This window comes from Rhipicephalus microplus, chromosome X (assembly GCF_043290135.1).
Source record: "Rhipicephalus microplus isolate Deutch F79 chromosome X, USDA_Rmic, whole genome shotgun sequence".
Taxonomy (NCBI): Eukaryota; Metazoa; Arthropoda; class Arachnida; order Ixodida; family Ixodidae; genus Rhipicephalus; species Rhipicephalus microplus.
In genome coordinates, this window is record NC_134710.1 from 346,495,808 (window position 1) to 346,639,986 (window position 144,179).

Below are 144,179 nucleotides of genomic sequence, written 5' to 3' on the forward strand. Positions count from 1 at the left end.
TAAAACTGGTTGCGCGTAATATTTCTGGGATACTTAGTGATATCATTAATCTAATGTTTCAGCAAGGCGTATTTCCTAAACTGTTAAAGAAATCTAAAATAGTTCCGGTATTCAAAAAGGGTGACAAAAGAACAGTTTCTAATTATCGGCCCATATCAATTCTTTCTTCCCTCAGCAAAGTTATTGAAAAACTGTTCGTTGATCGTTTAAGTAATTACCTAAGCAAATTTAATATACTTCATCCGTGTCAATTTGGCTTTCGTTCAGGCAGTTCGACAAGTTTAGCACTAGTTTCATTATTAGATTACTTAAAAAAAATCGATTGACTCTGGTAAATTCGTTGGATCTGTCTTCCTAGATTTCACCAAGGCCTTTGACACCATTAATCATGCCACCCTGTTTAACAAATTGGAGGCCTATGGGGTAACTGGAGCTCCATTAACCTTCCTGAAAAATTATCTGCACAATAGAGAATGCTCGGTGTACGTATCAGGCGCTTCTTCTGAAACTAAGCTAATCAATCAAGGCGTGCCCCAGGGGTCTATTTTGGGCCCTTTATTATTTATTATTTTTATTAATGATCTTGTCGATGCAATTAAATCAACTCACTGCGTGTTATACGCCGACGACACGACTATACCTGCAGCTGAGGACTCTCTAACTTCTCTTACTTTACACTTGAATAACACACTTCTAGATATTAGTAAATGGTGCTACGAGAACCAACTTATTATTAACCCAGCCAAAACCAAGTTTATGATATTTAGGTCCGCTCAAAGGCCATTGCCTTTTCATCAACCCTTAACCCTAGGTCCTCACTCTATACCCACCTATGATACTGTAATTTTTCTTGGTGTACATCTTGACTGCCATTTAAAGTTTAATCTCCACACTGATCACCTCAGAAAGAAAACTGCATTCGGAATTCGGGCTATAATAAAAGCTCGTGAAGTTTTTCATATAAACGTACTTATGTCTCTGTATTTCGCCTTCATTCATTCCCATATCATGTATGGTATCGCTGCTTGGGGAAACACGTATGACTGTCATCTATCACCCATTCAGAACATACAAAATCAGGCGATCCGCATTATCACTAATAGCTCACGATACTCCAGTGCAGGCCATCTACTCCAAGACAACAAAATCCTACCTGTTCGTAAGTTATTTTTTTATAGCATAGCCGTTCTTCTGTTTCAATTGCGCAATGCACTGCTACCGTTTGAGTTCATTGATTCAGTTTTCTTACAAAACAACAATGTAACCAGATTTGCAATGAACCTTAACTTTTTGCTACCCGCGTCGCGCACAAATTATGGAAAAATGACCACTGCCTATGCGGCCATTACTTTTTGGAATAACATGCCTCTTTCTGTTAAAACGATGCCCACATTGTCATCATTCAAAAAGTCGCTTAAAAGTTTTCTGGTAAATTATTAGCTGCCTGTATATGTGCATTTTGGGGGCTTTGCGTTTTTAGTTATGCCATTTAGATCATTGCATTTCGATTGACAATGTCCGCCACTGAACGAGATGTTTTTTTTCGTTCTTTCTTTTTTCTTTCCTTATTTGCCTTGCTTTTTGTTGCCTGATGTGTCACTTAGCCTATAATAATTACTTATCACTCTGTATTGTATAATTGATTTCCATTCACTCGTTGCTTGTTAACTTGATCTGATTTATTGATTGTTATAATGAATCGAGGGTCCCGTTACAGTTTTTAACTTTGGGACCCCCGTCTGTATATTAATATTACTGTACTACTTTTTTTGAAATGAATAATAAACTGAAACTGAAACTGAAATGAAGAAATAAATAAATAAGTGAAAGGTAATTTTGTGGGCAGTTCTTTTTAGACAGTGCTGTGGAAGTGGCTGAATGGTCTTTTGTGGCAAAAAATACATGAGAACAAAGGAGACAAGCGCAAAGAGGGCAGAAATGGAAGAGAAGAACCAACTAAGCTTAGAACCAGTTGTTCTGGATCTAAAAGAAGACTGAGCTGGTGGTGTGTTGATGCCACATATGTTGCTGATTGGGTCATAATACTGTCACTGTCAGTGAAAAACAAGTAAAATATGGGTAGAGAAGAAAGACGACGTTGCTTTTATGGTTATCGCAGCCTCAGTGCCTAAGAGAAGCCTTTGAAACCACCCAGAAGTCGAAATTCAGTTACGGGGCTCACTTTTCTCTACGTTTCCCTCTGATAACCACTTCTCAGTTGTGGTTCGAAAATTGTGCTCGAGTGTACGGAGCCCTGAGAATTTTTCGAAACGGTGTCGTAATAGCGTAGTTAAACGCGTTTTATTATCGAAACCCTGACGACCACACCTTTCGCTCTTTGCTGCGCTTATTTCCGCGGGTATCCTCTCCCACGCCGCTTTGCGCTGCTTGAAACACCGTCTACTTCCGTTTGCCGTGACTCTAGTCATCAACTCCATCAGTTGCGTGCTTGTTGGCGAACCATGGCTGCCGTATTCGTGCCAGTATGGAACCTGCGTGTCGCGCATGCTTTCCAGAGATAGCCAACACGATGGACCTGTACAAGAACAGGTCATGCCCCGCACGTGTTATACGCGTACAGGCAACACGACGAACGAGAAGCGCGGACAGCTGCTTGAAGACTGACCGGAAATGGTATGCTCTTGCTCGGGCAGTCGCAGCACTTTTGGCTCGGCACGTCAGTGATGAGACACGGTGCGTCATGTGGAGGCCCTAAAGGCTCGGAAAGGAGGAGGAATTGTTTCTTGGAATTCGCGGCGCGCCGGCCGCTCTATAGCGCTGCCACCTGTAGAATCATTCATCGCCATGGCATTCTGTACACGATGCGCGCATTTACTTCAAATGCTTGAAAAAAAACATTGGAGGTGGTTCACGGGCATTTTAAGTCGCTTCAGAGTACGTTGCAGACGAGTGGAAGGTGCAGGGCAAGACGAACATAAAAAAGAAATCTTTACTTCCTGAACTTCGCCTCAGCCGCCGTCTTGCCAGACTCCCGCCTTCGCCGATCGAAATGCCCCAAGAACAGACCTTTGATGCATCGAGGCGAACGCTGACGGGTTGTGTGCAATACTGCCGAGAGCCACCGAACTTCGCTGGGGCCTCAGGAGAAGACTGGGAACACGGGGTACCCCAAAGGGAGCAGTGTTATCACCGCTCCTTTTCAACATTGCTATGATGCGCTTTCCAAGCAAATTGGCCAGGGTGGAAGGCACACAACACGCAGTATATGCCGACGATATTACAATCTGGACCACTGAAGGGAGCCTTGTTGGAATGCAGGAACTCCTTCAGCAGGCTGCATCCATAGTCGAGGCGTATGCCAACGATTGTGGACTCCAATGTGCTCCAAACAAATCAGAGCTTCTGCACGTTAGAGCGAAGCCAAGAGATAAGTGAGCCATACACATCTCCCTGTCTGGGGTTCCCATCAGAGAAGTGGAGGAGCTCCGGATTCTGGGCCTGTTCATTCACCACAGACTCAGACCGGACTCCACTATAGCGAAACTCAAGAGAATAAACGAACAGGTAGGGCGCATGATCCACCGCGTTTCCAACAAGCGGAGTGGTCTGTGGGGCAGGGACGCGCTTCGGCTCGCCCATGCCTTCGTGACTAGCCGGATCCTCTACGCCGTCCCATACCTTCGCACTAACAAGCAAGAAGACAAAAGAATAGATGCCATCATTCGTAAGGCTACTAAACGAGCTCTGGATCTCCCGGCGGCCACTTCCAACGCCAAACTGAGGGCGTTAGGTGTGCTTAACTCCTACCAGGAGTTGCGGGAGGCCCACCTTATGAATCAATATACGCGGCTCGTGCAGATGGCTCCCGGGCGCCGCCTGCTGAACCGCTTACATATACAGCACACTTGCACTGTAGAGGAGGCGGAGCGTATTCCGGAACTGTGGCGGCATATGCTCTCGGTCTATCCACTCCCCAGTAACATGGATAAGCACACGCACGAAAGCAGAAGACAGGCGCGGGCTCGGACGCTTGAGAGGCAACACGGCTCCCGACCTGGTGTATTCTACGTAGATATAGCAGGGCCTTCACCCACGGGATTTTGCACGGCCTGTGTAGTTCACCGGGAAAAGCATGTCAATGGGCTCTCGTTCCGAGCACAAAATCCAGAGCGCGCTGAGGAAGTCGTGATAGCGCTTGCTGTTGCGGACCCCAACTCGAAAGTTATCATCACGGACTCCCGGAAAGCATATGCTCATTACTTGGTAGGAGAGATATCCCCACCTAGCCAGCCAAATTCTAAAACGGGCTCTCGCTGATCCAGCCCCGAAACGCATCGTATGGGCTCCTGGCCATCAGGGCTTACGAGGTAATCAGGCCGCTGACGTGGCCGCCCGAACGTTTACTCACCGGGCTCCTCACCTTGGCTCTTATGACTCGGAGGCCAATACACCGCTGCTGCGGTTCAAAGAAGTTCTGACCTATTATCGCGACACTCACCGCCTTTACCCGGCTTCTGCAAAGGGGCTGAATAAGGCGGAAGAGCGAACTCTAAGGCACCTGCAGACAGGTACTCTACTCTGTCCTGCAATCCTAAAACATTTCGATGCGAACACAGATGGGCGGTGCCCACCCTCTGGGGAGACGTGTGATATCTTCTACATGGTATGGGCATGTCCGAAAACTCCCCACCTACCCCTTTCCCCTACCCTTCCCGAGAGGCATGGGAGACTGCCCTCCTCAACTGCTCATCACTAGAGTCTCAACGGGCTCTGGTGAGACGGGCGCGAGTAGGGGCCTCGTCATGCCGTGTCCCGGACTAAGGACGCCGACCATGTAGCGGGGTCATGCTTTGGCCCCGTACCTCTCTCTTTTATAATAACTGTTTTTCATCATCATCAGGAGAAGACGTCAATGTGTGGCTCATGAACTGTAAGCGGGTCAGGAAAAGCAACGACTGGGACTCGAACATGCAACTCAGTCGTGCTCTACTTTTGATAACTGACACCACCTTCATTTGGTACGAGAACCACGAAGACATGTTCACAACTTGGAAACTTTTTAAAGAACTGCAGAAGCGTTTCGGTGATTTTAATGTAAAGGAACTCAAAGAGCAGACATTTGCTCAAATGGCATAGCTTTTTGTAGAGACATGTATGACATATTTAGAAGAAATTTTGAAACTCCGCAAAATAGTGAATGCCAGGTTTTCTGAAGAAGACAAGGTTGGACATGTCTTTAAGGGTATATCTGAAAACGTGTACAACTGCTTAACAGGAAAAGAGAGCCTAAACTCCGCGTCTGATGTGATGAAACACTGTTGTATCTTTCAATCGCTGAAAATGCGATGGATCTTTCCACAATTCGGCCTCCTGTCCAACGGCCCAACTGTGGCTAATCTTGAAACAGTGGTGCCCAATGACCTTGCTTTTACTATATGGCAGACTGCCAGAGAAGAGCTGCTTAAGAGTCGACAAACCTATTATCATCCCAACTATTTTCAGGATGTGTACGCAAGAGAACCAAAACCTGTGTGAACTCTGGCAACCCTTGCTCTATGGCAACCATCGGTTAATGCAGCAGATACCAAGGCCCAGGCAGGTTGAATTATCACATCGCCCACCTCCCAATTACAAAATTTTCGCCCGCTATGGTTACCCAACATCGCCTGGCCATGGTTTTCTTGAAAAAAGGCATCAGTTTTTCATGCGTTCCGACAGGAGTGGTTTATCTGGGCAGCCACGAATACCTCAAACTTCTCTGGTGTGCTACAACTATGGCATCCCGGGCCACATCACAGGTTTTTGCGACCACTGTTTATGCTACATCACAGGTTTTGCGTCACGGGGTCGTGACGTGGCTGACGACAGGAGACTTCGTGTTGGGATTTAACTGTTTATTTGGGCGAACCTGTGCCCGGTAAACGGAAAGTTCAATTACAGCAGCAGTCTCGCACAGATAGCAGTCTCGGACTGATAGCGGCGATTGGAGCGTCGGCCTTCGATCAACAACTGACAAGCGGCGAAGCGCATCGGCATTTATACTCTTGCCGTCGAATGTTCTAGCGTTATCGCTGGCGGTGGCGTAGGTTCCAGAAATATCTGCACCGTTCGCACAGTGGGCGTGATCTTATCAAAATGATCTACTACAGTCCGCAACCTTCTCGAAAACTGCAGGCGCGGTTTGCGCTGAGAATCGTGTGGTGTTTTGGGACGATAACAAAAACTTGGGAAATGAAACGTGCCATTGCCCTCCTCTGAAAAAAGGCATCGTCCGGATGCTTTAACTAAAGATGAAGGTACAATAATAATGCAATAAAGTACAATGAATAAATTACGATACAACAATAATACAAAAAACACTGTTTTAGTTTGTTAACGCGCATAAAACGGCATGAGGCGCGCGACATGGACGACTTCAAGTCGCGATCGGCGTCGTTGAGAGTTCGTGATGCCGTCGGGGACAACCTCGTAATCAAGTGGGCCGAGACGTCGAACCACCCTGTACGGTCCGAAGTACTGTCGCAGAAGCTTTTAATTTAGTCGACGTCGGCGTATCGGCGTCCACACCCAAACACGTTCACCGGGCTGGTATTCCACGAAGCGTCGTCGAAGGTTGTAACGGTGGCTGTCGGTCGTCTGTTGATTCTTGATACGGAGACGCGCAAGTTTTCGGGCTTCTTCGGCGCGTTGAAGGTACTCGCTCACATCGAGGTTTTCTTTGTCGGCGACGTTGAGTAACATGGCATCGAGCGTCGTTGGCGGCCTCCTTCCGAAGACCAATTTGTATGGAGATATCTGCGTCGTCTCCTGCACCACCGTGTTGTATGCGAAGGTCACATACGGAAGAATGGTGCCCCACGGCTTGTGTTCGACATCGACGTACATTGACAGCATGTCGGCGATCGTCTTGTTAAGCCGCTCGGTGCGGCCGTTGGTCTGTGGGTGGTACGCTGTCGTCCGGCGGTGGTTTGTTTGGCTGTATGCCAAGATCGCTTGAGTTAAGTCGGCAGTGAATGCCGTTTCTCTGTCGGTGATAAGGACCTCCGGCACGCCGTGACGTAGGACGATATTTTCGACGAAGAACTTAGCTACCTCGGATGCACTGCCTTTTGGCAGGGCTTTTGTCTCGGCGTAGCGGGTGAGGTAGTCGGTAGCTACCACGATCCCTTTGTTTCCGAAAGCCGACGTCGGGAACGGCCCCAGTAGGTCCATACCAATCTGCTGGAAAGGTCGGCAAGGTGGATCAATTGACTCCAGAAGTCCCGCTGGCCTTGTCGGCGGTGTCTTGCGTCGCTGACAGTCCCGGCATGTCCTCACATAACGAGTGACGTCGGTGGTAAGACGTGGCCAGTAGTACCTTTCTTGTATCCTCTCGAGCGTGCGAGAAACACCGAGGTGCCCTGCCGTCAGATCGTCGTGCAGGGCCTGCAGGAGTTCTGGTCGCAGAGCTGAAGGCACCACAAGGCACCTCGAAGCACCTCGAAGCGGTGAAAAGTTTTTCTTCTGTAGAAGACTGTTTCGTAGAAAGAACGACGCAAGTGCGCGCTTGAATACCTTCGGGACTTCGGCGGTCCTGCCTTCGAGGTATTCTATTAGGGCCTTAAGTTCCGGGTCGGCCCGCTGTCGTTCAGCGAAGTCGTCGGTAGTTATCGTTCCCAAGAAGTAGTCGTCATCCGGGTCATCGGGTAGCGGTTGGTCGACAGGCGCACAAGAGAGACAGTCGGCGTCGGAGTGTTTTTTGCCTGACTTGTAAATGACACTAATGTCATATTCTTGAAGTCTCAGGCTCCATCGTGCGAGGCCACCTGAAGGGTCCTTCAAGGTGGCTAGCCAACACAAGGCGTGGTGGTCGCTCACAACTTTGAAGGGCCTTCCATAGAGGTAGGGGCGGAATTTCGACGTAGCCCAGATGATGGCGAGGCACTCCTTTTCTGTTGTGGACTAATTTGCTTCTGCTTTGAATATCGATCGGCTGGCGTAACTAATAACCCTTTCAAGTCCGTCAGTCCTCTTCACAAGAATGGCTCCAAGATATACGCTGCTTGCGTCAGTATGTATTTCTGTCTCGGCGAATTCGTCGAAATGGGCAAGTAACGGAGGCGTCTGGAGGCGATGTTTAGGCTCCTGGAAAGCGTGTTCCTGTGGCGTTTCCCACTTGAACTCCATGTCGGCCTTGGTAAGGTTAGTGAGAGGATCGGCGATGCGGGCGAAGTTTTTCACGAGCCGCCTATAATAGGCGCGCAGGCCCAGAAATCGGCGCACGGCTTTCTTGTCAGTGGGCGGCGGGAAGTCGGCGATGGCGGCTGTTTTTCGTGGATCGGGACGAACTCCAGACTTGCTGATAACGTGCCCCAGAAACAAGAGCTCCTCATACGCAAGTCTGCACTTTTCTGGCTTCAGTGTGAGTCCGGAAGTCTTGATGGCTTGAAGTACAGCTTCAAGGCGCCGAAGATGCTCGTCGAATCTCGAGGAAAACACGACGACGTCGTCCAAGTACACAAGGCAAGTCTGCCACTTCAATCCTGCCAGCACTGTATCCATAACGCGTTGAAAAGTTGCAGGCGCTGAGCAAAGGCCGAAGGGCATCACCTTGAACTCGAAGAGGCTGTCCGGTGTTATAAACGCCAGCTCATCTCGGTCTCTTTCGTCGACTTCGATTTACCAATAGCCAGTCTTGAGGTCCATTGACGAAAAGTACTCGGCGTTATGGAGCCGATCAAATGCGTCGTCTATTCGTGGGAAAGGATACACGTCCTTTTTGTGATTTTGTTCAGGCGGCGATAATCGACGCAGAAACGCAGGGTCCCATCATTTTTCTTCACTAACACCACAGGGAATCCCATGGATTCTTGGACGGCTGGATAGTGTCATCCCGCAGCATTTCATCAACTTGTCTCTTCATGGCCTCACGTTCTCGCGTCGAAACCCTGTACGGACTCTGACGAAGGGGTCTGGCAGTTTCTTCGGTTATGATGCCATGTTTCGTGATTGGGGTCTGCCGAATTTTCGATGACGATGAAAAGCAATCTTCGTATTGCAGGAGCAGGGCCTTGAGCTGTTCTTGCTTATTGTTCGGAAGTCTGGGATTGACGTCGAAACTATGGGAGGGGCTTGGTTCCTCCGAGCGGGTTCCGCATTATCGGCGAGGGCGAAAGCACTGGTGGCTTCGATAATTTCTTCGATGTATGCGACCGTTGTTCCTTTGTTCACATGTTTGTACTCATTACTGAAATTCGTGAGCATAACCATTGATTTGCCTCCCCGCAGCTCTGCAATTCCTCTTGCGACGCAAATATTTCGGGTGACCAACAGATGCTGACTGCCTTCAACGACGCCTTCCAAGTCAGGTGATTTAGGAGCGCCGACTGAAATAATGACGCTTGAGCGAGGCAGAATGATGACTTTTTCTTCCAGCACATTCAAGGCATGGTGTCCTGACGGCGTGAGCGGCGGTAGTGCTTCTTCTGTGGATAATGTTATCGACTTTGTTTTTAGGTTGATGACAGCACCATAGAGGCATAAGAAGTCCATGCCAAGGATGACATCTCTCGAGCAACGCTGTAGGACTACGAAGTCTGTAGGATAAATACGGTCGTTAATGGTGACTCTCGCTGTGCAGATTCTTGCAGGAGTTACGAAATGACCTCCGGCTTTGCGGATTTCAGGGCCTTTGCAAGCTGTCCTAACTTCCTTTAACTTCGCGGCGAACGACCCACTGATGACAGAATAGTCGGCTCCAGTATCGACGAGAGCGGTCACACTGTGGCCGTCGATAAGAACGTCGAGGTCGCTAGTTCGCCGTCTCGCATTACAGTTAGGGCGTGGCGTTGGGTCACTGCTGCGTCGGCTTCTTCCGCTGCTTCCATGTTGTGTCGTCAGGGCTTTGTCTGGTTGGCGTTGTGTTCAGAAAGCTCCGTCGCGGCGTCATTGTCATCGGAGGATCTTCGGTAGTTCGTCGCACAGCAACCACACCTCCACCGGTTGCTGCCCTTAGTTTCCCGGATACAGGCTAGGAGACTGGCCCGGCGTTGGGCCAGAGTACTGCCGGTGGTGCGGTGACGTGCGGCGGCTGGGCGACGGCGAACGCGAAGGGCTTCGTGGTGTCCACTGAGTTCCTGTTAGGTAGTCGGCGATGTCACGTGGTGGTTCTCCTGGCTGTGGACGCGGTTCATTGACGGCGAAGCCACGCAGTTCCTTCTGTCGGTACTGACAACGGTGGTATGTGTGCCCCCCCTCGCCGCAGTGGTAGCAGAGCGATGGTCAGGGGTGCGCCAGACGTCAGTCTTCCTCGGTGCACTGCGCAGGGCCGCTGGCGAACGGTATGACGTCGGTGGGGTTGGTGGCGGCGGTGGCGGTTGTCGACGGAAGTGCGATAGGGCGGTGTTCTGGCGTGGACGGGGAGGAGCGTTGTGGCGCAGTGCAGTGGCATAGCTCATAGCTTCCGGCTCGGGCAGCGGTGCGTTGGGAATTTGAAGCGATTGCCGAACTTCTTCTCGCACAATGTCGGCGATTGAATCCACTTGAGGCTGCGCCGAAGGCAACAGCTTGCGCAGCTCTTCTCGCACGATCGCTCGGATCGTTTCACGCAGGTCTCCGGAGTTACTAGCTTGAGCAGCAGCGCAGTCTGCAGTCAGGTGACGATTATACTGTCTGGTGCGCATGTCCAGGGTCTTTTCGATAGTGGTCGCTTCGGCTACAAATTCTTGGACGGTTTTCGATGGGTTTCTCATCATTCCCGCGAAGAGCTCCTATTTGACCCCTCGCATGAGTAAAAGAACTTTTTTCTCCTCAGGCATGTCTGGGTCAGCGTGATGGAATAGTCGGGTCATTTCTTCTGTGAAAATGGCGACATTTTCATTTGGTAGTTGAACCCGGGTCTCTAATAAAGCAGCGGCCCTCTCTTTGCGAGCGACGCTCGCGAACGTTTGCAGGAATTCGCCGCAGAAAACATCCCACGTTCGAAGTGTGGACGCCCGATTTTCGAGCCAGATCCTTGCGGTGTCTTCCAAATAGAAGAACACATGACGCAGCTTTTCGTCATGGCCCCAGTGGTTGAGGGCGGCCACACGGTCGTATGTTTCTAGCCAGGACTCCGGGTCTTCGAACGATGACCCATGGAAAATTGGTGGTTCCCTGGGTTGATGCATGACCGTCGTGGGCTGGGAGGCTGCGGTTGTCATTGTCGCTGCAGTCGGTGTCATGGCCTTGGTCTTCCGCGCCTTGTTTTGTAGAAGCCCGTACTCCGGTGGTAGCCCTTGCTGTCGGCGGCTTGTTCGCTGCTCCTGGTTGGCGTCGGTGTCTTCTCCGCGACGTGGGCTAAGTTCACGGCTTGACGGGGGCGTCCGGTACATGGACGAAGCAGCACCTCCACCAGATGTCACGGGGTCGTGACGTGGCCGACGACAGGAGACTTCGTGTTGGGATTTAACTGTTTTTTGGGCGAACCTTTGCCCGGTAAACGGAAAGTCCAATTACAGCAGCAGTCTCGCAGAGATAGCAGTCTCGGACTGATAGCGGCGAACGGAGCGTCGGCCTTGGATCAACAACTGACAAGAGGCGAAGCGCGTCGGCATTTATATTCTTGCCGTTGAATGTTCTAGCGTTATCGCTGGCAGTGGCGTAGGTTCCAGAACAATCTGCACCGTTCGCACAGTAGGCGTGATTTTATCAAAATGATCTACTACAGTCCGGAACCTTCTCGAAAACTACAGGCGCGGTTTGCGCTGAGATTCGTGTGGTGTTTAACTTGGGAAATGGAACGTGGCAATATCAGGGGCAGCCTTTGTACACGTACCACCAACCTTTCACCATTCACTCTCCTTCTCACGGAAACATTATGCACCATCCGGGTTATGCTACCTCACGCTGACGTCTGATGGAAGTTTGACGCTACCACTAGTCTACGTGCTTCATGATCATCTACGCCATGGTGACGCACACGGACACCGCCGCCGGAAAATTAGCCGGTGCAGCCAACGGGGATGAGGCTGCGAGATACCAGGGACTATCTAGAGGTATACCCCCGACCGCGTTTATGTTGAAGAACCCAGTACATATATTTTTTGATGGCGTAGCTACCATGGTACCTGTGGATAAAGCTGCAACAGCCTCAGTGATGAATGTAAACTTTAGGAGCCTGCTCAGGCCTAAAGTGATGTTTTCCAAGAGCCACGGTGTGACATTTCGTGGTGTAAGTGGCGACAATTTGCGTTCAGTTCGATATTGTACTGTGGACGTCCCGTTGTGTGGCAAGGTGTTTTCACAGAATTTGTGGTTATTCTGCAGTCCAAACATGACGTTATCTAGGGTATGGACTTCTTGCGTAAATGTGGGGTATAGTGAACTAGAATATGATCTAGTGGCGCGAACGGCAAGCCACGGCTGCTGTCTCGGCGGTCGGAAACGACACGGATGGCCGCTAGAATTTTTCCCTGCACCACTACGCCCTTTCATGTCATGTGCACGAGGCGAGCGCATGCCGGCAGCGACTTCTCTGGATAGCGCGGGCAGCGCGAGAGTGAATGAGCGCGTGTGCGTGAGTATGCGTGTGAGTTTTGCACGTTGAGCCACCACCACCTCAAGAAACTTCATCATGGCCTGGAAGCTCTGCCGCATATGTCAACGGCCTGACGGCGCTGGTTGAGTTGTGCGCTGTAGTGGCACACAATGCAACCGACGCCGGCCTTCTTAGGCACGTTCGCATTGGCGTTTCAGTCCCTGCTGCATTACTGCACTTCGAAGAGAAACAACGAATGTTGCATCGTTCTCTGTGCGCGTCATGCTCCTCGGAGTTGTGATGTGTGCTGCTTGTGGTTGTGCTCGTGTTCGTTGGTGAGTGACCAGATTGCGAGCAGCCGTGGTGCCAAGGAAGTGTTCTGTCCACATTTCTGTGGAAACCGTGAACCTGAGCCGCGAGTGTATGTATTTGTTTTTCCGACTCACCAAGGCGCGTGAATGACATAAATACAGGCTATCCTAAGGGATACTGTCAGCCTAACAAAACATGAAAAAGTAAATATGCTACTTTTCTTTCGTTTTCTGTGTTGTGTTACATCTAGTACCACGCTATTTCATGTCAGTTTTATCCCATGCGCGTGTTTCGAAGTACACGTTAAGGCCAATATCATAAACGGGAAGCATAATGCTGTCGCTTTTTTTGTCAATCGCAGATGTTCGAAATAATCTTTAGCCCGGGTGATATAGAAGAGAGGTCCAGCGACGGCCAGGTGTGTAAACACTAAACAGTACCATGGAGCTTGCAGTTTTGCCAGGTAGCATGAAATTTGCATTATTTATTGTACTTACGCGCATAATTTGCACTTTCGCCTAATTTGCACACCCGTAATATTTTACCAGCTTTTCGGAGAAAAAATATTTACTCGAATATTTAGCGCTCCCCGACCCGCCCAAGTCAGCTCGCCGGCGTGCGCACCTTTGGAATTTTTGGTGAATGTTTCAATGCTTCGGTCGGGTGCGTGCCTCACCGAGCAGAAGAGCACAGTCAAAAGGTCCGTTCGATTCGCCTGTACCATGTGAACCAGTTCACGAGGTGCTGCACTTTGCCATTCATTTCAGCGGTACAGCATTGATGACCTCTGAACCCTGTCATTCATTTCAAAAGGTGCAGAAGAGGTGCAGCACTGGTTCACAATTTTCCTGCCCCTACTACGCTGATGGTGCCGGCTTGGTGCAGCCACGCATGCAGCTAAGGTTAGCACCTCATAACCTGTCCGCATGTGCGATTCGCCATCGATCAGTGTATTCTGAATTGTGGAAAATAAGCGAAAAGAAATAAGGCCTGCACCTTGTCAGCACATCGTCATTCGCTTCGGGTGTCGTGCTGTGCCTACACCGCTGAACTCGCCATGAACAATTTCTGAACTTCACGTGCACAGCCGTGAAGCAGTTCTGACTGGTGCAGATCAATCGGACGAACCAGAGAGGCTGCGTGTGTCAAGTTTCTTCTCTCGAGGTCTTCCTCCGAACTAGGGTCCCTTGAATGCCGCACCCGAACACAAACCTGTTGACGGCTCCCTGAAACTGCTGGAGCGTTTGCCTCCCCATATCTCACAACCTTTACCACCGCAATAATGGCAAGAATGCACGCTCGCGCCACGGCACGGACGACTTCCTGCATCGGAGTCATGCGAGAGTCTGCTAGACCAACTGTTTACTTTGTTCTCCGTGTCGGCGCTGCAACGCAGCAGTTCACTTGGTCGATTTCGGAAGTTTAGGTTTCGCCATCCGGCCGTCGTGGTTTGGCGGTTCCCTTGCGATGTGCAGCAAAAATTATATAAATTGTGAAATTGCAACTTGCTGTTGTAAACTGCGCCGAAGAAAACGGGAAGCGTGGTGCTGCGAAGCATAGAGTTTCCCAAAATTACCCAGAGGGAAATCTGGCGCTGCGATCGTTCAGCGATGATGGAAAAGATGGGTAGTACTATAGTGTACTACAATATGGGGTAGTGTGTTCACGGAGGAGCCATGACTGACGCAATTGGTATCGACAGCCGCGAGATGCGCCAGCTTAGCATAAGCTGTCACCTCACGCTTTGTCTTTTATGCACTTCTGTGCTTTGATATTAGTAATAGCAGGGGTTTAACGTCCCAAAACCACCATCTGATTATGAAAGACGCCGTAGAGGAATGCTCCAGAAATTCGACCACCTGGGGTGCTTTAACGTGCACCTAAATCTAGGTACACTCACCTCAGTATTTGCGCCTCCACCGAAAATGCAGCTGCCGCGGCCAGGATTCGATCCCGTTATATGCGCTTGCATACGTAATTGCTGACACGTCCACGAAAAGCTTTTTAATGGGTTTGTTTCTACTGCATTCCAAACAAAACAAAATGTCAAAGCTGCAACACACAGTTCAAATGCAGGTATTAAGAAACGACGGGGAAGCAGTCATCCCTGGAAAAAACTGCCTACAGTTTTTAAAGCTCGGTTGGTGAATGAATAAAAAGATTAGCAAGATTGGGGTATCGAAGGAGCATTTATAAAACTGAAAGTTTCTTGTTATATTACTGCTATATCGAATCGTAGTCTGCACACTGCGACAGCTTCGACTTCCTTCGTTACGCGCGCGGCACCGTTCTTGTCAATAGTGTCGCAGTTCAACGTAAGCAGTGCACCGAGACGTTGAGTCCGAGAACCAACGGCGTGTGTTTTTATGCAGGAGCCAAGAGCAGGCGAGCAAAACAAAAGCACGTCGTCTTCTTCAGTCCCCCTTTTCACGAAGCTGTTGGCGCGCATATCGTGTTCGTTCTTTGTTTCGGGCGTGGCATTTGCCGCCCCTTGAAAGAGCATCGCCCCGATGCTATAGCTGAGACAGTAATTCGCGCATGAAGTCACTTTGCAGACGTGACGCGGTGCCTCGCAGAGTTACTCGCTGACGTATGGCTTAATGCGCAGTACGTGCACAAGCTCAGGTCGGTGCTGGCGGCGCCTTGAAGTTTGGGTTATCCGGGACGACTTCATAGGTAACGTCACTTAGCCTTCGCAGCACTCGACAAGGTCCGAAGTACCTTCTGAGCAACTTTTCGGATAGTCCCGGTCTTCGTACAGGCGTCCACACCCATACTCTGTCCCCGGTTTCGCACGTTACAGGTGTATGACGTTGGTTATAGCGGCCTGCGTCGTACTCTTGCTGTTGGTATATTCGCAGACGTGCGAGCTGCCTGGCTTCTTCTGCGCGTTGAGTAAACGTGTCAGCACTCGTTTCATTGTCATCGCATTCGTGTGGCAGCATCGCGTCCAACATCGTTCTTACTTCTCGTCCATGAACAAGGCTGAATGGGGTCATCCGTGTGGTTTCTTGTTTCGCAATATTGTAGGCGAACGTTATGTAAGGGAGAATCTCATCCCAGTTTTTGTGTTCAAAATGTTACAAAGCCTCAGCTAGGGGGAACAATTTTGAGACTAAGATCTCTTGCTTCAGCACCTTAAACTTAGCCAAATGTTTTACAAGAATAAATTTTTCCATAAAAAAGTTTGTTTGTGCATGTACGGTTTGCACCCGCGAATGACAGGTTAATCAAAAATGCTTATAAAATCGCAATTTCGGTTTCGGTTCTTTATTGCGCGAAGCGCCGTCTGCATCCGGCAATAGGTGTGGACTTCCTGTTTACATTTCGGCTGCCAGGCGTGAGCTAAACGTCGAAGCTTCAGCGCTGTTCTACATTATACTGTGAAATGTATGTTGATACATACGTGGCTATCGTGTTTCGCACCATCCGGAACATCGAGCGTCAATATTTGATGTGTGACACTTCGCCTACTGGTAAGCAAAACGCCGCTGCATCCTGCACGAACTTGCGCCGCGGTCAGCGTATGAAGCGAATATCTGTTGCTGTCACGGCTACCGCAGTCGTTGCATTTTATGAATGATGCTCGGCAGCTTGCACGTTGCATTAGCGTCCAAGGTCTGGCTCTTTATGTGAAAGAACGTGAGCTGCGCAAACACGGACCTCAGAGAAACAAACTACGTACTATCGGCAATGAAACGCGAACAGCGAAGCGCGTGTTTCAAGCATTAGAAACAGTATAGTGTTCGCCGTCCAGTGATCACCATTGACAGGCATGCACATCCGGTTTGGCAGAACTGCGTGATCCCCTATAGTGCGTTATTTCCATTTCTGTTCTACTTTTCGTATGGTGAAAATGGCAATCGTGGGCGTGCCAAGCGCTTTTGATCGCATCACTCGCAATTGCTTGCTTTTACTTCAGCGTCGCAGTGCAATCGCTGTCTAGGCACGATAAAAAAAAAAGATAAATCTATTCGGTTTGTGGTCAATGTTCAAAGGATCGTCGTATCTCGTTCGCCAGCGCTGCTTTACCTGCACCTTCATTTCAGAGACGCAACCGAAAAGCTTCGCTTTAACAGAAAATGCCGAGCGTTTCTTTGGAAAAGAGAGCGCAGAAAAGAGGAATGGGAGCGCCTATGCGCAAGTAATCTTGTTACACGGCTCTTTGGCAGTTTTCCCCGAAGAATGGGGTCGTTGTAGCAGCTGGAGGCGAATTCACTAAGTATTAAACTTAAGGGCCAAATAATTTTTCTCGTGGAAACGCCTGCGCCTTCTCCTCGGCGAAGTCTCGCCAAGAAGCATTATTCAACGTGATGCTTATTTTTTGCACAATTCTGTTATCATCTGCAGTAAAAGAATTTCGCTAGTCGACCAGTTTTTTTTTGTTCGTTTATTTATTGTGATGTGCGTTTCTGCTTAAGTGCACGTTCGTTTACAAATGTAATTATAATTAGATGGCTTCGCTATCGCTACTTGATGCATCGGTTAATTTTAATGGTCATGATAATGGTTAGTCACATTCATTCTTTCTTGTATCATGCCCAGACGGCGAAAGCGCTGCTATGCTGCAGGAAAGACCAAGCGCCGCAAAGACCATCGTGACTGCCCGCGATATATGTTTGTCAATCGAAAGCATGCTTGCGGTGCTAGAGTGTGAAACATAATTAGTTAATTTATCTCAAATCATTTGTTGACAAGCTGCTCTATGCATGACACCACTTGTGGTTCGTTTGACGTTGATAGCACTGTTCCTTTTGAACATAGAGTTTCATACAATAATACCTAGCGTGGAATCTGGCACTAGTTTCTACGCGGGCTCCTCCAGCGGCGCTTGTACTGGCATGGGAACGATGGGAAGTACAGGATTCGGATCTGCTTCGGATGAATCACGTTCTTGAGATCACGACGTTTCTTTTCTGAGTGTAAAACAAAGTAATACGAAGTTATATTAAATTAAAACTTGCTTCTTTTTTTGTACGCAATCTTTATTGCAATCGGTTCTTGTAACTAGGTGGTAGAAATGAAACATGGACAAATTTAGCCACCAGGGTATGCATTGCTCTGCCATTGCGTTCCAGATTTGGCATCAATATGTAATGAAGTATTTTTTACAACATTTCAAAACAAGCATTCTTGGTTTGTCCTCAAAAATACGCTTTATCTGTTTATGGAAATAATAATGCAGTATTAAGTTAGAAACACTTGACTTTTTGTCTGCTATGATGCCAGGTACGTCTGTTCAAGTGGTCTGCCCCCAACACACCTCTCGTTTTGAAGTCGAGTCAGGAGAGCGTGGCGGTGCGTCTACTTCCCGTCGCCGTCATTTTGCAGTTGATTTCAACGAGTCTTGGCAAGACGCACTAAGGACAAACGGGAACTCGATGTAATAATGTTACGGGTAACTTATCTAATAAATAAATACGATGCACCGTGCTCGGCGAACAAGATGGTGACAGTTCATCAACAACCAGCCACCAACGTCGTCTTTCTCTTTCTTGCAGACAGGCTGTGCTGGCTGTTGCGTATCATAACCCCCTGGTGGTAGAAGCACCGCCTCGGTGCTTTAGCAACTCGGATGCGGTAGGAGGAGGGTGATAAGGCTTGAGTCGAGCTATGTGCACGATGTCATTCGAAGGTGATGATGATGACGTTGAATCGGCTGGAACGATCTCGTATGTAACGTCAGTCATCTGGCAAACGACGCGGTATGGTCCAGTGTAGCGTGACAGCAGTTTTTCAGAAAGCCCTGCACGCCGAGTGGGGGACCAGAGGACAAGGGAACCCAGTGAAAAGTGCACGTTTCGATGATGGGAATCGTAGAGCTGTCTTTGGTGCTCATGTGAAGCCTGCAGGCGGCTAGGGGCGAGTTGGCGTGCATGGTCGGCTCGCGCGATGGCTTCACCGCCATACTCAGTGACCGAGGGCAGCAAGGTGTCAAATGGTAGGGCGGGTTCTCGGCCGTACAGAAGATAGAATGGTGAATAGCCGGCAATTTCGTGACGTGACGAATTATATGCGAATTATATAACGAGTTCAGTTGAAGTCCGGCTCGACGAAAAACTTCAAGAATCGCCGATAAACGCTTCAGATGGGAGTCGAATGTGGGCGAGAAAACGATAACGTCGTCTAAATAACATAAGCAGGTTGGCCATTTAAACCCTTGGAGCAATGAGTCCATCATTCTTTCGAATGTGGCCGGCGCATTCAGAGACCAAAGGGCATAACTTTGAAGTGATAAAGTCCGTCAGGAGTGACGAATGCAGTCTTCTCACGGTCCATCTCATACACAGCAATCTGCTAATAGCCAGATTGAAGGTCGATAGTGGTAAAATACCGAGCACCGTAAAGGCAGTCTAAAGCTTCGTCGATTCTAGGCAACGGATAAACATCTTTCTTCGTAATTTTGTTGAGATGCCTATAATCTACACAAAAGCGCCATGTTCCATCCTTCTTTCTGATCAGGACGACAGGAGGTGCCCAGGGGCTAGAAGAGGGTTCGATTATGTCTTTTGCAAGCATCTTTTCGACTTCCTGTTGTATGACTGTGCGCTCGGACGCGGAAACACGGTATGGACGTCGGTGAATGGGACTCGCTTCACCAGTATTGATGCGATGAGTAACAACACTTGATCAGCGTAAAGCCATGCTGGCGAAGTCGAAAATGTCACGATAGGTCTCCAGGACGTGACGAAGGGCTTCCGCTTGATCAGTAGCGAGGTCTGATGGTACCATGTGGTCAACGTGGATGCCCGATGAACGTGATAGAGTTGGTTCATGGTCTGAGGTGCAGCAGTCATCCACTCTGAAGGGTTCAACCGTATGGTCTTATAGAGCAGTAATTTCGGCCAGGGGAGATACCTTGTGGAAGAATTTGGGCAGTGAGGGCAAAATTGACAATAGGAAGGCATGTGCGGTTTTCAACGATTGTCAAAATGGTGTGCGGAACAGCGACGCCATGCGTAAGCATCACGGCATGAATTGGTGCCACCATGTAATTGCCGTCAGGTACAGGTGGTGTAGAGAAGAGGTCGATATGTGTGACACAGTTAGGTGGAAGGCGTGCGAAATCAATGCAGCAAAGGCGACTTTGGGGTGGGTTGGTCAGATCAGAAAGTAGAAGCATTTCAAGGTCAAGACAGCCGGCTGAACAATCTATAAGGGCCGAGTGAGCGGTTAGAAAATCCATGCCTAGAATTACTTCATGAGGGCAATTTTCTATAACGGTGAAAAGAACAGCAGTGCTTCTATCGGCGATAGTCACTCGGGCAGAGCACATGCTAATAATCGCGGCAGTTCCCCCGACTCGAACGGCTCGGTTCAAGGCGGGTGTGACAACTTTCTTTAGGCGGCGACGAAGAGCAGCACTCATTATGGACACATGCGCGCCGGTATCGATCAACGCGGGCACAGGTACAATTTCTAAAGTAACGTTCAACAGATTCCGGGTGGTCGGTAATGTTACACGAGGATTTCTTGCAGAGGTCGTCGTCAATGCAGCTTCACCTCCAGAAGCTGCACTGCCTAGTTTTCCGGTCGGGGGCGCTGCGAATAAGTCGGAGTGGCAGGACTGCGCTGTGGGGGCGAACGAGATAGACGGCGAGCAGGGGATGGTGAGCGGGCGTAGCGAGGTCTCGTCAGAGGTGCGGCAGAATCAGAGGGTGTGGTCGGCATAGGGGAATCAAAATCAAATGTTGAGGACGACTGGTGGTCAAAAGTGGCCTGGGTAGGAGGTCCATAGCGTGCCGGCGGAGCCCAGTGATTGCGGCAGTGGCGATAAATATGACCCACGTCGGCAGTTGAAGCATATGGGCTTGTCGTCCAGTGTACGCCATTCGGACAAATTGCGCTGTCGAGAGTAGTTCGAACCAAATCAAGGAGCGGAGGAACGACGATAAAACAGCTCGGTAGAGTAGATTGGTTGAATGGGGTGTAGGCCGATGTTCGATAATTCTTGACGAACGACGGCTTGTATCGGTGAGATTGTGGTCGGTGAAGGATCAGGCGTTGGAAATGGAGTAGCTACTGGTTTGGTTGCCTCGACCTCACGACGAATGATGCGGGTGAGGTTGTCAAATCGGGGAACTGGGCGGACGGCGTCATCACAAGAGGAAGTAGCAGCTGTGTTCGGCAGGCGCGTGATGCCGTGGGTGACGCGGCGGGCTTTAGCCTGTTCTAGACGACGGCATTCTGTCAGGATCGTGTCGATGCTTGTGACATTATTAAAAACCAGCAGGTTGAAGGCATCGTCAGCAATTTCTTTGAGGACGTGATTAACTTTTTCTTCTTCTGGCATGCGCTGTTCAACCTTGCTACAAAGCGCCAAGATGTCAAGAATGTATGAGACGTACGATTCAGTAGACGTCTGGGCGCGAGTGGCGAGAGTCTTCTTGGCAGCGAGCTGACGACCAGATGAATCACCAAAAAAATCACGGATGTTCGATTTGAAAAGATCCCAAATTGTGATTTCGGCTTCGTTAGTTTCGAACCATGTCCGTGGCGTGCCGTCGAGGTAGAACACAACATTGGCGAGCATGAGCGTGGGATCCCAGCGGTGGGTAGCACTGACTCGCTCGTACCGGTGCAGCCAGGAGTCAACGTCGATGGTGTCGTCAGCGGAGAAAGTTCCAGGATCCCGCAGGGGTGGCAGGGTGACGTAAGCTGTCGACTCGGATCGAGAGACTGGTGGGGATGAGGCACTGGCAGTTGAAGTAGCCGAAGAGTCCCCGGTGTTGCGACCGCTGGGCGTCTCCATCGAGGTACGAGAGTCGTCCACCTCCACCAATAATGTTACGGGTAACTTATTTAATTAATAAATACGATGCAACGTGCTCGGCGAACAAGACGGCGACAGTTCATCAACAACCAGCCACCAACGTCGTCTTTCTCTTTCTTGCAGACTGGCTGCGCCAGCCGTTGCGTATCGATATCCTGCACTGGCAGGGAAAGCTACATATATGCGCAGCGGTGAGTAGACGATGCTGTGCTTAAACTGTCAAACACGACTTGTACAGCTCTAGCATTGCAGTAAATTGAGAGCGCTAGCAGTTTTCAGCTTCTTTGAACAACAAAGGCGCAGCTCCAGTCCTTCGCACCCACCACACTACTCGCTATGCGCGAATAACGAAAGTGAAACTGCAAAAAAAAAGATTCGTGGACAGTTCACTGGCTAACAAGATCCAATCCGAAGCCTGTACTTCCCAAGATTCCCGTGAGAGTACACGATCGTTGCACCAGATTCCTTTCTAGGTATTGAATTTGAATTGAATTCCTCTCTATTTTTTTCATGAACTGTGCTTTGGCTGCTGTAGTTTAATTTCTGATATTTTTATTTTCTTCCTTTCAAATACAGTGAAAGCTCGTTAATTCACACCTCATTAATTCGAAATTTTGGATAATTCGAAATGGTCGCCGCAGTCCGGTCCGCAGTGCATAGGAGACCATGTGTAAAACGATTCGTTAATTCGAACAGAAATCGCTGCCTCTACGGATAATTCGAAGCGCGCGCCGCCGAGCGTCATCATCGTCAAACACTAGTGGAAGCTTCGAACAATAGGAAGGTCGAACAATAGGTGGCACTAGTGGAAGGTGGCACTAGTGGAAACACTAGTGGAAGGTCGAACAATAGGTGGCACGACAAGTTTTTTCGAGCTTCAAGTGGCCTCCGAGCGAAGGGCGAGCAAAGTATGGCCTCCAAAATTCAGGAAGCAATTTTTTTTTTGTAGCTCTCTCGCTATCTCAGCGCCTGGCGCCACTTGTAGGGATTCGCTCGCAGGATTTCAAGCTGGACGGTTGTGCCCTCGTGATCTCCGACATCAGCGTAGCTCCCGCTGACTGGTTCGCCCTCCGCGGTCTCCTGACGTCGTGCAGCTCTCGCATTGTGGCGCCCCGCCCTTGGACTGCTTCGACCAGATCCCCACTTTCCTATCTCCTTCTTTTTTTCGTCGCTTGCCTGTCTTCTTCTCCGTCTATTTTTCTTCTATTCTTTTTATCCCTCCTTCCCCCCACCCCTATAAGGCACTGCGCCGTGTCGCCTGAAGGCAGACAGAAATTAGGTGCCTTTTTCCTCTTCATTTTAACCACTACCACCACCCACTTGTACGCGGGACCCACGGGACGCTGAAGAGTCGGCGGAGTAGTCCTAGCAGTCCTAGGCCGCTCCCAGCAGCGTCACTTTGTTCCTCGAGCACGTTGTTCGTTCACGCCGTCAAGCCGTCTTATTCCGCATCGAAGTTGCAAGGGGAAACTTCTGCGCGAAGACTCAAGGAGAAGGTGGAGATTTTGCGAAAGGTTGACCAAGGGAACTCGAGCAAATACGAAATTGCGAGGAAGCACGGCATACGTCCGAGCACGTTGTCAACCTACATACGCAACAAGACGGCCTTTGAAAACGCCTATGAAGCCGAGAATTTTGGCGCCGGTCGAAAAAGGCTAAGGACAGCGAAGTTCCCGAAACTGGAGTCAGCTTTGATTATCTGGTTTAAAGAAATGAGAGCCCAGAGTATCGCATTGAGCGGCCCTATCATCGTGGCCAAGGCAGCCGATTTCATCCTGCGCTTGGACATTCAAGACTTTGTCGCCTCCGAGAAATGGTTTCATCGTTTCAGGGAGTGGCACAATCTCGTATTCTGCACGTTATCCGGCGAGGCAAAGGAAGTGGACGCCGAAACATGGGCTACTTGGAGAAGCGACACCCTGCAGCAGTACTTGGAGAGCTACTCACCACAGGATGTGTTTAACGCTGACGAGACAGCGTTATTTTTCAAGTTGCAGCCAGAAAAGACGATCACCTACAAGGGAGACAGCTGTGCCAGCGGCAAGCGCAGCAAAGAGCGTGTCACTGTTCTGGTCGCCGCAAATATGACCGGTACGGAAAAGGTCCCCCTTTTTGTGATTGGCAAAGCACTCAAGCCACGGTGCTTCAAAAACATTCGCTCACTGCCGACGGAGTACGCCGCAAACAAGAAAGCCTGGATGACAGGTGACCTATTCAGGAAGTGGCTACTGAAATTCAAGAGGCGAATGGAACTGGGCGGCAGACGCGTTCTTCTTGTCGTCGACAACTGTTCGGCGCACAAAGTTGACGTTGAGCTGAGAGCAACTAAGTTGGTGTTCCTTCCGGCAAATACGACTGCGGCCCTACAGCCAATGGACCAGGGTGTGATAAGGAACATTAAGTGCTTTTATAGGCGTCACGTGCTGGAGAGAATGATTTTGTGCGCGGGCGACAGGAAAGACTTTGGCATTACGCTGCTCACTGCCATGCACATGTTGGTGCGCGCATGGGAACAGGTGACCGCGACCACAATCGCAAACTGTTTCAGCCACAGTGGATTTGCAGCTGGAAGTGCGCAGGATAATTGTGACGTCGACGTGGATGGGGCTGAGGAGCTCATGCCAGCGGCGTTGCGTGACACTCTTCGGGACGTACGTTTTGCCGATTATGTTGAAGTTGACACCGGTGCATCGGTGTGTGGTGCCCTGACTGGTGAGGACATTATCGCTCAAGTAGAGGGTGCGCAGCCTGATGCTGAAGAGCCAGAAGGTGAGGAAGACGAAAATGACGAAGCACCTGTGCGCCCGTCAGCTTCTGCGGTGATGGAGGCACTTAATGTGGCGCGTCTCTTCTTCAGCTTTGAAGAGGGTGAAGAGGATTCCCTGCGCCGCGTCTGCGCGCTGGAACAGGGAGCCGCAGCTGTGGCATTCAGAGAAAAGAAGCAGATGGTCATCACCGACTTTTTTGGCCAATAAATATTTTTCGTGCCCACACCCCCGAAATCCACCCATTTTTGCTCACTTTCATTATTTCGAATTTTGTTTAATTCGAAATTGCTCAGCGTTCCCGTGTAATTCGAATTAACGGGCTTTTACTGTAGCACAACTGGAACACAAGCATAAATATTGGTTGCGCAGTGCTGCCACACCGACTGAGCGGGCCTGTCTATATAGATGACCGGTGGACGACGCGCACTATGCCATTGATAAGACTTGTTCCACGCGCTCCGCTGTTCGCGTTTCATTTGATGCTGATAGTAGATCTTCAACGCATGTCCTCACGTCTCGATCGATTCCTGCGAACTAGCGCAACTTTCTAACTAAATTTTAAAAACCACATCGCAGTCGTTTGCGCGCAGGGTCGAACATTGCGTTAGCGCCCCCCCCCCCCCCCCCCGCCCTCCTTTTCTTTTCTGCGCGCAGAAAAAAAATTGCTTAATATGCCGTCATTGGAGCAGCCCGTGGTTGCATAAACTGCAGCAAAAGCAAGAGTTGGGCTAGTTGGTTTGGGTTCTTTTTGAAACGGCGGAAAGACTAAACACAGAGAAGACAGCGCTCGTGTTGTCCAGTCTTCTGTGTGGGTGGTCTTTTTGCTGTTTTAAAATGAAGCTGCATGAAATGCATTGTTTACATGTTTTCTGCACCGCTCGAAGCCATTGAGGCTTTCGCCACTGCGGCAAAAGCGAGCCGGCCTCCCACCGGCTGCTGTCGATAGTGTGCTGGTGTCTGCCATCGGTGTTTTCTCGGTGCACTTATAAGCAAACCAGCTTCTGTTTTCGCTGCTATTAGCACAACTGTGTGTGGACAGCAAATGTAGCCGACCATCTAAAGCACACGTGAACGCGGTGGTTGAAAAAAGCGACGCACAGTCTGGTTGAAAAACAGACGCACAGTCTATTTTTTTGATTTTGCATGTTCATAAGTTTGCGTGTAAGCATGCACTGCTTAACAGGCAGAAAATACGGCGGCATGCTCGTTTATTCACAATGACACGATATGGAAACCAGTTTGGAAAAATTTCGGGCAATTACTTTACTGTAGTATTCGACCTTCTTCAGTATCTTTGCAAGAAAATTTTTTTTGCTGTCTTAAAAAACAATTCAATGTTGCCATAGTGGGTAAAACCATCATGAATACAATATTGCATGAATTAGAACTAACAGACGCTAATGCCAAACAATATTCAAGGGCGTTTTTTGTAGCAATTATCATATATATGTGAAGTGGGCAAAAAGACAATTTCCTGCAATATATAATTACTACAGATAATATATTTTACTTTCCTTGCCATTACTGTCTATTATCATAATATTGTGTCTAACAACAAAAAGGTAAGCCCTTAAAATACTTTCGTTAATACTGCACAGATTGTATTGAACTTCTGCTGAATGCTTGAAAAGGAATGGTGCTTTCTCATCCCTTCCACTGGCATGCACCTTTCGATCACAATATGCATTGTAGTGAAGGCAAAATGCCAATACTGCACCCATTCTGCCAAATTTTTTTTAATTCTACAACATATACAATAGCGCCAAACGCCAGCATAGTTGCTAGTAACTGTGTCAAAGAAGCATGAATGTCGATGACCATGTAGTTTCAAGGAGTGAAAATGTAGAAATATTAGTAAGATGGGGTGTCACACTGCTTGGTACACCTTAATGGGAATAGATAGCAACATCAAAGTCGAAGTGCCAAGTTGTCACACAAACCTTTTCTTCAATTCATTCCTGCCGAAGAGAGCATCTGCATAGAACCACCCGCTCAGCTCAGTTGCCAACAACCCAGACCATGAATATTTCCAAGCGGTCTAGCGTAACATTTCATAATGTATATGTATTAACCACTCTTCTTGGTACATTGGCATTGAGAGTATAATAAATAATTAATCTTTAGTTCATGCACTTTGGTGATGCATTTGAATTAAAATTGCATGCTTGCACTCGTTTAGAAGGGCATACAAACAAATTGCTGCTTTTTGTATTTCCACAGCTTTCTGCATAGCCACCGATTCACCAAGTTCCAGAAGGCTCATTTAGATGTATACTGTCATAGTAAAATAAAAGTACATAAACACTTTGGATACACCTTTTATTTTATTTTTTTCTTCTGTTATTTGCAGCTCCTCTAAACATGACTCGCATAGATCATTTCTTGAAGCCTTCTTCTGCTTCAGTTTCTTACACTTGGATCTTCAGCAAATGTCAACTTTGCTCTGGAGCTTACAGCGCTAATTGAGAGCACAGACTCCGCAGGTCTTCCTTTGGGTAGATCCCTTGGAGGCCTCATGTAACATAAGCATTGTGAATGCTGACTCAGCATATTGCTTCCTCATCATACTTTTTATAGATAGCCTGCAAAAAAAAGGGGAGAGGGGATGAATACCCAAAAGGGCGGTGCCACCTTACAAATATTGAGGCATCACTCTCACTCCCAATAACAGCACATTTGAAATTCAAGACCACAGAAATAAAGCGATTGGGGAACAATTTGTTCCTAAAGTGATGAAAAAAACAAGCTTTTGACTCTTTCATTGTGAAAAATGTGTTGCACATGACGAAGACGTGGACTAAGCAAGACAGCGGATTGTCCCGTCGCATTTCCTAATGTTTTTGTGTGCCATACATTTTCGGGATTTATTACTATCCAAGCCTATCTTACATCTTGTTAGTTTAACTTTACATAGGTTCTCCTATAGTTCTGACACTGATATAAAAACCGGCTGTGGTATATTGACATAAACTACAACAAAATTATTGCCATCTTTTCTGCCCGAGAGTGGTTCGCTCTGCGTTTCAGAACGGAACTGATCTCAAATTTTGTCAAAATCAGGCCAGATCACAGAAAAAGGTGAGACATGTATGTCCCACTGACTCAGGTGGGTGTTTCGAAAAGTGCGAAAACACTGTCTCATAAAGGCACTATCTCACGGTTGTGTCAACAGGTATTTTGATTATCAAAACACTGCTTTCGCTCTTCCCTTCACTCGTATCCTCTCTCAAAGCCACTTTGTCCTTTCGCTGAGCACCCCTCTAGGGGCTTTTCTGCCCGTCACATTGTTTTTTTAGGCCTCCTTGATTTAACCACCCCTTCCTTCACACACACCCACTATTTTTTACCTCGTATTAACGCAATGGCGTTAGAGAGCTCGTGTCGCAAATTACACCGTCGGCATTGTTGGTTGTGAGCGAAAAAAATCGAAAAAAGAGCAAATAAAATAAAAATAAAATTTTTGGTCCCATTGAGGATCGAATCCGTTCGTGTGGCAAGCAGGTGTCCTACCACAAAACCACGATGTTACTTGCAGCTTTGGGAAAATACACTACCTAAATGCCATGTAGTATAAGGAGTCTCCTTAATGCATTTTGTTCGACAGTTGTCATGACGAAAATGAGCCCATTCGGCACATTTGTAGGCACATTTTGGAGGCCATTTAACTATGTCGAAAAAGGCCGGGATAGTGCAGCCATCGCCGCTAAAAACACACAGGAACTTTCAGACAGCTCTAAATATGATCAACTCTGTCCATCTAGTGGAAAACCATGCATATCATGCCTTTTCAGAGTTGAGCAAGCAAACAGCAAATGCTAGATCATGTGCTGCCATCTGTGAGGCATTGTGAGACTTTATGCCCCTTCAAAAAAATGTCATTTCATCAAACCACAACACTTGCATAAATTTAGCTTTTCATTCTCATGACACCGTTAACGAAGTGAAGTACTGCAGTTGCCATTTCACCGACCATAAGGCGGTTTGTTGCGGTTTTCTTACCCCGTTTTCTTACCTTTCCGTCTTTTTGAAAAGATTCATCCCCCCTCTCCACTCTCACATGGCATGCAGGTGTACGTGCGGTCTCTGCGTACCTAGATGTTTGCCGCGGCGGGCAGGTGGCACACGCAGGAAACACAACGAATGGCGAGGGCATGAATGCGATGTGCATCAGAATGAGCTGTGTGTCACAAGCAGGCTGGAAAGGAGCGGATTTTTTTTTTTAATTTGTGGCACACTGACGGCTCATAGTGCCATCTAGTGTGGCATCGTTGATCGTGATGGCATTCTGCATACGATGCACGTGTTTATATCAGTGTTTGAAAAAATATTGGAGGAGATTTAGAGGTGCTTTAAGGAACTGCCCCATACAAGCACTAGGTGGGCTCCCTCTTTCCAATGGCGTCGGCAATGGCCTAGGCCCACTAGGCAGTCGAGCTGGAGCAGCCAAGCAAAGCCTGTGTCCCAGTCTTTTTGAGATGGGTAGGGTAAAAGGGGTTAGGTTCGGAGCTTTTAGCACAACCATACCATGACGAAACTGTCAGAAATTTTTCTCAAAGTGCTGGCACTTCTCCATGCAAATGGGGCCAAAGTGTATACTATTCCTAGGCACAAAACAGTTTTCCTATTACAACAAAGGACGATTCGCACCTCTGCCTTCGAGAGGGTTCTATTGGGTTTCGGGTATATGTGACAGCCAGTGTTGATAAAATTGTATGACCTTCTTAAAGGCGCAGCTCAGAATTGATAGGGGTGAAGACAATATCTCAAAAGCAAGCGGGCTGCCCCGCTACGGTCGTCAATTTGCTAAGGTGACTGCTAACTGCTGTGGCTGCTGACTGTTAGGTCGCAGGATCAAATCCCGGCTGCGGCGGCTGTACTTTTGATGGGGGCGAAAATGCCGTAGGCCCATGTGCTCAGATTTAGGTACACGTTAAAAAACTCCAGGTGGTCGGAATTTTCGGAGCCCTCCACTAGGAGGTCTCTCGTAATCGTATGGTGGTTTTGCGATGCTAAACCACACATATCAATCAACGTAGGCTCTTTTGTAAAGTTCATGCAATAAATGTTGATAATGATCAAATATGGTGGATTTTCCATTACAGCCTATACAACTTACTTCTAAAGTGGTCTGCGACTACTTTCTTCAATGTTTTTCACGGAGATTTAGCTAATGCAGGTCCTCCTCTACTATCGTCCTTTAGCAAACTAGTTCAATAAGTAAACATTGTTGTCATGTTTATTTTGTCTTTGCATGAAACAACATGCCAGGTACTTCTGTACCTTCTGTACTGCTACTACTCAAAGCAGCTGCAAAAGTCTGTGTAATATGTTTTAGTCGATGCACGTTTTGATGCTATACGTAATACTGGCACATTCATTTGAGTGGACTGGGAGCGATAAGAATCAAGTTAAAAAAGAAGGCACAGCATGTTACGTTTCTCTAAGCCCCAAACCGTGAGTCTATCGGAATAAAAGAAAATCAGTGAGATGTTGTTTACTGAGGAGATAGATTCATGTAGAATGCAATACCACTTGAGTAATAAGATAATAAAGAATGTAAATAAACAAATTATAAAAAAATGAAGATCTTGCCAAAGGCGGGTACAAGGAAGTACCAATTTCTTTAAATTTTTCAGGGAATTATCTTCAAAAAGCTTCGACAATGTCTATGCACAAACAGCTATGTGTGCATACAGGTATAGATGCTTATTTATGCTGCGGCCACGCCATCCCTTAATTGAGACGAACCAGTGTACGAGCATACTTTTCAGAGATTTCCAGCATTTCATGCAAGAAGCTTGTTTGGGATAGCATTCTGTTGTAGCAATTCAGCAAAATGTGCACTCACTGTACAATTTCTATAAACAGTTAGTGCCTGTAAACAACTTTGTGCTTTTTTTCATCCTAGAATAATGTTTTGATGGTGAAAGCTCCGTTTGTTGTACACTGAACTTCATCGATTTACATGTCCCGGACGGCCCCAGACGCCGGCGCCGCATTCGTTTTTTTCTGGGACCAGCTGAAAGCTCCGCTCACTGGTCTGGGATCGCTCAGACGCATGTTTCGTTTTTCACGTGCCTGGTGGCCTGTGGGCAGGCCGGATGCTGTGCGGCCATCTTAAGTTAGACATGGTAAATTTTCGATGCGCTCTTGCTCTCTCTTTGCCTTTCTGTCCGCTTCTCGCATGTTTCTCGATTTACCATTGTTTGCGCACCCAGTTCTTGGCATGGGTGATCTTAGCCACGTCGAGCATGGGCGTATTCCCGAAGGTCGGGCAAACACGCATTATACTCGCTAGGAGAAACAGCGATGGAACGACTGCGCCTGTCTACGATGCACACGCACTCGAGTAGTTCACTTACAGTACATTGCATCACAACAGAAATACGTATAATTAGCTACCTAACTGCTTTTTAGGTTGGAACTGGGTTAGCATTCTGGCCTGTGTTACAGCTATGGAGAGAGCAGACGGTATAGCCTGGCATAACAGACGCCACAACGAATGCAGTCAGCATCAGGCGCGCAGATGGCCTGAGGCCGCTCGGGCTGGCTCGGGACTTTAGATCACGTGCATGTGACGTAGCCGCCTGGGAGCCGAGGTGTCTGCGGGCTGTCCGCGAGTGATCCGGGACATGGTAAATCGATGAAGCCTAGTATTCACAGAAATGACTATGACAGCTTCCAAGTGATGTGTTATTGCGACAGCAATTATATGGACAGTCTCGGCTGCTGTTTGCTGTCCCTGCTGCCATCATTCACGTATATGTATGTATGTGTATATATATACACACACACAGGGATGCGCTAGCCTCCTTTTTCTGCGGAGCGAACACCACTGAGTCGTCTGCACATGCGCTCGTTTCGTGAATGAATAGGAAATGGAGACATATGGTTGCCTCGCTATCGCAGCAACGATGAGAACCCGGCTCTTGCTCGCACAACAGGCGAGAGCGTCTACGGGCTGCACTATCAACACGAAAAAACGATTCCAAAAGAGTACCTGGAATGGCCGTCTACATATACATGTGCTCTACACATATTAACCTGCCACCAGCAGCGACACACGATATATAGCCTTTAGTACAAGCATGCGCTGCCCACAGGAGGCGCTTCTTTTCATTGCTGTCACTACGCACGAGCCTTGTTGTGGTCGTCTACTGTGACCACGCCGCAGAAAACTTGGATACTTAACAAGTGCACGTTTACTGCAAATAATGTTGCTCCTAAATATGTTAGCCTTACTTCGTAAAACATTCGAATATGTTGCTATCGGATTCACTGCTTTGCTCTTTTGGCAAAACTGTGACTTTTGATAAAGCGCTGATAGTCAAATTTATGAAGAGTGTGCGGACACTGTCCTACCTAGTATGCAAGCGAGACACATCCATTAGAAGGCGACTTCGTAACTTCTGGCCTCTTATACTATGATAGACTATGCTATACCTTATGCTCCCTACTCCTCCTAAGATCATTCCTCACCCTTGTTTTCCTTTCCCATCTTTTGCTATACTATGCACTATGCGAAGCTTTGCAATGTTGGGAGCTTCTTGGCACATATTTGCTTTTTTGGGCGCATAGTTGTAGACTTTCTGCGAACACCTCACGGGAAAACATTCCGCTGAAAGAGCTCTGCTCCAGTGTAACTAAAATCGCAGAGCCTCCGTGGAACACACAGCAGACTGTCACAGTGAAACCGTGAAAGGGGCAACTAATGCTAGTACACATGCAAGGTAACAACTAGGCCATTTTTCGTGTTGCGTGCACAGACCCGTGGACACGCCACGAGTGCTGCCCTCACTAGTTCCCCACTTAATTCCTTCTTTTTTGGTAGTGCTAGAACACCAAAGTATTGCACTTATTTTAGATTACCTGACAGGTAATCTATTTTTGCTCTATTTTTGTGTGCATTTACTTGCCAGGCAAAATAGAGCACACAAAAATAGAGCGAAATAATAAGCAATTCTGATCAAGTAAAAAGGACTGAGTGCCGATATACAGGCTCCTAGGAACCTTTTTACACAGGTGGGGCTGATCTTTGGCCTTCATTTCTATTGTTGGTGTGTAACAACTAAATAAAATTGTTTTTTGTTCTCTATAGCACAGCTGAACAGACTTGTACCAATGCATGCACATGGCCCTGTTTACATTACAGTGTGTTCTCCTTTGCAGCCCGCAAATGTTGCAACAGCTGATGGTGCAAGGAGAATGGCAATATCGTCCTTGTACATTTCGCAACCATTCTGGAACATTAAATTTCCATCCAGAAGTGGTACGTACTTTAGTCGCCTGACCATGTTATTCCTGAAATGTCAATAAAAATTACAATGTGGATATTTGCTTTGGTTTTTATATTCAAAGATATTCAGACTGTACGCCAAGCTTATAAAATTCATATTGACCAAGCATATTCACTAAAACAAATGAGCAAGCCTTCAAAGAAGAAATAGAAGCTGCTAAAAAATTTCAGTCCATAATCAGAATAACCATTGCAAAACTCTCTCAAGGCCATGAATTAAAATCATGTTTTTCATCATATTTCACAATAGCAGCACACTTTGGTACAAATAGTACATGCTGGAAGTGGGCAACAGCCTGTTATCCACAGGTTTTAGTGAATCTTTAACAATGTTCGTCCATGTGGTTGTTCAGTTACAATGTCTATACGTAGTAGTGTAATAGGGTTTCACTGGAAATCTGTAGACGCTCCATAGTGGCGTGGCTCCAGATGTTCATAGCCAGCTAATTTAGTGTTAATCAGAATGGTGAAGTGAGAAAATGCATCTGTTTTCTCAACAAGGCCTGCACATAGATTGATTGTGCCACTTAAAGGTCCCCTTAAACCGAAATTTCAGAGCCAGAATCTTTTGTATTCCATTCTCCTACACACATAGGTATCTCAAACCATTTATTACATTTTTTTTTTTCGGTGTTCTTGGGATGATTTCTAGGTCCTGCTCGCTGCTTACGCCAGTGGTGTTTTAAACATTCTAAGAAAGAAACAATCATTGAAATAGTGGTGAAGATAGTTTTTTTTTTTTTTTGTGAGGGAGATTGCAAAACAAGTGCCCAGCCAGCAGCTGCAAACAAAGTTCAGTAGAGGACTGTACCTGATGCTGCATCACCTCCATCATTTTAGTCTCTCAGCAAGCTACGTCACTGCAGTAGGGCCTGGCACATAGTACCGTAAAATCTCATTCATTCAAACTCTGTTAATTCAAACTGACGCTCTGGTCCTCCCACAGCCCGAAGTATTTGAATGGGGGAAAACTTCCAATAATTCGAATGCATCAGTGTCGACAAACAACGGCTAATTCAAACTGGAAGACCCTGGCTTTTTGCCACCTTCACAGAAATTGGCCTAGAATCATCACTTGAATTACTCATGACTTCCATCTGTGTAAAACAAGTGTAGTAATTGATTTCAATCTATGGTTTTATGGTAGTAAATGTAGTTTGCTACTACTGCTGTATGCGTGGCACAACCCAGTGCGGCAATGTTTGCCTTTAGCCGTGTTTATTCAGACAAATTTCAATATTGTTCTAAATAAACTAATAAAGAAAGACTAAATTTTGATTGCATTAACTCTGCCGTGTAAACGAATGTGTTTAGGAACACAAATAGCCTCACATATTTTGCCACTTTGGCCCACTTCTCACGTGAGTGCGTCTCTGCTTGTATGTGACGTATCCCTGACTAATCAAGTTATGTTCACTGTTAGAGCATGAACTTAAATTTATGACATGACCTGCCACAAATGTGCAGTATACGCTAATTAGTGGGAACGAGTCCGAAGGGGCCTTCTATGGATTCTTGCCGCACCATGTGACGTGTTGTCTGCTCATTATAGTGACTGCCCGCTAAATTGAAAAATTTTATAGTCTCCTTTGACTTAGAATTTAGGAGCTTTTACTGTAACATAGTGCTCCACCATACTTTTGTACTGATTTCATAAAATTTTGGTGGATATTTTGAAGCAATCACTGATGCCAAAAATGTATCTCAACTAATGATGCTGGCACATTGCAGTGGAGCATTTTCAATTCAGTAAGATGATCATCAGACAAATACTTGTTACAGCATAAGAGTTGCTAACACTTGTTTGTAAGAGGTTCATTGAAGCTACCTCGCCAAGTCACCTGAACAACTCTATTACCTGAATGGAATATAGTCACTATTAGCATTTACTTAAACATGCTGATAGTGAGTTGGGTGTTCACTTAAAGTGAGAAGAGTTCAGGGAAATCTACTAAGGCAAATATTTTCAAGTGGCTGTAGTCTGCATGCAAGGTGATTACGACATACAACTTCATATTCGTCGTGTGACTGTCAGCTAGGCAGACAATGGCGAAGTTGCAAAAAGATGTTTCATCCTAAACATACAGAATGAAAATGCGTTTGGAGAATATGTGCAACATTTTATGATTCAAAGTATGAGTGACTGCTGCTGGTCTTCGAATAAGTGTGATTTGCTTGTAACAGTAGTCTTGGAACCTGTAGTTGGTGGCAAGTGTCATCCGACTGTTTTCTAACGTGCTTTTTGTTGACCAAAGGTGTTTGAGAGTGCTCATCGCCAAATTTGCTTTTCTGGATACCACTGATTGGCCTAGCTGAATTATGTGCCACAAATTAAGCAAGTGGTGACCTGCAATGCTTCAACATTGTGTAAGGCATCTGGCAAGCAGAGTCATTCCAGCTCAGCTGTAGTGCGTGTTGGGCTCTCACTATCCACTCAACACCTGCAGGATCCACGCTAGTGCAGCGGTAGCATCACTCCTCAAAACACAACTACATAGCACAAGTTAACACCGATTGTTCTCAGACACTGTTTGTGGACCTGCCTTTGGATATTGTAGCAGCTCAAGAGAACAAAATAAGAACGGGTGGTAGTGTGGCCGATCAGATTTTAATTGCCTTATGTGTTTGGTCTCTCTTGCACGACAGGCCCTGTCGTGGTGGTCTGGTGGCTAAAGTACTCAGCTGCTGACCCGCACGTAGCAAGATCGAATCGCCGCTGCGGAGGCTGCATTTTTAATGGAGGCAAAAGTGCCGTAGGCTTGTATGCTCAGATTTGGGCTCATGTTAAAGAACCCCAGGTGGTCGAAATTTCCGGAGCCTTCCACTACGGCGTCTCTCATAATCATATGGTGGTTTTGGAACGCTAAACTCGACATATCAATGAATTTCTTGCCCGACTGCGCATTCAGAGGAGCCTGACCCATCGAGCGCCCTGCAGTTGCCAGCAATGGCTGGTTCTTTGACAAGTTCAGGAGGCAAAGCAGTGTCAAAAAGGATAGTATAAATATAATTGGTTGTAGCTGCCTTGATATACAGTATGTGGTTTCATTAGTGGTTCAACTCATTTAATGATCATACAGCCCAAATTTTTACAAGATTTCAAAAACTGTTTCAAGGTCCAATAAAGTCAAGTGTGCCTCGTATCCAATTTGAAATTGTGCTCGTGAATATTTTCCACAATGATGAGACAGAGTAGTCTAATCATTATATCATATGGTGAAGTGGCACACTTTTCATGTGGACAAAGGGGACAAGAAAGGCACGACACTCTTGTTCCCTTTGTCCGTGTCAAAAGTGCACTACTTAACAATACAACATAATAATCAGTCACAAACTAGCCCAGCTCTCAACCTTACTGATCTGTCTAGTAAGTTTCATATCTGCATCTCTTTTTGTTTGCATTAGTAAAACCAATCGCAGTTCTAGGAACTATGATACATTCGAATTTTTGCATCTTGTCATATGACTGTGTGCATTATCACTGGGAAATCACACTCCGCGTACCTTTGCAAGAAAGGGCAGCTGGATAAACTGCTTGGACTCTACACAAGCATGATTTCGACTGTAAGGCATGCTTGGATGTAAAAATATGCGAGGCCTCTGCAGAAGGCACAGTCACAGCGAAAGCTAGAAGAGCGGCCTTTCAGGGCCTTTTTAATCACTCATTGGGTATTTGCTGCAAGCACACTTGCTGGGTATGCACTACGGTATTAAGAATAATAATTTCTGGGTAGTAGGACGGCATTTGCTATGCTATTTTTCATAATTCTTCTGAGAAGCGTGGCCTTTGCTAAACACTTGCAAGGAATTTTGTGCGAATTGTTCATGCAGTGGCTGACGACGATGAATTTTGCCTGAAGTGCGTATACACGACAGTTAATAGGTGATCAAGAACAAGCTTTTGTAATGAGTTGGAGCATTGGATGACCCACTGGTTATGATATTTGCATTGTGCGACGACTGGTTCTTTCGCTGTTTGAAAACATTTTATTACTCATATTAATGCGGTTGTTTTCCCGACATCAAGCGTACCTTAGGCAAATTTGCGAACAAGTCTCAAGCACCGGCGTGGCTCAGTGGTAGAATACTGGGCTGGCACACAGCGTACCCGTGTTCGAGCCACACTGTGCCCTTCGTACTAGGTGTTTTTTTTTTTCTAACTTGGGATAATGGTTACGGACACCGGCAGCGGTGGACAACTGCGCCGCCGCATGCGACCCGAGTTTTGATCTCATAACATCTTTTGCTGCAGAACAGCACAAAATTACAAAGACGAAGAAATGCTGCGCAGTCGCCATGGTGTGCCAAGTGACTAGGTCCTCTGCCTGATATATGTGTGTTCGTTATAATAAATTTTAGTTACGAGTTCAGTGCCATGTCATCTGTTCTTCCACCTGTATTTCTGTAATTTTGTGCTGTTTTTATATTCAAGCATAAGCTACCAACTAGCTGAACTGTTGCTTTTTTGTAAGACATGTTTTAGGGCATTAAAATGTGCTGCAGTGCACCAGAATATTGTATTGACAAGCCCAAATCGCCACTTTATTAATGAAAGAGTACATTGCACTCTCCGTTCCATTTGCTTTTTGGTTGCAGTTTTGTTAAATCGATTGAGATGTTATTTTTGTCAATTTATTAAAGTAGTTTACTCAGTAGATTATATTGAAAAATCAGATTCTAGCTGAAAGTAAACAAACTTTGAGAAGCAAAAGCATCATAGTGTCTCTGGCAGGCTTTGGTGTAAAAGCACCTGGAGGGGATGCCACAGATGTTAGCAAAGCGAATTGTCCAAACAAGCTTGCATATGTTGGGCTGTAGCAAGAATAGAGGTATTGTTTATATAGCTGAACCGTTCTTCAGAGTGAAAGGCTCTTAGGTCTTCATAGACTACCAGCTTACTGGGCCTGGTCCAAGGCAACCACTAAGCTCTTCAAGGCCTTCTCAGAGAGTTGCATTTCCAACGACCGATGTGGTATTGTGTTGGTCTGTATTGAGTTCACATCACTGGGACATGAAGGGCACTCGTACATAATATGAGTAAGTGTTGGCACCACTAAGCTCTAGGGGCACTTGTCTCTTGTACACTGTGGAGCGTAGCAGTGAGTGTGTCAGTAAATTTGGGTCAATGCATGATCCCAATCTCTGGGCTTTGAGGATGTCAGCTTGACTGAATAGTTGCTTACAGATTCATCCCATGGCACTTCTGTCGCCCAGTATGTATTCGCATGAGGGGCAGCCTCCATGTCGATTTCCTGGTACAGAAGTGTGTAGAGAGCACCAAAAGATGACGTGTTCTTCCATTATATGACAGTTTAGGCCTTTGGTGGCAAGTCAACGACAATGCCTCAACATAATTAAAAAAAAAATTGCAGTTGTTCTATTAACGTAAAGGAAATTACGCACCTTTTGAACTTAGAACACTCATCTCTATGCCTGCAAGAAACGAAAACGATGCAGTGCATTAAAAAGTTCAGCTCCACTGCCATGCGCTTGCGCTGCGAAAAGGGAAGTGGTAAAGTCAAATACAAGTTGACCGAAATGGCATTTACACGTTCGCCTTCATCGCCGTGCACGTGCGCTGCAGAAAAGCACGCGGTAAAAACAAACACAAATGGACGAAACTGATATTCACAAGTTCAGCCTCACTGCCTTGTGCGTTTGCTACGGAGACAAAAGGTGTTTGTGCAGTATCTCATAACAGGTTTGAAGCAATGATTTTTTTTCGGCAGAAACTAATCGAAGTTCAACAAAAGTGTGCGTATATATGTTTCAACCTAAGCATGCGAGGCCATTACAATTATACCAGCATTATTCTCTCACTTCCAAATGATCAATGCGAAACAATTTAATTTTGCCATTCCAGCATATCAGCGTAATGGGAGGTTGACTCAGAGAATTTAGCACTTTTCCGCTTACCTACATGGGAAGCCTCTGGGAAAGTGTTCTCGAATATCGGCAGCATAGCTCTATATGATATGAACAGGCATTTCAGGCTGTTGTGTATGGGACAGCGACTAGCAGGGCAGAGAGAGAGAGAAACTTTTTATTTCGATCATAGCAGGGCAGAGTACAACTCCAAATAAGAGACATCTGCTTACCTGTTGTGGCAAGGCAGCGCATTGCACCCTGCGACGTCTGTCTATAGAGCAGTCGTATGTTGAAACGCTATGAGCACCGGTTCGTGTACCACGTTGTCGACACGAAAGCTGCCAACTCACGGGGACAAAACATAGCGAAAGGTATGCAAGTACTTCCAGGGAACACCCATCAGGCCTCAACGACCGACGAAGTGGTGTGGCGACGTTTCGAAAAGCTCGGCTGCGACATAACGGCGCTATCATCGAAAATTCCTAGATCAAAAAATCCCTTAAAAACCTTTGTCTAGGTACGGACCATAGAGTTAATACAGAGTCAGTATATTAACTCTATGGTACGGACGAATACTGGCACATGCGCTGAGCGAAAACACCCGTTGGCAACATTGTGGGCATTGCCTAGATTTGAAGGTCTCGTCTTCAAAGGGACGTACTCTAACGTGACCATCGGAGCGATCGGTACGCGAGAAAGCAGAAGAGTGCATGCTTGCTAATGCAAGTTTCGTGCTATTGAATAAGGCATTTAAATTATGTGCGGATGCTTGGTTCTTCCGGTATCACCATGTCATGGGGCGTAGTTAACCCAGCCTTGTCGAAAGAGCTTCAAGAAAATGGAACGTTCGAACGTGCTCGCCAGAACCGAGGTAGATGCGTTTCAAGAGGGCGGTGGCAGCGGCCACGACGATGATTCCCAATCAGACTTTGCGATCAGTGATTCCCGCTAGACAGCGCGTGACCGAATCTGACTGGTTAAAGTACGCCCTAATTCTATAAAAGTTAACAAGTACCCTTCATTTTTTCTCGAATTCATTTCTGTTTTTTAATGTATATACTGTGCACGTTCGTACTATGACACACTATTTTGTATGCCCTAGCGAAATCCCTGCGTAATTTGTGCACCCCCTTCTCGGGGCCTCAAAATCGCAAATAAAAGTGCGCAAATTATGTGAGTAAACACAGTGTATCCAAATTGTCTATAATGCTGGTTACGCTTCATACAACAGGCCAGAATGGACATATAGATTCACAAGGTTCAGAGAATCCCAGGCTGCTACGAATGATGAGTAAGGGGTTATTGGTGATGTCATCTCCTGGTGGTGGCGCGTGTCCCTGTTGATAATCTCTGTCTGAAAAGCAAAGAAAAAAAGCTATAAAGCAGAGGAGCGAAATGCTCGCTTCTCTTCAAGTCAGGTGGTAGTGATTCAGAATTGTTCTTGGAGAGGGAAAACTAGAAAAAGAGAGAAGGAAAAAAAACCCTTCAATTTGGAGTGGTGTGTTGCAAAGTGGTGGCCGTTTCAGACACGAACAAACAAAAGAGCTTAAACCTTCGGAGCCGGCAGACGGTCGCCGCGTACGGCTACCTCAAAGGATTCCCGAACCCCTGTGAATGGGACGCTTAAAAAAAAAGCAGTTACAAACAGGGAAAGAAGCAGGGGGTGTACTTTTAATTGCAAGATGTGTAAGGTAAGCGCTTACCTTCACTTTATACATAGTTTTTTTTTTGCTTTTCAGATAGGGATTCTCAACAGGGACACGCACCACCACCAAGAGACGACGTCATCACTAACCCTTTTAAAACTAACACGGCAGGGATGATACGGCGCCTTTGAAAACGATAGGTCCTCCTATCGAAACGTCGGCCAGCCGGTCTGAGGCACATCCACTGTTCGCCCTGGTTATCCCACTACGTTTTTTGTATCTGTCGGCTCCCATCTAGATTTTGGATTCAAATGATGAGCAAGTCACCTAACCAAAGTGAGCGTCATACACTGCTCGACGCTCTATCTAAGCACTCAAAAGTGTTAGATTTGTTTAAAAACAGTTAAAAGCTCCAAATTCCAGCGTCCCGGATAAATCATCAAATCCACACCAAGTCGGGGCATCTAATTAGGCGGAAACCTTACCATCATGCTGGAAACAGGAATGATCTACAAATTGGCAAGTACTTGGGCTGCTCCCATCATTCTAGTCGTGAAGAAAGATGGTAGGTGGAAATTCTGCATTGACTACTGCTAACTGAATTCTGTTACCAATAAATACGTCTATCCACTGCCATAGATTGCCTGCATTCCGCTTCCTACTTTTCTTCTGTTGATCTGAAATCAGCTTATTGGCAAATTCTGTTACTTGCAGCTGACAAGAAAAAGAGCGCATTCGTTATGCCTGACGATCTGTATGAATTCAATGTAATGCCATTTGATTTATGTAACACTCTTGCAACATTCGATAAATGTCTAGTAAACTAGAAATGAAGCCACAAAACATTGAAATGGAAAAAAGCAGAGCAGCAAAAACAAAGACAGAGAGCAGAGATGTTGCTGTTCATTCTGTCTCTGTTTCTGCTGCTCTGCTTTTTTCCGATTTTGCCGTTTTGTGAATTCATTTGTAGTTAACTAAGTAGATATATATGTACCAACTTGCTGAGCAAGCAACTCTCCTGAATTTGAAAAACTCATGGGCCCTATTCTGCATGGTTTCGAATGGCAGATCTGCATTCATTGCCTTAATGATGTCCTAAATTTTGAACGTATGTTTCAGGAGCATAACACTCGCTTAGATATTGTGCTCAACTCTAATTGAAAAGTCTGGCCTCATATTGAATCTGAAAAAGTGCCACTTTGGCAAGTAAGAAAAATTGGAGCTGGGATGTCTCGTGAATAAAAAGACCTTACCCACAAAATACAGTGACTGTTGAATCGCTCGAGCTGCTGAAATCCTTAAAACAACTACGTAGCTTCATCTGACTCTGCAAGTATTTCCGGTGGTTCATACCCAGGTTTGCGGATGTCGTTCACTTCCTGAAGAATCTTTTGCGCAAGGACAGTTCATTTCAGTGGACCTCTGAGCATGATGCCACTTTTCGAAAGCTGAAGTGTTTTAACTTCTAAGCCGAAACATGTGATCTTCGTTTTCTGCTCAAACACCCAACTTCTGTTCACTTAAGAACCACACGAAGAATTATTCGCGTGAAAGAGTTGTTCTATTGGCACAAGACAATTGACAAATATAAACAACTACTATAACTATAACAATTGACAACTATAAACGTGCGCTGAAAGTGGATACGGTAGCATTTAAAGTCTTCTCATGCCCAATTGTTATCCTCCATTTCGTAGTCCAAGAACACAGCCACATGCTATTCCAGCAATTCAGAGAGTTTGGCTAGAGTTTTGTATGCACTGTGTAGATACGCACATGACTGGCAAATGCACAAGTGATGAGACAGCTGGTTTCTGATATTATATCTTTTTGGCTCAACATCTACCAGTAGTGTTCTTCTAAGAAACTGTGCTGCGTACAAAGCAGGAATGGGGTGCCGGCGTTTTTAAACCGAATTGTGCAATGCAGGCCTGGGCAGTGGACCAAGGCTAGCGCATACCTTCACTCCACGGAGTCCTAGTCCAGCATCACGAACATCAAGGCGATCGCGAGGCCAGAGTGAATGAACGAGCCACGCACATGGGGCATTTGTGCTCGGCTTTGTAAAATAATATTTTCTACAGCTGAGCCCTTTTATAGAAGACACACCCCTAGTAGTACCCTTGTTTCTTGTGTCTTAAATTAGGTGTGTCTTCTAAGCAGGGTACCTAATTCCAAAATTTCTGATCAACCCCTATTTCAATTTTGGACACAGTGGTGTTGCTTATAACCAGTTGTCTCTTACATCAGTGCCTCTTATAAAGGAGTTAACTGCATGCATTGGTTTTTGTAGCAATAACTGATATGATATAGCTTTTTCTTCATATTTAGAACAGGTGCAAGTATTGCTTCAGCTGTGCTAACCTCATTATGTTAAAAAGCTAATTTCGCAGAAACTGCCCCGCCGCGGTGGTCTAGTGGCTAAGGTACTCGGCTGCTGACACGCAAGTCGCAAGATCGAATCCCGGCTGCGGCGGCTGCATTTCCGATGGAGGCGGAAATGTTGTAGGCCCGTGTGCTCAGATTCGGGCGCACGTTAAAGAACCCCAGGTGGTCGAAATTTCCGGAGCCCTCCACTACGGCAGCTCTCACAATCATATGATGGTTTTGGGACGTTAAACCCGACATATCAAATCAATCATTTCGCAGAAACTTTGGTGTCGGTGTCGTTGGTGTTGAGCGAGAAATCATTATATTATTCACGTCCGAAAAAATGGAGAAAGATGCAAATAAAATTATTGAAAAAATTCATGTGACCAAGTCAGGACTGAAGCCACAATCTTTGCATGGCAAACATTTGTTTTTCCGCAGAGCACACATATGCTTAAAAACAGTGTGAAAATAAGTTTCTCTACATGGAATGCGCTAAAATAACTTTCATGTTTTACAAACACGCGCATCCTGTGTACCAGCTTCAAAATAGAACATGTATCATTGGAGTAATATTGTGCGGTACAAACCTACACTGCAATCGGACATCAGAAAATGTGATTATCCTAATAACTTCATGGTTTAATCCAGCCTAACATTCCAAAAGGCACATACGTGCCTTTTGGAAAGGTGATTTAATCAGCAATGGAAAATGAATTTTGGCACTGCAGTAGAGCTAGTGCATGTGCACCAGAAAGAATGCTTCTCTACCAAACGATCTTGACCAAGAAGAGCCACACAGTCAGTAAAGCGAAACAAGTGACAAAAAAAAAAGGGGGGGGGGGGGCGGGCACGACTGAAACCGGTCGTTCATACCCATGTGTGTGGACGACTAGTTTCAATGGTGAACTTTCCCTTAGCAGGAATCGAACCTACATTCAAATTCACACATACGTTTAAGTTCCCGCGTTTAAATTCACATATAAACCCAATAAAGTGGCCGGGGGAAAGCTGCCGTGATAGCTCAGTGATAGAGCATCAAACGTGTTATTTGAAGGTTGTAGGTTCGATTCCTGCTCACGGCAAGTTATTTTTTCACCAACTTTTCTTTCTTCCTATTTACATTACATTGCTTCTAATAATTTACCCTATACATTCCTTGGTTTTATTATCTGTTAGATCTCATTATTATTGTGTCTAAACACGGAAAAACGAGCCCTTAGGTATACACTTCTTTCCCTTATTCATTAACGAGGGTCTCGTACTGGCAGACTTGGTGTCCTTAGGATGTATATGAGAGACTATTGGTCAGCTGCCAGCTCATAATAAGTTCACATGCTACGTCACGCCACACAGTCTCATCACTCACCGCCATGGCTACAGATGGCGCTGACTGATGCTCCCAGGTTTAAATTCACATATAAACCCAATAATGTGGCTGGGTAGATAGGCGCCATGATACCTCAGTGGTAGAGCATCGAACACATTATTCGAAGGTCGTAGGTTCTATTCCTGTTCACGGCAAGTTATTTTTCACCCACTTTTTTTTCTTCTTAATTATATTACATTGGTTATAATAAGTTCTTCTATACATTCCTTGGCATCATTGTCTGTTAAATCTCATTATATATATATATATAGTGGGAAAAATAATTCAATGGGCCAGTTAGTCTTTGTGAAGGTATGGGATATGGCACAACGGGAGCGTTGTCAACAAGGATAAATATATTTATTTCCCAACAGTTTCGGGAGGGGGCCTCTTTTCATCAGGGGATGAGTTATACTGACATGAATTTCCAAACTTCGTTGCTGCCGCGTCCCTCTCGCCTTGAAACATGTTTGCGAGAGTAAGAGGGAACTAGGAAAACAAAAAGGGGGGGGGGGAGAAAAATCAGAAAAAGAAAGAAAGTAAAAAAGAGGAAGAACCACTGTCAACACTGAGAACAAAACCAACTGTCCGTGTACGTCCACATACGTTTCTTATCACGTGCTGTTCAGTTCTCGACGTGTGTCGGGCCACCCAAGATTGTCGCCGCGGTGCCGGGAGGGTCCGTGACGGCGTGCCTAACGAAAGGGTTTCCCCGTAATGGGTCGGTCGGCATGCGGCGTGCGTAACGAAAGGGTTTCCCCGTAATGGGTCGGTCGGCATGCGACGTGCGTAAAGGAAGGGTCTCCTGTTAATGGGTCGGTCGGCTCTTTTTACCTTTAATCTTCGTCTGTTTCCCTTCAATGGTCATCAAGTGGTAGGCGAACGAAACCACTTTGTATGTGCATGTGGAAAAAGGAAGAAAAGAAAAAATGAATGAAAAAAAAAAAAGAATGGACAGTGTACACGTACGAGTCAGTCAGAAAAAAGCATGGTCTCCAGCTATCAATCTTTGTCACCAATTTCCTCCTGGCTTACTTCTCGGAGGCAGTTGAGTTTACCAGGGTCCTCGTTGATGCCGGCTACTAGTGTTCGAAATTTGAAAACAAAATATGCCTCACGCTGTTCGCGCTCGCGTCTGTTTGAGAAACCGGACTGCAAAAGAGTTACGCTGATATTTTCAAAACTGTGGTTTGGCAGGCGCAGATGTTTAGATAAAGGTAGCTTCGGCAGTGAAGTGGCGTGGTACCGGTGATTATTGAACCGCAGCCGATATGGCGTGCCTGTTTGGCCGATATATTTTTGTCCGCAGATGTTGCAATGTAGCATGTATATTACGTTACTGGAGTCACAATTAAGGCTTTCAGTTATGCAGACTTTGAAATCCGAGAAGTTCGCTTTGGATTCACGTGTTGTGACCATCTGTGGGCATACTTTGCATCGAGCTTTTCCGCAGGGATGGCACCCTGATTGAAATTTGGGGGTGGTTGTTTTTGCTCTGACAAGAATGTCCTTTAGATTATTATCCCGGCGGTACACCACGTGAGGTGGCTTCGCGAAGATAGAAGTTAGTCGTTTGCTTTGCCTGATTATGTTGAAATGGCGGGACAGTATGTTGTTGATTCGTGGCGCTATATATATGTATATATATATATATAGGGGAAACGAGTGTATTCTTAAGGGCTCGCTTTTCGCATACACAAAAAAATCAGATCTAACAGATAATAATGCCAAGGAAGGTATAGGAGAATTTATTAGGCCAATTGTAATGTAAATGAGAAGAGAGAAAAGTGGGTGAAAAGATAACTTGCCGTGGGCAGGATGCGAACCTGCGACCTTCGAATAACGCGTTCGATGCTCTACCACTGAGCTACCATGACAGCTATCCCCCCAGCCACTTTATTGGGTATCTATATCAATGGAAACATGGGAGTGTCAGTCAGTGCCACTAGTAGCCATGGCAGCGAGTGTGGCTCACTCTTTATGAGCCTGTTTGGCGTCACGTAGCACGTGAATTTATTACTAACTGGCAGCTGACCAATAGTCCCTCGTGTACAACCTAAAGGCACCAAGTCTGCCAGTACGAGACCCTCGTTAATAAATAATCGAAACAAGTGTATACTTAAGGGCTCGTTTTTCATCTTTACACAGTATTGATGAGATCTAGCAGACAATAATGCCAAGGAAGGTATAGGGAAAGTTATTAGGCCAATTGTAATGTAAATGAGAAGAAAGAAAAGTGGGTGAAAAGATAACTTGCTGTGGGCAGGATCCGAACCTGCGACCTTCGAATAATGCGCTTGATGCTCTACCACTGAGCTACCACGGCAGCTATCCCCCCAGCCACTTTATGGGGTATCTATGTCAATTTAAACATGGGAGTGTCAGTCAGTGCTACTAGTAGCCATGGCGGCGAGTGTGGCACACTTTTTATGAGCTTGTTAGGCGTCACGTAGCACGTGAATTTATTACTAACTGGCAGCTGATCAATAGTCCCTCGTATAACAACCTGAAACATATATATATATATATATATATATATATATATATATATATATATATATATATATATATATATATATATATATATATATATATATATATATATATATACCGGACACTTTCTCTGCCAAACTGGCCTGCGAGAAGAACTGGAAGAAGCTTTGAACAAAGAAGACACACATTTGGGAAAATAGGTGTAGACAAAGAATTAAAACTGTTATGCTTTCTGGACACAAAAGAGGCAAACATTAACATTCATTTTAGCAAGCAACTAAGTAGAAGTCAGAGCCTTGCGGGCTTCAAATTTTATATGGGGCTGTGAAAAATGCTGTCAAGATAAATGGGTAGTGCAAACAGGGCTGTTCACAAGCGAACAAGCATAGGCCCTTCACTTTGGTTAGCCTTGAGGCACGTTTTCTTGAAAATCAAGGACCTAGCAAACTTCTTCCTTCAATTCAACCTTGTTTTAGAATCGTAGTAAGCTGATCAAAACGAACTGTGGGTACAATAAAAAATAATTTTCACTTATTTCAGCATGCTGAAACTGGCTATGTCAGTGCAAGCAAGCATCGCATGACTTCGAGTTTGCGGCAAGCACTCTGACGTGCGTTCTGTAACGCCTTATTGCATTAAAGGGGCACTGCGGCACTTTTTGAACAGTCTTATTTAGCACTGGATTGCGTGTAGTGATGATTACCGAGACAAATGCAACAAGAATTATAGAAGTTGGTGCACGGAAAGGGAAGCTATGAGTCTTTAGAGTTCAAATCTCGAGCAGATGACGACGAGAAACGTTCTCTTTTGCATTACACTCATTTTCTTATGTCAAATACCGCTTCCAATCACAGCTCGGGTCTTGTAAAGACATACCGGAAAGGTAAGCTCACCGTGGCCTTCAAACAGTACCCCACTACAGCTCCTTTTGATGGCATTGTTAGCATGGTTATTACGAACCACAGGCGTAGGTAGCAGATACAACCCTGTAGCACTGTGTTAGATACACATATGCACTTTGGGCAGGGTGACTTGCTGGCTTGCTTGCAAGACGGTTCTACGGCAATGCCGGCACCCACCACCTGTCACATTTTTGGCACATTAAAAACATGGCACGCATTTCCACTTCCAGTTGCTGGCGTACCATAGCCTCGTTCGCAGGCTAAGTGTTGTGTTCGTTGTTCTGAAAGTACACCATTTATAAACAGGAATAATTTCTTTCTGAGAAAGTGTAAAAGAAGTTTGTGCTGTTTTTGGCATTTACTCATATGCACAAGCTGCCAGCATATGAATATTGCACGCTATTTGTAGCGTGCAGCCAATAAAAAACGAACGGTTCTTGTCGCCACGTCACATGATCCTACATCACTTCCCATAACAAAAATAGCTTATGTGTGTTGGCATGGTCTGAAGTCGAGGTAGTTTATCCCGTGAATTAAAATTATAACAGCACCAATTTTGGCGTTGCCATTTGTGCAATAATATCGACGCTTTCCATAACACCAGAAGAACCTATAAAAAATACACGCTCAAATAGTGTCGGAGGGCCCCTTCAAACATGAGCGTAAACATGATGGCAATGCGATGAAGTGAATATGCAAGCAATGTATCTTTCGAGCAGTGCTGCGAAGCTCCCTATATATGGCACAAATTCCCCTAGCGATTTTCGCCTTTGCAGTTGCACTCTTTATAGATATCACTCTTCCTGTGTGTTGAACTCTATTAATTACGCATGTTAGAAGGTTCACTTGACAGTTGTCTTCTGTTCGTGTATACTGAAAATATACTGCAGGCATGTCCGATTTCTCGGTGTACAACGAAAGGCGAAACCGATGCCTCCGAGACAAAAATCGCTGAGACCAATGGCAAGAAAAACCCGATTATGGTCACGATCGTTTTGCGATTTACCTGTGAGACATACATGTTCGAATTTGCTTCCCATTTGCTTCCCTGTGTTGTGGTGGTGAGGGTTAACCTTGTGTGGCTAACCGCCCTGAGTTAAGCCATTCGATTACAGTCTCAGTGTACAGCTGGCGTGAGCAGGTCTTGCTTGTTCTTGCTTGTGAGCTCCTGTCCTGTCATCTCATTGGGCTCCATGGTGAGCGGCTGCTACCGTGGCTGAAACACATACAAAGTTGATGAAAACTTCGCCTTTTACGCTTTATGGCCACGTTCAAAAAAGGACCTGCACCCATAGCAAAGTTTTTCACGAACAACAAAAGCACCTTCCATAATTTCCATGTAATCCAAAACGAGCACTCGGAAAGAACAGCAAAGCATGTTTCTCCCTTCAGAGTATCTAGAACCCTGACTGACACCTAAGGGCAAGAATGTAAAATCAAGAAGCTAGCCTATGAGGACCTTCTCTTGGAAGTGCTCTAGCAACACCAGTACGAGAACCTTTTAAAAACCACAGCCTTCGAATACATTACAGTACCCATCACACCTCGCCGATCGGCAAACACCGTTCAAGGTGTCACTTCAGATGATGACTTAAGTTATGTGACTGAAAAACTTCAAAATAGACCTAAGGACCAAAACGTCACAAATGTGTACAGAATATATATCAACCGGGAAAACAAGGAAGCTATGTGCTTGATATTGCCAGTTCTTGTTGCATAAATGAGATCAGAGCCGATAGCGCTACATACTTGCATACTAGAATGATAGTACAAAGATTATTTTCAGTTTTCTCAGAATTTCCGTGTTGGTCGCATGCTGAAAGCTCTTTGTCCAAATTTTCCAAGTGCTTTCATGGAGCATATTCTGAGCAGTTACCAAGAAAACTCGCAACTCCGAGCAGCATTTCGCTTTTGGAACAGTATGGAAGAATTGCTGCACTTGCATCTATTGGTCAACCGGTATGGCTTAGATATTTTGACCAATGCTGAAGACTAAGAGCCGTGAAAGGCAAAAAAGATCAGTATAGAAACTTCATGAATGCACTTCGAGTGGCCACGATTCATTTTTCTTTTGTTTTTAATTTGACAGTAAATGTTAATCACAATTCTAACAGTTACGAGTGGTCTAGTTATATACAACATTACAGTGAAGATGGAATTTTTCAAATCACGGCAGTAAGAAGCAAAGGTGTAATGAACAATAATTTCTTGGTATTTAAATGTCCAAATAGTGATATGACTTTAATATACACTGTAGAGGAGGGCTCCGGAAACTTCAACCATCTGATGTTCTTCAATGTGACACCCAACTCGCTTCCTTGAGGCTTTCGGGTCATGAGAGAAATGTAAAGTGTCACACAATAAACATCAGATGCCTGCATGGAACAAGTTGCTCAGTTTCAGTGAAAAGTGCAGGAGCAGATTTATAAAGCCCATTCCAAACTCTCTTGGTGCAAAACAGCTACAAGAACAGTTGTGATATACCCACAACTTAAAAAATCTTAATCCTGCAAAGTGGGGACATAACCACTTTGCCATTATTATTCTGTGGAGAAACAAAGTACCCACTACACATCTTTATATTATTATTTATTAATTCTCTGTCATCAGCCTGAGCATCGTTGATGCTCAGGCTGATGACAGAGAATTAATAATATGCTTGGAGCCTTTATGAATAGTGGGAAGCCCTGGTGCCATTTCACTCCTTTGCCACATTACATAAAATTCTATAAACTTAATTTGCCCTCATAATGTGGTTTTATACTATGGCTACTTTGTACTAAAGTAAGGACAGCTTCTTCAAATAAAAAATTGCCTATGAGGGGATACTGAAAAAAAACTGGGCACTTACATGGAAAAAATGGAAAAAACTTGCAAGGACGTTGAATTTCTACTTGGAAGGCACCACTGTTCCAACAAAAACAGTTTATTTTATGTATTTTTTAATAGTTGTTATAAATATATTGGTTTCTCGATGCACAGTGACTGCACTAGAGCACGATCTAAACCATGGAGTCGCAATCATATTCCTGCCCTCCTTTTTATCTTCCTGTCCTCTTTTTTCTGCCCCTTTGCTTTGAATTCACTCTCTTCCTTTCACAAAGGCCCTTATCCTTATTCACTTTACCCCCCCAACGAGGAGCACTGCTCATTGCCATTGTGATTTTAGCAACCCTAAGAGAGGCCAAGGAAGCCCACAAAAGTCGAGAACAATAAATATTGTTCGAATGGCCTTTTTCGGTGAGTAACGTCACCTCCTCTAGTTCACGGCATGGCTTCTATACACGGTGATTTGTGTGAAATACTAAACTCAATATTTTCCTTTAGTTCCCAACTGAATTAAAGGTTGTATCTATCAATTTTAGCACTCACTTTTTGCATGTGGCTGAAGATATTCTTAACAAAAATTTTGTTCAGTATCTGTTTAGACACACTTGACTACTCTGACCCTATCTGTAAAGACTGCTTTGGTTCAGCATTAAGTGTGAGCCTCAGTAACACTTAATTTGTGACCAGCAGGGTCATCCAAGCTCGAGCAAAGAATTTTGGCTCATGCAGTGCTTTAACAAGCCCTCCAAGATTTAAGGCCAAAAACATAAGTCAGTACTCAGGACCATGCTTGGTTTTCCCACCATACTATAAGAAAACAGTGTGTGAGGAAGAGCAATTCTTTTTTCCAGATCAGTGCGGAATATAGAGAGATGAGATCACTGAGAAAGTGGCACAGTGAGTAGAGTGTGAAAAGACACAGGGAGAGTCTGTGGAGCAACTGTGAGAGCAGAGTTCACAACAAGGCAGATCATACACACCGGTAGTCATGATTATTAAAAAAAGCAGTGTGCAGGAACAAATTTTTTTTACAGATGAGAGTGAAATACAGAGAGAAGAACTGATGTCACCGAGAAAGTGGTACAGTGTTCAAAGTGTGAAAAGGCACAGGAAGAGTGTGTGCAGCAAATGTGAGAGCAGAGTTCACGGCAAGGCACATCACACACACCGGTAGTCCTGATTATTAAAAAAAAAGCAGTGTGCGAGGAAAAGCATTTTTTTCCAGATGAGAGTGGGATATAGAGAGGAGAGATGAGGTCACTGAGAAAGTGATACAATGTGTAAAATGTGAAAAGACGCAGGAAGAGTGTGTGCAGGAACTGTGAGAGCAGAGTTCATGGCAAGGCACGTCACACACACCGGTAGTCATGATTATTAAAAAAAGCAGTGTGCGAGGAACAAATTTTTTTTACAGATGAGAGTGAAATACAGAGAGAAGAATTGATGTCACCGAGAAAGTGGTACAGTGTGTAAAGTGTGAAAAGGCACAGAAAGAGTGTGTGCAGCAAATGTGAGAGCAGAGTTCACGGCAAGGCACGTCACACACACCGGTAGCCCTCATTAAAAAAAAAAAAAGCAGTGTGTGAGGAAAAGCATTTTTTTCCAGATGAGAGTGGGATATAGAGAGAAGAGATGAGGTCACTGAGAAAGTGGTACAATGTGTAAAATTTGAAAAGACACAGGAAGAGTGTGTGCAGCAAACGTGAGAGCAGAGTTCACGGCAAGGCACGTCACACACACCGATAGTCCTGATTATTAAAAAAAGCAGTGTGCGAGGAACAAATTTCTTTACAGATGAGAGTGAAATACACAGAGAAGAGTTGAAGTCACCGAGAAAGTGGTACAGTGTGTAAAGTGTGAAAAGACACAGGGAGAGTGTGTGCAGCAAATGTGAGAGCAGAGTTCACGGCAAGGCACGTCACACACACCGGTAGTCCTGATTATTAAAAAAAAAAGCAGTGTGCGAAGAAAAGCATTTTTTTACAGATGAGAGTGGTATATAGAGAGACGAGATGAGGTCGCTGAGAAAGTGGTACAATGTGTAGATTGTGAAAAGACACAGGGAGAGTGTGTGCAGCAACTTTGAGAGCAGAGTTCACGGCAAGGCACGTCATACACACCGGTAGTCATGATTATTAAAAAAAAAAGCAGTGTGCGAGGAAAAGCATTTTTTTTCCAGATGGGGTAGGATATAGAGAGAAGAGATGAGGTCACTGAGAAAGTGGTACAGTGTGTAAAATGTGAAAAGACACAGGGAGAGTCTGTGGGGCAACTGTGAGAGCAGAGTTCACGGCAAGGCACATCAGACACAGTGGTAGTCCCGATTATATCGAGTCAGCACAGCAAAGCTGGGCTGAACTGGTGGGAAGCACCAAGGAACGCCATCAAAATAAAAATTTTCTGATCATAGGCGGAGGCAAAGGATCTCTTTTAGTAGTGCGAAAGCTACCGGTTGAGTCGAATTCTGGACCCAGGCCATAGATTTGTCCGCAGTACTTGGCATCGTCAATCTGGTCACTGAAGAACACTTGCCGCAATTTAAAAAAGGCTCCAGCTGTAAGCAAACTGTCACTGCCGGCCTGATGATGTTGTTCAACACGTTCTACGTGAAGTTGGTTGGCCAGTTCTTGTAAGCCTCCTCGAAAGGATTTGCAGCCCCTCATAAGAAACTTGAGATCATAAATCTTTGGGAATATGATCCGCATCAGTTAGAAAAACTCATCGACGTTTTCAGGCAGGTTTTGATCTAACAACAGCTTGATCAGGTAGCCAAAGTCATACCCACTATGAGAAGTGAGCCACCGGACATTTTCAGAGTAGACAATACCAGAAATCGTGAAAAGCTGTGCAAATTCATTTGGCTCAATGCCTTCTGCACTGTGCTTTGCAAACTGTATGCCGGAGTTGACTAGTAGAAGAATTGAATCTTCTGCATGCATGTCTGCATTTAGATTGAACTTGAAGTTGAACTGCCAGGTGCAGCAGTCTGGGGATGGGTTTCCAGCTTCATCAAAAAAGGTGAGACCGAGCTGGATATGTTGAGTGAGTTTACGTTACTTCGCAGCAGTTGATACTGGTATTCTGCGGCACTGCTAAAATACCCGATGGGATGTGCCACGATTCCTGGAAACTCTGTGTCCATAGCAACATAGTTATACTGCTGGACCGTTTGCCTCATGGCCCGGAATTCTTCATCAAGGTTAGAGGCCCACACCTCTCGGATACTACCTGGCCTGCTGAGGGCTACAGGCTCATATCTTTCTTTGTCAACACCACTGCCAGCAATGTTGACTTGGGGGATGAATACAGCGCCAGGCCCAGGCAGGATCTTTGCATAGCCGGGGCTGCAGCCTCCACCTTCAAGAATACAACGGCCACTTCCGTGTACAGCTTGGCAAGATTCAGTGCCCGGCCCGGGCAGGATCACTGCATGGCCAGGGCTCCAGCCGCCACCTTCAAGAATAGGACGGCCTTTCCCACGTACAGCTTGGCAAGATTCAGCACCACGCCCAGGCAGGATCACTGCATCGCCAGGGCTGCAGCCTCCACCTTCAAGAACATGACAGCCACTCTAATGTACAGTTTGGCAAGATTAAGTCATGCAAAGCACAACACAGCTTTTGTGCTGCAAGAATCTTTCACGGTATTCTATTCATTAGGCTACAAACGTACATTCTGCATGGTTCGAACCACATGCCACCAAAACTTATTGAAGGGACTGACCATGTTAACGCACTACGAAACTACGGTGCAGATGTAGAAACTAGCAGAAGCATTCACATTAATCTGCACACTTTTGTCACAGTAAGGGCACCTTACTTTTGTTTAAAAAGTGTGTATTTTTTTCTTTCTCCTAGGATGTAACAGTTGTAGAAAAGGCCCCAAAGTCTCTATGCACTCGGTATTTTTTTTTAATGCTCAACACTGAATGCATAACATATTTTACAGGCTAAGTTGAAACTTTATATAAGGACCTATGTATGCTACAATAGACTTGTTTGTTTATCTTTTCTCATTGAGAAAACTTTACAAACATTCAGTGGGAAAACGACAACTAGCATTTTCGAGCCCAGCCATGAAAAAATAAACTGGAGCTTGCTGGGAAGAGAGACGCACGTATAGAAAATGAGGAGTAGAGTGGCATACGAGGAGATTGGCTTGCAGATGATAGGTGCGCACTCGTCAATTTTTGTTCTTGTTCATGAACCCACCAAAAAAGTAAAAACAAGGGCATCATGAGAAGTGGGCACGAACGTGAGGAGCAAGCAGCTTCAAAAGAGGTTGGCTTGTAACATGGCACTAAAATGTACACTGAACAATCAAAATATGTCCCCCATTCATGTTTTTTTTGTATGTAATCTTTGAACGAATTAAAGATAGAGCAGGGAAAACTGAAATCAGCCACCAGCTGCCGTACTACATGCGGAGCAACATGGATATGTAGAAGCTTCGGCTCCATAGCCTTCACTTTAATGTCAAGATAAGTTGTCGCCGAATATATAGCAAGTGTGCTTGGCATTGAAGATTGTATTGGCAAGTGGCCTGAGCACATGAAGAGTGATCAACGTGAGGGGAAATTCTATGAAAGAGAATACATGTATGAAATATTTTAGCAAAAATAAAAATTAAAGTACCTTAAGAAAAAAAGAAAAGGTCGGTGCACAGCAGTGTTGCAGAATAGGTGCCCGAATTCCATTCCTATTCCATTCCAGAAAATAAGAACCTGCCGCAATCACATTCCTGTCAATTTCTCGGAATGAGAAAACTTAGCCCATTCACACTTCGGAAATGGCCGGGCAGTTCAATTCCATTCCAACAGTTTTTAAATGTGGGAAAGGCGTCTTGACATTTTCACTGAGTTAAGATTGAATGCCCCATAAAGCAGATGTCATCAGATGCACTAATAACTGCAAAAGTATGCAAAATTCATAAAGATCGAGGGATTACAAAGGCCTGACGACATATCTCGGCCCTAATACAGAGTGACATGGGATTTTTCGGTGCGAATTCTCGTGTGAGGACTCGGGGAGGCATCACCATGATCATAATTACATGGCCTTTCTGGCTTCCACTGGCCTACTGAACCAATGCTTTGAAAAGTTATTCTCTCTCTGTATGGAAGGGGTACAAAGCTACCACCTTCTGTCTCCATACAGAGACTGTTTAAAATTGTGCGCTGTGCTGACCTGCAAACCTTCACAGACAGTTTCAGGTAAAGGCACCCATATGGGCACCTTTGCCCACATAAGCTAGGATGAAAAAGGACAACGCTAGTCTTATTACATCTGTCTCGTCATTGTTTTCGTGCTGGTTTTTACTGTGTATCCTCTTGTCAAGACAGGGGAGAAAGCATTGCATAAAGCAGGGAGGGGGAGTATAACGTGAGACAGCGTGAAGTGCAGGGTACACGAAACCTTACAGAGAACAGAAGCATCAAACAACGCCACTCAGCGTCACCACTAAAAGAAGCGCTTTTTTAAGACACGTCTGAGTCGCCAATGGTGACATGACCGAAAACAAAGAAGCGAAGGGTGAGAGACAGCAGGTGGCTTGTGGCCCACAAAGAAAAAAAAAATCACAAGCCACAAGAGATTCTAAGCACAGCTGTAGTTCTGCACGAAAGATACCAGTGGCATAGAGCCGCAGTTGCACAAAAGAATAATAAACATAATAGTTGTTAGAGTCTCACATCCCAAAATTACCTATGATTACGACAGATGTCATAGTGGAGAGTTCCGGAAATTTCGACCACCTCGGGTTCTTATCGTCAACCTAAATAAAAAAACAAAGGCCTCAAGCATTACCGCCCCCATTGAAAATGTGGCCTCCACAGCTAGGCCTGCGACTTGGGGGTAAGCAGCCGAGTGCCTTAGCCACAGACCGCCTAGCGGGTGAGAATAAAGACTAAGCTTGCAGTAACTGTCTACATAAGGACATAAATGTAGCAGGTGTGCTGCTTATAAATCGACCATGCTTGTTACCTGTCAAGCTATTTCAAAAGCACTGCTTTGTTGTTAAATTCAAGGCTCTGTTTAATTAATGTCCGAGGTTTGAAAAATAATGCGTAAAAGAAAACTCTCTATTTTCCGAACAAGATGTGATTCTATCCCCGTTCCATATCGTGGTCGCAAAAATGTGGAATGATGCCGGAGTCATTCTAATTTCGGAGTGCCAACTCTGCAACATTGGTGCACAAGGTAAATGCTAAAAAACGTCATATATGATTTACCCCAACTTGCCCAACAGCGAATATATTTGGGCACAGACTTAGTACCTGGCATAAGTGTAGGAGGACATGGAGGCAGTCGGTTTCTTTAATGATAGAATCCCATTTCAATCGTTTTGACACTGCAGACAAGTACCACACTTGCGATTCATGAAACTCGCAGTGATGTTTATAGCGTCAGTTTTCTCCGGATCAAAAAATCGGCCACCACTATGTGAGCCTACTTGCTGCCTACCTACCTTGCGGCTGATGACAGCATTTAAGGGGAGATGCGGATGGAAAAACGAGTTTTCTTCAAAATTACCGACTTCTTTATTTTCACCTGTTTTGATATGATTAGTACCTTTATTGTTCTTGAAAAAAAAGTACATGTGGAGACTTAACTGTAACTGCTTTGAAATTGCATCAAAAGAGCACAAGGTGCCTGTTAAAAGGCCCAAAGTGTGCAGTTTTCGAGCATCTTGCCACCAATAATGCGCTGCCACTCGCCATTGTGTAAATGTCGAGTGAAGAGTCGATCGAAGAGAGGAGAAGAGTCGAGCCTCAGTCTTCAAATAACGACAGTTTCCCTCACTGATCAAGAAATAACAAAAATAAGCACGCTCTTGAGCATTTTTAGAGCACCACGACTGGTTTATCGCGTGGTACGGATCGGGGACCGCCATTAGCCGCTGTACGGCTGTATGTGCTGTGAAGCCTACTTGCGGGGTCCATGTCTTGTCGAGCAGCACAGCTGAACAATGCTTTTGTCATGCATTTATTTCCATCATGAATGAAAAAAGCCATTGCTCGTGCGTGAAAGCCGTTGTGGCAGCACGCTCTGTAGGAATAGGCTTCAAGCAGCTGGTTCGATTTGCGGCAGTTGTTGACTTGCAAAAGCCAATGCATCAAAAGTCATTCACAGCCATCAGCCGGAAAGATCGTCATGCAGGGATGGATGACGTCAGGGCCAATCTTGCGAGACTGAAGGAGCCCACAGTGAGGGAACTCAGCGGAACTACACTGCCATTATGTACGACGGTATGTGGCACAAACGTGGCAGCAAAATGGCATTGGCACTGTTGTGTCCTTCGATACTGGACATAGTTTAAGTTTCGCAGTCCTGTTGAACTTTTTCTTAGCTTGCAGTCGGCAAAAGGCTCTGCCAGATGGAGCAAAAGAAGTTTGCCAAGCCTTTCATGGCTCTGTCTGTGAGCGAAATGTCTGTTGAGGAGTAAGCTCAAAAAGTCGAGAGGGATAAACTCATGATGCTGGCGTATTTTTGTGGCAGTGGCCACTACAAGAAGGGTTGTTTTTTTTTTTGGTGTGCAAATTTTCTTGTATTTCTTGACATGTTTCATAAATCAAAACTCCATTTAACCTTCAAATCTCATTTTTCTCAAAACACAAAATTTGCTATTGTTTTCAATGTGCCCTTCGTTTTTCTGACACTTCTAGTGCTCAGATCTGTATAAAATTTTGCCCAACTTTTTTCCAAAGTATGACAAATACAGTTATCTAATTTGAATTTAAATAGTTTATTATATAGTAAAAATTGTACGCAAACCTTTGCTAGGGCAGGTTAAATATATACATTTTTACATCCATCATTTTTCATGCATATTACTTATTTAGTATGCACTTCCTAATTAGTTATTTGTATTCTGCACTTTATTTGAAACATTATGAACTATGTATGGTAAAAATTACAGAAGTTTAGGGATGAAAAGAGGGGGAGGCAGAAGGGTCAGGGTTTTCACTTTGTCAAGTCACAGAGCTATAATTATGCAACTTGCAAAAGACTAGTTAAATAATTTAAATCAGCATAAAGAGTTCCATAAACAGCTGAAGTTTCATTGCTCTAGAGTGAACATTAAAAAAAGTGTCGAGTAGTCTCCCTTTAAAAGCAGAATGTTTACAAGGTTAACATAAATTGTTAATAACTTGCTACATGCAGTGCAACACTTTTTGGCTTGCATGCTCATCTACAGATATGGAGTGTTTTCCTGATGTCCTCAAAAAGAGCTTCGGGAACCATTGAAATAATTAGTTCTCTTCCTGAGCTAGTTTGCTTTTGGTTCACACCTACTCATTATGTGGACTTGTATATTAGGCAGAGCATTGGCCACGACCCAGCATATGTCACTGCTAGTGAAAACAGAAGCGACTGCAGTAATCTGTAATGCAACAGATGTTGACAACATTGTTTACTGAAAATTAAGCTAAGGCTACCACAGTCAAATATTTCCTCAGTTTGTGAAACCCACTAGACTACATATTACCAGAGTTGAAAAATGTATCAATCGGTCTCCATAAATTGGTTGCATACTTTTCATAAAAGGAGGTGGTTAGGAACTCAGGTGGTGAAGGCAGCATGTAAGCTTTTCGAACAGTGCTTCATCTTTGGCAGTAGTCTATGAAGCTGCATTATTTTTATTCAAATGCACATGGTGCATGTTGGTGCTTCACTGCCTTTTCACATGATTTTTTCAAACAGTTTTATCAAGAGCTTGTGCAGTGAGTACAAAGCCAAATTAAGAACTTAGAATTCTACTCATTAAAATATTTCTTAAACATCACACTGAAAAATTTTGCGAGAAAGTTATTATTGAAAAAAAAAACCAAGCAAACAGTAATATAACTTTTCTGTACCATCGAAAAAGTACCTCCAAAGATATTCGCAACTGTACACTGTATGAAATAAACGTAGGGACTCTCCTACAAAAGTTGCCACATTTGTTTTGCATATCAAGATGACTTTGTAAAAAAGCAAAATGCATACGAAGGGGCTACCCGAATACTCCACATTCAATGAATGATATTTATGCAAGGATCTGAGAGAGTGGATTGGTTAGCGAGACTTGCAGTACACCTAATATAACAAGCACGATTTTTTTTGCACATAGAAAGACCACATAACTTTCTCATTGCATTCAATATAGCAATCATACTCGGGCATGTACGATAATAGTAACCAACTGCTTGCATATACACCACTGGAATGAGTCGAGGCCACTTGTTGAGGTCGAAGACACATTTGCTGCTGCTTAGACACAACATTATAACAGAACTAACAGACAAAACTGCCACAGAAAGTATAGGGGGGTGTTATCCGAAATAATTGTAATGTGAGAAAGAAAAGTGGATGAAAGGATAATAAAATGAGCCCATACATTAAGACTTCTTTCTTTCATCGATACAGAGGATTTTGTTCTGGCAGACTTAACCTCATGAGGTGTTAAGCAAGGAATTATTGGTCAGCTGCCATCTCGTATATTTTTTAAATAAATTGTGTACAACATGATACCAAATAAGGAAAAAGTGTTTCACAGTCGTCGTAATGTCAACAGGTAGGGCTGACTGATGTTCCCACCGAAGCAAATGGAGAGAAGGCTGACGCGAAGTGTAGGCAATGTGAGGTCAAGGAAAAAATGGAGAAAACAATGGTTGCCCAGAGTGAACTGCTGTTGAGAATCACCGAGCTGGAGACTGCATTGGTGAAATAGCAAGAAAAAACGAGGGCAATGGGAGAAAGGCTGAAGTCTGCTGAGGAAGCACTAGCCAAGGTGAACAAAGGAGCGGCCGACGGTGAGAACAGTAGGGCACCGGCAACCAGAACGGCAGAGAAGAAAGAGCTAGCAAGTTTGGAAAAAACAGGTTCAACCGGCTCAATTGTTGCAAAGCCCAGTTTCAGCAATGTAGTGGTGGGGCTGGGAGGGGACAAAGCAGCCGGTGTCACAGGTGCAAGTAACCCCCAGGTGCAGGACGCTCCAGCTGAAAAGTCACAGCATGTGATAATCGCTGGGGACTTGAATTTAAATCGATGTGCAGAAGCAATCAAAAAGAGGGTAACAGGTGACAAGAGGGTTGCAGTAGGAACGTTACCAGGACGCAAGATGGAACCAGTCATGAGGCAAGCGAGCGCAAAACTCAAAACTACAGCCGATAGACGAAACCTCGTGATAATTTCAAGGGGTTTAAACTATGTCTATATTGAAGATATGGCAGGACTAGCGACCACACTGGCGAAAGAGTTCGATGACATGCGCGCCACTTCTCCTCAGGTACAGGTAGTGATATGCGTGATACCAGAGATACCGCTGCTTGACGGCAACCAGCAAAGAGCGGTTGTCAACGCAAACCAATAGATATGGTGGATGAGTCAAAAGAAAGGCTTTGAGATGATGGAAATAAACAGAGACGTGCATAGCTGGGCTGGTTTTTAACGAGACTGAATTCACTTCGATGAGCGGCTAGGTCGTGAGGTGGGTTGGCTACTTGCAGGACGCGCAGTAGCTTTTTTGGGGGGCACGCGGGCCCTTTGGGGTGCAAGATAGCTAGTAACGAGAAAAGAACCAGGGAGATTCTTTGACAGGTGGTATGGACAAATATGATTCCAAAGTGGCACCAGTATCCAAGATAGGTGGTGTTCAAGGCAGAAATAGACGTAGCCATGAGCGCCAAGTCAATTCAGACATCATCATCATCATCATCATCATCATCATCAGCCTGACTACGTCCACTGCAGGACAAAGGCCTCTCCCATGTTCCGACAGTTAACCCGGTCCATTGCCTGCTGCTGCCAATTTATACCCGCAAACTTCTTAATCTCATCTGCCCACCTAACCTTCTGTCTCCCCCTAACCTGCTTGCCTTCTCTGGGAATCCAGTCAGTTACCCTTAAAGACCAGCGGTTATCCTGTCTATGCGCTACATGCCCGGCCCATGTCCATTTCTTCTTCTTCATTTCAGCTATGATATCCTTAACCCCCGTTTGTTCCCTAATTCACTCTACTCTCTTCTTGTCTCTTAAGGTTACACCTACCATTTTTTCTTTCCATTGCTCGCTGCGTCGTCCTCAATTTAAGCTGAACCTTCTTTGTAAGTCTCCAGGTTTCTGCTCCGTAGCTAAGTACCGGCAAGATACAGCTGTTATATACCTTCCTCTTGAGGGATAGTGGCAATCTACCTGTCATTATTTGAGTGTGCTTGCCAAATGTGCTCCACCCCATTCTTATTCTTCTAGTCACTTCAATCTCGTGGTTCGGCTCCGCAGTTATTACCTGCCCTAAGTAGACATAGTCTTTTACAACTTGAAGTGCACTATTATCTATCTCGAAGCGCTGCTCTTTTCCGAGGTTGTTGTACATTACTTTCGTTTTCTGCAGATTCATTTTAAGACCCACTTTTCTGCTCTCCTTGTCTAACTCCGTAATCATAAGTTGCAATTCGTCCCCTGAGTTACTCAGCAATGCAATGTCATCGGCGAAGCGCAGGTTACTAAGGTACTCTCCATTAACTCTTATCCCAAACTGTTCCCATTCTAGGCTTCTGAAAACCTCCTGTAAGCACGCAGTAAATAGCATTGGGGAGATTGTGTCCCCCTGCCTTACACCCTTCTTGATTGGTATTCTGTTGCTTTCTTTATGAAGCACTATGGTAGCAGTTGATCCCCCGTAGATTTCTTCCAGGATGTTTATATATGCTTTATCGGCGCCCTGATTCCATAGTGTCTGCATGACGGCTGATATTTCTACTGTATAGTGGTTGGTTATACTCTGAGCATTTCTCTATTACCTGATTGATAGTATGAATGTGGTCGATTGTTGAGTAGCCTGTTCGAAATCCTGCTTGTTCCTTTGGTTGATTGAATTCTAATGTTTTCTTTACTCCGTTAGCAATTACCTTTGTAAATAGCTTGTATACTACAGAGAGCAAGCTAATCGGCCTGTAATTCTTCAAGTCCTTGTCATCTCCTCTCTTATGTATTAAGATGATGTTAGCGTTCTTCCAAGACTCTGGTACCCTTCCCGTCAGTAGACACTTCGTAAACAGAGTGGCTAGTATTTCTAACACACTCTGTCCTCCATCTTTCAGCAGATCTGATGTTACCTGATCCTCACCAGCAGCTTTGCCTCTTTGCATGCTCTCCAAAGCTTTTCTGACTTCTTCTATCATTACTGGTGGGGTGTCATCTGGGTTACTGCTAGTTCTTATAGTATTAAGGTCGTGGTTGTCTCGGCTACTGTACAGATCTCTGTAAAACTCCTCCGCTATTTTAACTATCCTATCCATATTGGTAGTTATTTTGCCTTCTTTGTCCCTTAGTGCATACATTCGATTTTTGCCTATCCCAAGTTTCCTCTTCACTGCTTTGACACTTCCTCCGTTTTTCAGAGCGTGTTCAATTCTCTCCATGTTATACCTTCTTACATCGGATACCTTACGCCTGTTAATCAACTTTGAAAGCTCTGCCAGTTCTATTTTGTCTGTTGTACTTGAGACTTTCATGATTTTACGCTTTTTAATGAGATTCTTCGTTTCCTGGCAAAGCTTGCCAGTGTCCTGTCTAACTACCCTGCCTCCAACTTCCACTGCACACTCCGTAATGATACTCGTCAGATTATCATTCATTGTATCTATGCTAAGGTTGGTTTCCTCACTAAGAGCCGAGTACCTGTTCTGAAGCGAGACTCTGAATTCCTCTACTTTCCCTCTCAGTGCTAGCTCATTGATTAGCTTCTTGCGTATCAGTCTCTGTCGTTCCTTCCTGAAATCTAGGCGAATTCGAGACCGTACCATTCTATGGTCACTGCATCGTACCTTGCCAACCACTTCCACATCCTGCACGATGCCTGGGTGTGCACTCATTATAAAGTCTATTTCGTTCTTATTTTCGCCATTAGGGCTCCTCCATGTCCACTTACGGTTTTCTCGTTTTCGGTAGAAGGTATTTAAAATCCGTAAATTATTCAGACATAGGGTATATTAACATGCGGGGTGGTAGGAACAGACTGAAGTGGGAAGAGATAGAAGAACAGCTAAGAGAGGGGAGGCCGATGGTATACGGCTCGTAGAAACACATCTTAGGGACATGGAAAAACCTCCTAATAATCCGGGCTACGCATGGGTATATATTAATAGAACAGAAGGCAGCACAAAAAGGGGTGGTATGGGGGCATTCATTCATAAAAGTACAGACTGGCAAAGGGTCAAGCAGGAGTGCAAGGAACATTTATGGCGAAAAGGGAAAGTGGCAGGCCAAATGACACTCCTTGGTTTGGTGTACTTGTGGACGGGAGCAAAGGTCAGAGAGGAAAACCAGGCAATGGTAGAGTGTATATCAAAGGACATTGAGAAGTTAGGAGGAAAGTGCGAGATAATTATACTATGAGATATGAATGCACACATAGAAGATATAGATGGGTATACCGACCCAACAGGCAAAATGATCATGGATTTGTGTGAAAGACACGATTTCATCATTTGAAACAGTACCGAGAAGTGTGAAGGGCAAATAACATGGGAGGTTGGAAGGCTGCAGTCGACGATAGATTACGCACTGATGTCACATAGGATGTATGATAAGCTCAGGGGAATGCACATAGATGAAGGTGGCTTCAGAAGTCTCGGTAGTGATCACAAACTTATCAAGCTAAGTTTTGGAAGAGCAGTGAAAGCGGGAAGGAGACTAGATGAGCAACTACAGAAAAATTTTTATTCAGGAAGGCAAATTGAAATAACCACTAAACAAATTGAGAAAGTAATCACTGAGGATAATAAAATAGCGTGGACATACACAAATCTAATTAGAGTGTTTGAGCTAGAGCTTGCTAAGGCATGTGACAAGTCACCCCAGAAAAAAAGACACAAACCCAAAAGTTGGTGGGATGAGCAAGTTAGAAGAGTCATAGCAAAACGTCAGGAAGCCTCTAGGGGAACACAGGCATGCTAAGCAGCGGGGTGAACCGACAGATGATGTTGAAAGAAAATGGGAAATCTTTCTAAGCTGCAGAAGGGATGCATCCGTTCTGACCAATAAAAAGCCTAGAAGAAAGGGAGCTCAGTACCTGGCAGAAGTACATAAAAAAGATAGAAAGACAACTGCGAAATTTTGGAACCATCTAAACTCCCTAAGAAATGAGACGAGCCTAGAGCAGAGGTTTATATCTGCAGCTCAAGGTGCTAGGCTAGAAGGGGATGAAGCTATTGAGTATATAAGAACAAGGCTGACAGAAAAATTTCAACAATAAAGTGCTTTATGCACCACAATAGACAAGGATGAATCAAGTGGCGCAATGGCTCCATTTTCATGAGAGTGGGAAAGGGCTGAGAAGAGGGTTCCTAGTAGTACATCAACAGGCCCAAATGGTGTTCCAATTATGCTGATAAAGACATTAGGTCCGAAGACTAAGCAGGCTTTGAGAGAAGGAGTGAGCAAAATAATAATCGATGGTGAAGTCCCCGATAGATGGAAACTTAGCAGGATGAGCATGATCTATAAAGGAAAGGAGGACAAAGCTGACATAAACAACTATCATCCTATAACAGTGACATCAGTGGTCTACTGGCTGGCGATGCAGATTATAAAGTAAAGACTACAGGCATGGATAGAGGATGAGGGGGTGCTGGGGAAACTGCAGAGTGGGTTTTGAAAACACAGGAGATTGGAAGACAATCTGTTCTCACTGACGCAGTGCTCAAAATAGCAGAAAAGGAACACAGGCCCTGTGGCTAGAATTTTTGGATATCAAGGGATCATACAATAGCATGGTTCAAGAGGATTTGTGGGGAATTCTGGATACACTAGGTGTGGAAGATGGGGTCACTAATCTTTTAAAGGATATTTATAAAGGTAACAAGGCAGTTATAAAGTGGGAATACAGGTATCCAAGTCTACAGAAGTAAAACGGAGGCTTAGGCAGGAGTGTCTTCTGTCACCCTTGTAATTCATGATGTACCTATAAGGATTAGAGGCCAAATTAGAGGGAAGTGAACTGGGCTTCAACCTCTCTTTCATTGAAGAAGGAAAACTCGTTGAATAGGCACTACCAGCATTGATGTACACAGATGATATAGTGCTAATGGCCGACAACAAGAAATATTTACACAGATTGATGGACATCTGCGGTAATGAGGGAGATAGGTTAGATTTTAGATTCAGTAAGGAAAAATCAGCAGCCATGATTTTTAATGATAATGAAGGCAGTGAGCTTAGAATACAGGAGGTCATGCTAGAGATAACAGATAAATACAAATATCTGGTTGTAGGGATAAGCAATGGGGCCGAGTACCTAAGGGAACATGAAATATATGTGACGACTAAAGGTAGCAGGAGTGCAGCGGTTATGAAAAGCAGGGCACTGTGGGAAGACAAGAGATATGAGGTAGTGAGAGGAATATGGAAAGGGGTCATGGTTCCTGGTCTGACGTTGGGCAATGCGGTCTTGTGCATGAGATCAGAAGTTCAAGCAAGATTAGAAATTAAGCAACGTGGAATAGGTGGCTTGCCTTAGGCGCTGACGGGAATACACCAAATCAGGGAGTACAAGGTGATACGGGATGGACATCATTTGAGGGCAGGGAAGCTAGCAGCAAGATAAAATTTGAGAAGTGATTGAGAGAAATTGGGGAGGAGCGTTAGGCTAGGAAAGTATTCAGCTACTTGTACATGAAGAATTTTGATACAAAATAGAGGAAGCGAACCAGAAAATTGACTGGTAAATATTTAGAAAATAGCAGGGGGACAAACCAAAAAGAATTATCGGTTAAGAAGAAGGTGAAGGAAGTTGAGACTGATATGTGGAGAATCAGCATGATTAAGAAGTCCGCACTAGAGATCTATCGAACTTTCAAGCAGGAAATTGCCAAGGAAAAGATTTATGATAATACTCGGGGTAGTTCTCTACTGTTTGAGGCCAGGACGGGAGTATTGGGAACCAAGACATATCGGGCCAAATATGAAGGGGTAGACACGGTGTGCACTGTGTGTGGAGAGGAAGAGGAAAATGCTGAACACTTAATAATGTTCTGTAAAGAGCTTCACAGGATGATGGCGCAGAGATTTTCAAAGCACTGGGGTTTAGGGACAGGGAGGGCAAAATAGACTTAAAGGTGATAGAATTAACTGGAAGAAGTTTATCTGATTGGTGGCTAAAGTCAAGGCACGAGTGAAAATTAAAACCTTCACTACAAACTATGAATCCTCCACCTCACTATTTAAAGGAAAAAATAAATCTAGTTTTTGGTTCATTAGGTATTACGGCTTTGTGGGGCTAGCGACTGCCCGATCTAAAGGGTACAGCCATATCAATCCATCCATTCAACCGCCATTGTAGCTCAGTGGTAGAGCATCAGATGCATTATTTGAAGGTTGCAGCTTCGGATAGTGATCGTGGCAAGTTATCTTTTCATCCACTTTTCTTTCTTCACAATTACCTTATAATTACTTCTAATAACATTCCTTTTCCTTTTCTTGGCATTGCTGTCTGTTAGTGCCTATTATTGTTACCCTCAAATTTATACTTTGCTGTTGCTTTGATTCCTAAGGAAAGATTACACTCAAACCTCGATACAACGAACCCGAATATAACGAAACATCTGTTATAACGAAGTGAATGAAGAATGGTCTCGCTATATATTGTTACGAATATACCTTTGTCACAAATTTACGGATATAACCACTTCTTTTTGTGTAAGATGCAACTTTGTTACAGTGAGGTTTGAGTGTAAATGCACTGGGCAGATGAAGCTGCACGAGAGGGGGGAGGAGATATGGGGATATAGGACCGAATAAAGAGAACAACCCAAAAGTTATCACATTAGCGAAAGCTCCGAATTTCTTCACCTTCTTTTCTTTAAGCACTGCTCACACTTTCATAGTGGTGAAATAATATAATGAAAAGGAACATGGCATATTATAGTTGAAATCTCGTTTTTCTCAGGACATTTAGCCCAATTCCTGAGCAGCATTACTGTAAAAGGTTCTGATTACTGGCATCATAATTGAATGCATATTTGAATAATTACCCATTAACTGCAAACTCAAACCATACTTAATGCTACACATTGCCATTCACGATTGGTATAAAAAGATTTCACAAATAACGCTCACTAGTTTATACTCAGAGAACAAGGTCAGCTTTGATGTAAGTATTTTGAAGGTACACTGAAACCTCATTACTATAACCAAGTTGTATCTTGGACAAAAATAAGTTTGTTATATCCACAAACTCATTAAAAAGGTTTATTCCTAACACTTAATTGCCAGACTTTTTTTTTTGTTTACACCATTAAAACCAGTTGATAATTATGTCCAAATTCATTATATTAGGGTTTGAGGTATATATAAAATATTTTAATACAAAAAAGGGGATGTTTGAAGGACTTGTTTTTTTTTTTTTTTTTTGCTACACCATAAAATTGTGCATACTTCTATCGTAATTGCTACAATGCAGCTAAACCAGAATTACAAACGCTACAACCTTCTCGACTTCGTCATCTGTTAACCTTCAATAAAATAACTTTAAAAGTTATAATAAACACTGTTTTTTATCACAAGGTTGGCACTGTTTAGCTCCTAACCAATGTTAGTTCCAAATCATTTCCCAGTTGCTATACCTTATAATTCACTGTCTTAAAGCATGAACTGCCATATGTGTACTAAAATTATTTTAGGCAGCTTACATAGGAATACCATGGCATGATTACAAGGCATGTCGTCAAGAAAGACTCAAGATAAATTTCCAGCAGCCGAGGTCCTGAACATGCACCTATATTAAGTACACAGTTGTCATGGCATTTATATACACTGAATAAATCGGAAGTTGTGAGTGGTAATGTGTTAATTGGCAAATCACGTATTCCAGTTTCTTGTTCAAGTAATGTCTGCAATTTTGAGTAATGCAACATAATGAGCTACAAGTGACAACCAATTTCTAAAAATTCTGTTAACTACAAATAAAAAAAGCACTCATTACATCATTGTAGTAACATTTTTTAAAGGGACCCTGCAACACTTTATATGAAAGCTGGTAAATATAACAGCTATTGCGTGCTGTGAATCGTAAAAAAATAACTTTATCGATGTGCCTTGTTCATCTGATGGGCAAAAAATATTGCCATTGAGTGCTTTTTAAAAGAGTCATGAACCAGTGTTATGGGCAATCATTGAATAACCTCAGCATCAAAGTTTATTGCAAAGGAGTCAATCGCCAAAAAAATATAAAGTCCAGTAAGGTACAGGTGTTTATTGTGCACTTTAAAGGGCCAATAAAGGCAGACAACAATTTATGTCAGAGTGAAAGATCAATGTTTGAGAACATCTCAAATGTCAGTATTATCAATAGCAGTGCTCTACTTAACAAGAAATTGAGTAAATGTATGACACCATATGCACCACAAGTGGGACACTTTCGAATGATCTCGATGAGGTCAAGAGTCAATGAAACAATTTTCAATAAAACAAATCTTCTGTGCGTGAAAGCCTGGAATAAAATGCTACTTGTCTGTTTCAGTTCGATTCATTAACAGAAAACGCTTCGCATTACCATGGGGAACAGTGCGAGTAATTCCATTTCCAACAGACTGCGCTTCACTCATGCAGTATCGATGGTCGTTTCAGTATTCCGTAATGCTGCATGTGCTTTGCAAGCTCATGAAAGTCTGATGAAAAGTTCGACAAAATGCTGTGTGCATGTGATGTTGCCAGATGGCCGAATTGTGTACGCCGGTTGTGCTGCAGCAAAGAAACCGAGGAGTCTTCTCACCGGGTGCCTTAAAATGCACCACTATGCTGGAAGTGGCTTAGTGCTGTGTCTCTCAGCCAGTGTGACGAGCCAATGTCTTAATGTCCGATTCACCAACGACATTCATCGCAGAAAGCTTTGATGGCCATTGTTGCTGCTGTGGCTCCCACTACTTCTGCTCTGCTGCTGCTAACGTTGGCGGCAGTGCAGTAAGGGGGGGAACATTGGGCAAGGCAACTACTACGTCAGAAAGCTCGTACAGCTTAGTGCTTATGTGCACCGATGCTGTGCAGACCATTAAAGCATGATTTTATTTCAAAATAAGCTTTTGCTTGGTACTAAAGTAGCACTATGAGGTTTTTAGACCATTATTCAGACAATCTACAATGATTTTGGTTTTAATGTCCCTTCAAACCTTTTGCAACCAAAGGAGAAAAAGCACTTGCCAAAACGACCTAGCAATTTCTTTCCCTCATCATGTAGAAGTTCTTTTCTGAATAAAATGTTACCATTATTTCAGTGAAGTAACTTTTCTTTTTATTATTGTGTACAAAGCTACCGCATGCATGGTACCAATGCAGGTACGCAATACAATGAAAGGCGAGAACAAGAGGAGGAGGAAGAATAAGCTCGATAGAATAAGCATGGACAAGTGGGGCTCATTACATTAATTAATAAAACTATAGCAGAAAATTCTCATTGATTCCACATGGCTGATGACGAGTGTAGTCATCAGCTTTCCTACTCTAAAAAAATATCTTGATGGCTATACTCGTCAATGGTCGCAAAAAGCTCAAAGAAGCTACGTTTGCAACAGTAATACAACACATTCACTCTCTTCCGTTGCGATTACTGTGAACATGAGTATGGTTACGTGTAATGTTAGCAGACTATGAAGTGCAGTGCCAGCCCATGGCAGCACCCAGTCGCAAAAATCACACATGAACCAAACACTGCTGTAAATTTCTGTTGGATATTACATAATAGTATGCCATCTGCTATTTGACATCAAACAACAGGCCTGAAGAGAGTGAGCACATGTTCCTGTATGAAAAAATGGCAGCTTTGACCTGTGCCTCTCAACTCTATTTACTGCGCATGACAGCAAGATTTGGCTGAGATGTAAACAGCAATGCCTGACATCCACAGAATGTGCTCTCTTACAAAGCCCAAGCGGTGGTTCACGAGTCCTTAAAAAACAACTTCTCTTTATTTTGTTCTTTCTTGTACTGCGCCAGCTGTGCATAGCAAATAATAATGTGTATGTGTCAGTACAAGCAGTGTTTTAGCATGCTGTCCCATTAAATCGTTCCTCAAGATATACCTATCCTAGCACCTGTTTGTAGACATTGCTGCTTTGATGAGCCAACAACACTAAGTGTTTGCTCACTTCCAATGAAAGGTACAGTGTTCAAGTACTTTGCTGCAGTTAACAAGACACTGGTGTGAATAATTAACAAGTTTGTCAATTAACTTTCAAATTATTTACATGAGGGCTAGTGTTTATATATTACAAAGTTGTACTTATACCGAAATATTTTTCATCAAGCTCGATGGCCGAAATCAAAATTTATCACGCAAGGCACGCATGAAGTACAACCAATCTATGACATCAGACCAGAACAACCAATCACATGGGAGCGATAAATTTTGAATGACAGTGCACTGCGTACTTCTGTTTCCATGAAAAGCTGCAAGTAGTCCGACTTGTGCCGGTGCATCACCTTACTTTCATGCATAGTGTTCTGTGCTTATCTATTAGTTAAAATGAGTACAGAAAAACTGGAATAGCAATTTTTTCATCATCTAGGAAGAACAAAACACTGAGGAAACCACTGCGGCACTTCTTGCACAGGGCCAAAACAGTTTTTCACACCTCTTCACAGTGTAAGGGGGAAAGCGGTTTTCTAAAAGTCATCAAGATTTCCCTTACCAGATTTAATAAAATTTCACAAGAATTTTCGTGTTCTTTGCTGATTTCAAATATACAATCATTTTTAAGATATATCAATTAGTTTTTTTTCAAAATTAGTTAATGTTGTTTCTAGGAATAATGGAGTAATAACTACTCACCATAACCTTGCTTTAGACTCGTAGCTAGTTACTAAAAAACACAAGTTTCACGAAGGTAGAAATATTTTTTGATATGACGACTACTAACAACTATACAGCATATGAAAGATTTATTTCCAAAACTTGGCTCACTAGTTTTTAATTAATCATCAATTAATATACATTCAAACCGAAATACAAAAACTTCTACCCCTAAGGGCAATACTCATGTAGCTCAGTACTGCAACAAGCTTTGCAATTCTAAGTGATCCTATAACTTAGAAATCACTTCCGAAAGGTTGCAAAGAGAAAAATATTTCGGTTTTCACAAAATACATAAAAATAAATAATGCAAGTTTTCAACCTCATGAGACACGAGACATTAAAATTTTTTTGAGTGGACGCTCAGAAGCCATCATGGATATAACCTGGATGCCTAATGCTGCAGCATACATCATTCAGGAGCAGCAAGATATGAATAAGCCCAGTATCGTGCATTTTTTTTTTTCAGGTAGATTATAGGTAGATTATAGGTGGTGTGAATTGCTGTTGTGGCCTAAATATCAATCCAAGGTGTGAGAAACTGTCAGCACTTGTGGCTATGCCTGCATGTTGCAAAAATGCTGTTTTAAACTAATTGACTTTTTAAAGGGCCCCTGACAGAGAAAGTTTTGTTTGCAACTTTTTTACAGTAATTAGCAACTTTGTATCCGGTAAGGCCAAAATTGAATCGTAAATTCACTAGTGCATTGTAAAATTATTCAGAATTGTTAATTCAGAACAATTTCACATCACTCCGAAATACCTGCCTGAATACCATAAGAAACTAGTGTGTCGCAGCGGGGCAGCGCCTGAGACTAGGTGCACTAGAGCTTCGGTGATGCTGAACGAGCAGTTTTTAGGGGGAACCGCGGGTCACGAAGAATGAATTGATATAGTTGCTTTAAACACGTCCCCCTCATTAAAAAAAAAAAGAAAAGCATTCCTAGCGTAAGGAGCCAAAACCACCTTAGGAGCAGATCATTAACAAAGCGAGAGGGGTAATGACCAATAGTTCTCGCGGGGAGCCAGTCGGAGTCTTATGCGTGCCCCACAAACGATGTATAACGTTTACAATACTTACTTGACAGCTGCTACGTTAAGGGGCAGGGGGGCCTCTGTTTACATCAAACCATAGAAAATGTCGATGCAACCTGACTACTCGGGAGAGCACTCACCTCTTCTGTAAAACCAAATTAAGATATCTATGGACAACTAATAATCGGTCAGAAAAACCCTTTCCCCCCCCTGAATGCAGGACTCTAAAACAACAAAAGCATCTCGAGTTTCTAAATTTGGTGGCTGTGTTTCGCTGCGCTAGGAGTGTGCGCTCCAGGCAAGATTAGTTTAAAACTTCGTCCACCAAGTTCGATTATGAATATCTCGAACTATGCAGAATTTCAGTGATTTCTGAAAAAAAAACAACTAGGTATGACTTAAATTGGCACACGCTATAACTTATAAGTACTTGACTTAAATAATAGTTTTTAAGCAAATTTTGTTAATTATTCACAACAGCAACATGTTAACTGCAGGAAACTTGTATTTGTATTGTCGCGTGGCACTCATGTAAGAGCAACAGGAGCATCATTGTCATAGGATTGCTTAAACTTTTGTATTCGCTTACAAAAAAACACCCTATCAATCAAGACTAAAGGCACAGCACTAGAATGGGGATATTCATCATAGCATTCATGAATAACCAATAAGAATAAACAACGCATGCACCATTTCTCAAAGTAGTGCTAAAATAGATGCCTCCAGCTAGGTCAGAAGTCAACTGCTAATTTCAAAGTGCTATGTTGCCAAAGGACATGACAGTTGTTTTTCCTCCCTATATTTATCATTATATTCTTTACCACTAATCCCTTAATCTTCTCAGTGGCTGCCTCAGCATGCTAAAAGAACAGCAGACACTGAGGCAGTCACGTGGTTAGCAGCTGAATGTGAACACTTTTAGACACAAAGGAAAATGAAAGGCAGTAAAACCTGTGGGATGGCCCTCGCTCCTTGGTCCTTGCTTACGGTCACCGTCCCATGAACCACGCCAGTACACTTCGTCGCAAATCTCTTCTGATCCCTGCCGCAGCATTATGCAAGCCCCCTGTGACGCAAATTGTGCAAGTAGCCATTAATAGCTTTTTCTTCCCATAAAATCTAGCACTGTTCTCTTGACAACACAGATTTCAAGTTTCTACACTTTGAAATGATTACCCCCCCCCCCCCTCCAGACAATAAAGTCGTAGAAAATACCATAGGTCCTAATCCTACAAATAAATAGATAACAAACTTAAGTACAACAACGGCAAAATGCACATATATACCCCCTAAAGTGGACAGAGGGATGACTTTTGCCATAGCTCAGTGACAATGTATCGAATGCATTATTTGAAGGTCACCTGTTCAGATCCTGCCGGTGGCCAGTTATCTTTTTGTCCACTTTCTTTCTTCACATTTACATTACAAATACCTCAATTACGATCACCTATACTTTCTTGGCAGTACTATCAGTTAGTTTTCACTCATGTTGCATCTAACAAAAAAAAAAAAAAACTCTTAAATTCATACTTTCTTCCTTTATTCATAGCATGGGTCTCATTCCAGTTTACTTGGTGCCTTCAAGTAGTATGCGAGGGATTATCAGTCGGCTTTCAACTTGTATAAAATCACGAGCTATATGATGCCAACAGGTACATAGAGTGTTCCCCACTCGCCGCAATGGCAATGGGCAGTGCTTACGGATCCTCCCATGTTTAAATGCACATATACAAACCCCACAAAGTGGATGGAGGGATGACCATCACAGTAGCTCAGCGGTAGAGCATCGAAAGCGTTATGCAAAGGTCATAGGTTCAGATCCTGCCGGTGGCAAGTAACTTTTTCGTCCACTTTTTTTTTTCACAAATAAGATACAACTGCTTTTTATAATATCTCCTATACTTCTCTTGGTATCATTTTCTATTTGTTCTCATTAATGTTCTTTTTAATGCAAAAAATTAGCTTTTTATTTACACTTGTTTCTTTCAAAATGTTTGACTATATCTTGTCATCCAAGTTGTCCTCAAAGAATGAACAAATGCAAAAATATATATGGCAATGAAGTACCCTCTTCTATAATTACACTGAGAGTTAGTACCATGCAAGTAATTTTGGCAGAATTTATGCTGGTATTAGTCATGACATGGTTAATAATTTTATGCAATTAAGTTAAAAACATGAACGTCAGAACATTATGGCTGAAATAATTAACAAATGTTAAGTAGCAATGAGACTAACACTCCAGTGGCAGTGCTCATAAAAAAATATCAAGAAGCATCAAACATCTACATGCACTTTTGATTATTAGTGCTGCACCAGTGCATGAGTGTAGCATGCTTGTTTGGCAGGTAGGTGTGTAGCATGTAGTTTTACCTTCAAGTGGAAGTAGTCACGACTGCAGACGCAAGCGCTGGTGATTGTGAGCAAGGGGGACTTGGAAGTGAGGGAAAGACTGAAACTACTAGCAATGGAAAGTGGGATGAATGAGTGCTTGGTGCAAGTAAATGCTTACACAAACATGAATGACTGCCTTGAGTAGATGAACATGCACAAGTCCAAATGAAAACATGAGCGGATGTCTAGCTTAAGTACGTATATTCGAGTTGGAGTAGGCAGCAGTGCAAGTGAGTTGACATGACTACGACCATAAGAACACCCCTGTTAGTAAATGAAAATATTTCTATATTACTTTACAAGTGTTTCAAGATGAGAGGTACACCCAAATATATGAGCGTTTCTACAAAAATGCATTAAGCTCCACACCTGTGGGCACTTATGACTGATCATTAGCAGCAGTTGTCGCCTTCAAGATACTTGAACCCTTAGCTTCCTGGCATCCACATATGTGAGCGAAACTCATCAGAGTAGTGGGATCGGGCTATAGTCAATGCACTGCCTTAAAGACTGGTTTGAACTGTTGGCATTAGTTCAGCATTTTATCAAAACATCTATAAACGTGTCAACTCCTGTGAAGAAACAGCAGTAAGAGCCCGCAGAACAATGGTGTTCATCTGAACTCGCCTGTCATGGTGTATGCCTACATTTTTCTGTAAGCTCACCCCAAATTCCTGATGCTTATTAAATCATTCAGCATTATTTGAAGAAAGGAAGAGTTCACCTTATTTTTGTCCAAGTACAGCAAATTTGCAAGTTTGGTTTTCCCTGCATTGTCAACCATTGTGGACGCCAGGCATACAGAGTTCTGTGTAAGATACTAACAGAATGCCTCATGGTAGTCAAACCAGTTTCACTGCCATGTGGCTCTGCACATATCATTATATGTAATTTTAGAAGCTATGTTCATATTTTCTCTGCTAATTCATCTACATTATTCAGTATGTACACTAAGTTATGAAGGCATACATGCCATAATTCCCACAATTTTTGAGATGACTAGCAGAAATGTATGCTCACATTCCGAGAGCACCAATAATTATCCTGTTCAAGCAGAGCTATCAACAAGCAAAGGCATCTTGAACAATGCTACTGCTGATGATGAAAGTATTCAGCTTGAACATAACCATGCATGCATAGTAATGATGATCAACAAAGATAAAGATGACGATACTGTAGAATCAAGAGCTGTGGGCAAGCAAGTGGGCCTTGAACAGGGATAATTGACAAAAGCTTTGAACATGACGATTAAGGTGATAATGAAGAATAACAATGAAATTATTGAATCACAGCCATGAACCAGTAGCCAAGTGAATGTTTATGATGATGATAATTAATGTGCTGAAGTGATGATGAAGAAATTTATTATGTCAGATAGTCATGATGATAATAAATGAAGTGTTGAGATGTTTATTGGCAAGCAAAGTTTTCATGTATGATCAAGGATGACGAACCCAAAGTAAATGGAGTTCTGGATGCCGGGAACACAGAAATACAGCTAATTTGGCAGGTTTCTGGTTTATTCTCACTTTTGTATGTAAAAAGTTGCTGAGATTTTTGAAGTAATGGAGTATTTGATGTCCACTATATTGGCCAAATCGGCATAGCTGGAAGTCAGGGGGATATACGAAAAAAATATTTGCCTGACTAGCTTGGCCAGGGGGATACGAAGGGTCAAATTGGTTTCAAAAGTAATCACGAGTGTGTATCTGAGTTGGCAGCACCTGGCGACATTCCTAGTGCTCCTAAAGGAATGTTAAATTTCCCGATACTATTTGAACAAAAAGAGCACTAACTTCTGCAAGTATGGCAGACGAACCACAACCTTCTAAATATCACATTTTTTGGACAAAACCTGCTGCCCAAATTGCTCTTAAAGTGTGACAACATGAAAATATAGAGAGCCGATTCAGTAATTTGAATATATATGCCACTTTTTTTTCCCTTACCTTATATCTTATTCAATCAGGATGATCTGCACACATATGTGATTTCATGCACTTTTCGCTCTGTAGAAATCTGCAAAGCGAAAACAATGCACCAGCGAACTACTTTTACTTACCACCAGTGTACAAAAATAAGGCGTGTCGCCAGTTGACTAGCTTGTAAAATGTAGAAAGAGTGTTAGAAATATCCGTTAGGTCTGTAAGAATTTATAGCCACGGTCAAAAATTTTACAGACCACGGGAGCACATGGCCCCAGAGCTCTTTTTCATGGCAGCTTGCAATGCTCGAGAGTGCATACCCCACTCACGCACATCTTTTTACTTGCCAGTCAGCTCATTGCAGGCACCAACACGAGAACACCAGAGAATGTGTGAATGGAGGAGAAAAACGCCCAAACAATGCAGAATAAAAAGGTGTGAAAGCTGCTGATCAGCACAATATAAGTTAATAATTATATTAATACCAAACGATAAGGGCAGTGATTGGAGTTAATTGAGAAATATAAGGTATTCTCTTTCAAACAAGCAGTCAAATGTACCCTACACATTATAGCCGCTGTTTTTACTAATTTGCAATATTTATATTTTACACTAAAAATAAGTTACTTGTAATCTGATTGCTATTCCCACAAACTGCACTTGTTTGGCATAGTTTACTCATGTTGTTAGCTCCCAGAGGCTATTAGTCAAGCTTGAATTGAGACATCAAACCTAATTTTGGTACAATTCTATTGCATAGCTATTAAATATGATGTATCTTTTGATCATGATGACTGAACTGGCATCTTTTCTTGATTGAGATACCACAGCTGTATTTCCTAAAGCTGCACTAATCTCTTAAGTACAAAGAACATGGGGCCCCTGCATTCTCATCAATTAGTTTACGGCTCTAGGAAAGCTCTCATATACATACACATGAAATATTGTGGATATGTTTTTTCCTTTGGCAGTTCTCGTGGAGCACTTCTGGTCACAAATTATTCCAGACTAGCTTAAATGCGGTGATATATTGCAGGATGGCAGTCTTCTTGTGCTACCATGCAGAGGCACCAGGTTAACAGAATAAATGAAAATACAACTGTCCATATGGTAATCCAGCTACAGCATACTGTTGAGTTTAAAGGCTGCAGGGGAATCAAAAAGCAAAATGCTTCATGTTTTCTTTGTATGTGTGCATAAGAACAAGCCCAGTTTTGCCAAACCATTTTAATCAAGCTAGTATTAGCATGAAACATAATGTAAAAATGGAGATAGTACAGATTATGAAGATACTAAATGATGGATGCGATAGCATGCCTTTGCCATACCAATTTGTAATAAATAACATGCAATTAATTCCTTGTAATTAATTATATTATATTAGGAAAACTTTATGACTCGCAATCTGCAAATTCTGTCAATTGCATGCTAAAAGGTGATGTGGAAAATTTCAGCAGTTGAAAATGATGCATCTACACCACAGAACACTTTCAGTCTTCTCCTGATGTGGCATCATGGGTCCACATATTAGAACAAGAAAACTGAGGTGCCCAGTATTTATTTTCTGTAACATCTGTTCCCCCTCTCTATACCATGACCTAATAAGGTGCCCTCACTCTTCCCCTCAAGCTTTTAATTGGCTCTTTAAGGAGCACCCTTTTCATGTGAGACGTCTCAAATTGTCATGTGAGACGTCTCAAAATGCTCAGCACCCATACTAAATGCTTACCTTAAGTTCACAATACCTATATGAGGTATATCAGCTTTTAAATGAGATGACTGCATTTATAACATGTTAAGAAATTTGTGGAAATAATTTCATCCTGATCTGGTTTCGTCCTATTGTGACTTCATCTAAACTTGATGTCCAAACTCCATCAAGAGAGTACAGGAATTATGGCTATTTTGAGTATGTGGCTTTTGTGAATGCATGCAAAATGCAATGGCAAGCGGCCAGGTGACAATTTTTTAGGGGACTTTAGACAATAAGCTCCTTAGCTTAAGATGGCCATCATGTGCTCTTTCAAGGCAATTTTTACCTACTTTGAGCTTATCTACAATCTTGATTTCTTTTGTCTTGACAGTAAAGAAACCAAGCTTAAGAAAGTGAATAAAAAAATATGAAATTATGAAACAAAAAAGTGAGTAGTTTCTTCATTTAAGCTCTTTGTGAATATACCCATTAATAAATGCTGAATAATTTTACGCTGAATAATTCTTATTCAAAACATTGCATGTGTAGAGACACAAATTACCATGACCGAAATATGGAAATGGGTCGAGTTAGAAACATAGCAAAAAAATAATTAAAAATATACAGTAAAAGAGCTAATAGGGGGCAACAGAGATAATTAACATAACTTGTGCAGGGGTGCGACAGCCGAAATACAATTTGGAGCAAATTTTCGGAGCAGCAAAATGTTACTTTTGGAGCACATGGATCAGGTTATGGCGAAAAAACATGCATTTTTTCATATAAAATGCCAATCTTGAAGTATGAATAAAAAGACTTCCATTTTTTTAAAAATACATAAACCATTCAACATCACCTAAATCGTGCAGTGTGAACATGAGCACTGCTATTACAATGAAAGTATTTAAAGCTACCCCACTAAGAATACCATGATAACGTCCATATTGCATTTGTCCCGTCTGTCAAATCATTTGAGGCACTCTGCGAATTTAAATACGAATCTGCCAAGCTCACGACCATGAAATATGAACGATTTGTAAATATGAGAGATTTGAATTGACCATGAGAGATTTGTAAGACCGAGCAGTGCTGAAAAAAAAAAAAAAACTGGTGCAAATTTTTTTCTTTCTTTGATGGAAGTGGAAATGTCATTCACTGCTCCAAATGATTGCCAGTAGCCTATTTAGACGTTAGTCATTATACTGGTACTCAGAATTATGCGGTGTACAAATGCCGTATAGACGAAATGAACAAAATGTGCAGTGCCGCAGGGCACTGGTGTGCTGCGGCAAAGGTGGCTTAAGCAGCAGCCTCTGCATGGGTTAGAACTAAACTGAAAAAAATGTCAAATCACTATATCCCCCCCTCCCCCTTTACCGGTTCCCATCCTTTTTTTTCACGACAGTGTTAGGTGCAGCTTCGGCTGACTTGCAAGGCGCGTTCGACCAGGTAAAGTAACAACGGCGTGTGCCCGTTGGTCCGCGGACGATACCGGATATCTGCTGCCAGGACCCAAGCAAGGACGATGCAACTTCAAGACCAAAAACAAAAAAGTGATGTGTTTTTTGTGCCACTGCATATTAAATCAACATGGTTGCTGGCAACACCAGCATTTGCCGCTTGTCAAGCATAACCTTCCAGCTTTAGTTGCTAACAAGCCATAGCCACTTTTTCAGGCTAGGAAATTTACATTTCCTGTGGAGCAAACGGTAGCTACAGGAATGCATTTTTGCCTTGATAGTTCGTCGTCATGCTGATAGGTATCTGCTGCAATCAGTGGACCGATGAGAACTTAGCTTTGTTACTTTATCTGGTTGATTGCGAGAATTTTTAAGTATATTCTAGGCACTATAGATAGGGTCTGTGCGCTTTGATTGATGGTGCAAACTGGAGGTGGCCATCGTGGAGAAAATTTTGAGGCTGGCTGGGCCTTTTGGTGCCCCGTGATGCGATTTCAGCAAACTTTACGGTTTTGGCACAGCTGGCTGCAACAACAGAGAATAATATCAAATTGGCGCAATTGCTACAGCTCTGCACCCGCGCTGGTGGGCTGTATATAGAACAAGTAAAAAACGGGTGCCAAAGCACCACTACAATAAGCTCTGAACATTTTCAGTAACTAGAGGTGCAACCTCGAACCTGCTCCCAAACTCAAAGCCACACCAAGTGAGCTGTAGGATTCTCAGGGTACAAGCAACATCGTAATAAGCCAAAGCATAACCGATTGATACTTCATGAATCTCAGATGCCTAATTAAGAAGACATACACATCCACTTTTTCTTCTCACGTTCAGTCTCTGCAGCTACAGCTAGAAGAGTGATATTCTACTTTATAAATACTGATATAAAACATCAGTAACTAAAACTGCCAATTAGTAGTGCTTCATTACCCTCATTTAACATTTCTAAAGAAGAGTGATCAAAAATGTTTCAACACATATATTCGAAAGTGACTCCCACAGACAGTGCATGCTTTCTCCAATGCAACGATTACTCAGGCACGATGGACAAAGCTTTCTTGCAGCGCACAAGAAACATGCAATGAAGTTAAATTGTTAAAACCATAACATGGCACAGACCGCACAAGTGTCAAGGCAGCTACACAGAGGCTCAAGTTAAAAAAATAGCGACCATGCAGCTAAACTTGGTTATCATGAAGATTTGGGTGCACGTTAAAGAACCCCAGGTGGTCTAAATTTCCGGAGCCCTCCACTACGGCGTCTCTCATAATCATATAGTGGTTTTGGGACGTTAAACCCCACATATCAATCATTGGTTATCATGACAAGGCATATGTACAATGCACAATTCATTTAAGCTTTAGAGAAAAAACAAACAAATGAGTGATGATCAACTTATCAAGCCTGCATATCTTTACTCATTTTTTAGTTGAGCTGGCCAATACACTGCTCCAACATATGAAGTGTCAAAAGCAGGCATTCCTCAATGGACCATTTGCAAAAATCTGCAAGACTGCTTTTCCTGCAAGATTGTTTTTCAAGCAAGAAGTCTCGACACAAACTGCTTTTCTTGCTCATACTGCTTTTGCCATTCCCAAAGCCAGTGAAGGCACGCGAACACCAAAATATGACTTCTGTCCCCATTAATTAATATGGGGTTGCCCCACTTTGTACAAACCCTAAGCCTTAACGTAGTGGATGAGGCACCTATTTTGTAATTAAGGGAAAATAGGAAAATTCGTAATGAGCAAGAAATTCTTTCATTACTTGAGCAACAAACCACATCATTTACTATAACCAAATAAAGTTTTTTAAATGTCATGCTGCATATTGCTTACAAAGGCTTCCTCTGGATGTCTTCTCTGCATTGCTTGTCAAACATAGTCTACTAGAGAGTGCAAGAGGAAAGCAAGGTGTGTGTGGCAACCATCCAACTTTTTATCATTGAATGACTTGTGAGCACTCAAAACCAAATTTATTGATGAAAGTAGAAACGATACTTTCTGAACAAACGTTTCAACGTAGACATCATTCTGCCATTGACTCATACTTTAGCAAAGTGGAATGGTGCCTTCGTGAACAAACTCTATGCTCCATGACATTGCACTGCATTTGATGCACACTTTACCAGCCACAGCAAACGAGAATATATTGAACAATTTCCAGCATATTTAATGAATTACGACCTAATGTTGTAGTTATATGGCAGATGGCCATCTAATAAAGTAACAAAATTGAGGAAAGAAAATTCTTGTGTTAAGGATATCCGTTTAATGAGAAAAATCAAGCAAGTGCCATCATCTTTTCGCCGCTTTGCTAGGAGAACAAGGATGAAGCAAGGAGCACACATGGACAAGCACAACATAACTGGTTTATTTCTGAAAATACATCGGCTCATGTAGCCAACATGATCTATGCGATCTTGTGAAAAACAAAATTACTCACGCATATGACAATTCACACGATTACAGTTCCTCGGAGCAGCATGTGCACAGGAACAGACCACATCAAACGCAAATCTAGGAAACTAGCATGTAGTGTTGGCTACTTGAGCAGATGTACTATTATCAAAAGTAAACCAGTTGTTAGATTGCACTAAGCCTTGTGTACTCCTTGCTTCATCCTCGTTTTTCTTGTGCTTATTGATGAACTCTTTCCAACTAGGCCGACTATCAATCTTCCTAAAGTGTAGCCAGAAACATACTCATAATTGTGCATGCTATGACCTCTCTTCAAGTGCACCGCAAAAATTGACAAGTGTTTGGACCAAACAAATATAGCCCCAGATAAAGAGCAAATTGAAGCATAAATGAAGAAATTTAAAAGTTTGGGAGGGAGCTGTGTTGCCTGATCTAACATCCAGAGAACTTTCTTGGCCACGAAAATGACAACAGAAGTTGCAATTATTTCATTTACAGATTGGCTACATTCTTCATATCTAATAACACAATTTGCACAATTCAGACAAGAGGAGGATAGAAAAATTTTGACAAAGTAAGCTCGCCAAGTTGTCTTTCATTGTATTTTGCAGTTGTATATTTTAGCTTTACCAAATAGAGTGCACGAGCTCCCAACAGACAATCTAGTGAATGCATAAAAAGGCTTTAACGGGAAAAACAATAGTGCTCACCCAAAATGCTTGCTGAAGTATTAGTCACGAAAGAAGTACACAAGAAACTCCATTAGCCTCAGCACGCATAACCATTTTGGGAGATGCAATGCATTCTCCTATTCTTAATGAGAAATATACCTTTCATAAAGTAAGTATTCACTAATGAGACTATCATCCACAGTGTAATAATATAAGGGAAAAACCAAAAATATAGAACATGCTGGCAAAATTACCAGAGATATATGGCGAAAATAGCAGTAATATTACTCAGCTTCAAAAGTCTTATACAGATGACTTTGCACAAAATGTCAAACAAATTTGTTGTTCAAACTAGAAATGATACTTTCAGAATAAACATTCAAACGCCACTCAGACACCGTTCTGCGAATTTCTGAAGTATCCATCATGACCACAAAAAATTTTTATCTTTAAAATATTCTAGAAATTCACTGTTTTCAATTCAGTAAGTCACCATGTTTTTTTTTCTTTTCGAGTACATTTTAGATGGCCACCAAAATGGCTGAGACGTTTAGTGCAGAATGACTATCATAATCAGGATTTATAAGCAAGATTCATAAGTAGGGTCAATGATTCCCTCAGATTCTGTTGAGAAAATGCCACAAGGTGTATCTACTCAAAGAGAATATTCAAAGGCTTAAAAAAAATAATACTTTTTTTTTGCATGCCATCCAGAACACTCTAAGAAATGTTGCTTGATCAACTACAACAACATCAGAACAGGGTACATAATCTGCAAGTGTACCAGTTGATTTGGGATCCATAGTGTTTACCAAAGAGAAATGTCGTATCACGGAATTAAAGAACGCATGTGGGGCGGAAGCTTGAACAATAAAGTTAGGGACCACACAATGTGCAAGATAACAAAAATTAGAAGTATATCACATCCGGAAGACAGCAGGATAGATCAAGAAACAAGTAGGGATAGTAGATATTTTAGTTGACATTAAGCAATAGAAATGACTTTGGACTTGACATGTACTCGACCAAACTGATAGTCAGTCAAGAAACAGATTGGGAAGAGCAGGCGAGGACGGCAGCGAGTTAGATGGAGTGACGAAATGAAGTAGTTCATAGGGATATAATGGAAGTTGCTTGGGCGTGAATGGGTAAATTGGAGATCATTGGTAGAGGCCTTCGTCCTGCAGTAGGTGTATAATAGGCCAATGAACAGATGACTGCTGTCAGCTGTGCTTCAGCATGATTTTCATAAAAACAAGTGTGCATAGTGTTTTCCAGATTTTACTGTTGAAATTTTAGTGAACCTTATATATTCATATGACAATTACACTGTTGACTATTCCTTCTCACAGGTGATACTAGACAGATCAACTACGTGGACAACTTCAATATACCCTCAGCTATGAAATGAGTGCCTGCAGGCAAGAAGATTACTTTCAAAGAGCAAATCTTCCAGTATGCAGGCACTCGTTTAATAGCTTAGGATATTGAAGTCATGTGCATGGTTTATCTGTCTAGGCTTCCACCTGCAAAGAGGAAACAGCAAGCACTGATGCAAAATATGCAGCAGCCATGCAGGCACATATATAGTAAGTTAATTGCAGGCACCAACACAAAGTGGGATAGTACTGACAATTGAATCAATGAGAGGATCAATGAATATTAAAATGTAGATTATGCAAACAGCACTCAATATAGAAGAGCCTTTAAAGAAGTAAAGGGCCGAGTGTTCAAATTCAGAAACGCAAAAAAAAAGAAGTGTTTTCTAGCTCAATTAGAAGATCTGCTAATTTGTCTGCCTATTCTCTCTACATGATTAGACCTATTCACGTACGAGTTCAAATCATACTTCAAGGGATTAAACGCTCCGCGATGGCCGCTCTTAGCACTAACTGCGCATGCAGCGCGACTAACTAAATTTTCGCATAGCAATACCGTAGCAACACTCTCCCGGCGTTCCGCAGCTCAAAATAAGCGTACTGCTATCACATGATGGTAAAATAGAAAACCGCAAGCTATTGCTCCTAGGAAAAAAAGGTACGAGAAACTCACAGGCCTCTTGGGACTCGGGGAACCCACCGGTTCATGACAACGTCCACGATGAAATGCGAGACGTCGCGTGATTGAGTGCACGCGCTTCTTTTTCTTCCTTCTCATGACGATGTTAGGTTTCGTTTTCAGCAGAAGGACAAATGCCACCGAATATCGAGACTGCGTCCCCTCGACCGAAATCACTACGATTATTTCGGTCGTGAAGTGCGGTGGTGGATATAGCCTCGATTGTTGGTGGCACTGGTCTTCCTGATCTGCAGAATAAGAAATAAAACAAACTAAGCACGCTGTTGCGCCACATGAAATATATTTTGTTTCTCCCGAAGCGCTAACGACTTCGTTTCTGACAGCTACGTCTGTAGGCCATCGGAAAACGTTGGATGTGACGTCTAATTAATTGGGGAATGCATTGGGGCCCTAGAACAAAACGTTCGCGTCTTTGAAATATTGCACCTCTTTTTTTTTCTAACGCTCGGCAAGGCACGGCGATGGCCACAAAAAAACACGAACACTTACTTAAATTAATTCCCGCTATCCAACTACAAGAAATGTCACGCGTAAACCAAGTAAGATCTTTTCACGGCATTTGGCAGCAGATGCCGACGACACTGGAGTAAGCAGACGACGTCAGTCCAACCTGTATCCCACTTCACAAAAAGAAACTCTTTCCGACTGCTCGTCGATAACGTAAAATCAACAACGCTGCATAAGCACATATTTAACGGGTTACTCGAAGCCCCAAAGCTACCACGACCGCTTGTCATGCGGACGTTTTGAGGCGACGCGCGCAGCCGGAGCGCACTGTTGCCGGTGTGCACGGCTGCTTAACACGCTTGGCGGAATAGCTTTCACCGACTAGCGTTGAGAAAGTCGAGAAATGTGGCAATCAAATTTTTGATTGGCGTTTTTTGTGTCTTCCCTCACAGTTAACATTAATCGGCAACGTTTCCCCTCATTCTCCCTACAAATCGAATGTCACCTATTTTGCCTGTTGCTAGGGGGAAAATGCCCTACGCGATTCCCTAACGAGTTTGGTCTTACACACAGGCCTCTCTGATGGGCGCTCATTTTCGTTCTGAGTGCACGCACTGTCTTTCCGAAAGTCTTCGCGAATGACGCAGAAAAGGCTACGCTCGAGCTCAAAACTTGGCGAGTGGACTGCTGGGGCGCGAGTCCTATTACCAGAGGTAACGCAATGAAAAAAAGTGTGACAGCAGAGCAACAGTGATTTGATAGTGCTAAATGAAATCTGCGATGAAAATGAAACTTCTTTCGTGTTTGGTAATTCAGTAAACGTTTCTCGATTATGCTCTTGAGCGAAGGCTACTTGCGAGCATTCGAGTATCAAAAAAAAAAAAAGCTTGAAACCTATGGAATTAAATGACGCTTTTTTTCTGCAGTCCATAAGTCACACGGCCAAACACCACAGGAAAAGTAGGGGTGTAACAAAATAGAAGGACTTTGGGATAAAAGCCGTGAAAGCACAAAGTGGCTTGTAAAGAAGTTTATTGGAATGAACGAAATACCCGGAGGACAGTAGCATAAACGGCGCGTCGGAAAGAGAATCGGAGAGTGACAGCAGTGACAGCATGACTCGCTAGCATGATTGACACGCGAGAAACAACAATCGACGCTCCGCCATGGTGGTCTAGTGGCTAAGGTACTCGGCTGCTGACCCGCGAATCCCGGCCGTGGCGGCTGCATTTCCGATGGAGGCGGAAATGTTGTAGGCCCGTGTACTCAGATTTGGGTACTCAGCCCTCCACTACGGCGTCTCTCATAATCATATAGTGGTTTCGGTACGTTAAACCCCACGAATCAATCAAACAACAATCGACAAAAACACTGTCTAGCGAGGTTTGGGTACACTATAGTTTGAACGAGTGTAGCAACAATGGCATACACAATTCAATGTCAAGTCGCTCCTGACAAAACACAAATTAAAAAAAAACAATTATTAAGAGATAAACATTGATTGACCTGCTAACAGATAAATACATTCAAACAGGTACAAATTTCAGCCTTACAAAATAAATAAAGTTAGGCAACGCTGTTATTTATAAACACCTAAAGTTGGGCAACATTGAAACATCAACTATGTTAAGACAATTTTAGGTAATGTAAAATAAAAAATTTTTAGTAAACAAAAAAAATTATAAAAATTTTACACGCTATCATAATTGATTTTAGATGTACACAAAAATTTAGCCACTAAAGTTTTTACGCAAAAGTCTGGCCACGCCGTTATAAATTTTTTGTTCAGTGCCAGTCTGTACCGGGCACACCGCCATCGGGGGGCCGTTGAACGCCACTTTTCTCCGCTCCCGCTAGGGGCGCTAGGTAAACAGGGTGCCGCTGTTGCCATTCTGTTCGGGTGTTGCGTGCAGCCCGTTCAGTGGTGCGCAACTTCGTTTTGTGGGACAGTTTTCGGCAAGTACATGCGTAGAATGCTTTACGATGGCCTACTGCTGTGTTCCGCTGTGCAAATCGGATGAGAAAAAGAAACCGACAGGGCTTTCCTTTCATGAACTACCCGCTGACGCAGACGCTCGAGCGCGCTGGCTTGTCGTAATACGACGAGACAAGTGGTCGCCGAACACCACCTCATGCTACACCAAAGTATGCAGTCGTCACTTCAAAGAAGAGGACTTCATCGAAGGCAAGTGGCGACGCCTAAAGAAGAAGGGGCTGTGCCGTCAGTTTTTGAAGAATACCCGCCCCATATCCAGCCGAAATCAACTCCCGCGAGAAATACAGCAAACATCGACAAACGAGTGAGTGCTACAATGGCGCGCCGCGACTCCGCGAGCGTCAACGTTGCTTCAGCAGTGGCGGATATGTCGGATTGTTGCGCGATGGACACATCGTCTGAGGCCAACTTGCGTGATCATGGCGTCCAGGTAGACAACAGGTCAACTTCAAGTGTGCTTGTCGCTGAAAAAGCGAAGTGGAGAAGAAAAGGAAAGGAGTTGAGGGGCCGGCTGCTTCGACTGCAACAGACCGTCGACAAGTACAAAATGGAATTGAAAAAGGTGCATAAGGACGCCCTGGTTGCGGATGTTTCTTTCATCAAGGAAAGGGCGAAAGAAAAGGAACCTGCAGCTTCATTCTTGATTGATCATATTGAGAACTTCAAGAAAAAGAGGCCGAGCTGGTCTGAGGAGACAACCCGACGTTGTGTAGCTTTAAGGCATTTGTCGACAAGGGCGTACGAACACATCCGCGGTGAAATGCTTTTGAAGCTTCCTTGCAGAAATACTCTGAGCAACTACTTGGGAACCACTGGTGGAGAAACGGGCTTCAGCAAACTCGCCGAAGCTCGCCTCAGAGTAGAAGCCGAAAGCTTGACTGTACCACAGTCAAGGGTGTGTTCACTCATAGTCGACGAAATGAAGATCAGGGAAAAGCTGCAGTACAACAAACAGCAGGACTGCTTTGTGGGGCATGCCGATGTCTCTTTGGAACAACGTGGTGGGGACCTCACCTTAGCAAACTCTCTTCTCTGCTTCCTAATTACAGGACTCTCGACGTCGTATCACATTCCAGTGGCCTACTATTTTACCAAGGGTTTAACAGGCCCACAGCTTCACAAGTTGTTTATTTTTGTGCTTGAAAAAGTAGAAGCCTGTGGTTTCAGGGTAGTTCGCTTAGTGAGTGATAATCACAGAGTGAACGTCAGTGCCATGACACTTTTGGGCGATGGTCTTTGTACGTACCGGATAGAACATCCATGTGACCGCGACAGGCTCCTCTTTTTAAGTTTTGATGCATGCCATGTTTTAAAGAACGTGCACTCGCAGTTTCTGGCCCACGACATTGGTCCGGAAGGAGAGGTCTCATCCTGCTACATCAAGATGCTCTACGACCTACAGAAGGAGCTGGTTGTAAAGCCTGTCCGCTACCTCAGCCGAAAACATGTCTATCCGAATAACATAGAAAAAATGAGTGTCGCAAGGGCAATTCAGGTCTTCTCGCCTGATGTTACTGCAGCCCTGGAGCATCTCAGAGACCAAGCTGGGCATACATCGAGTGTATCATTCGCAGCTGCAGGCCAGACCATCATTTTCATGCAAAACATCTATCGATGGTTCGTGCTGCATGATACAGGCAATACGACCCAGCACATCCACAAAAAGTGGCCTGACACTCGGCAGTTTGACGATGCTGAAGATGCAAGACTGGAGTGGCTCGAGGTCACGCTACCCGTGTACTTGGATGAACTGGAAAAAAGCTGTCGAAGTCAAAAGGAATATTTGACGAAAGAAACGTATGAAGCATTCCTCCTGACCACATATTCAACATTTGCCTGTATCAAGTACCTGCTCACAGAGGAGAAGTTCTTGTTTGTGCTCACGCGTAAGTTTAACAGTGACCCCATCGAGTCGCTGTTTGCAACACTGCGGATGTCCTCTGGCTGCAATGACATGCTGAATGTTCGTTCTGTTTTGCAAGGGCTGGAGAAGGTTTTAAAAACTGGACTTGCCGCATCCAGCATGGCGTCAAACGTTGCACACAGAGAATGTGCCCAAATGTCAACAGGCACACTGCTCACTGAAGCTTCTCCTTCGCTAACACAGCAGTTGCCTCAGCTACAGAGAGCTGCTTGTGTTTTGCAACGGCTCAATGCAACAGTCTTGCCTCAGCACTTGCCGTCACTTGAGATTTCTGCAACTGTTTATGTTGAGGGCTATATTGCCCGCGTCATAAACAAGCACATGTGTTGTGGAAGTTGCACTGCAGTCTGCACAAAGCCAGCGAGCAATCAACCTATCTTGCAGTTCACCCGCAGCCAGGACCAAGGTGGGCTACTTTACCCGTCAGACCAGTTGCTGTTTGCCGTTGACGTGCTAAGGGCATTTGCGGATCGTGCTCTGAAGGACAATCCAACTCTAAAAAATCCATTGCATACCCTGGTTAAGTATGCTGTGCCAGCACTGTGTGCTTCAAACCTGCTCAAGTGCAAGGAGATGGATGACACTCACAGAACTAAGCTCATGGAGCTGATATCTGTTCGGTTTTTGTGGCCCCTGCTGGTGAACTATGCATTCACTGTCAGTGACAAGCATGATGCTTTCAAGTACTTCGCGAAAAAGCCCCTGTCAAGAAAATATGCACAACGGCGAGGCTATCGAAAATAAAGGTACTTACAAATAAATGTTCCTTCTTTCTTCAAAATGTATTCGTATCGCATCAATTGGGTTCACTTCGCAGAATATAGAGCTGCTACGCATGGCAAGTCAACGTTGGAAATTCATGTACATCATGTCCAAGCATGTAGGTGCGTGCGTACACGGCAAGTTTTTGGTATTCATTTAGCGTGGCGTTCTTCGCTTGCGGCTAGTGCGTGAAAGCTGGCAACCAGATCTCTGAAACACTCGGTAACATAATTCAGTGATTACAGCCGCAATATATTGAGGTTCTAGAGCAGAACATTAAGGATTTAATCTGTTTACTTTTCAGCGCGGAGCCAGAAACACAGAAACACGGCGGCTGCGACACGTAGCGAACTCCGGCACCCTGTTTAGGTGGCGGCACCTGGTGTCGAGGCGCCGCACTCGCGCCGACGGAGTAGTCCCATTGTTATCTTCCGCTTTTACCGGGCACTGAAAGTTTATAAAGGAGGCACTGTTAGTGCGCAGTCTGAGGCGCTGTGATACAGTGACTGGAATAGGAAAGTGTGATGAGCGGCAAGCGGCGCCTACGGAGTGCACTGAAGCTTCCGAGGAGGAGCCGCGTGAGGGCGCGCGCAATCGTCTATACGTCGTTTGCACGTTTCCGACAGTTTCGTCGGGCGCGTTCGTTCTCGTTTTTTTTTTTAAATTGGGGTGGCATTCTTACATCAATGCTTCTGTATGCACTCTCATGGCGCGAAAAGAGTCATTGCTTCGTCCCTGGGTTCACTACAGGCTACAAGTCAGCTAAAAAGGAGTACTTTGGTTTAGGCTAGTTGGTTCATAGTGCTCACATAGAAAGGACAGCGCAAATACTCAGGAGAAAAAGAAGGACAGTAGAGACAGAGCGCTGACTAACAACTGAAATTTTATTGCCATCTTCTGTGCATATATATGTGCCTAAAATGTCATTGAGAGGAGGTTTAGAAGCAAGAAAAGAAGCATGGTATTAACCAGCGATAAAAACTGCAAACGATAAAATCTGCAAAGGAACTCGCGTGATAAAATCTTCAAAGGAACTCGCTTGGGCGAGTTCCTTTGAGCTTCAGTTGTTAGCCAGTGCTCTGTCTCTACTGTCCTTTTTTTTTCCCGAGTTTTTGGGCTGCCCTTTCTATGTGAGCTAAATAGAAGCATGCGTTGTTCAGCGTTCCAAAGGACGAACCTCTGTTAGCGCAGTGGCGTAGAGCGATCCCGCACGATGACAAGCTGCTTCAAGAAAACTCGGCTGTGTGCGAGCTGCACTTCGGTGAGAGGTACATCTCCCGGCACCTCGAGCACACTGTGATGGGCGAAACTGTCCGCATTAAAAGAGGTACACCCATGGGCGTGCTTGCCGTTCAGGAAATGGGGGGGGGGGGCGAAGGTTCATTGCAAGGCGCCTCCTTTATATTAAATCAGTGTATGAGGCAGATTTTACGCCACCCTTCTAGATGACTGAAAGAGTGCCCTGCTGCCTAGTCAATGTATAGAACAAATTTAGCGCCCCCGTCCCAGGTGGCCAGCCCCCTTTGCCCCTCTCGTGCGGACGCCTATGGGTAGGACTTTCGGAGAAGCTCTTTGCATTTGTAGGCGCCTTTGAAATGACTTTTTAAAAGTGCTTTAGCTACAACGAGCTTCACAGTGACAGCTTGGAAAAGCTTGTTTCCTGCTTGGAAAAAAAAGTATGTCACACTGGGCTGCACACAACATTGTCTGAGCCGCACCAATCAAGTAAACAAGTTTTTTTCCGCTCACCGATTTGCGTTTTTACACAAAGGTACTCCACAAAAAGCGAGCATCTTCCCGTGAAAAGAGGAAGTACTTGAAGCTCAGGCGCATCACCTAGGCTTGCAGCCCAATGTTCTGTGGGGCGCTTGGGAAATAATAAAATTTTTTTCTTGGCGATATGAAAGGACGTCCAACAAATTATTAAGAACGAATTTTTGTAAGCAGATAGTGAGTCACTACTCGGAAATGTGTTTTATCAGCTGTGTGCAGAAATTAAAGGATTTCATTCAGACACCGCTCGTGCTTCTCGCCTCATGATTATGAATGACGTTATGCGGCTTTATTTACATATATGTGCTTGAGAAAATGATGGTTCACCGTGAAAAGTTTTGCAAGTAATGACTCACAACTGAGTTCATCGTTCCTCTCTTCTACCACTTCTCATCGATAAAATGTTTCAGTACCGTTACGCGCTCACTTTCGGCATCCTGTCGACCTGACGATATTTCAGATCAGTCGTGCAACCGCGTAGGCATACTGTTTCCCAGAAGCTAATTACCATATTTTTTCGGTCGCCATTTGAGTCGATTTACTAGCAAAGAATTACATTTTAAATGTTTCACGCTGTCCGCGCGCGTGGTTGATTGCCGTTTATGCACAGCGCATCGTCGCCTTGGGTGACGTGCAAACGTGTGCAAGCGCCATCTGGTGGTTTCCTGTTCATTACACTTCCCTATTCTAGCCACTGTAGCTATGATCCGGTTACAGATGTGAAGCGTGTCAAGTACGTGCGGTAGCGCCACAAGCGAAGCCTTTCCATGCCCCAGGGATTGCTGCAGTTTTGCTGCCTAGCATTGTTATTCAAATTGTGTACGAACCAGATTACCAGGTAACAGAGAGCAGTGCAATAAGCAGTCGCAATCGCTCATGACACGTAAACGCGAAAAGCTTTCCTGGTTTCGCTTTGAAGATGTCACATTTGTCTACGGTGTACTACGGCCCACATTTTTGCGAAGTATCTCGTCCGTTACTAAAACTTCACTGCACACTTTTTTAGCGGTACCTAATTGCAGTTTTTCAAGGTACGCGGTTCTTTTCCTCAATGGCCTTTGCCGGCTTCGAATAAAGTGGGCCAAGCGGTGGATATATGAGTAAACATTAACGAGTCTAAATAAGGAAATACACTCGTCCATACCATACGCACGCCCAGTAACTTGCATTTTGCTGTGTCTTTTCTCTCTGTGTTTTTCTAATTCAGGTATATGTAAAAGACGGGGACATGGTGACACGAGTGAATAACGTGTGGCCATCATAATGTCATAACTGCGAACAATCTGAAAACGTAGCTGCAAAATGACAAGATGCCAAGTACGATAACCCATGTACCATCCCACCTTCAACACATTTCCGAGAATAGACTGACCTAGAATACGAATAGAGGTGTGCGCCTGAAGTCGGCGCGCCGCCGCCGACATGTTTCGCTACGCCGCCGCTGCCGACGCTAGCAGATCGGCGCACCGCCGCCGCCATGAGGTGTTCTCTCAGCGCGTTATTTAAATAGGATTTTTTTTTCAGCTAACCTACGTTTATTTTCACCTTCTGTCACCAGTCTGGCCTTAATTCTGTCCACTTCACAAACGCATCAAAATTAGTTCACCTGACATTTCAAGTTAAATCAGTGGACAATAAAAACAAAACTTGTTGAGTGCTCTTAAAAATGTTGGAATAGATTTAAACGTGGATTTTAAGATACTTTTGAGTTCATTGTACACCAGCGAATGCCGCTCAGTGACAGCGCCGATGGTGGTGTTTGGCGAGGACTGTCGACACATTCTAGCTGACGAGAATATGCAATAGATGAGGCGGGCTTTGAACAATGATGAAAGGTGTGGAAAGTCGGTACTGGAATATTCATAATTATGACTGTGCAAGTGAATCGAAGAACAACGGCAGTTCAAATGCGAAGGGTGGGGGCCAGAACGGGGGACGGGCAGGGTAGAAGCGCGATGTGTATGGAAGGTATTGTTATAACTGAGGAAGAGCTAGCTGTTTAGGACATATTTACAAAAATAAAACAGTCAAGAAGCTGGACCACACGCACGGCCTTTAATAAACAAAGAAAGGTAAAATTAAAATTTTTATACGAATTACTCTATCAAACAGAAACGAACCCCATTGTATCGGCTGGTTGAGCAAGATCAATTATATTGGACGAAATGGTGATCACCATAAATTAGGTTGGGTGAACTGTGAAGTAACGCACAGAAGATGAATGGGGATAAAACACTGAAGCGTGAGCTTGTATTTTCAACGTACTTTGTCTTGCTCACCGTGCGATGCTCCACGCCGCACTATCAAGCCTTGTAATCTGCGTTTTGCTTCACCAGTTTTCATCCCGGACTTAATTCAACTAACTATAGATGCAGATTTGTCACAACCGTGTTTCAAAAAGGACACCACATATGAAACTTGCTCGGCGAGTTTATTATTATTATTTTTGGAAGAACAAACTAACGAGCTCAACCTGACGACAGGACATCGAGCGAAATCTTTATGGCGGAAAGTGCACAAACTCATGTACCAGAAACGCATTCATGAAAAATAGGCTGATGCGTTCCACAGCTGCACACCTAACATTACAAAGGCAAGAAGCGTGTCAAAATGGTACAAACAGCACACTGCCATGATCAGCGCCACGTGCACCTGCTATCTAGCAACGTGTTTTCCTTATCTAGCTGTAAGGCCAACTCAAGTATCACTTTTACATGCGTTGCACTTTGCCCTTTTTTGTTTTTAAGGCTTGAAAATCTTCTCGTTCAATTTATTTGTTTCTTTGCCAATTACACACATATAATGGGGACTCAGAGAGAAGCGAAGAGTTCATTTTTGTGTCTGAAGAATTTACGCACTGCCTATATTGGTGTCAATAGACCTAGAACCTCTGATCTCTGTAGACACGGCCGCATGACAAAGAAATTTCTTTGAAATCTTTTAATGTCATTGGCAAAAGAAAAATTGAGAGTGAACGCGAAACTCGTGAAGCCTTTGAAATAAAAACAGAGTGAAGTTTCATGTCTGTATGATCCCCCAGCTTTACTCACAAATAAAGAACTCGCAGTATAGATAGCGGGTATACTAGCATCGATATTTCGGTGTTCCGTGAAAATCGACTGCTTGATACCACCTTGAAACATTTGTTGGAAAAAAATTACGGTTAATTGTGCGAGCTGTGGTTTATATAGCATTTTCAAGCATGTTCTTCTGGTTCATTTTAGTAGACCTTTCTTTAATAACACTTAGCTTTAGGTCCAGCACTTGTCTTTCCTGGTTACTACGCTGCATTCTTGTTTTTCGTTGGTTTCTTCTAACGTAGATCGGTAAAGATCATATCTATTTCTGTCATAAGGGCATAGCAACCACCCTTCCATACTTCCCTATTCTCCCATATTTCACCGTCGTGAACGCACACAAAAGGTTTTCATCAACGCGTGCGTGAACGAGAGATGTGTTCCGATCATAAGTCGGTAAATTCACTGATGAGCCTATCAGAGAAATTGAAAGACTCAGGTTAAGGCGTGAGTCAAAGTGATTGATTCCAGCTGAGTTATACTTAGGTAAGCTTCAGTCCGAGTGAGTATGGCTGAGTTTTGCCACGGTGAGTCTGAGTTCGAGCGAGTTCCTTGTTCGATTCAGCAAAATTTTGGTTAGTCTGGGTCCTTGTGAGTCCTATGCGAAAAAAAAAAACTTATTTAATAAGGGTGTTTTTTTATTTTGCTGACTTATGGTTACAAATTTTTATAGTCTCATTTTATGGCATGCTTTGTGATCGCGTAGGTGCCAGCTTGTAAATCCACAGAATCGATTTTCCAAATGGCAAATCTGTATGATTCCCCACACCCTTGGAACTTGTTCCAGTGAAGGTTCTTCATAAAATCCACTTGCTAATATCTTTGAATAAAAGTGATAACCTTAACACAAAGGCACGCAATGAAATGGTGACATAAAATGCACCACTGAGATGAGACAATAACATTGAAATGCTAACATGACTAAGAAGCTAAGGTATAATACCTACTTCCAAGTTTCAAAGCTATTTGTAAATTTGTTTGCAGTGTATTTGGTCACGGAGCTAATGCCGTTCACGTCGACGTGATTTCATATTTTAAAGTTAGAATTTCCAATCGAACGTTAGGGGTTTATCCTAAAAAACCCCTAATGATTTAGTGATATAATGGTAATTTTATGCATCGCACTGGCTTGAATTTTCATGCTAATAGGTAATGCCTTTATAGAGTACACTATTCGAAGACTTTGCCAAAGTATAGTGAGTAATTTATGCTCCTGCATGCTAGAAACCTCGTATGATCTTTTCTCAGAGAACGCATATCGGAATATTGAGAGGAACAAGTGAATAATAAATCCGCAACTTCATTGTTCTGTATATAGTGTAATTCACGTTTCTTCAAAATAAATGAACGTGGATTTAAAAGCATGTGGAAGTGGGTTGTGCAGCATGCTCTGGCACATATGCAACTCCCGGGAATTTTCTTACGCAATATCGTGATTTAAATTGAGTTTAATCTACAATTATGTATGAAATGAAAGGAGAATGAGCACTGTATTCCACCTTCATAAATTGTGCGAGTTCCAAGGCGACAGAGCAGCACCAATTGCGAGTATCAAGCGCCCCTTCGCTCTCTCCTGCATTGAAATGCTTGTCTTGAGACGACGCTTCCATTTTTGCATGAATAAATGTGGCGATTGGAAAATTATGGAGCGCAACAAAAGTATTCACAAGAATGAGAAAGACGGGATGGGCGCCTGTGAATGCCCCTTCGATGTATTGCTCGGCGCTAAAGAAGTTTCCAATAGCAATGCACCATCTCGACGGATTTCAAGTTTGTTCAAATATGTAGTGACAACATATTCTATCATCTTTTATATAAATTCCTGCCTTGTTATACGTTGAATGCTTTCCGAGTAGAATCCAAAGAGGAAGGGGGCAGAATAAACACACCGCTCCTGCCGTGCGCGACGCTTAGTCACTGACAAAAAGGAATTCCTTCGAACTTGAATGCTGTCAAAGATTTTTGTGTGCCCTGAGAACTTAAGAAGCTTCTAAACATTTTGCCAGCACGCCTGCAGTTAGGGGCTCCATACAGACATGGCATAGCATGTGTGGCAATTGCGCTCTTTTTTGTATTTTTTTCTTATTCAAACACATTTCCATTCACAGTCACGTTTGACACACGGAAGCACTTTCGGCGGTTCCTCAGCCGTCATTGTGTTCGCTCAGTCCATTCTGCAAAATTATTGACGACAGGGGCTTTTCCCAGGCTTAAGGGACTCATACCTGAGCTTTTGCGTTCTTTGCACGCCCCAAGGAATACAGACAGGCTATAAAACGCAGCAACGAACTCTACTCTCCGGGTTTAGGAAGTGCAGCACAGATATCTGTATTATTTCGAAGGTGAGCATTCAATAGAAGTCTGCTTGGTTTGGATAACAAGAAACTGAAAAAAAAACCAGAAAACTTAGATCAATATTTATATTCAGAAATCCGAAGTTTTGAAGCCTGATCGACTTTTTTCTACAGGGGTGAGAAGGCTCGAGATGTTTGCCAGGAGCCCTTGCAAGTCCTTGGAGTTGAGGGCGAGCAGAGTTCTCAGTGATGTGGTTGATGTCTTCCACTGTCTGTTGAGTGTACCAGGATTCAAAGCGGAGCTGCCGGCTAAGGTTTCTTTTTCTTTAGAAGATCACCGCGCCGTCGGGACTGTTATGGTGACCAACCCGCTTACAGTGTTCTGCCTCTGCGCTTCGTTCACTGTTCATTTGACGGAAGTCATTCCTGTGCTCCCACATTTTTTCATAGAAGTTCTTGGTTTAGCCGGCGCACGCGATCCTGCACACGATGCCCTGCGCTCTTCCCACAGGTGCAATGTCTTTGGACCAGCGAATGAAACTGCTGATGGCGGTGGAAGGGTCGTCATCACTTCGACTTTTGTCTTTTTAACTTGGCTGGCGCCCACGATGTAGAAAGAGGATCGGCACGTGGCGTCGTTGCGGCGTGGTGGTGTCAACACTGCACCTTCTTTTTCTGACGGAGGACTCTGCGAATAAATGCCTTTGTAAATAACCGTTGGTGCCGAGGTCACGGATTATTTTCTGCCTTTTACCACTGTGGGGACGAGTGGCAATTGGATGATTGGTTATTTTTGATCGGAGTTTTCACGTTTTTTCAGGTTTCTTTATTCTTGCCCAAGAAAGGTGATTTGGAACAATTTTGTAAATGTATGGTTGCTTTTCAGGGGAAGCCTGCAGTAACTCATCTGGGAGGCTGGTGGGACTAGCTAAACTGGCCTCACCCACAGCTGAAAAGCACATAACAAAGCTTAGCGGGGGTCAAGACTCGTGAGAAGGCATGGAGATAGCACAGCAACATGAAAAAGAGAGGATATTTGGAGCAGTGAAGCGTTGCTGATTCCTTTGTGGCAACCATTTAATTTACGACCATCCTCACTTCCAGTCATACAATACGCCCCCTCCACCGGCCTCATCCCACTGTGCTAGGATATAAGACTGGTGTTTGTCATAAATAGCCCCCAGTCGTTGAAATTTATGAGCAAAGGAGCACTTACGCACAAAATTTCGCTTTTTTTTGTAACCCACGGTCGTAAATATGGCTTGCTCGGTCGCACGATGTTACTTGTTGAAGTCTTGGTTTCAAAGAGCGCCGAGTGAGGCGGGACCCAGAGGTGTTTTCGAATGGAAAAAAGTAATCCTGGGTTTTCGTGCAAACCTAACTGGCTAGGTGGTGTTAGGAATTTGCTCTGTCGCGAGGGTAGCGGTGGCGAAGAGCGGCGAGCCGTCGAGCGGATTTCGCTGAAGCCTTTGCCTGAAGGCGAAGCAGGAAGGCAATCCGTTTCGAAAACAGACACAAGAAGGACCGTTTACTGTAGCAGGTTGTCGTTTTTTTAATGAGCCGGCCAGCACTACAACGTTGGTTGGGGCAAATCCCTAAACATAGGGCCGGCACGGCCTTAAAGAGCGTTTTTGGACTCTTCTGCGAGACCAGTTCCCCGGAACGACACAGTGGCTCGGCTGAGGAGATGCAGCCATACCCGGAGCTGCAAGGTGGTTTGGCGGAGGAAGCGACGTTATCCCCGGAACTGCACGAAAGGCGGCGCTGGGAGGGAGGAGACAGTTCGTCAGAAAAGCGCTCGATTTCGTGAGACGTGCTCCCGAACGAGGAAAATGTCTGTGGCATAACGGTGCACGCACAAAACCGCGTCAACGCGAATCACCATGTCGACAAGTCTTTTGAAAGATGTTTTGTGGGAGCTCCTGTGATCTCCACTCCTGCGTTGTAAAAATGCGTGAGCGTTGTAGCCTGCGAAAGCGTGGAATTGCTCGTTATTGGCGCGTTTGATGCGTTTCTGAGCCTTTATCAGGGTACGCACACCTGCTACGTTCCATGGTGCACGAGTGAATATGCAGGCACGCCGAAATTGCGTCGATAAATTCAGTGCTTCAAGAGCCTGCCGACGCACAATAAAAAGGAAAAAAATATGGTAATCGAAATTTGCACTGATTTACCTAACTTCTCATTCAAGCAGCGCTTTGAGCTTGGTTACGTCATAAGTCACTACTGGCGAATTACGAAGAGGGTAGAAGTATGAAAACTGTGATTAAATCACAGGCTAGTTTTGTCGACAGTCTCTTCGATATCCAGTGCACAGTGTCCCTCATATGAGCCTACATGCGATCGATTGTTTCACGAGGAACCCGAGTATAAGTAACATTGTCACAACGTTTAGGTCGTTGACGACTCAGTTTTATGATGCCAGTTTTGCGGAAGATAATAATTATTGCTTTTGGAAAGGCTTATTATATATTAAACTTATTAAACACAACACACAAACATATTAAAAAGTGGCAATTGTATATATAGCCCGTCTGTTAATCTGAGTATTTCATTGTAACCACTTATCACTTTGTATCAACAGCCTAAATTGTGCTAATTTCCAAATATTTCATTGGCGTAATGCAATTGCACGCCATCAAATTTATGACTATGTTTTGTAAGCATAGGTTTATATATATATATATTATATATATATATATATATATATATATATATATATATATATATATATATATATATATATATATATATATATATATATATATATATATATATATATATATATATATAGTGACGACGAAGACCGAAACTGGCACTCTGGCACAGACGCGCATGCTAGGCGAGCGAGGAAGAAGCGGCAGAATACAACAGCTTGCCTGACGGACGGGTGTTGTGTCTGTCTCACTTATCACAATGGCGCAGTCCGACAAGTGAACCCTCTGCAGGAAGCCACCGGTACGTGTCTTCGTGGTTCGTCGGCAGTGCGGGCTTCTCCATTGAGGAACGCCGTTCACGCTTCCTTGGCAATGGGGTCCCACCCGCCGCTTCAGCTACCCTTCAAACCACCAGTGGACGGCGTCCAGGCCTCCCCTGGGGTGGTAGGGAATGACCTTATTGACACCCTGCCACCGTTTCGCGGCAGGGATACGCACCGGCTCCCGTCCTTTGGGAATGCCGCTCACGCTTCCCATGGCCTACATTCCCGTTGCCGCACTCTTTCAACATACGAGCTGCCTGGGAACGCCGTCCAGGCTTCTCTGCTCGTCAACCTCACCGGCGTGAGTGCTGCAACCGCTACTCATTCGAAGACCGCGATCACGAACGCTTCGGACTTTACACACGACAGTGCCGTGAACCTGCGGTGTACCATCGCGCTACTCCGCGTCAAGATTAACGAACTGACAGCGTCAATATCCGAGCGAGCTCCTACAATGTTGACAGAATTGCGTGCCCCTCACGCCGTGTTGGATGTAGCTGCCTCGCACGACCTTGAGGCAAGCCTATTGGAGCAATGCAGGCAACTTTGGGGCACCCTCCTGCAGCCCTCAGACCAGCTCGACGGCGTTGCCTCAGTGATATCCGCATTCTCACGTGCCGCCCTACCATCGCCGTCTACCTACGGACTGCCGGAATTCCACAAGGTCCGGAACGACGCCGACAGCTGGGTGGCAACCGTCAACGCGCTAGCAATGCGCGCCGCCTGGACAGGGAATCGGAAATGGTATGTGGCCATAGACCGTCTTCGTGAAGGTGCAGCGGCGTGGCACCGGTATGAAGGTTGGAAGCAGCAGTCATGTGCGGAGTAGAGCGTCAAGCTCATAGCTGCTTTCGGTTCGATTCCTTGTGCCACCTGCCCATGTAGCTCGACCTTCTCTCAGGACGGAACTCGGGAAAATCCCGACCTAGAGGATGCGATTCGAGCCCCTACCATCCTGTCATCTCTCGGTGACCAAGATGTAGGGAACAATCACGATCGTGTAACTCTGCCTTGCACAGGCATTTCTGTTGTCGTATTTGGAGCTCCTGAGGAGCACCGGCCCGACGTTGCAGCTGTGTCCGGCGGGTCCCTGATGGCAAGCTTTGCGCAACGCTCCGCAAGAAGCCCCAAGGCAGGTCGTCCGGTCGACTTAGAGGCACCGGCCCACATCCTGCTGTACATTCTGCCACCTGATGAGACAGGTCTTTCCGCTGAGTCTAATAACATCCCATCTGATTAGACAGAAGAGGATATGCGTGCGACGCATGCGCTGCCTGAATCGGTGGAGTATCCGATTTTCGGAGCGGCTTCCGTCGAGGATCTCCCGCCAGTACGCAGCGTGGCTTCAGGAATCGCTGACTATACGGCGTCCGGGAGCCCCATAGCGGCAACGCTGCGTGGGTCACGGACTACGCAAGTCACGGCGCAAGAGCCGCGCCGCGGGTCAGCACGAGGACTTCACCCCAGGTTCGTGCAGATGTCTGGTCACACCGAAAAACATCTCTTGATCTGCAGAAATTTGTGCAGACGGCTGCATAAGATGCTACTCGTTTCGTTGCCGGAGCCACCATTTCCTGCCCTGTTTTCTAAAATGTGGTGGGACAAAGGAAAGAGTTCTGTGATCAACCTGCGACCATGTCGATCAAGTCGGGGCCGCCCACCAGAACCATCTCCAAGAAAACCACACCACCGCAGGAAACTTCTACCACGAGAATTCCTGCTCGGTCCACCAAAAGAAAACCGCAGTCGAACTACTTTCTCTGAAAAGTCGCAGCGTGGCCGAGGATGTAGACTGCCACGCGACAGTCAATGGTGTCCCACGGAGTCATCATCAACAAAGGGACCAACCAGGACCCTGTCCCCAACACGACATGGCGAACAACCCGGGCGACATAGCCAGTGTCGGCCGCCGGAGCCAATTTCGACAAAATTTCAGCGTGGTTGGGGCCGACCACGACGATGCAGCCAACCCCGCCCAGCTGAAGCAATGTCAACTGCTGCAGATAGCCTCACCCACATGAACATTGTCATGCGGCTCATCGACAATGCTTGCAGTCATCGCCGACTGTTACGACGAAGACCGAAACTGGCACTCTGGCACAGACGCGCATGCTAGGCGAGCGAGGAAGAAGAGGCAGAATAGAACAGCTTGCCCGACGAATATATATATATATATATATATATATATATATATATATATATATATATATATATATCCTCAAGTACACACATTTAAGTATTTAAGTAACACATCACCACCCCCTTCTTAACAATATCCATGCAATGCCCCTTGGCACGGATACTCTTTTCACGGGGGGGGGGTGCAGCATAACGACTAAGTTATGCGTAAATGCGAGTAAATATTTTAGTATACCCTGAAAAGTTAAATTACGAAAAGATTTCGTGGTCTAGGCGGTTCAGATTCTCTTCCTCTCCCGTTTCTACTTATCGCTTCCTAGTTATGCGTGCATTTAACATGGTGTTTGTTTTTTCAATCTCAACAGCTTTCATACCACATCTAATTTCCAATATATCAGGTCAAATATTTCGAATATTGTAGACGCCTAACCAACAAAAAAAAGTTAAGACAAAAGAAATTAGTATAAGACATGCCCTTTCTGAATTATTTGCCCTCTCTCACAAAGGCTTTTATGGAGCTTAAGTTCACTAGATTGGCGTGTCATATTTTAAGGGCTATGAGATCTTGTGCTAGACATGCATGATGGGCAGGTACGAAATGATCTGCATCAAGAAAGCGCCGCGGAGGAGCCGAAGCGCATAGCAGTTCCTGCATATGGTGAGCGGCTCGTTGAGTACTATTCGACTACAGCGTCCACGCCACAGGCAATGCGGAAGGGATCAGGCGGCGAGGCGCGTTCACGTCACTCAACAATTCTAGCACACTCTAACGCCGCCGCCCGTCGAAACCGTCTCGGCCCACAGCTCTAAATATGGGGGAGTGTCCAAAGCGCCAATCCAATACATGTTAGGAGTGAGGACCTTTTGCGGTGAACTTCCACGCCGCGGCGTTGTCGTGCCAGACCCATATACTGACCCAACAAGCGAAATGATCATGAATATGTGTGGAAGGCATGATTGGATCATTTGCAACAGTACTGAAAAGTGTGAAGGGCAAATAACTTGGGAGGTAGGAAGGCTGAAATCGAGGATAGATAACGATCTGATGTCAGATTGGATATATGATAGCTCAGGGGAATGCGCATAGAAAAAAATGGCCCTCGAATTCTGGGTGGTGATCACAAACGTATCAAGCTAAGTATCGGAAGACCAATTAAAGTGAAAAGGAGACAAGATGAGCAATTACAGGGAAATTTCTATTCAGAAAGGCAAATAGAAAAAGCTACTAAACAAGTTGAGAAATTAATCGCTGAGGATAATAAAACAGTGGGGACGTACACGAATCTAATTAGACTGTTTGAGGTAGAGCTTGCTTGAGGCACGTGATAAGTCACCCCGGAAAAGGAGACACAAACGCAGAAGTTGGTGAGTTGAAGAAGTTAAGAGAGCCATAGCAAAACGTCAGGAAGCCTCTTGGGAACACAGACATGCTAAGCAGCAGGGTGAACCAACAGATGATGTGGAAAGAAAATGCGACGTTTTTCCAAGCTGTAGAAGGGAAGCATCCCTTCTGATCAAAGAAAAAATTAGATGAAAGGAGGTCGAGTGGTTGGCAGCAGTATATAACAAGGAGAGAAGGGCAGCTGCAAAATTTTGGAACCGTCTAAACTCCCTAAGAAGTGAGACAAGCCTAGACCAGAGGTTTATAACCTTAGCTCAAGGTGTTAGGCTAGAAGGAGACGAAGCTTTTGATTATACAAGAACAAGGGTGAGAGAAAAAATTCAACAAAGAAGTGCCTAATGCACCTTTAATACAAAAGAATGGATCAAGTGGCGCAGAGGCTCCATTTTCACAACGAGAGTCGGGGAGGGCTAAAAGAGTGTTTCTAGTAGTACATCAACAGGCCCGAATGGCATCCCAATTATGCTGATAAAGACATTGGGTCCCAAGTCTAAGCAGACTTTGAGAGGGCAGCAAGCTAAACAATATTCAATGGTTGAATCCCAAATGGATTAAAACTTAGCAGGATGAGCACGATCAATAAAAGAAAGTGGGACAAAGCTGACATAAACAAGTACCGTCCAATAACAGTGACATCAGTGTTGTACAGGCTGGCGATGCAGAATAAATAGAAAGACTACAGGCATGAATAGAGGATGAGAGGGTGCTGGGGGAACTGCAGAATGGGTTTTCGGAAACACAGGAGGTTGGAAGACAATCTCTTCTTACTGACGCAGTGCATCGAATTATCAGACCAGGAACACATGCCCCTGTGGCTAGCATTTTTCGATACCGAGGGAGCGCCTGGTAGGGTGGTTCAAGAGGACTTGTGGGGCATACTGGATGCACTAGGTGTAGAAGATGGAGTCACTAATGTTTTAAAGGATATCTATGAAAGTAACAAGGTAGTTATAAAGTGGGAAAAACAGGTATACAAGCCCAAAGAGGTAAAATGGGAGCTTAGGCAGGGGTATCCTCTGTCACCCTTGTTATTCATGATGTACGTACAAGGATTACAGGCCAAGTTAGAGAAAGTTGACTTGGCGTCAACCTCTCTTTCGTCAAACAAAAAAAAACTCACTGAACAGGCACTACCAGCATTGATGTACGCAGATGATATAGTGTTAATGACCGACAACAGGCAAGATTTGCAGAGATTGATGGACATATGCGGTAATGATGGAGATAGGTTAGATTTCAGATTCAGTAATAAAAAAAATCAGCAGCCATGGTTTTTATTGATAATGAAGGTAGTGAGCTTAAGATAGAGTTGGTCGCACTAGAGATAAGAGATAAATACTAATATTTTGGTGTATGGATAAGCAACGCAACATAGTACCTAAGGGAGCACGAAATATACGTAACGACTAAAGGTAACAGGAATGCAGCGGTGATGAAAAATAGGGCACTGTGGAATTACAATAGGTATGATATTGTGAGAGGAATCTGGAAAAGGGTCATGTTTCCTGGTCTGACTTTTGGTAAAGTAGTCTTGTGCATGATATCAGAGGTTTAAGCTAGATTAAAAATTAATCAACGTTGAATAGGTGGGCTTCCTTTAGAAGCTCACGGAAATACACCAATTCAGGGAGTACAAAGTGATATGGGATGGACATCATTCGAGAGTAGGGAAGCTTCCAGCAAGATTAAATTTAAGAAGCGATTGAGAGAAAGGGGGGAGGAGCGTTGGGCTAGGAAGGTATTCAGCTACTTCTACATGAAAAATGTCGATACAAATAGGAGGAAGCGAACCAGGAAATCGGCTGGTAAATACTTGGAAAATAGCAATGGCCAAATAAAAAAAATTATCGGTTATGAAGAAAGTGAAGGAAGCTCAGACCGATATGTGGAGAATTGGCATGATTAAGAAGTCCGCACTAGAGATCTATCGAACGTTTACGCAGGAAATTGCCAAGGAAAGGATCTATGATCATACTCGGGGTAGTTCTCTACTCTTTGAGGCCAGGACGGCAGTATTACTAACCAAGACATATCGGGCCAAATACGAAGGGGTAGACACGGTATGCAGTGCATGTGGAGAGGAAACTGCCGAACACTTGATAATGTTCTGTAAAGAGCTTCACCCTTGAGTTCAGGATGATGGCGCAGAGTTTTTCAAAGCACTGGGGTTTAGGGACAGGGAGGGCAAAATAGACCTTAAGCGGGAAGGATCAAGTAGAAGGAGTGTGCTTGTGAGGTGCGAAAGGGAGATCTGGTTTGTTTACGTCAAGCTGGTATATTACCGCAATGGTGCACACATAGTCGGCCATCTGAGAAGGCTTTCTGGACGCACTTTACCATGAGCGAAGGGGGCTTAATTTATTTACGCGTGGAAAGACGAATGTTGACGCGCAATAGAATATCATAAGCTAAAAAATCGTATAAATACCACTAGAAGGTAGCAGGTGTGTGCGCAATAAATGGCGAGCTCATGCTAATATGTTTGAGACCTCTTTCATGTTGTGCTTGAGATTTATTTTCTAAGTTTTCCTTCTGCCCTATTCTGTTTCTCGGATAGTTGAAAGCCTTTAATAACTCAAACAAAGCGGTATGTGCCCGTGAATGTGGGCGTGGTACTAAAAAAATAGGTGATTGGTGTGTGTCTAGTGTCTCGTTCAATTGGTTTATGATCGGCACCATAGTATGACTAACATGACTAATCGGTGACGAGATCAATAACTGAACATGGTTCCCTATTACGCCAACATGAACATTAACAACTTGCAAGGTCCTTCATTGTGCTCTCGCCGTAGACAGCTCGATGGGAAATACACGTTGTTGTTTTTTTTTTCAATCAATAAATTTAATTTAACCCCCCCCCCCCCAGTTTTCTGCAGCTAACGTGGTTTTGGACTACCTGTAGGGTCTTAAGTAAATTAAATCAACCTTGTGCACTTCACTTTGTTTTGCACTACATCCATGATTGGTTAGCCGATCACGGAGACAATGTAAAGTGACGATACCATAATGAGGCGACATGATGGCGTGACAAGCTTTTGCAACGGTCATGTCAACGCCCGTGTTTTTGTATTTTTTTCTTTTTTGCAAACGCCTTTCCATTTATAGTCAACTTTGAAGTACCGAAGCACTTTCAATGTTCCGTCACCCATGCGATGATCCGTTCATGCAGTTCAGACTGCAAAAAGCTTGGCGGCACAGTTGTTTCCCAAGGTCAAGTTTCTCGTACCTCTTTTCACGCTCTTTCTGCATCCCATGAAATGAAGGAAGTGTACAAAACAAGCCAAAGAGCTCGGCACCGCACCGTCGGGGGAGGTGTTTATGTTATAAGAAGGAAAAGAAAAGTGAGCCCCGTAACTGTCTGCTTCAAGGAGCGACACCTCAAGTGTAGCTCACAAGGGATGGGGGTGAGGAGGGATTAAGAGGATAGGAATAAATGAATAGAGAGAGAAAAAGATACATGTGCTAAGCCAGCGAGTGAGGACATATCGATGGGATAGGAGAGATAGAAAAGATGGAAACACGGTCACAGGAGTCCGAGGACGGGGCCCCACTTCCGAGAGCTCTTGTCGGCGTCAGGAGATGGCGTAGAGCAAGTCCAGTCGGTCAGAGCTACGCCGTCGTCGGAGGTCGGCGTCAGAAGATGACGTAGGGCGAGCCCAGTCGGCCAGAGCTACGCTGACGTCGGAGATCGTGATGGCAGAACCGTTCGGCAAGGAATCCAGCGAGCGAGTCTGCACCATCGTGACTGGTATGGTAGTCGAACTGCTCACAGTGTTATACTATTGCGCTCTGGACGCTGTTGCATCGACGGAGGTCATTCTTGTACTGCGGCACTCCTTCATGGAAGTTCGCGGTTTCTTCAACACACGAAGCGGTGCACTCGGCGCATGGGATTTGGCATACTATGCTCTGCGCTTTTTCTGCAGGTGCATGGTCTCTGGGCCGACGGACGAAACTGTCCATGATCTCGATGGACATTCCGTCTCGGTTGGACATTCAGGCTCGTTGTACATTCCGTCTCAATGGTCATTCAGTCTTGGTTAGACGTTCAGGCTCGTTGGACCTTCAGTCTCGGTTGGAAATTCAGGTTTTTTTTGCCCCGCCGCGGTGGTCTAGTGGCTAAGGTACTCGGCTGCTGACCCGCAGGGCGCGGGTTCGAATCCCGGCTGCGGCGGCTGCATTTCCGATGGAGGCGGAAATGTTGTAGGCCCGTGTGCTCAGATTTGGGTGCACGTTAAAGAACCCCAGGTGGTCTAAATTTCCGGAGCCCTCCACTACGGCGTCTCTCATAATCATATAGTGGTTTTGGGACGTTAAACCCCACATATCAATCAATCAAATTCAGGTTTGTTAGACATTCAGTCTCGCCCATCACGTGACCCATGAGACATTCCGTCTCATTAGACATCCAGACTCTGAAACTCTCGGAAGGCACCGGCTTTCACTGTCGCTCGTCCATGAACGAGGACTACTGGTCCATTAACGAGCACTGCCTCTCCGAGAGGGACTATCGTTCGTAGGTTTATTTTAGGTAGCTTATCAGCAGCTGATACCTTGAAGTATTAGCTGTTTCGTTCCCTTTCTGTGTTTTCATTTTCGCTTCTTGTCCATTCTAGTGTCTGTGTTCTCCCCCTATATTCCATCAAGGCTTCTTCTCTCACTCTTGCTACCTTTAATTGTCGAGGTAACACAAGAACAGCGAAACAAGTTGAGGTTATCCATTTAGCTTGGTCTCGCAAAATAGACATTTTCGTTTTGCAAGAAATCTTTGTGTCTAGATTGGGACAGATTAAGAACTTCTACAAAACTTTTGGCACCAAATCCTAATGGAATTATGGCGGTGCATGTTGCCGGGGAGTTGCTGTCAGTTTAATGTCACGATTCACCGTGTCTGTGCTACGCTACGCCAGGGATTTGGATGGCCGTGTTCTGTCGGTGGATCTTGCCTCTGGTGTTGGAATTGTGAATGTTTATGCTCCGGTGCAGTACTGACAGCAGTAAGATTTTTTAAACTCCTTGGCTTCCTATCTAGTTGGCCCTTCCTGCGTCATTTTAGTAGGCGACTTCAACTGTGTTTTAGAACAAGCGAATCGTGTTTCCCTCATAGGAACTTTGACGTTTAGAGATCGAAACGGCGACTTAGAGTAGCGGGAGCTTATTAACGAGCTGGGACTTGTCGATGCTTGGTGGTGCCTTCGCCCCCTCCAGTCAGGAATGACTTGGACGGGGAGGGGGAGCCGGTCGAGAATGGATCGCTTTCATGTCTCGCCCATGCTCGCTCCTAGCATGCACTCTAGCTGGCTGTGTTCTGCCGTCTTGAGTGACCATAGCCTCGTTGCTTGAGATTCGCTGACTCCAGTTTAGTGCCATGGGGCAAGAGAACATGGCGTTTAAATCCGCGGCTCCCTAAAGATAAGGACGCCACAAAAGATGTAGCAAGGTTTCTCATAGGTTCACTCTTGTGATCAGAACTTTGGCGGTAGCGAATGGGACACGGTGAAGGCCGGAGTCGCAGAGTGCTTCCGAGATTGGGGCAAGAGGCGGGCGCGAGAGGAGCGCGCTGGGATCAAAGCGGTCTCTGAAGCGATTCTCCTGCTCTCAAAGCCATTGTCCGGTGGCCCGGGGGTAACCGCGGCTCTTACTTCACTGCGCAAAGACAATAGAGTCCTGCTCCAGCGACGCTGGGACCGCTTGCGGGCCACAGCGCGCGCAGAGCAGTGGGAAATAGAGGCTTGGTACAGCAGAATTGTCCTTCGCAGACACATAGCTAGGAAGAGCTCAGCGATAACTTCTTTGGTCGATCCAAACACAAGCAGTTTAGTGGAAACGCAAGACGAATTATTAGGGGTGGCAAGGCAGTTCTACAAGAACCTTTACGCCGAACCACCTCCCACTCCGTACTCATTTCCTTTCACCAAGACATACGAGGGCTTTGATATTTGGGACACTCCTCTCGTCGAAGGGGGGGTGTTTCCAGCCCTTAAATCTGTGAGCCGTAATCGTAGCCCAGGTTCAGATGGTTTGACAGTCGAGTTTTATGTTAAGTTTTGGAAGGCTTTAAAGGGGGCCTTTTACCACATTGGAAAACAGGTTTCTCCGTGAGGGGAATCTGTCATCAACTCAAAGGCAGGGGCGGATCACTCTCCTGTGCAAGGATGAGACGAGATGCACTGACCTGAGGGTCTGGCGGCCCATCACCCTTCTAAACTTTTACTACAAGCTCATAGCTAAGTGCCTGTCTGTTCGACTCACTACAGTGCTTAGTACTGTTTTGGGTCCATACCAGGCATGTTGTCTCCAAGGCAGATCGTGCCAACTTCATGGTTTTGCTATCAGGGACCTTATAGATTGGTCTAATTCATGCAACCGTAGTGGAATCATTTGTTCTTTTGATCAAGAGAAGGCTTTTGATATTATCAGTCATAAGCACATCTTTACAGTTTTAAAGCAGGCGGGCTTCAGTTCCAAGTTTATTAGCACGGTCAGGGCTCTCTACTTTCGTCCTAGTTCTGCTGTTGTCATACCAGATCGCCTCTCGGAGTCGTTCGGTGTGTGCCGTGGAGTCAGACAGGGCGACCCACTTTCGCCCGCTCTCTATGTGCTCGCATTCGAGCTGCTCTTGCAGAGGCTTTCTAATGACACCAGCATCGATAGATTTTGCCTTCCGCCAGGTTCCCCCCGGTGTGAATGTTCGCCTATGCAGATGGCCTCTTTATTGTCGTCCCGGACGAGGCAACTGTTTTCACCGTCTTGGATGCTATAGAGGGTTACTGCTTGGCGTGTGGCACCAAAATAAATAAGTTGAAAAGCGCAGAGTTGAAGAGCGCAGTCATGGATCCGAACTGCGCTCCCTCCAGTCCCCGTCCTGTACATCGCCTCCCCATAAAGGAGCGCTTACGTACATTAGGTTTTTATTTCGAACCAGATGGCCTGACTACCGAAAACTGGCGGTTGGCAAGGCAAAAAAGCTGACAGACAGGATTGGGGAACTCGGTGCCTTGTCTTGTCCCCTTACAGCTAGGGCCACAATAATTCGAACACTTTTGTTTAGTTTCCTTACGTACGTATAGGTTCAATTATGCCATTTAAGCCCCATACCGAGGTTCTCCTGGAAAATAACCTTTTCTGGTTTCCTTGGAGTGGTGCCTCTCCGTTTTTGTCGCGCCTTGTGCTGAAGTAGCGTAGGGACGAAGGAGGACTGAGTATTCCTGACCTGAGCGTTGTGACCACCGCATTGCACGATAGATGGACGCGGGTAGCTCTCGAATCAGATATGCTCTTTACTAGAAGCTTTGCGTCGTATTTTCTAAGAACGCGGCTGAGGCTGTTCTCGCCTGGGGCATTTTCGAATTCGGTGCCTCGGGCAGGAACGCCTTCTGCCTTCTGTGCAGGGGCCGCTTCTGCTTTGGCCCGTCTCCAAGAGGTTGACCCCGAGATAGATTTAGTTTCAATCGAACTCCACAAGTTAGTTGACAGACTTACCCCAGAATTAACTGCAAACTGTGTAGAATTTGACCTGTCCCACCATAGTCCTAACTGCATGGAAGTTCATTACTGCCAGTTTCCTGGACGCAGGCTCTCAGCCGCGCGACTGTGTGAAGGCACGGGCACTTGGGTTGTGGTGACTGAAGTTACCACGCCCAAGAGAAGTCCCGCTGCCACGTGTTTGGGTACGTCCGCTTTGCGTGTGGTGTCAAGAGCCACCGGGCCGAAGGGTAGCCCCTGTGTCGAGTCTCACTGGGCACTAGTGGTCAGGAGACGGGCCATGAACGCAGCGCCCCGCACGCGCTGCGATAGCCCAACTTGCCAGCGTACGTTTACTTTGTGCGTCGCGGCTGAAGTTGCTTCGCCGAAGGGTAGTCCTTTCGTCGGCTCTCCCTGGCGTGTACGCTGGGAGGCAGACCACGTTTGTTTGGCGCCTGGCGCCAAGCGGTGGCCTTCTTGCCAGGGCACATTGGCCGTCTGCCCGAAAACGGCTGCTGACCCGCAGGGCGCGGGTTCGAATCCCGGCTGCGGCGGCTGCATTTCCGATGGAGGCGGAAATGTTGTAGGCCCGTGTGCTCAGATTTGGGTGCACGTTAAAGAACCCCAGGTGGTCTATATATATATATATATATATATATATATATATATATATATATATATATATATATATATATATATATATATATATATATATATATATATATTATGAGACCACGTTCGGTGCGGCCGTAACCAGGATATCTTTTTAGTCCAGGTGCACGAGCCTAAGAGGCTGAGCCCGCGTGACATACGATGATGATCGCTACAATGGTTTTGCCATACAGATGGAGATGAAGTACATAATCAACGCTCAGACTATTTTCCACCCTTCGCGAAAGAGGGCAGCAAGATAGAAAAGGTTGGGATGCCGAATATATGGTTTCAGTCGACAGACGTGGGTGATCTCGGTGTGGCGGTGACGACGATTAGGAGCCACGTGGACAGGAGCAAAGCAATAGTTGACATCGGATGTTCGTTCCAGAACGGTGTATGGACCGAGATATCTGTGAAGGAATTTTTCGCAGAGCCCAGGTGCCTGAACAGGTGTCCACAAAAAAACTTCGTCGACTGGGCGGAACAGAACAACTCGACGCTTTGCATCAATGTCGATTTTTCTCTTGTCCTGATTGGTAGCAGTGTTGGCGCGGGCGATTTCACAGCAGCGGGCGACGTGATCGGCGAACTCTTCCGGGAGAGATGAAAATGGAGCAGATAGATGTGGACAAAAAGGTGGTGTTCAAAACAAAAGTCGGTTCACGACCATACACGAGAAAAAAGGGGCTGTATTTCGTCGTATGCTGTATGGCAGTATTATCTGCGAACGTGACGAATGGAAGTATAGTGTCCCAGTTTTTGTGATCCGCTTGAACGTACATGGAGATCATGTCGGACAAAGTTCGGTGAAAACGCTCAGTCAGACCATTAGTTTCTGGGTGATACGCTGATGTGGTCTTGTGGATGATGTTAGAGGCCTGGAGGACTTCAGCAAAGACATGTGAAAGAAATGTCTTGGCACGGTCACTAAGAAGCACACGCGGTGCGCCATGTCATAAAATAATGGCGCGTACGAAAAAATCGGCGACTTCAGAGGTAGCTTCAGACGGAAGAGCTGCCGTCTCCGTATAGCGAGTAAGGTGGTCCACAGCAGTAAAAATCTACTGGTGACCGGCTGGCGTAAGCGGAAGAGGTCCGTATAAGTCCATGTCCACAAATTCAAAGGGAGTGGACGGGCACGGCAGTGGTTGCAATGGTCCCGCGGAAAGAGACGTGGTACGTTTTCGGTGCTGGCATGACGCACAGGAAGCGACGTACTTGGCGACGGAAGTGGAGAAGCCAGGCCCAAAGCAGCGAGTCTTGAGGCGGCCGTAGGTCTTGTTAAACCCTTAGAGGCCAGCTGTCGCGTCGTCATGAAACACTTGTAAAACTTCCAGACGAAGGGAGCGAGGAATGACGGGAACCCATTGGTTACCGAAAGTATGGTAAATTTGCCGACATAATGTTCCATCTTGAAGCTTGAAACGGGCAAGTTGTCGTGTTAGGCGGCAGTTTGGAGCATGCGATAAGTCAGTTAGCCGATCGATGATTGTGCGGCAGAAGGTATCGGCATGTGGAGCGAGGCGAGATGTCTGGATGAAAGAAGGTCCGCCGAGGCAACGAACTCTTTCGAACCAGCAACTGTCTACTTGGTCACTTTGGTGGGCAGTGATGAACAGATGGAAGGCGACTCTTCGGCGCTTTGCGAGAGCGGGCAACGTGACAAAGCGTCGGCGTCTTTTTGTGTGTTGTGGACCCGACCTATATGTGACGCTGTAGCCATACTCTTGCAATCGTAGTACCCAACGGCCAAGGCGTCCTGATAAATTTTTGAGAGACGATAACCAACACAGAGCATGATAGTCAGTCACTATTGTGAGCTGCCGGACGTATAAATAAGGGTGAAACTTTTGTACGGACCACACGATGGCGAGACATTCTTGCTCAGTGATGCTGTAATTTCGATCAGGAGGTGAAAGAGTACGGCTCGCGTAGGCCACAACTTGTTCTTCAAAAGCGTCGTTCCGCTGAAGAAGGACAGCACCGATGTCAAGTCCACTTGCGTCAGTGTGTAACAGAATAGGTGCTGCAGGGTCGAAATGGGGAAGCACTGACCGTGATGTGAAGCATCACTTGAGGCTGTGAAAAGTGGCTTCGCAGTCATCCGACCGGACAAAGTGTGCACTCGGGGTCAGAAGTTTGTGCAGAGAAGCCACAATAGTAGCGAAGTCACGTACAAAGCGGCGGAAATACGACGCCAAGCCAAGGAAGCTGCGGATGTCTTTGGGTGTGGTTGGTGTAGGAAAGTGCAGTACCGCAGCAACCTTGTCAAGATCGGGCTCAACGCCATGTTTACTGACGACGTCACCTAACACCTTGATGCTGCGACTGCAAACCGACGCTTCTTAGTGTTGAGCTGGAGACCGGCCTTAGCTAAACACGTGCAGACTTCGTCTAGCCGTTCCAGGTGCTGTGAGAAGCTGGACGTATGTATTAAAATATCGTCCAGGGAGCAAAAGCAGGTCTTCCATTTTAATCCCCACAGTACCGTGCCTATTATTCGTTCGAATGTGGCTGGGGCATATCATAGACCAAAATGCATCACATTGAATTCAAAGAGCCCATCTGGCGTAGCAAACGCAGTCAGAAATCAAAATCAGAAATCAGAAATGGTTTTATTTTTTGTCATCGAATCAATTACAAAAATTTGTGTATACAGAAGGAGGTCCCATAGTCAGAGACTGAATCGGAACCTCCTAAAGTAGTGAATATAGAAAAAATAATTGATGCAGCAAACAGTGGTACAGAAAACACGTAATGAAATACAGCACAGGTAAAAACGAAAAAGGAGTTCTACTTAAGAAACTATTAGCAGAAACCAGCAACAAAAACTGAAATGAGACAACATAAAAAATAGAGCTAATTCAACTCGCCTAAGAAGTTTTCAGATAATTATCGTGGTTAAAGGTAGTAAAAATAAACCACGAGAAAAGAAAACTAAACAGTGACATCTGATATCAGCAATGTAGGATGATGATGTGATGTTTCGTTAACGTTAGGTTGTGAGAAAGCAAGACAGGGAGCGGTAGTAATAGAAGCCACCAAAACTATCCAGATAATGGAGTGGATGAGAGGAAAGTCTTCATATCTTTTTTGAATATGCCGATTGATTCCGAGGCTTTTATTCCTGAAGGTATAGTATTCCAGAGATGGATTCCAGTGAAGTGGGCTGTTTGTTTTCCATAGTATGAACTATAGGTAAGATAAATTGTGATTTTGTGCAAACCTTGTCAAGTTTGTATTCTCTAGACTAGATGGAGGGATTATACACAAAGGGAGCTGATGTTTTATTTGCTTGAAAACTAGTATGCCTAGATTATATTTGAAAGTGTTCTCGACTGTTAGGATGTTGTTGGCATGCAGGAGTGCTTTACCATCAATGCGATAATGACTGTGGGTAAGAATTCTAATAAAGTGATTTTGCATAGTTTGAAGGGAGACGAGATGACTACCGTAGGTATAGCCCCAAGATGTGATACGGTAATTAATATGAGAATGAATAAAAGCGTAGTACAATGAAAGTAATGTGGCTTTGGAAAATATATCACGGGATGTAAATAGAACACGTGTACCGTAAGCCATTTTTTTCGCAGGTAGGCAACATGCGAATGAAATTTCAAATGACGGTCGAGTCTAATTCCCAAGAACGTCGCCTCATCGTCTGCTTCAATTGCGAATTGATTTAGGAATATTGGCAGGATATAATTATGTTCACGTTGGCGAGAGTGGAAAACAACGAATTTCGTTTTGGTGGGATTTGTTTGTAATTTATTATCAATGCACCACGCAGAAAAACCTGAAAGGTTAAGATTTAGTTTTTGTGTCAGAGATTGGAGGCATTTATCAGTGTTCGCAATTGTTGTGTCGTCTGCATACAATAAGCATTCTGAGCTGGCAAGGCAAGATGACAAGTCATTTATGTAAATAATGAAAAGAAGTGGGCCGAGTATTCTCTTTATCAGACTCGTGCATCGAAATCTGCCAATAACCAGAGCGCAAGTCGAGACTTGAAAAATACTCGGCCCTTTGTAAAGTATCAAGAGCGTCGTCAATGCGAGACATTGGGTAGACGTCCTTCCGAGTAATTTTGTTGAGTGATCTGTGATCAATGCGAAACCGTACCGAGCCATCCTTTTTTTTACTTGTACTACAGGAGAAGACCATGCGCTTGTTGATGGCCTGATGACGTTGCGCGCGAGCATGTCGTTGACTTGTTCTTCTATAAGCGTGCGTTCAGAAGCCGACACATGGTAAAGGCGGCGGCGAATGACACGGGATCCGTCGGTGTTGATACGATGAGCGGCCACTGTTGTTTGACCCAGACCTTCGGAACAAACGTCAAAGCAAGTTTTGTGCTTCATTAAATGCTAGCAAGGCATCAGTTTGCGTTGGGTTGAGATGTTTACCCAAAGTGGCCTTGAGAGCAGGAGATAAATCTTCCACTGCATACACTTTGAGAATTACGGAGCAGATGAACCAGTGACGACACAAACCGCTGCTTTTTCGGTAATCCTGGCAACAGTGGTCGCCTCTGGCAGAAGTGGTGGTTCTGGCGTCGTGTTGCAGGCGGTAATGCTCGCATGACCACGTGAGAACCTCAGTAAAGAAGATGCGATGGTGATCTCTCGAAAAATACAGCGCTGGCAAAGAACAACCATAGCGTCACCATCTAGAATGTCTCGTGACTTGATCGTAAGGACACGTTCTTGTCCGGGAGGCAGGAGGAAATCCACAGCTGTGACAAGGTTTGGCGACGACAGGTTGGCAGCAGAAGAAAGCTCAGTGCTCGTAATATGAATGAGGGACCGACCGCACGAAATTACAGCAAACGCAGCTGACAAGAAGTCCCAGCCTAAGATTGTCTGATGAGCACACGAAGACGGAACAGCCATATGTATGTGATGACGAATCCTATCGATGAGAACACGAGCAGTACACAATCCGGTCGGGCAAATAGGATCGTCATTGTGATCTGTTTGTGCGCGTTTAAAAAGTGTGCCACTCCCACAGCCAGAAGAAAATGAACATAACGCTCGGTTGGGGCACGTGTGGGCGTGAACATTTTGGTTCAATGAGGTTCCACCACGAAGATTTCAAGGCCCAATGGCTGGGTACCACGAAAGTACAGAATCTCCAATCGGGACGAGACAAGTGGGCTAGAGCGGAAGCAGAAGCCTGAGCAGAGCAGATCAATTAGAGTTAGAAGAAGACGGGGCAAGATGAAGGTCGTTACCGGACCGGGCGCGGAAGATAGGCCATCGGGCGTCGGACCCGAGCCTGCAGTAAGTCAACTTGCCGGGGCCTCCTGCCGTCGTGTTCCCGCTCGAGAGCACCGTGGCCATCTGGTCCTGAATTCCTACCCATGTCCTGCGGACTTTGGTTCCAACAGGCGAGCAACAGCCGTCGGGCTACGGGCCCGAGCTGTGCGCCCAGCTGCTTGACCAGGTTGACCCTGGTTCCCTGACGCGTCGCCACCAGCCTGCGTTCTCTCGTCACCGACGTGTCCACATTCGTAAAGCCAGAGCCACCACGTTACGGTCTGGTTTCTCGACGTGTCGTCAGCAGCCAGCGTTCCTTCATGCCCGTCCCGTCCGCGTCCTGAAGCCGGAATCACCACGTTCCGGTTTGCTTATCGTCGCCGGAATTCAGCGTGTGGGTGAGACCGAACAGATATCTTGCCCTACTTCCCCGCTCAGCCCCATTTGGACGTTAGATTCAATTGAATACTTTGAACTTCTTTGTTGAGTGTTGATAGATGGATTTCGCCGTGTCCAGTTAACTGTTCATTAGTTGTTTTGTTTTATGGGGATTTTCGTCTTTTTACTTTTTAATTAAACTTCTTGTTTGAGTTTTGGTACAAACGGCTTTGTCCCTTCGTTAAGTTTCTTGTAGGTTTAAACCTTAGAGAGCTCTTCTTACTAAACATCTAAAAGAACCTTGCATGACAGTCATTAGCGCCGCATAACATGAGGCCGGCATAAGGAGTTTGCACTTTACGCAGGTGAAAACAGAATTCACGATCAGTTACCGAAATGGCAGCGCCAGTGTCTATAAAGGCGTCAACAAAAACACCTTCCACACAAACAGGCAGTAAATTAGCTGGACTAGACGACGGAGTTGTAGCGTTTCGACAACAAGCAGTTTCCCTTCCAAAAACTGCACCTTCTAGTTTTCCGAGTCCAGAGAGATCGGCGAGGACGCCGAAACGGTTACGGAGAACGGCGGCGAGATGAACAAGAAGGATGAGGTCCAGCATGACACCGTGGAGGGGAGGACAACCGACAGGAGGTGGACGAATACGATGCGGGATCGTATTCATCGGGTCTCGGAGCAAAGTCTGTTTCGTAAGCTGGATAGCCACGTCGTTCATCCTGCTGACGGCGGCGGCAGAAACGGGATATATGACGTTTTATGCCACGTAGAAGCAGACGGGGCGCGGAGGAAGCCATGTAGAATAGTGAGGTGGCCTTGGCCCTTGCGTTGCCATAGCAGCCAAATGGTTTCATTCGACGTCCGCAGGTACAGTTGGAAGTGGTTTAGGGGCCCGTGATGCAACTTCTGCGTATGAAGGCGCCGCAAAACGCACAGGAGACGCGGCATGTGTAGCACTTGTCATTTATACCAGTTCGTCCTTGATTATCTCTCGCAGGCTGGGAGGAGTCGTGCCGACAGAGGCAATGGTTGGGTGGCCCGGAATAAGGCCGTGGAGTTCCCCTCTGACAATTGTGCGGATAAGGGCTCGGAATTCATGCTCTCCGGTAAAGCGAGCGTTGGCCGCTTCCGTTGGCACTCCACCTCCTGTTTTTTTCCCTAACTGATAAACATTTCAGCAAAGCCATTGTCACTGCCACTTCTCTTGCTGGTTCGTTCTTAGAGTTTTATCTTTTGTTTTTTTTCTTCTGGCCCCCAAACTGGTTGGGCTGCAACCTGCTGCGGGACCTGCCACTTCACTTACCTCCTCCGAAAAAGGCTGGAACACCAGCCAAAACTGCTGGGTGAAAAATAATTGTTTTGTTCAGTATGTTTCCTAGCATTTGGTTTTTAGGCATTATAATTCATGGTGTTGCCATTACCGGCATTTGCATAATTCCACCTCTTAATTTTTGCCTTTTTATAAGCATTCAAAACAGCGAAATTGAGAATGGCGAACAATAGGAATACGAAAACTTAAAACACAGAAAATAGAAAAAGCCGAATTGAGGAAGAGCCGAAATTTGAAATTCCGAAAAATGAAATTAGCTATACATTGAAATGGAAATGCCGAAACGACAAAATACCACCATCACCTAGCTACAGTCGAACATAAAGTATTTTGCTAGAATAAAGGTTCCACCGGCTTTGTACAATGTTTCTACGCTTTGCAAGTTTTTTTCAACAGCCATGTTCTCTTTGCATATGGTTCAAGGCCTTTAAAAAGCATAACTGTAAATATCATGGAAAAGATGACTGATTCCTTGGATGGATGACTTGCACAGACATCATGGAAACTGCATTGTTGGGCACCACATGACGTACACAAGGTTCGTGATGTCACGTGTTAATGCTATCATTATGTCACTTAATTTCTGTTATTGACGTAACCGATTAAAGGGAGTGTTTGGGCGAGCTGGCATTTCGTCATCAAGGAAATTCAGGCAGCGCGAGAGTAAACATGAAATACAGTGCTTGCCTGTGTCAGCTCTTTTTTCGTGCATTCACGTTCATTTCAGTGCTGTTGAAATTTTCTTGTTATTGACAGACATAAGCCAACAAAATTCTCGCCGCATCGTTATCATACTTACGCACGTTGAGCACGCTGTGATTATGCTGCCTTTACGTCGAAGTTGTCATGTTGGTGAACGAGTATATTACGAAGCTATGACCATGACGTCAAGTGCATGCCATCTATAATGAATTTCATACAGACATGAAGTGTTAAAATTTGAAACGCCGATATCGTACGGGTTGTCTATAGAGAAGCTGCGAAAGAATTTTCAGGTTAACCCTTGATTTAATAGTTTTTGTTTGGCTAGATGAAACCTATGCTTTCTGAAATGCAAATAAAGAAAGGATGCGTACCATCAAGGAGAACAGCAAGGGCGTAACTCACAACTAACTTCATTTTCAGAACATCAGCGTATATGTAACCGTAGCAACCATGCGAATGCCCATCACTTCATAAGCTCCTCAGGAAACGTGATCAGATTGACAAAAAAAGTAAATAATGACAAAAAGCCGCCAAGTAAAAATTTTAGCAAAGAATTCCCCAACTTACAGAGCAACAGATATAAATAACACGCATATCTCCCTTCTTTTTAATGTAGTGTGCTTTCGTGATTTACCCAATAATGCATCATTACTCTTTTCAAGAACGGGTGACTGGAAAATCGACGTTCACACTTGCAGGAACCACAGTGCTCATGCAAATGTGCCAAAAGTTTATTTTCCACAGAAAGTTCATGCTCCCTAATTGTATTGTTTATGCACTGTCCTGTTTGGCCAATAAAAACTGTAGTGCAACTAAGCGGAATTTCGTACACCACGCCAACCACGCCGGTAACATACCACCTTACGTGCCTCTTCCGAAACGGGAAGGTGGGGGGGGGGGGGTGCTATAGTAAACCCTTGGTTCTTGCTCTGTGAGCGGTGGTCATTGTCTCTAATCGCTTTCTCGACGTTGTCTTCGAGTCTAGCTGGTTCACTTCTCTAGGAGACGATGAGCCAGAAAAGCTTGCATCAATTATTTTATTGAAGATTATGGCATTACCTTCCACAGGGAGCTCGGTAATCACTTTGGCACTTGATTTTTCTCACGTGTCACATCGCATCAAGAATGTACTTTTATATAATAATAATAATAATAATAATAATAATAATAATAATAATAATAATAATAATAATAATAATAATAATAATAATAATAATAATAATAATAATAATAATAATAATAATAATAATAATAATAATAATAATAATCATCTTGAGGTTTTTCGACGTGAACCTAAATCGAACTAGATGAACCTCGAATACTTTCGCCTTCATCGAAAATGCAGCAGCCGTTGCCAATGTGTGGTCTCGAGACCTTCGGGTTAGCAATTGAGCGCGGCAGAACCTACTTTCTTGTCAAACATATAAACTTAACAGTCCCTGCAAGTAAGTTTAGCCTTTCCCTTCTGGGAGCACACCACACTGCGCCTTCGTCCATTTCTCTCCGAACCGATCAATGTTCACGTGGTTTTCAGCATGGTTCAAGTATAGTTCCCGGCGTTTTATCTTCTCCGTACAATCATCTTTCGGCATTTAAATTTTTCGGCGCTTTAATGTTACGCATTTGCGTAATTCGGCTTCCTATTTTTCCGCCTTGAAAAACGGCAAAGAAACATTATAATGAAAGCTTATGCCTGCTTGTCGAACAGAGTCATGTCTCACTGAATCTAGCAGTTTTCTGGACGTAAAGTGTTTGGTCTTCTCGTCACGCGAGGGCACGTGTAAGTTTTTTAAAATTTTTTTAGATGTTAGGTGGTCAACAACTTTGAGCTATTTTTCGCTCACAAAAAGCGAGTATATAGGTACCACCACACCACAAGCTATATTTATTACACATTATCCGCACGAGCAACAAGAACTGGCGTTTAAAGCAAGTGCTTCGAGACTTCACATCTGCACCGGACGCACCTTGCGAGTACAAAAGTTGCACGTGACGTCACAGACAGGTTCGCTGTGCTAGGTACCTGAGGATGGCGGTCACCATGACCTTTTATCGCAATTGAGAGTACCGGTGGAACGTACTAAAACCCTCCATCACGTCTACAGCAGCTTTTTTAGGTAGCATGAACCATCGTTCCACCACCGCCACTTTGTTCCGGAGCTTCCGAATGGGAGTTATTAAGCCACTTCTTTGCACTTTTCTTCCTTCCGTTTTGTATCTAAACACGTGAGAAAAAATACTTTTTAGATGCGGAAGCATCTTATACTCGCGCCTTGTAGTGCGCCGTCCGCGCCGTCCGCGCCGTCCGCACCGCTTCTCGAACATTCGACAGCTGACGCGCGCGCATGCGCCGTCGCGCCGTCGCCCACTCTTCCACCATCTGTGCATCCCTTCCTCCTCTACACCCCGCGCGTGCTTCACTCCTCCACCATCTGTGCACCCTTCCTCCTCTACACACCGCGTTCGACATCTACAATTCTCCTGATTCTCCAGTGGACGCGCATGTGGCGTCGCGCTTCGAGAACTTTCAACAGCTGACAGTGCATGCGCCATCGAGCTGTATATATACTCAAGGTCGGCGCTCGCTCGCTCAGTTGCCGCTCGTCGGTTGGTTTGTACGGCGCGTCGACGTCCAAGGTCGCGGTGAAATGAATTCCAACGAATCCACAAACACAATGATCGACGTCCCTTCGACCAGCGCCGCCCTTTCGCATACGTGTGTACGTGTTCACTCATTTAACACCCCCTCCTACAACCACGTTAACCAATTTAGCCATCGACCCAAGTAAGTCGCAATTTAACACCCCATTTCACAACCACGTTAACCAATTTAGCCATCGACCCAAGTAAGTCGCACTTTAACACCCCGTTAACCAATTATATGCTCCGCATCCTCCTCAGTGTTCCCCCGAGGGAAGCTGCGGGCAATTTTTTTTTCTTTGTTTCACAACTGTTGTATGGAGTTACCTCCTTAGCTCGCGAGGAATGCTACCTCACTTCTGCACACGAGGCTGCATGACGGGGTCAACGGCCAAGCGGTGGGACAGCATGAATGAGGTGGGGTGGGCCAGCATCTTGTTTTTATTTTTTCGGTGCCCGGGCGAACGCTCTGTTCAGGCCGTCGAGCGCGCGCTCCGCCTCCACTCGCCGCGGCCGCATGATGGCGCTGCACGAGTAGATAACGGGATGCTGGCGCTGAACGGCCGCGAGTACTAGGAATCTCGCGAATTCAAGTTTTCATGCGAGTTAATTTACAGTCGTGCTTCTTGACGGCTTTCACGGATGAAGGAGGACTGAAAAGTAACACGAACATAGCAGCACACTGTTTTCACCTGGCTCTGTCAGGCCGTGCTACCGGTTCGATATATGCGATCGAGTTTTATAGCACTTGCGTTTTATTTTCTCTTTCAAGCTATTGCAAGCTCATTATTTGCATGTCTCTCTATATAACACTGCTGTGTACCACTCTGCAGATCTGACAAAAAAAAAAATCAGACTGTCTTTCTTTTTCATTTCCAATTAGTTGCAAAAAAACTCACTGGTCCCTTTATAAATTCACCTGAGACAACTTAAAGCCAAAAGTTATCCTCGTTTACTTCCGATTCAATGCACTGAATGTTTCCTACTTCCTTCCGGGATATTTTCGTGCCCAACATGCTTCTTACTGCCTCAAAGATTGGAGACAAAGGTAGCATTCTGCCCCTCAGCCTGTTATGGACTGCCCTCATGATCCGCTTATTTCAAACAAGCCAAGAAATATATGACGCCGTCAAGGTATGTAACTTTCCGCTACGTCACAAACATTTATGATGTGAGACGTCATGTCATGTATTTTCACGTAATCATGATTTCGTGCATCACACGTCTTCGCGCCGCCGACGCGAGAAGGCACCGGCGATCAATTTGCGCTTTTGATGAGGTAGTTAAAGCTATCGCCTTAATGCACTGTTCGGCTGTAGCTCCATTAAATTTCAGCTTCCGCTGGTGTTCGGGAGAGTGTGCTTATCAACAGCCACATCCATCCATCCATCCATCCATCCATCCATCCATCCATCCATCCATCCATCCATCCATCCATCCATCCATCCATCCATCCATCCATCCATCCATCCATCCATCCATCCATCCATCCATCCATCCATCCATCCATCCATCCATCCATCCATCCATCCATCCATCCATCCATCCATCCATCCATCCATCCATCCATCCATCCATCCATCTATCCATCCATTCAAATGGTATGAGCTTTCCTTGGGGCTAGCCGTTAGGTGGGTCATGAATCAGAAAAGCAGCAAAAACATCATGGCGGCACCTCCGTTTCCGCTTATCAGAGGACATAAAGGAAGTGGGGAAGAAGTTGGCGCTACTTAAACTAGCCAGCGGAAAACGCATGGAGGGGCTTTGTAAGGAACGACAGTGAATCGTTCACGAAGTGGTCTTCGAAGGAAAAGAGGAAGAGAAAAGTGCGTCATCGTTACTGTCTCCCTCTCTGATGGAGGTCCCCTCAACAATGACGTGCGGTGGATGGGTAGAGAAGAGAGAAAGGAGCGGAAATGTGGGAAAGAAGGTAACGAGAAAGCAGTACTAGAGAAAAGTCTATGGTGTCTGCTCTGGCCGCGCACGCATCACGCGCCATCCCGGAGCCGGGACCTCTCGCATTCTTTTGTGATTTTTCCACTTCCTTGCGTTCGCCAACCGCGCCAAAGAAAAACACAAAGAACTGGTGGTGATGGTGGTAGTAGTGGTTAGAAAAAGAAGGCGCCCAATTTTCGCAGCCCGGTTGAGAGCACGGCTCAGCGCCCCAGCACTAATCTGATGTCACTGTTCCTTGTTCCGCGCGGTCACTTATTCCGCGTGGTCTTGTTTCACGCAGCATCTCAACTAGGTGGTACCTGAAGATGGTGACAATAGTGACGTCAATGCAAGTTATGTTGATAAAAATAACTAACTCTCGACTCTCAGTTACGGGTGAGAGAAGGGCGAGAAGTACAGGGACCCCAAGGCGACAAACATTGAAGCATCGGTGACGAATCTCAGTTGGTCATGCTCTTTTTTCATATTAACAGCCACTTATGCAAGGAACGTGGTAGACGCCACAAACGTCAAATTGATGTGGTGTATTCAGCCTACAGGAGCGTCGTTTTTGAATTGTTTTAAAAATATCTTCTAGAACATACTATAACTGCTTATGTTTATTATATTATATAAAACGATGTAAAACTCAAATACTACCGTTACAAATAAGACATTTTGCGCATGAAGTGTATGCCCAACGAACAGCAAATAACATTGTTTGAAACTTGTAAAGCGCAGAAAATTATTTTTAAGAAATGTCTAAATATGCAATATTTTATGATAGTTGATACGTAGTAGTTGATACAAATTTGATAAGACTTATCAACTTTGTTTCCAGAACAAGTTTTGCTTCTTTGTCTTTCCGACGGCAGCTACGTTTTTGGTTATTAAATCCCTGAGCACAGGCTGAAAATTCAACACCTTCACATTATCGCTCGCAAGCTTTCGTGGTAACTATGCAGGTTGAAACGAAAAAAAATGTTTATGCACATATTTTTTCTCTAGCGTATGTCATTAAAGCATTTCTTTACTTCCAGAAAATTTGTGCATATATTTTACTAGTATACAAGTACCCCGCTTTAAGAAGAGTAAAAAATGCAAAGCGCCAATGCAGGCCTTCGTGATTGCCTGTACTGACACCTGGTAAACAATATCGGAGTGATGTTCAGTAGGTGTGCTGTTATGAACAGGAAAAAAAACAATCACACTAAATATCTTGAGAGTTTCATGATGCTTTCTTTCGGATAGCTGATTGGACCTCACATTGTGCGTAAGGTTACCTTGAGAAAAATGGCTTCGGGTCAGAAGCCATCACCTGAAGTTTTAACTGTACAGGCAACCAAACTGGAACATTGCTAAGTTATGGTACAATTATGCAAGTAATTTTGAATAAATGGACATTTCCGGTATAATCCTAGTTTAGTTTAGAAGTTTTATGTGAAACATATACTTGAGATTTCAAAATTTTTTATTTGAGAACCTGCGGCAAAGACATTTTAAAACTTACGATTGCGTAACGGCCAAGGTAACCGTTCATTACTTGTTTGGTAACTGTAACGGTTACGCGTTATCTTTTTTTGTGTAGGTAACACAGGTTCGTAACGCCTTCCATTTTTGTTTGAGTAACGAGTATAACGTATTTAGCTTTTTTTTTGCTAACGCACACCCAACGGGTGTAATGCGAAGTAGTCTGCAAGGAGTAAGTCATATTCACATAACATGCATGCTATAATTTGCATGTGTAGACATATAAGTTAGTTTGTCTTACCGTTATATTACGCAATATCAATTTGGTTGTACAAGCTAGTGACGTGGTCGTTAGCGCACCGTGAGCAGGGCACGCAAACAATGTTCTACATGCCATGGATTTCATGATTGCCACTTTAATGCCTACAATAATTTTTATACAGTTACGTTACCAAATTCTTAATTTGGGACATGTAAAGCTAACCAACAGCCAGGTACGCACCATGCAAAGGGTATATTGTCCTGCTAAATGACATGCCCGTCACGATTTTCCCATTACTACCTGTCATTTGTGTTAGTCATACACAAATGTCTCATCGTACCAATTTTGGTATATATCAAGTTAACGAATTGACCACTAGAGCAGCATGACCATAGCATATAAACAATGGTGTTCATGAGAAGCAAGACACGATTTTATTATGAACTGTCATTTATTATCGTCATACAGTCGTGTTATGCCACACCAGTTTGGATATAAACCTCATGAACGATATGGTCCGGAAAGCACAAAGTTGTAAGCGGCTAGATAGAACGATAGATATACCCAAAGCCACCAAAGTACAATAATGAATGTTGCATTTTAAGGTAATCTTGCACAATATGGTTCTTTCGATTGATAGTACTTACGACCCATTCTATTTTCACTGCAGCAATCCTTTGTCCTCTATCTGGTACACGAACTGCAGTTCAAACCTCGTGATTTTTTTTTATACGAGTGATACGTAATAAAGCAAGAGCAAGACAAAGTACATGCATTGAAAAACATTGTCAGTGCCACGAGCAGTTCTAAAACACTCCTATGCAAATGCGGGCCCTGGAAACAACAAATGAGCACTTTTCGTATTCTGCGAGTTCGCTTCCCTGCACTGCATATTCACCCAACTAACGGTGTTACCTGCTGTCCATCGAGTGGAAATGAAGCCCTAGTTGCACATGTACGCGTTTTCCTCGTCATAGCGTAACCAAACAATGCAACACGCTATTTGCTAGTTATTAGCTGGCTTCTCCGTTATGAAAGGTGCATTGCAGAAAAGGCAGCTTTATATTTATGAAAATGGTCTATATGGTTGACAAAAACTACTCAGGAAGCTACATGGATTTAGCTACAGAAAAACGCATTATATAAATCACAAGATAGTTTATCGGCGAATATAAAATTGGGAGTCGTTTTTGAAATCTCTTCTCTAAGCTTTGCAATCGATTTTTAAAGAGCCCAAACAGTGTCGAAATTGTGGCTGCTCCCATAGGTTGTGTAGAAGAATATCCAGATTGTCTGGGAAGCAAGGCACTTAGTGGCACGTTATTGAAATTAGGCCTCAAATGTTCTAGTGGTTTCTTACTACGATAAACAGGGAGTCGTTTGCAATATCGTGTCTGGTTCATGAGATACATTTTTTTTTATTTCTTGCGCTTCCCATTCAGTTACGGTTGGGTGACCGGCCACCGGCAAGAGATGGCGCGACATGTTATGTCTAGAGTTTCTGTGGATATGTGGGCATTCCCATACCATGTGGTACAGGGTGGCATTTTTAGTGACGCGGAACCTGCACTGTGGTGCGTATGTGTCGGGATCTATCATGAACAGTATGTATGAATCGAAGTAAGAGATTCCACCTCTACAACCCAGAGCACACTACAACACTGTAGGGCGGGAGGCAGCTCTGCCCAGCCCGGATCCGAAGACACAAGAGGCCCTCGTGATACGAGCGAGGACAGCGGCCCGTGCCAATGGGATCCCGGACTAAGGAGCCCACTCACCGACACTCCTTCCTCGGTCGCAAATAAATGTTTTATTCTCTCTTTCTCCTGGGATTTGTCTCGATCGGTATTTTGCAATTTATTGTCTGGCACGTACAGTTGAGTGCAAATTGTTTGTCTCCCACTGGACCACTATTGCGGCATTCTTTTTCTTCGCAGCCCACAGGCGGGGAGGAAAGAAAAAAAAGAAGAAAGAGTTTGCGAAGCTCATTCACATGCATGGGTGCGGCTGGAGTTCGGTAAGCGCACTCGTTTTGAGTGCTCGCTTGCAATGCTTCCACAGCTGTAGCAGGACGGATATTCTGGGTAAACCACTGCCCTGCGTGACTTGACCAGTGTGCCAGCTTCTGCGCATCAATATATGCAGTGGCGCATCCAGCCACTCATTCTAGGGGGGTGGGGTAGGCATGGCTGTTACTTTTTCGTTTTTTCTAGCACAAAAATCCTTTCGATGGCATAAATACTGTGAATGTTTTCTCACAGTGGACCCACTCATTAGTCCTAGTTGGTGATAGGAGGACAACAGTAAAGTCTAGGGAGGAGGGAGGATTAGGACGAACTTTGGGGGAGGGGGGATTCCTACCACTCCGCCCGTCTGGATCCGCCGTTGCAAATATGTTAATCATGCACCTTTCTAAGCTTGGGGAGCAGTGGAATAAAATTTTAATGTGTTCACAGGCAAAATAAATTACCAGAAAAATAAATATAACGTGTGTTAAACGTGCTTTTTACTAGTAACACCTTCGAGCGTAGAACGTCCAGAATGTGCTTCTTTATGCGAGATAAACCGATTTCAGTGAGCGTGAAAGGATAAAAAAAAGCCACACAAGGTACAAAAAAAAACAATTTCGTGCTCTCTAGCATTCGCTCCTCCCATACCGCACATAAACTGCAACAAATTTCCATCTGACTAGAAAACGCATACCTTGAGTGCATTTTTTTAATGTTGTCTTTCGTCTTTTGGGTCGTTTGTTGTTGAAAAGTGAAAAGTATCCACGCATCTCCACGAGGTGAGTTATGCCGCGTGGGCGAAGCTAGGTCCCGAGGTCGCTAATGTGCACGCTGAAGTCGCTCACTAGTATAAAAGGTTTCTGCTTCTGGGTGTTATATATTACGCTGACGCAATGGTGATAGATATGGCTATAGTTAAACCTTCTGTGTGTCTCGCATCAATGTAACTCCCCGTGAAGGAAACTGCGGACAGTGTGCTCCGATTTGGGTGCACGTTAAAAAACTCCAGCTGGTCAAAATTTTTGGAGCCTTCTACTACGGCGTCTCTAATAATCATATGGTGGTTTTGGGACGTTAAACCCCACATATCCATCGAAACTGCGGACAGAATGGGCTCAGCCCCAAGGTGCTTCGCCTATTAAAGTGCATGTACAGTGACGTGAGCGCTATATGCATTGTGTGCGTGATTTAAAGGTTGTCAGTTTTTTCCCCACCGGCGGCAACTTTCTTTTATCTCGCGATAATAGGCTTGCGCAGGATTCGCTTTCAGGGGAAGGTGAAGGTTTGTCGGAGCGGCCGCCTCGTTGTTACTCAGCGTATGGGCTCACTTTGCGCGTCCCCGCCCCCTATTCACAGCGCCCAATTTTCAACTTTGCCAATCTGTGGCGCCCCCCTTTTAGATGAATGAGAGTGCCCCCCCCCCCCCTGCCCCTGCCCTTGCGCAAGCCTATATGGTTCCGATTGTTAGGATTCACCTAAAAACCTATAACTAACGTCCTTCGTATCTCGGTTTCGTATGGTTCTGTGCGCATGTGTGTGGTAAGGGGGAGGGGGTAGCAGCCAGGCGGCGATATTATGCCCTGTGTTTGCTCTTCGGGGAAGCAAAAAGAGGGCAGGCGAGAAATGAAGGGTAGGGGGCGGGAGGCCTCGCCCCCCCCCCCCTACCTTAACCCGGTTCCGCCACTGAAACTTGCACAGTATACGGAAGCAGAGTCCCCTTAATTCACTCCTGCTCTTTCATTCGAAACTATTTTATGCGCAAAATTTGACTAATCTGAACACGTATCACAAAGCAAAGAATGAACAGAGATTGAAACAACACAAGGGCTTTGCTGTCCGGATTTCTTCTACTCATATTTGTTTTCGCGATGTTTATTCAACGATGTTATTACGAACTAGGCATTCTATAGTTAAGTGCACATCGCAAATCTACAAAAGACGAGAAAAAAACTCTACACCTCGTAGGCTTCTGCAGAAGCGATATGGCTTACGACGAACAGAAGTCATCTGCGGAGAGGTGAATGTGAGGCTTATCATGACTATTAAAACACAAGGTCGCATCAGAACCAGAGGCGCGCGCAGGGCTCTCCATGGAGGGGGCAAAGTTTCAGCACAGCAGCAACACGCAACCCTCCCTTCTGTTGTTTGAGGCAGAAGGAGAGTCAGCTTGGCATATGACACGAAAATGAAAGTGAAGCGGTGACATGGTGCTCAGAACGAGCTGCGTTTGGTCACCGGTTTTACGGGAGTAGCCGTATACAGTTTTTGGAGCGCAACATCAGGGTTCATAGGCCACCATTATGACAAAAAAAGCATGACCATAAATAACCCTGCATGTGCTTTAAATAATGACGGCTGCTGTGGTATGACGCAGATAGCACAGTTGGGTACATTCGCTAGTGAAAGGAAATTTCGAAATAGGTACGAAAGGAGTTTGAAACAGTGACGCGATGGTCGTTCCAGGGTATCTATTGGCAACGTGCATTTTTTTAGCGGTACGACGATGAGCCAGGAGTGGAAGAAAGATTGCCAAGATTCAGAGGCATGCACACTGGACGAGCCAGAAGGGATGAGTGTTTTGATGCTGACGGGAAAAACAAATCCCTGATGTGGTCATATTTTAGCGCCCCACTCATTGCCGGGGATTGATTGATTGATTGATATGTGTGGTTTAACGTCCCAGAACCACCATATGATTATGAGAGACGCCGTAGTGGAGGGCTATGGAGATTTAAAACACCTGCGATTCTTTTTCATGTGCCCAAATCTGAGCACACGGGCCTACAACATTTCCGCCTCCATCGGAAATGCAGCTGCTGCAGCCGGGATTTGATCCCGCTACCTGTGGGTCAGTAGCCGAGTAACTTAGCCACTAGACCACCGCGGCGGGGCAGCATTGCCGGGGAATAGTAATGGGTGTGAGAGGACATGGTTGATGGAAACTTACATTGCCGTAGCTGACACCTCCCTTCCAGTTAGTAATTAGACAAGCTATTACACTACACATCGCACACGCCGAAGACATCATGGAGGTCAAGTGAAAGAGAGAACCAATAAAGTTGACGGGCAGCCGGTGTAACGAATTGTTTCTCGTCCCACTATCAATATAATCCTATTGTGCACGTTCAGAGATGACAGGAACCCGGAAGGAATCACTCCATCAAAGTACTTTCACGTGCTTGGGCACATGATAATTACAAGAAGCGATATTTTTAATAGCCTGTATTTTCGCCAAAGCGTACCAAGATGAATTGGCACTAGAAATATCAGAGTACGGGGACGATGTCACCGCATCAATAGGAGTATCGAGTGATAATGTCAGAAAATTTGGTCATGTGGTTGAAGAATGGGATCATGTCAGCGTTGAGGCCAATTCAATTTTGTTTTTTCGTTATCTACGTTCGTATTGAGGCTCATTACCCCAAGGGTAGGAGATACATAAACACATATGATAACCAGTTTCTCGGGCATGACCCTGCTGTCGTCTAAAAGGAAGCGCATGAAGCCAAAACTGGATAGCAAGAAACACAATGGCGCTTCTAAAGAGCCACGCACAGTCCTTGCTGGATCGTCATACATACGAGCACGCAGAAGTTGCGCAAAATATACTATTATAGAGCATATGGTTGTAAAGAAGAGAACATTGTAGTGTCTCCATGTATAGTTTGTTTCACACTTAGGGGAAATCTCGTAGCGCTTCGCATCGTGATGCGGCCATGATGCGGCAGGTGCGCGCTGGCAGCAGATCGCGCGTGCGCAGATGGTGCTGCACGGTTGAACTGCGTCGTCGGCTATGGCAGCACCTGATGGCCGCATTGTCGGGCAACGGGTGAATTTCATCACTACTGCGGGAACTGGGCCTATGTCGTTCAACGCGTCACTGTACGCCTCATTACCTTCTAAAATAAGCGTCGTCATCGCTGCTTCTGGAGACATGACGAGGTATTCAGGGAAGTTGGAAGCTGCGCGCGGGCATTTGGGTGCTGGCGAGTGAGTGCTGCCTCACGTAAAGAATGTCATCGAGAAGAAGCTCGTTCTGGTCGTTATCTCGACCTACGGCACTCCCGAACTTTTTTTCGTTCGTTTTATTCTATAGAATCCACATAGCTGCATGACAGCAACTGTAGTGTGCCCAGTTTTCTTTTTTTTGTGAAAAAAGAAAACACGCCAGGCCTGCGCCGCTTGCGGCCTGAATGTCCAACGAGACAGAATGTCCATCGAGACGGAATGTCCATCGAGACGGAATGACGAACGAGCTTGAATGTCCAACCGAGACGCAATGTCCAACGAGACAGAATGTCCACCGAGACGGAACGTCCACTATTAGACATTCTCGGTTGGACATTGAAGCTCGTTGGACATTGAGGCTCGTTGGACTTTCAGTCTCGGTTGGACACTAAGTCTCGGCCGTCACGTGACCAATTGGACATTCCGTCTCGTTGGACAATCGGTCTCGTTCGGAAAACGAGACTCCCCAGTATCAGGAACGAAAATGTCATTTGTGTTTCTTTAATTGTGGATCACTTTAATGAGCCGGGCTGTCATTGTACTGTAGTCCACAACACGTGGCACCTCTATTGTAGTCCATAACACGTGCCAGCACATGTCGCTCTCGCAAAAATAAGAATGCAGCCGAGTATGTGAGGCCACAGCATTTGTGAACACGAACGTTGCAGCCGCTGGTGCTCGAATACGGCGCTTTCAGGGACCTGAATGCAGAAATGGAGGCCGAAACGGGGTCAGACAAGACACGTATACTCAAGGCCAGCAATGTTTAATTATTTATTCAAAATGCCTTACATGCCCGTTAAAAGGCATTGAGTAAGGGGAGCAATAGTAAATGCACTGCAATAAATACAGACAAGTAAAAAAACGAACAAAAAAATAAAGAAAACAAATAATTATTAGGAAGGTGCAACAAAGACATATAATCGTAAAATGCAATGAAGTCAGGTTATCACAAAAAGTTTCACGGTTAGAGATGGAAACAATGCAATATGGAAGGCCGTTCCAATTTGCTATGGCTCGGTGTAATGGTGATAAGGTAAATCTCTGTGTTTGACAATGAACGCACATGAAACAACGGGCTTTGTGAATGCGTCGAAATGTGTGCAGAGGAAGGTGAAGGAGCAAACAGCGGGATTTATTACTTGTTATGTACCTATCAAATAAACATAAAATGGAACTGACGTGGCGTTGATCCAGTGACATAAATGCAAAGCCTTGTTTCATTAGGGTTATGCTTGAACGATAGTCGTGGTTACCAGCAATGAATCTCGCTGTCCTATTCAGGACGGCTTCCAACATACGCACAAGGTAATCTTGTTATGGTGACATGTCGATGATGCATACTGCAGTTGTGGGCGAACATAAGTTAGGTATGATAATGCGTGTACGTTAGAATGAGCGTTGCGCAAGTTTCTACGAAGATAATCCAAAGACGTGGAGGCTTTTGAAGAGACAGCTGCTATGTGCGTAGCCCAAGATAAATCTCTTGAAAGGTGAACGCCGAGATATTTGTACGATAGTTTGACTGAAACAACAGTACTATTAACAGTATAGCGAAAGGATGAGTTACAACAGTACTCTGTTACAACAGTATCTTTTACAACAGTTACAACAGTACTGAGTTACAACAGTTACAACAGAGAAAGGGTGAGTTAGTACGCTTTTTAGTCCACGAGATTAACTCACGTTTAGAGGCGTAAAGGGACATTTGCCAATCTTCACACCAGCTGAAGGTGAGATTACAGTCATTTTAAAGAACATGATAGTCAACAGATTGAATAATGTGATAGATGACGCAATCATGCATGGACAACCTAACTGAAGATTAAGGGTTAGCGGGAAAATATTAATGTATATTGTCACGGGGTCGTAATGTGGACGAAGGAAGCAGACAGAGTGGTCACAATAAACTGTTTATTGGATTGAACTTATGGCCACGTAAAATAAATGTCAGATTAGAGCAAGACACTGGCACTGATAGCGGCGAACAGAGCGTTGGCCGTCGATCAACTACAAGTGATGACGCGCGTCGGCATTTATACATGTGCCGTCGAATACTCTAAAGTGCAATCGCTGGTCGTCGCGCAAGCTCTGGAATAATCTCGAGTTTTCGCTTCTTGCGCGTGGTCTTAACAGAACAATCTACAATGATCGCGAACCTTCTCGAACAATCAGGCACAGTTTGCCCAGAGCATTCCTGACAGGCCTTGTGGGCGACCACTGAAAGAAACAAAAGTGAAAATAAGAAACACGCGTAGATAAACTAAAACCAGTAATGGACCCAGTACACAGCCTTGTGGAACACCAGATTATAGCTGAAGTGTCGTTAACCACCGTAAATTTCTGACTCTGACGGGAAGAGAATAAGTTGCGTATCCAAGACAGTGTTAGCGAATCTATACAGAGGGAAGACACTTTGGAGATTAAACGACAATTAGGGACAGTATCGAGAGCTTTGGCGAAGTTGAAAAAGAGGCAACTGGTTTTATTGTTACGGTTCATATTAAAGTGAAGGTCAGTGGTGAATTCGAATAAGTGAGTGTCGCATGAGTAGCCGCTTTCTTGAAGCCAGGCAGAATAGGGGGAAAAAGTTATTCGATTCAAGGTGATCATAAATATAAGAAGCTATAATATGTTCAAGTAGGTTGCAGGATATTCATGTTAGTGAAATAGGTCGATAATTGCGGGGTGAGTGCCCGTCCGCCCTTAAATATTGTTACAAGCTGCCACTCTAGCGTCGCCAGTGCGAAGTCGGCGATGGGAATGACAGCAGGTTAGTTCGTTCCGTACGCAAGCAGAGACAGTGAAGAGATCAGAGACGTGGGAAAACAAAACAAACTTTACTCTAGTGATATTGCAGCACACGGGATCTAGTACAACACTTCAATACAACTAACAAAATACATCAACACTTGATACAACTGAAAAATACATATAAAAACAATAAATCAGCTTACGAGAGAGAACTATTACAAACTACACAAACTAACAACAGTAGAACTACGGAGTAGAAAGTTTGAAGATATAAACAGGTGAAGACATACGTGTGATGACCGGCAGCATTGCGTCCCCGACGATTGGATGCGAGAAGTCGAAGAGAGTTCTGGCACGACTGCGATGTCGGCGGTGTTGCAACGCTGGTGGCTCCGGGAGGCTAGTGCTTGCAGGTGACTTCGGGCAGGTTGAGCTAACTCGAGGCGAAGTCCCGATGTCTACGTTGCAGACGTTAATATCGCGTCACAACTAGACGAACGGCTAAGTTTAAGTGGCCAGCCGATACAGAGCCACACTAAAAACATCTAGAGGAGATGCGTGTTGATATGTTTCTACACCATGTTGGTCAGCGACTAGTCTGCCTAGCAGGGCAAAATCCTGCGCTTAAATCCCCCTCGTGTCTCCTCGCTCTCTTCCTTGGGGACAAGAGACCTCTTTATGGGTCCAATCATGCGCGTTTAATTGATGGAAACTCCGCCCCAAAAATATATTGACCCCACCCCTTTTTAATTAGGAGAGGGCCCTCAACTAGCGAGAGTGACAACCTGTTTGGGTGTTGTCATACGACTTGGCCACCAGAGGTTTTCCCACGGTTTCCCCCGCGGGAACGGTCAGACTGTTTGGCTCTCAGCCGGTGCGTCCCGTAGTCTAATTCTTGTTCGGGGTACATCGCGGCCTTCCACGACCCTGCAGACGCCGTCCCAGTTACAAAGGATCAAACGTCGGCAGCGACGTTCGAAGAAGAGCACCCCATTCTGCACTTCTCGGCTCTCTTTCATGCGCCCGCCGTTCCCACGGTCAGTGGGGGAGTACGGCGCCCGTTAATTGCCGTGAAGCCGGGTTGCCAAAAATGGCCGTCCGTGACAAATATGGGGGCTACCTTGCCAATCTTTCAATTATTAGGTAACTTACCGGATGACAGAGATTGGTTAAAGGTGCATGTGCTACCTTCAGGGAGGTTGTATAGTAACTATTAACGCGAGGTTAAACCCGATGAGCTGCTTCAGAAAAACAACAACAACAACAACGACAATAATAATAATAATAATAATAATAATAATAATAATAATAATAATAATAATAATAATAATAATAATAATAATAATAATAATAATAATAATAATAATAATAATAATAATAATAATAATAATACTAATAACATATTATTATTATTATTATTATTATTATTATTATTATTATTATTATTATTATTATTATTATTATTGTTATTATTATTATTATTAATACACCTATAGTGCACAGCTAATTGTAGCACATTTCACAGTGTATATGGTCACAGAGCTAATCCCGTTCGCGGCAGGATGATTTCAAAATTTCAGTTTGAATATCTAGGCATGAGCAGTTTCTTTCCGGGAGGCCCGTAAGTTTTCGTGATGTAACAGTGCTTTTATGCATTGCACTGGCTCGCACTCTAATGTTAGTAGGTGATGTGTTTAGAGAGCACCCCAATGACAGTCTATAACGAAGTAGAAACAGCAATATATGTTAATACACGCTATGAAACCCACGCAATTTTTTCTAGAGGGGAGAAAAACGTGTAGCTAAGCAAGCTACTAACAAGCAGAAAAACTGAATAATTCTTGATCATTGCATTATTGTGTGTCTCATAAACGTTGAAAATATACGGACATGGCTGTATACCATGGCATGGAAGGGGGCTGCGCAGAATGTTCTGACACATGTGCAACTACAGACCAACTTCCTTATGGGACTTCGTGATTCACAATAAGCTTGGTCTACAGTTATGTACCAAATTAATGAAGAATTAGTGCGATTCCGCGGCTTCATCGTTAATGTAGTTTAAAAGCTACAAAGGAGCACCATTCGCGAGCAGCCTCCATTCTCTATCTGGTGCATTGAACTGCTTGTGACCTCAAATGCCATGAATAAGCTGGAAACTCTAATCAGAAAAAGCGTAAAGAGGGTGTTGGGCATGCCCGTGTGAACAAGCACTGAACGGCTTATGCATCTAGGAGTTCATAACACCCTAGATTAGATCATTGAAGCCCAAGCGACTGCACAGCTAATGGATGGATGGATGGATGCATATGGCTGTACCCTTTAGATCGGGTGGTGGCTAGCGCCACCAAGCCGTAATACTAAATGAACCAAAAACTAAATTTATTTTCTTTCCTTAAATAGTTAAGTTGAGGATTCGTACTTTGCAGTGAAGGGTTTAATTTTCACTCGTGACTTGACTCTACCCACCAATCAGATAACCTTCTTCTAGTTAATTCTACCCGCTTAAAGTCTATTTTGCCCTCCCTGTCCCTAAACCCCAGTGCTTTGAAAAACTCTGCGTCATCATCCTGAACTATAGGGTGAAGCCCTTTACAGAACATTATCAAGTGTTCGGCAGTTTCTTCTTCCTCTCCACACGCACCGCATACCGTGTGTACCCCTTTGTATTTGGCCCGATGTGTCTTGGTTCGCAGTACCCCCGTCCTGGCCTCAAACAGTAGAGAACTACCCCGAGTATTATCATAGATCCTTTCGTTGGCAATTTCCTGCTTAAAGGTTTGATATATCTCTAGTGCAGACTTCTTAATCATGCCGATTCTCCACATATTGGTCTCAGCTTCCTTCACCTTCTTCTTAACCGATAATTCTTTTTGGTTTGGCCCGCTGCTGTTTTCCAAGTATATACCAGTCAATTATCTGGTTCGTTCTTCCATTTTGTATCGACATTCTTCATGTACAAGTAGCTCAATATCTTCCTAGCCCAACGCTCCTCTCCCATTTCTCTCAATCGCTTCTCAAATATTGTCTTGCTGCTAGCTTCCCTGCCCTCAAATGATGTTCATCCCATATCACCTTGTACTCCCTGATTTGGTGGATTCCCGTGAGCTCCTAAGGCAGCCTACCTATTCCACATTGCTTAATTTCTAATCTTGCTTGAACTTCTGATCTCATGCACAAGACCACATTGCCGAACGTCAGACCAGGAACCATGACCTCTTTACATATTCCTCTCACAACATCACATCTATTGTAATTCCCCAGTGCCCTGTTTTTCGTTACCGCTGCATTCCTGTTACCTTTAGTCATCACGTATGTTTCGTGTTCCCTTAGGTACTCGGCCCCGTTGCTTATCCATACGCCCAGATATTTGTATTTATCTGTTATCTCTAGCGTGACCTCCTGTATTCTAAGCTCACTACCTTCATTGTCATGAAAAATCATGACTGCTGATTTTTCCTTACTGAATATAAAATCTAACCTATGTCCCTCATTACCGCAGATGTCCACCAATCTCTGCAAATCTTCCTTGTTATCGGCCATTAGCACAATATAATCTGCGTACATCAATGCTGGTAGTGCCTGTTCAATGAGTTTTCTTTGTTTGACGAAAGAGAGGTTGAAGAACAGTCCACTTCCCTCTAATTTGGCCTCTAATCCTTGTAGGTACATCATGAATAATAAGGGTGACAGGGGGACACCCTTGCCTAAGCCCCAGTTTTACCTCTGCAGGCTTGAATACCTGTTTTTCCCACTATATATTTACCTTGTTACCTTTATAGATATCCTTTAAAAGATTAGTAACTACATCTTCCACGCCTAGTGTGTCCAGTATTCCCCACAATTCATCTTGAACCACGCTATCGTACGCTCCCTTGATATCAAAAAATGCTAGCCACAGGGGCCTGTGTTCCTTTTCTGCTATTTCGATGCACAGCGTCAGTGAGAACAGATTGTCCTCCGACCTCCTGTGTTTCCGAAACCCATTCTGCAGTTCCCCTGGCACCCCCTCATCCTCTATCCATGCCTGTAGTCTTTACTTTATAATCTGCATCGCCAGCCAGTAGACCACTGATGTCACTGTTATAGGATGATAGTTGTTTATGTCAGCTTTGTCCTCCTTTCCTTTATAGATCATGCTCATCCTGCTAAGTTTCCATCTATCGGGGACTTCACCATCGATTATTATTTTGCTCACTCCCTCTCTCAAAGCCTGCTTAGTCTTCGGACCTAATGTCTTTATCAGCATAATTGGAATGCCATCTGGGTCTGTTGATGTACTACTAGGAACCCTCTTCTCAGCCTTTTCCCACTTTCGTTGTAAAAATAGAGCAATTGCGCCACTTGATTCATCCTTGTCTCTTGTGGTGCATAAAGCACTTCTTTGTTGAAATTTTTCTGTCACCCTTGTTCTTATATATTCGATAGCTTCATCCCCTTCTAGCCTAGCACCTTGAGCTGTAGTTATAAACCTCTGCTCTAGGCTCGTCACATTTCTCAGGGAGTTTAGATGGTTCCAAATTTCGCAGTTGCCTTTCTATCTTTTTTATGTACTTCCGCCAGCCGATGAGCTAACCTTTTCATTGATCAGAAGGGATGCATCCCTTCTGCAGCTTAGAAAGATTTCCTATTTTCTTTCAATATCATCTGTCGGTTCACCCGGCTGCTTAGCATGTCTTTGTTCCCTAGAGGCTTCCTGACGTTTTGCTATGGCTTTCCTAATTTCCTCATCCCACCAAATTTTGGGATTTTGTCTTTTTTTCTGGGGTGACTTGTCACATGCCTTAGCAAGCTCTAGGTCAAACAGTCTAATTAGATTGGTGTATGTCCACATTGTTTTATTATCCTCAGTGATTACTTTCTCAATTTGTTTAGTAGCTGTTCCTATATATTTGCCTTTCTGAATAAAAATTTTCCTGTTGTTGCTCATCTTGTCTCCTTCCCACTTTCACTGCTCTTCCAACACTTAGCTTGATACGTTTGTGATCACTACCCAGACTTCTGGAGCCACCTTCATTTATGTGCATCCCCCTGAGCTTATCATACGTTTTATGTGACAACAGTGCGTAATCTATCGTTGACTGCAGCTTTCCTACCTCCCTTGTTATTTGCCCTTCACGCTTCTCGGTACTGTTGCAAATGATCAAATCATGCCTCTCACACATATCCATGATCATTTTGCCTGTCGGGTCGGTATAGCCATCTATATCTTCTATTTCCGCATTTATATCTCCTAGTATGGTTATCTCGCACCCTCCTCCTAACTCCTCAATATCATTTGATATACACTCTACCATTGCCTGGTTTTTTAGGCACGTTAGACATCTAGGCACATTAGACACGAGTGTCATCGCCTGGGTTTCTGGGCACGTTAGGCATCTAGGCATGTTAGACACGAGCACCATCTGGCAGTTATGTTCGAAAGCGAAGGCATGCGCGACCGCGGAGAAAGATGCACGCCAGTCACGGAGGTGATAAGGTGTAGAATGCAAAGTGATCGACGGGCAGGTGCCCTTACCGTGGCGTCGTGCCAAAGCGTTGGAAACAGCTTCTTGAGCATCGTGTTGCACTGTCAGCGCAGCGCGTTAAACGCTACAGTCCTTAGAGTTGCTTGTGTGTGCCTCTTCTAGTATAAAGGCAGCCATACAAAATATAGACATGTTGTGATGGCGCCTCAGATATGCTCAATACTTGCGTTTTAATTGACAATCGCACAACTATGAACGCTAATTCTTGAGCAATATTGGTGGGCGCTGCGGATGGGGTTGGCCGTTAGATGCCGTTTGAGGTATCGTTAGGGTGGAAAAACAGACAAAGATACAGACAGACAGACCAAAATTTTTTTGTTGGAGGTCCCCAAGAAAGACTATCGTCTTTAAAATTAGAGAGTTTTAGTGATGGGTACCCAGGCGGCTTGCATACCCAGGACGTTGGGGTGGCGGTATTGCGCATGCGCGAAACACCAAACAGATGCATCGCAAGACCGCTGGGGCACGGGGCCATGCGTTCGCGCGGCCATGTGTCCTTCTTGTCTTTCGTGTCCTTCTTGTCTTTGTGTTGTCGTTTTGTTTTGGCGCTATAACTATCATGAAATGAGGAGTAGCTCGAGATGGCCAGCACCAGTCAGCTTTTCAGCTTGACGCTCAAAGGCTTCAGAAGTATACAGTGTGGGCAAGCTTTGCCCAGAGTGTCTGAGGCACGACGTTGATTGATTTGTGGTGTTTAACGTCCCGAAACCACTATATGATTATGAGAGACGCCGTAGTGAAGGACTCCAGAATTTTTGACCACCTGGGGTTCTTTAACGTGCACCAAAATCTGAGCACACGGGCCTACAACATTTCCGCCTCCATCGGAAATGCAGCCGCTGCAGCCGGGAATTGATCCCGCGACGTGGCAATAGCTTGTTTAACAAGGCGGACTTCAAAGGCAGTAGTGGTATGTTACTGCATGGTTCATAGCACCAGCAGATGCTAACACCTGCGAAACGAAACCGGATATCTAAAAATATAATTTGGCCATTTACTGGGAGTTCATGGGTAAGGATAAATGGACTCATCACATTGAAAAACACTTCAATTAGAACTTTGCTTTGTTGTTCTAAGTCATGCAGGTCACAATTTAAAACAAATAGGTAATCATCAGATACACATTGGACTATGCTAAGAACATTTTTGTTGGTGATCGAGCCATTGATTTCACAATTGAAATGAGTAAGAAGGGGGTATTTGGGACCCGAGCAATGCAAGAACTAGTGCATACGCTTTGCTTCTGTAGGTGTGGGATCCCTTCAAACATTACATACGTAGACTGCTAATAAAAGCTTTGAATTTCTATAAAACCGCTAGCAGAAATTCCTGCAGAGTTTTGGAAAGCAATGAAATGGTGTTTCTCAGTAGAAGGCTCAACACACTCAAAGATTAGGTTATGGGGCAGGGTATAAAAAAGATCTTTGATCTCAATCAATAAAGCCTGATAGCACATGTCAGTGAAAGTGTCAAAGACGTCCAAAACCTGGTTAGCTTTAGTCCTGATAAAAAAGTCATTTATCTCTAAAAGCTTGAAATTACGCTGAATGAGATTCAGAGACAATGGTCCAAAATGGTTCATTGACCTTGTGCATTTTTGCACTAAAAAAGAAATTGAAAAATTGTTTTTGCTCCTATCGATTGTCTTAACCAAATTTGTAAGGTTAAGCTTGTCACACAGTCTTTTTGCATTAGACTTCTGTTTACTCAATGAAACATCGGAGTGAGAATCGACTGTAGAAATCGCTTCTCTGGACCTTTATTCAAATATTTTTGCTCAGTTAAACCATAAAACCACCTTCCTTATCGGCCAGGAGAATGTCAATAGAGTGGTCGCGTAGAAAAGAAGCCGCTGATCAAACGGTTCGGTCGAGTTTAAAGCTATTGCAGCTGTTAACAAAGTTTACACCTTCTGAAATTCAATGTGCACTATCATCGGTAGAAGCTTCATGCGAAACCTTATGTAGAAAAGAAAGCTGTGCTGGCCTTGACTCCCTGAGTGCCACAGCAAACTTCGGTCCAAGGGAGGAGCACAGGTTACGGCGGCTGACAAAGTTACTTCACCGATGATGTGCGCATTGCATTGTGACCCTTACCTGTATGAGGTAAACTAGGTCCTCAGTCTTTTCAGAACGGTATCAATATACGTGCTATTTCCCAATAAGCATTGTGGAAAATTCAGCGCTCATTGTCGCCAATCGTGCTCGGTCCATTGTGTCTTTCTACACTGTAGTGCACCAAAACTCTTATTGTTTCACGAGCACATTCAAAGACCAACACCATCTCCAAAGTCTTTTAGTCTCACCATTTATGTTATGAAAGTGCGTATTCATCTCTTTCGAGTGCATGTGTGGTAAAACAAATACCTTTACCTCATACGCCCTTCTGTGATTGGCATCTGCAAAGAGCTTCCGAGGTCATGTTAGCTGCACGTAAGAAGGAAAAGTTTTATCAGCACCTTTTACTTTTAAATAATTGGTGTGCACTTACTAGTCTTTTTTTTCTTGTTTATAAAAAAGTGTGCTAAAATTATCACTTCTGTATTCACATGAGTGTTGTAGTTGTTGACTAAAGAACATTCACAGTAATACCAAGAAAGAACATACGTGATAAAGTCTGTGTGCCCCTGTGTGGCAAGATTGTTGTTATGCAAGGTGAGAGGAAAAAGTGAGTAGAAACTACTCTCGGCAAATTTTCATAGCTTAAGAAAGCTGTATGTGTCGCTATTATGCCTACTTTATCTTGGAATAAAGATGTCTTAATAAAGCTTTCTCCTAAGTTTTGTTTTTGCATCATGCAGTTTCACTGAATGTTACAATTGTACCATGCCCTCGAAATTTCCCCCCTCTTTTTTATTTTTTAAGTACACCACAGCACCCCATCAGAAGATAATAGGCATGACCTTGGCCCTCCATGCTGCAATTCTTTCTGTAGTGCCAACAAGATTCATTCATATGGATGATTCAATAAAAAAGTATTGAAAATTTCAACAATGCACCGGTCTCTCTACTCATTTACTGCAAAAGCAGCATTGTGACGTGTGGTCTAAAGGGAACTGTGACCAACAATACGTCGATTCTCTCAATTTTTCATTTGTTTTTGTTTCAAATATTCTATCAAGTCAGTATATGCTTCCAAGTTGGTGTACTATCTTAGCGCCGACTAGATGAAGAAGGCATCCGAGAAGGCTTGTCCGACATAAGACAGATGGAGGCACCTGAACTGCCAAATGGTCTCAAAAAGAAAATACTTTATTCAGATTGAATGCACTTTTCATATAGCCCACTGTAAGAGTGCTCAGACGTCAAAGTGACAGGAAAAGTTAATAATATATTAACTTTTCATGGTCACAAGCTTCAACCTGGAACTAGATAGACGTACCATGTCTATTTATGAGTTGACCACCTGACGAGAAGTGGCTTGACCAATTATGTGTGAGAAAATTGAACAGAGCAGATAAACTTGATTGCAGTATGAGTGACTTATGGCGGGGGGGGGGCTTAGTCGAGGGCCCCCCTGGCCTTAGCCGCCCATTCAACACTTGCACCTCCTTCTGCTCCAACGTGTGTGTCAGGGTCATTTCTGTGTGTGTCAAGTGTGGGGGATGCTTTGAGCAGCCTCAGCTAATGTAATAGAGTGTAAGACTTTCTCTGTAGTAGGAGCAGAAACTAAGATAGCACGTAAAGAACATGGCGCGTAATTTTTTTTAATAGGATAAACTCCAGTTTGAATTTTACCCCTGTTGATGACCCCCCTTTTCAGTTAGGTGTTTGTGAAGAGAGGTGTACACTTGTAGGGTGAAACATTGATTGGCAAGCAGGTCCTTCGCAAATGTTGGGTTGCGATTTTTTAAAGTGTAGAGACTAGAAAATTGGCTGAGGTTGGCAGTGTCGCTGCTCCAAAAATTCGTGCATGACCCGCGTCATCTGCCCTCTTATGTAGTGCCATCTGGTATGTAAGAACCCTACAGACCACTGAGTTTATTGCTCTATGTATGCATGTATGTGCAATGTACGTATGTGTAGTGTCCAGCCTCATCAACTAATGCTATTGGGCTAAATATTTATACTGAATAAAAACCGATCTCTGTAAAGGAAGAAGAAAATTGCAGCTTTTTAATAGGTTATACCTGGGAAAACTTTACAAAAACTTCATATTCTTTAGTCTGACTAGGCATTTGGTTTAACTTTGGCTCGTATGTTGCGCTAGCCCTCTTATTCGCTTATAGGCAGCGTAAGAGCACCATTAACTTTTACCACATTAAGTCTCCTTTGAGATTGCAGGAACACCATTATGTAGATTGATACACAATGCATTTATGTGGCTGTTTTTTAACCATACCATATGTCAATGACTGAAACCTGCTTGTGGTTACCTCAGCGTTTGAA

The 144,179-nt window shown here is 44.5% G+C and overlaps 2 protein-coding genes, 1 non-coding gene and 1 pseudogene across 8 annotated transcripts; 3 read left to right on the forward strand and 1 right to left on the reverse strand.

Annotated features, from left to right (window-relative positions):
* Window positions 1–641: 641 nt before the first annotated feature.
* LOC142776332 (uncharacterized) lies at window positions 642–40,758 on the forward strand. Of its 6 annotated transcripts, none has more exons than XM_075879835.1 (4): window positions 642–1,159; window positions 13,131–13,187; window positions 32,480–32,579; window positions 35,253–35,754. In XM_075879835.1, the coding sequence occupies exons 1-4, from the start codon at window positions 1,013–1,015 to the stop codon at window positions 35,471–35,473; spliced, it is 525 nt and encodes a 174-aa protein (XP_075735950.1). In that variant the 5' UTR covers window positions 642–1,012; the 3' UTR covers window positions 35,474–35,754. The 6 variants fall into 6 exon arrangements, 3 of the variants coding, with proteins under 3 accessions (XP_075735950.1, XP_075735951.1, XP_075735952.1); XR_012887462.1 differs by lacking the exon at window positions 35,253–35,754 and adding an exon at window positions 40,214–40,758 and having other exon boundaries at window positions 646–1,159; window positions 13,131–13,232; XM_075879836.1 differs by lacking the exon at window positions 35,253–35,754 and adding an exon at window positions 40,214–40,758 and having other exon boundaries at window positions 648–1,159.
* A 2,745-nt stretch (window positions 40,759–43,503) lies between these two features.
* Window positions 43,504–43,575, forward strand: TRNAT-UGU (transfer RNA threonine (anticodon UGU)). Its single transcript has one exon. It is a non-coding gene; the product is annotated as a tRNA-Thr (tRNA).
* Window positions 43,576–49,905: 6,330 nt separating this feature from the next.
* Window positions 49,906–84,884, reverse strand: LOC142776333 (CCR4-NOT transcription complex subunit 7-like; annotated as a pseudogene).
* Window positions 84,885–87,345: 2,461 nt separating this feature from the next.
* LOC142775346 (uncharacterized) lies at window positions 87,346–89,697 on the forward strand. Its single transcript, XM_075876709.1, has one exon. It carries the CDS (start codon window positions 87,346–87,348, stop codon window positions 89,695–89,697), a length of 2,352 nt encoding a protein of 783 aa, XP_075732824.1.
* The last annotated feature ends 54,482 nt before the right edge of the window (window positions 89,698–144,179 follow it).

What these genes read in the sequence shown, in the direction of transcription:
- LOC142776332 (XM_075879835.1), top strand. Translation starts at nt 1,013, where the DNA reads ATGGTATCGCTGCTTGGGGAAACACGTATGACTGTCATCTATCACCCA. An exon ending in CAACAAAATCCTACCTGTTC is followed by an intron (nt 1,160 to 13,130) that starts GTAAGTTATTTT and finishes TGTCAATCGCAG; the next exon opens with ATGTTCGAAATAATCTTTAG. An exon ending in AGAGGTCCAGCGACGGCCAG is followed by an intron (nt 13,188 to 32,479) that starts GTGTGTAAACAC and finishes TCTCCTTTGCAG; the next exon opens with CCCGCAAATGTTGCAACAGC.
- LOC142775346 (XM_075876709.1), top strand. Translation starts at nt 87,346, where the DNA reads ATGGCGCGCCGCGACTCCGCGAGCGTCAACGTTGCTTCAGCAGTGGCG.